This window comes from Salarias fasciatus, chromosome 19 (genome assembly GCF_902148845.1).
Source record: "Salarias fasciatus chromosome 19, fSalaFa1.1, whole genome shotgun sequence".
In the NCBI taxonomy this organism is placed as follows: domain Eukaryota; kingdom Metazoa; phylum Chordata; class Actinopteri; order Blenniiformes; family Blenniidae; genus Salarias; species Salarias fasciatus.
The window spans coordinates 12177308-12318701 of record NC_043763.1 but is presented as its reverse complement, the minus strand read 5'-3'; the positions used below and the strand labels follow the sequence as shown (position 1 = coordinate 12318701).

The 141394-nt window shown below is 44.4% G+C and overlaps 7 protein-coding genes and 1 long non-coding RNA gene across 14 annotated transcripts; 5 read left to right on the top strand and 3 right to left on the bottom strand.

The window, feature by feature from the left end:
* Window positions 1-39884: 39884 nt before the first annotated feature.
* Window positions 39885-64182, bottom strand: LOC115406313 (SLIT and NTRK-like protein 3). 4 transcript variants are annotated; one of them, XR_003933519.1, is made up of 8 exons: window positions 57762-57883; window positions 54555-54835; window positions 53363-53614; window positions 52113-52228; window positions 50932-51858; window positions 49274-49493; window positions 39998-42006; window positions 39885-39923 (listed from the first exon to the last, which is right to left on the bottom strand). XR_003933519.1 is itself a non-coding variant. In XM_030116259.1 (7 exons), the coding sequence occupies exons 2-7, from the start codon at window positions 54768-54770 to the stop codon at window positions 40855-40857; spliced, it is 2883 nt and encodes a 960-aa protein (XP_029972119.1). In that variant the 5' UTR covers window positions 54771-54835; window positions 64101-64182; the 3' UTR covers window positions 39934-40854. The 4 variants fall into 4 exon arrangements, 3 of the variants coding, with proteins under 3 accessions (XP_029972119.1, XP_029972118.1, XP_029972117.1); XM_030116259.1 differs by lacking the exons at window positions 39885-39923; window positions 57762-57883 and adding an exon at window positions 64101-64182 and having other exon boundaries at window positions 39934-42006; XM_030116258.1 differs by lacking the exon at window positions 39885-39923 and having other exon boundaries at window positions 39934-42006; window positions 57632-57883.
* nrd1a (nardilysin a (N-arginine dibasic convertase)) lies at window positions 63526-87050 on the top strand. 3 transcript variants are annotated; one of them, XM_030116255.1, is made up of 32 exons: window positions 63526-63587; window positions 64149-64383; window positions 64940-65186; window positions 66077-66158; window positions 67516-67669; window positions 68096-68169; window positions 68374-68469; window positions 68688-68810; window positions 70799-70856; window positions 71553-71626; window positions 71710-71779; window positions 72065-72142; window positions 73555-73675; window positions 76313-76371; window positions 76713-76767; window positions 76853-76957; window positions 77439-77562; window positions 77907-77993; window positions 79727-79846; window positions 79956-80007; window positions 80315-80465; window positions 80616-80743; window positions 80925-81087; window positions 81244-81275; window positions 81508-81646; window positions 81729-81776; window positions 81878-81930; window positions 82513-82596; window positions 82853-82943; window positions 83129-83245; window positions 84333-84422; window positions 84496-87050. In XM_030116255.1, the coding sequence occupies exons 2-32, from the start codon at window positions 64184-64186 to the stop codon at window positions 84721-84723; spliced, it is 3303 nt and encodes a 1100-aa protein (XP_029972115.1). In that variant the 5' UTR covers window positions 63526-63587; window positions 64149-64183; the 3' UTR covers window positions 84724-87050. The 3 variants fall into 3 exon arrangements, with proteins under 3 accessions (XP_029972115.1, XP_029972113.1, XP_029972116.1); XM_030116253.1 differs by having other exon boundaries at window positions 63546-63587; window positions 64035-64383; XM_030116256.1 differs by lacking the exon at window positions 63526-63587 and adding an exon at window positions 64055-64071.
* Window positions 87051-92563: 5513 nt separating this feature from the next.
* Window positions 92564-103880, top strand: LOC115406730 (protein FAM163A-like). Its single transcript, XM_030116940.1, has 5 exons — window positions 92564-92955; window positions 93560-93617; window positions 99731-99817; window positions 101294-101408; window positions 102677-103880. Exons 4-5 carry the CDS (start codon window positions 101316-101318, stop codon window positions 103052-103054), a joined length of 471 nt encoding a protein of 156 aa, XP_029972800.1. The 5' UTR covers window positions 92564-92955; window positions 93560-93617; window positions 99731-99817; window positions 101294-101315; the 3' UTR covers window positions 103055-103880.
* LOC115406731 (uncharacterized) lies at window positions 94557-106107 on the top strand. Its single transcript, XR_003933561.1, has 3 exons — window positions 94557-94569; window positions 103881-103885; window positions 105118-106107. It is a non-coding gene; the product is annotated as an uncharacterized LOC115406731 (long non-coding RNA).
* Window positions 106108-106899: 792 nt separating this feature from the next.
* On the top strand, window positions 106900-111823 carry LOC115406835 (rab GTPase-activating protein 1-like). Its single transcript, XM_030117071.1, has 8 exons — window positions 106900-107321; window positions 107936-108025; window positions 108150-108260; window positions 108940-109044; window positions 109156-109239; window positions 109381-109452; window positions 109573-109806; window positions 111375-111823. The coding sequence occupies exons 1-8, from the start codon at window positions 107211-107213 to the stop codon at window positions 111606-111608; spliced, it is 1041 nt and encodes a 346-aa protein (XP_029972931.1). The 5' UTR covers window positions 106900-107210; the 3' UTR covers window positions 111609-111823.
* A 212-nt stretch (window positions 111824-112035) lies between these two features.
* Window positions 112036-114661, top strand: ebi3 (Epstein-Barr virus induced 3). The gene is made up of 6 exons (XM_030117171.1): window positions 112036-112315; window positions 112971-113082; window positions 113167-113266; window positions 113573-113690; window positions 113805-113968; window positions 114256-114661. The coding sequence occupies exons 1-6, from the start codon at window positions 112213-112215 to the stop codon at window positions 114409-114411; spliced, it is 753 nt and encodes a 250-aa protein (XP_029973031.1). The 5' UTR covers window positions 112036-112212; the 3' UTR covers window positions 114412-114661.
* Window positions 114662-114716: 55 nt separating this feature from the next.
* odf3l2a (outer dense fiber of sperm tails 3-like 2a) lies at window positions 114717-118409 on the bottom strand. The gene is made up of 5 exons (XM_030117488.1): window positions 118361-118409; window positions 117873-117983; window positions 117541-117663; window positions 117257-117398; window positions 114717-115062 (listed from the first exon to the last, which is right to left on the bottom strand). Exons 1-5 carry the CDS (start codon window positions 118407-118409, stop codon window positions 114717-114719), a joined length of 771 nt encoding a protein of 256 aa, XP_029973348.1.
* Window positions 118410-120870: 2461 nt separating this feature from the next.
* On the bottom strand, window positions 120871-137594 carry crlf1a (cytokine receptor-like factor 1a). Of its 2 annotated transcripts, none has more exons than XM_030117567.1 (9): window positions 137238-137594; window positions 132274-132552; window positions 131254-131383; window positions 130397-130578; window positions 125056-125213; window positions 123914-123988; window positions 123704-123797; window positions 122013-122192; window positions 120871-121847 (listed from the first exon to the last, which is right to left on the bottom strand). In XM_030117567.1, exons 1-9 carry the CDS (start codon window positions 137308-137310, stop codon window positions 121831-121833), a joined length of 1188 nt encoding a protein of 395 aa, XP_029973427.1. In that variant the 5' UTR covers window positions 137311-137594; the 3' UTR covers window positions 120871-121830. The 2 variants fall into 2 exon arrangements, with proteins under 2 accessions (XP_029973427.1, XP_029973426.1); XM_030117566.1 differs by having other exon boundaries at window positions 120874-121847; window positions 122017-122192.
* Window positions 137595-141394: the final 3800 nt, after the last annotated feature.

The following is a 141394-nucleotide window of genomic DNA, read 5'->3' as shown; positions in this document are numbered from 1 at the left end:
ATGAGAGGCAGTGTGACTCCTCTGAAGGTCTGTGGTACATGAGCCGATTACCAAAGCTAAAATAATCTGATCTAGTACAGATGTACTAATCAGTGGGAAAATGTCTTTAAGCAGTCTACTGTAAACTGTTTCACATCAAAAAACATTCACTAATGTGGAATCTGAACCATCCAACTTTGAAAAGTTGAGCTGCTCAAGGGAAGGCCAGTCCCATTTTCACTGCTCTTTCGCTGCTGAACAGTCCAAAACACAGACAGCCACAGCAGAATATTTGTAACATTTTTAAGCTTCAAATGAAGAATCCAATCCTCATAATTCACCTAAACTGCACAGGGATAAAAAAAAACATCAACATTGTAAACATTGACAGTAAAATGAAAAGAAAAAAAGCTGCAGTCCGTTGACACGATGACAGACGTGTTTGATGTGAGGTTTCAAACAGGTCTTGTCATCAATAATCACCCCCAGAAACTGGATTTCTGTAACAGTCTGGTACACCTCAATGATAATGAAAATTAGACATTTTCTCAAACTGTTTGCATAGATTCCATCATAATGCTGAAGAGTGTGTAGTTTACCTTCATTCCTGTTGGTTTCTCCGTTAAATCCCTCCAGCTCCTCGATGTCTCGAACAAGCTGCTGTAACTGCCAACAAAATAGAAGTTAAGTTAAAATGGAAAGAAGATCGAACACAACCTTTAACATCAAACAATATGATTTCTATTTAAAAAAAAAATAATAAATCTTGCTTTGATATGACATACAATTATTTGCTGTCAATCATAGTCATAAACAGCCATTAATATCTGGCTGTGTTATTAAGGATTGCTGCAAATTTGCATGTAATTTGTTCAAGTTGTCCATCAGAAGTCTGTTGCTTGACTGCCTGACGGTCACTCGATTGAATTCCATGCTTTCAAGAAAAAAAATAAATAAAAGGATTAATGGTAAATTTTATAAGTTATCCACCTTATGTCACTGTTGACCGAGCTGCATTTTTATGTAATTTCTTATGAAAGTGATCGGCCTCAGATGCCCCGGCAGATGTGGTCTCCCCGGTGTTAACTCCATGGCTACAGCCTTGAGGCGAACGCAGCTTAATAAATGAAAATGTAATTAAAGCACTCAATGCCATTGAAATTGGAGCGTGATTATTCCATCTTGCATCTTTTCATTTTGATAGAAAATGCTGAAGAAGACCCATGAGTTCAGAAAACGTATCTTAAAGTGATGATAGTCTAGCTGGACGTGTCAGGTTACACCCACTATTATAAGCCAGAGAGGAGAATTCTGGGTTATTTTAGAGAATTACCATCAAGCTCCAGCCTCTATGGCCCTAGAAGCAGCAGGGAAAACAGAAAAAGTATTTTTGCAAGGTCTTTGGTATCCCTCAGCCTGGATTCCATCATATTTGGATGTGCCAATATTTTCTACCGCTGAAGAAAGATAAAGCTGGAGTCACGGTTTGTGGAGCTCCAGAGGAAAAATTGTTAATTGGTGCACTTCGTCAGTCTATGAGGTTAAAAAATAGTGACAGAGCCAGAAATCCTGGTGCGATCGTGGACTCTGACATGAGCCTGACCAGTCATATTAAAGCAATCTCAAAGAGATCTTATTATAATATTAAGAATATAATGAGAGTTAAAGGACTGATGTCTCAGCAGGATTTAGAGAAATGAAGAGAGAAGCCGACTCGATTATTGCAATGCTGTCTTCACTGGTTTTGCTAAAAAAAAAAAAAAAAAATCTGAGACAGCTGATTTCCCGACAAACACCAGGCCATTTGGGACAAACTCCCTGAAAAATGAAGGATGGACTTCAACTCTGAGTTCATTTCTAACCAGCTGAGGATCTTTCTGTTTGCTTCTGCCTTTCAGTAAAGTCACTATTTTTTCCGTCTTGCACTGTCTCTTTATCTCTTGTACTTTTATGCTCCTATACTTACGTTCATCTCATAATTGCTTTGATATTTGAAATTTCAGTTTTTTTCTTCTTCTTCTTTTCATCCACCCTTTTCTGTGCAAACTGTACACGTTTGTTAATGTCAAGCACTTTGAATTGCATTGTTGCTGAAATGTACAGCACAAATATATAAATACAGCTGAACGATGGATTGAATAAATGTTTTCCACCTGAGTGTGTTTGATGTTACTTGGTGTATTTTAGTGTGTGTTACTGTCTGTGGCTCTGTGTTTTGCCCTGTGACCGGACCTGTTCATTATGTAACCTGCGTTCTCCTCTCAGATCGAACGTATCGTCCATGACCCTGAGTTGGACGAAGCAGTGTAGATGAAAGAATTTAACTCGTTTTTAACCCGATTAATGTAAAACAAGTGTGAGAGCACCAAGATGTGGTTGTAGTGAATGAGAAAGCATGAATAATGACTGAAATTTTTAAAAGAAACCAAGTCATGCTGCAGATAGAGGAGACGTTATTGGGGTCACAGTGTCACGCAATCTGCTACAAACCAGGATTATTAAAAAAAACAAAGAAAAAAAGTGCTTCCTTATTTCAAAAATCAGGACATGTTTGCTCACACAACCATAAAAACTAAATACTCCAGACACCCACGTAAACATGCTCAATGTGTGCACAGCATTTCCATATACAGTAAATCTGTAGCTTATATAGCGAACTTCTCACTCATCCGCAGCAAAGTGAATCGTGCTGACTGAATGAAGATGCTGTGCTGTGTTCGCCATTTACAATTTAGACACAAAAATCACAGGTAATTCTCGCAAGTCTCAGTGGTCGCAGTGAGAGCGAGTCTCCCGTCAGTCATCAGCGGAGCAGCAAACACAGGAGCTCCTGCAATTATCCGTGGCTCATTTAATTGAGCCTCTCATCCATAGCTCCATTTCCAGTAAATGAACTGACATTAACTCTTAGGGTCACTGTAATTGTCCACAGGATAATCCGCTAACATGCTAATCCCCTGAATGCCCTCTGCTGCTGCATGGCCATGAGTCAACCTCGCACTTCAACACACCGACCTTGGTTGACCTTGACAGAGGGAAAGTTAGAATAACTGCTGAAAGGTGCAAATCACCCGAAGGGATCTAATAATCCTCTCTCCCAATTTATTTTTATGTGTCAGATCTATCTTATGTCATCATTTTGATTGCATTTGTGGATTTTAATGAGAGAGTTATTGGTTTAATTTGGCTTTTATTGGGATTTTATACTTATAGAACAAATTGAACCAGGATTCTGTTTCTACAAATGTCCCAAGTTTCAGGTTCACATATATTTAACTCACCTTACAAGCAGAGAGAGTTATGTAGCCAGTTTGTCCGTGTCATTGTTAATAATGTGAGGTCACTTGCAATGGGGAACAATTTCAGTTCAAATCTGGGTTTTTTTCAGGCCCTGTTCGATAATGCCTTGTGACTGTCATGGTTATATATATGTTTCTATTTATACATGTATTAAACATAAACCCATCAGTGATGGTGACTCCGTGTCTGTTGTTGTTGTTGTTCTTCTCCTTCTTCTTCCTGCTGCAAAGAGACAAGTCTTTAATTCCAGGAGGCTTGCTGGAAGCCATGACGACTGATGTGGCCCACAGCAATAATATTCAGGGGGTAGTAGTTTACAACATCCCTTCTCTGTTGGTATTGAAGCCCTTGGAACATTGCTCGACTCATTTTCATACATATTGCCTCTTCTGTCTTCTTTGGATGCACCTCTCCGAAGATCCATCACAGAAAGAAAGTGTTTTCTTTAAGACGTATCTTACCGTAGTCAACACTGCTGAAATGCCCCTTTGAAGCGATTTTTCACAGCGGCAGAATGTTTTTCGGTGCTTTTTTAAACATACACACCTCCAGAGAAACTCCGGAGCAGCCAACCTACAGCAACCGGCAGCTCTGGGAATCGGCTGGAACCACCTGCGTTCAGCCGTTTCATTTCCCCGCTCGCTCTCGGTACAGATTGTTGCAACAGACACAGATTTCAAGGCACGATTTTTAAAACCTAAATAATTGTTTAAAATAAATAAATAAATAAATGAACGCATTACAGTTATTAAGAGAATTGCTTAAAAGCAACTGAGAGCTTCTGAAGCTTGGATCTTCTTGACCTCCTCTATATGCTAGAATAGAAAGAGTTGACACCTACTTGCAGAGGGGCGAATGCCGGCATGAAAACTAATTCCTTTATCATCTCAATTAAAACTCATGCTTAGTTCAAATTAGGTAGAAAAATATTCAAGAGGATGGACTGCCTCGGTTTTGGGGTTATTCGTTAATACTTTTTTGGTCACAAAGAGCTTCACCGTGGCGTGAAGTGTGTTTTGAAAAAGCGTGTCCTCCAAAAGCAAAAAAAAAAAAATGTCCTTTTAAAGCTCATACTGTAGAGATTAAGAGCTGGAAGGTTACTGACCCTATTTCTTAGTGTAATCCACTGTAAAGCCTCAAAGTTAAGCATTGTACGAGGCGCCATATAGGGATACTTGTGTGAAGGATTATAAGGTGTCATCAGATAATCAACCCACACAAAACCAGGAGCTGAACCACACGAGACGACAACATCCCGGGCGTGGACTCTCACCCCCTCCTCCCCGGGCCAAATCTGCAGCCTCAGATAACAACACTGCCTCCACAGTCTCCAAAGGGCAAAAAGGAGGGTGTGGGGGGCGGGGGGGTGGGGGGTGACTTCACCTCTCCTGACCGGTAAAGGTGACCAGAGGTGCTTCCCCTTGACTGCAGACCCTCCGTCGTCTGTCGTCCGCTGGCGCCGAGCCCACCCTTTCAGCGGTTCAGCGTGCGGAGTGGACACCGCCTGCCATGACGCTGCAGTAATACCGTTTCATCAGGAAATAACATAAGGTGGGTGGAAGTCCTTGTCCGGCTAAACACCACCTTGCAGTCTGCTTGACACGTTGGCAGTTTCCAGCGTGTTTTATTTAGACGCTGCAGTTTGTGCAGTACAGCAGAAACAGAGGAAAAGGTATCGCACTGTGGGGAGCGCACTAAAATTAGACTCAAGCCGAAAGCGGAGAGAAAGACAAAGTGCTTGAGATCAGACCTCTAACAGCTACTGACAGGAGGAAATTAACAACAAAAAGGGTGAATTTTCAGACCTTCTGTGAATTCATGTGCATAATTGAGTGCTGCGGAGAGCGCTGGTAGCTGGTGACAGTGAAGCAGAGCCTTCTTCTTCTTAAACAGGCTATCAGTGTGTGATTTGTTATTGGTTAACAAGGAAGACGGCCCAACGGGGGTATTTAACAAGTGTCACGGCCCAATGGGAGCAATTATCAATACAATGTGATTTATCAATACGCTGCACGGTTGGTATACTAATATTTCAAAGGCATAGTCAAGGCCATGGATTTTTAACTTGCTCAGACCTCAGTCGAAGAAAGGATCAATGAGTCAGGCCGACGAAAATAATATATTAAAGTTAACCCTTCTAGTCCAGGATGCTCTGAGGGGATGGAGAAGGGCGGTGGTGACTGGTTTAGGATGCAGCTTTTTTTTTTTTATTATTTTGCAAACCAAAAAAGAGGATGGCAGCCCTCCTCATTCCCTCCAAAATCACCCACTGGCTATAATTTGCTGTATATTTTATGACAACAAAATCACACAATGCGGTTTAAAGAGTGTCGGCATATAAATCTGTTATGATTCTGCAGGATTTGAATATCAAACCCGCAACTTCTCCCATGTTTACAGTCCGCACTTTAATGTTTCATGTCCTTGTTTAGCTGTCGCGTCCTCAGCTCGGAGCTCACTGAACTCCGTGTTCCCAGCACCAAACGGGGAGACAGACACTGTCAGCGGCATGCCGGTGAACACTGTGCAGCATTTAGCAGCTTTAAAAGCCATAAATTTCCCTCAGGAGTTGCTGGAGGCAGAGAGCGGCGTTAAAGCAGTCATATAACAACCTCAGATGTGATGCTATGTCAGTGCTGTGTTCACAGCCTGTTCTCCCTGCCCCCGGAGCGGCCGGAAAAATCAGTTATTCCAGGATTAGAGCTCGGAGGAATGCATGGTTTTGCATTAAGGGGTTACGCCACGTCGGCCGTGCATCTCCTCAAAAGCATGGGAACATGGCAGCCGTGGAGATCGAGATCGTCGGTGGTGATAATGCAAGCTGAGGAATGACTCAGGAGCCTCCTCCTATACAGTATCACACATCTTCCCAAGGCAAAGCCATCTCCGCTGGAAATCTTGCATCCGCTGTGATCACCATCTTGAATCGCAGGCTGCTCGGAGATGCCGTAGTACCCAGACAAACAGACGTGACCAGGATCTAATCCCGTGTTGTTTTCCTGTCAAACAAACACAACAGAATCATTTAGACCACTCCGTCCTTGTGACATAACATGTGACCGTTGTCCCCTCTTATCGCGGTTATCCGTCCATCTGTGCTCTGTACTCAATACCCCGCCTTGAAACCACCGTCTGGGATTCAATTCAGTTCAATTCAGTTTTATATATATAGAAATATTGCCTCTAACAACATTGTCATCTCAAGGCGCTTTTACAGAGAGGACTGAATGTGAGACATGGGTCAGTCACGTTGAATGACGTTTCCCGAACTCGACTACAACTACAAAACTTCCTCACAAACTCTTTATGCAGCACAATAAATAGTTAACATGCTTCATTTGTATTCCGTTATAAAAGCACGAGATGCATAATCACAGTGCGGTTCCAGCCCCTGCTCTCTTTGGAAGCCATTGTCTGAGAATTTGGAGGCTTCCCTCTTTCATCCACAGTGAAATTAGTGAGGTTGGTCCACTGACATTGGCTAATTCAGCCTGGAAGCGAGTTTGACCTCCAGTTTATCCGTTGAGGTCAGGACTCGGCATGGAGGTCCACAAACGCAAAAAGAAACATATAGTCACACTCGGGAAATTTTGAGTCACCAATTTACTTCAAATGCATGTATCTGAAATGGAAAGAAAGCCAGATTTTAGAGGAAATTGGAAAAAAAAACTGAAGAAAATCATCACATCCGCAAGAGAAACATGCAAACGGTCAACCATAACCGTATGGCCCAATTTTTAATCTGTGTATTAAAATGTGGTTACGTGTGAATTCTGTAAAATGTCCAAGTTATTATGGCCACAAATGAAGTCAACATCAATATCCGGGAGCCAGCATATTACTGATGTACTTTGGACCCCATCTCTGAAGAGATAAAACTGAAAAACAAGAATCTGCAGCTGGGATAAAAATGGGACATCTAAAAACATTGCACCCTGTGTTAGTTTTGACTCCTGACTCCGTGCTTCCTACGCTCTCCAAAATACACCTTTCCTTCCAATCACATCACTTAAAATTGAAAAATGGATAGAAGTGTATTTTTGGAGGTGCTGACATTGAGAGGAAAAAAAAAAAAAAAAAAAACACAAAAACACCCGAACGAAGAAAAGCATTGACAAATGCTGTTCAGGGATCACTGATTTCTTCATGTCAGGTTTTCATAATGTTCGAGTATAGATTGTTATCGTGCACTTATAGTTCAATCTCCAGTCAAGTCACGGCAAGTCTGACCCAGTTCTAGTTTAACCTGTTGTTGGACGGTTTGGGCTCATGTCTCGCTTGATATCCGTAAGAACTACGTGCAAATGAGGAAGAATCTCCCTCAAAACAGGAAAAAAAAAAGACATAAAGGAACATAAAACAGTGAAGAAATCTTCTCTGTGCTGAGAAGCTGTGCTGAGATTTTAGGTTTTCAGAGTCAGCCGTTTCCTCTGAAACTACTTATAGAACAATAGAGGAGCCTTCCAACTCATACCGGACTGATTCAGAGCAGAGAGAGCAGATGAAACAGCTGCAAAGAAATACTTAACTCTTTAGGAGTCGGTGTCATGAGACATATTTTAAATATGAGCACGATAGAATATGTTCCATGCAAAGAAAAGAAAGATACTTTCCAACACCTTGAATGTTTTATGTTCATGTTGCAGCTGGTTTAATCTTCAATTACTGTATGTATATCTGAAATCTGATCATTATCTGAGGTCTGCAGTGAACAAATTAATTAAGTGATCTTATAAACAAATTCCTCCCAGGGGGGATTTCTTTGTTGCATTGCTCCACACAGAAGAGAACACAGAATAAATAGAAGTTAAATGTCAGTGCATACATAGTGAAAATTAAATAAGTAATATTAAATATTGATATATGCATGAGGATCTATGCTATTTTTATATAGTATAAAAATAGAGAATGAAATAAAAAGAAAAAGTCAAACACTATACAAGGAGGTGTCTTACTGCTAAGGAATGAAGGCTCTCCTGTGACTCTGCACTGGACTTTGGTGGTCTTGATCTGTTGCTGTTCCATAAATTCTAAATTTGGATGTGTTGAAAAATAGAGGAAGTGACATAGCTGGCACGTCACATGACTGGAAATTAAAAAAAAAACAAAAGAAAAAAACAAGTGAGGAAGAACTGGACTGTTAAATGAAGTGAAAACTGAGAGCGTACAGCCGGTACCGCCGTGTTCAGCAGGACCAGACCGTGTTTTGAATCGCAGGAAGTTTGAGTCTCACGTTGCTGCACACAATATGTCCATCCATCCAATTATCTGATTGCTCACAGTTATTGGATTCTAATAGTCAATTAAACCGACTCACTGACTCTCCTCACACTTCAGGACCTGGTTTGAGCTCGTCTTCATGTCTCCTTTTCGCTGCATGAAGCCTCTCCGATGTTCATCCGTTGTCAGCTGAGTCCTTGTCAAGTCTGTACTCTCGTCTCGTCCGCTGAAGTGGGCCCCGAGGTGAAGGGGCCTCCAGAGAGGGCTGACATTGGTCCAAATCAGTGCTGGATGTATCTGCTGGAGCCTCTTCACTTTGGGGCTGTTTGCAACAGCAATATGTTGGAAAATCCCCCGAAGGAGCCCTGTAACTTCTTCAGAGCTGTTCGGTGGTTAGAAGAGGACTTCCTGGAGACGGCTGGCATTTGGTTCAAATAACTGAAACCCCTTCAGACTGCAACAACACAGCAGTAATCTGCCCAAAGCAAACCCAGCTTGCTGGTAAAACACATTAAAAAAATTAGATGCCTTTCACTTGTAGATCGGCCCATTTTCAGTTTCTAAAATTAACCTGTTTTTTTGTGTTCTTTTTGGTCAGGTAGCAGGAGACGAAGAGGTTATGAGCCATTACTGAATAATCTCCCTTTTATTCTGTTTGGCAGGAACCTGCAGACCCCGAGTCAGTCATTTCAGTCTGTATGGATTTTTCAATGATTTGCCTTGAAGGAATGACACTTGGGTCTCTTGTTATACTGTTTTGAGAGCAACCGTGTTAATTTATATTCGTTTTAAGACGCTGTAGCAACTAGTACCACATTTTAAACATCTCAAGAAAGCCAAGCGCAGAACTCCTGAAGGAAGATGGAATAAGAAAGTAAACCATGTCCACCTGAAATGTCTCAGCAGTCGCTCCTTAGTTGTCAAACATGACAAAAGAGAAAAGTTCTGCCGAGATGATGTTCCAGAACAGACTGTGAAAACTTCAACTCAGGTTGTTGTTTTCTCACAGCCGTGGGAGAGAGAACAATTATCTCTGTTTCACGAAGTCTGCACAGAACTGGAAAGCCAAATTTATCTACAAAAATCAACAAGCACAACAACAACTACTACAATTACAATGTTCTGCCATTTTTTTAAGACTCTTTATAGTGCAAAATACTGCAAAATGTCCCAGAGGTCCTCTATTTGCTGTCTCATGCTTCTGCAGATTTACCCTCACAGTGTGGCTTTAATGCTGATGAGCCTTCACAAGCAATAAGCTCCATATAGCTTTCACTGCAGTGTCACTGCTGAGTCTCGGTGTTGTGCTGCGTCCACATCTCTGACTGAAACAACAAGACCCAAAGTACATAAATCACAAATAGCGCTTACTTTAATTTTAAAAAATCCCCCCAAAAAAATCATCCTGAAGGTTGAATCTGGCCCCTTGGCCACGTGTTTGACACACTTTGTACAGCTGATTGTACAGATATAAGTATGCTGGTGCTTAAGCAAAAATATCTGGGTTGTGTCACAACGAATGCTTCGGTATAGGACACAAATAGAGACACATGATGTCTCACAGATGGGTCTGAGGCATGACTGATGCCAGACTTTCGCGTTTAGGATTCATAAATACAGAGTTCATTTTGATGCGGTCTATCAAATCCTGCCCTTATCAATGATGCTTCACAGTTTGACCCCTCTTAGCGCAGGGGCAATGGGTTACGATCGGTTGTTGCAGGGAGCTTTGCATGAAATCATGAAAATAAAACATTTTTGTGTCAAAACAGGAATCCGTAATGTGATAATAGCATTCACACATATTTGTGCATGATTATTCCAGATGGAGGGCAGCAGATAGAGGGAGTATATGGATGCAAGGTGAGGCAGAGTGGCAGAGGTGGAGAGAATAACACTGTTAAGAGCAGGAAACAGACTGAAACGCACAAAATTATAGAGGCACAAAGGCTGCTCCTGTTGGGCCCTTTTGATCCACCAAATTGACCTTGCATCAGTTTTGGACTACAGGGAACTATTTGTAAGTTGGCAGCAATCGAGGCTGAAAAATGCCTCGCAGCTCCTCGACAATCAGGCCTGCAGAGCGCTGACCAGAGGCGGGGCTCCGAGGTGGCCGCAGCTGGCTGTGCCGCCGCTGCCGGGCTGTCGGGCTGTTTGGTAATCAGCGGACTGCCGCAAACATTAGGACGCCGTGTCAACCGGTCCGCGAGCACGGGAGAATAACTCAGGAAATAAAGACGATTTATAATATACGAAGACAGAGGTGTCACTAATCTCTGCAGAGCAGGAAACACAACGGAAGCTGTCAGCAAAAAAAATTAAAAGAATGAGACAACTATTGGTCATTAATGTGGGGGGAAATAAATATTTAAGCTTAAGAGCATCTCGTCCTGGACTGCTTGCAAAAGCTGCATCAAAAATCCTGAAACTAGTCTAGACACAAGTTTGAAGAAACAATTAGTCATTGACAATTCAGTAAGGTAATGAAAAAACAAAATGTGGATCTTACTAAAAAGTGTGATCCTCCAATCTCTTTCCTTTTGTGTTTTCAAAACTGTAATTACATTTTGACTGTAAAAAAAAAAAAAAAAATGACAGCACATTAAAATTGGTTATTCTCAAACTGACAAAATGCTCCATTATGCTGTCTTTTTATTGACAAATTTGGTTGATGAGCAAAGGCTTAAAATAAAGAAAAATCAATTTGACAATACAAAGAACAATCGCTTCTGTAGTACGGAAACTGAAGTGCGACTTTGTGCCACCGACTGACGCATCCATCATCGACATCCATCTTCTCTTTCAAATGTTACTCGCTGACATTCATCCGAAGCCCCGAGAAGCTTCCGCCTCACTCGCTGTGTGACATCCACGAGTCCATTAACTTGATTTTGCATTAAAAGTAAGAGACGGATTGGAGGAATTGACTTTGATGCAAAAATAATATCAAATCTTCGTGTAATGGGACATAAAATGTAATTTGTAATTGTAGCAGCTAAAGCCGACCGCGCCACGTTTTCTTAATAAACGTGTTATTTAAAATGATCTTTCTCATTAGTTTCAGCGCTGCATCTCCTTCAGCGCGCTGTATGCAGAGTGCAATCCCACCAGATGACAATTTGATTTGATTTCTAATTATGTCTACTTTATTTCTGATTGAAAGAAAACCATGAATTTTAAAAAGTCGCGGCAGGAGGCGTCTTTAGCTATAGGCTGTATCCGCTGACATGACATTTATGCATTACACCAAAAAGATACACAGAGATGGGAGCACTGGGGGACAGTTTTTCTGCAGCGCAGACGTGACATAATTTATTCTGATGGAAACCACAGGCCACTGAGAAACTCGCTACAATATACTGCCCTTAAAAGAAGCATTAATGTAAAGGTTACAGCTTAAATCACCGACTCTTACCGCTCATGACATGAAAAGAAACTCGCAGGGTTGAAGGCTGCCCTGTGAGTTTGTGCACTTGCTTCTACCTCCAGCTAAACGCTAATAGCATGCAGATACTTGGCAAGTGGCACATTTTACATGTTCACTTGTGTGTTCGCTAATGTGTTAGCTGGTTTACATGTGCTAATTACCCCCCCCCCCCCCCCACTCACAAACACAAAGCGCGGCCGAGGCTGACGCGGAGTTAATTAGAGCTCGGTCGCACACCAAAAGCATTGCGCGGATAAAAATGGCCCAAGAAGAAAGGTCATGTCAGTGCGATTCATCCTCAGGGAAACAGAAATGTCAAATTAGATGGCAGGCCTTCCAAAAGTGTCCAAAGTCATCCTTAATCATTAGGAGAAATCCTCTACTCATGACTGGTGACGACGCCGGATGAAGAAGTGACGGGAGAGGAGGAAATTAATGGCATGTCCTCAGTACGGGAACATGAGTGTCGTGTTCACATTTCACCGCCATCCATCCAGCTGTTGACGACTGACAGCCTCCCTGGAGCAAGTTAAGGCAAGAAAAGTCTGCAGAGCCGCTCCATTGGTGCACGGAGCCGCCGTTACCTGCAACAATAGTTTTACACAATGAGAAACGACTGCAGCTAATGCGGTTAATCGATATGTCCCCTAAACGAAGAGGATCGATACGACAAGCTGATACAATACATCCAGAAATGACTGACAGCCACACAGGTTTGTGTTTTTTTTTATTATTATTATTATTATTTGAATTTTCCCAGCAGAAGAAAGCCCGTCCTGATACTGAGAAGGTTTTGCTGCATTTATTGTTCTCCTCTCCACATGAAATGTCACTGTTTATCAAGTCAATTATGAGTCTGCTTAGGACTCTCCCTTTGAATCGTTTAAAGGCCTAATGAGTGACTCACTTTTTAAAATGCTCTTTTGAAACTGGGACTGATGTTTTTCTTTTTTTTTTCTTTTTTTTTTTACACACACATTAGAACCGTAATTACAATATTCTTCGATATCTAACGCATCACAATGAAACGAACGAAATGTATTTTCTCCCTAAGAAATGAGCTTTCGGGCCACAGTGTGAAAAACTGTGTAATTGTCGCGTTTGCGTTCAAGCTTCTTCCCAAACATTGTGACTCCCGTCGTGTGTTATTTCACTTTGTATGCAGCATGACAGTGTTTTTCAGCCCCGGTCCTCGGGGATCGCCGCCGGGCAGCACACCTGATTAAAATGAGCGGGTCGTTATCGAGTGCTGCAGAAGTTTGATAAAGATCCCATTCATTTGAATCAGAGACACATGGCGGAGTGAGTACTCCAGGAACGGGATTAAAATGCTCGTCGATGTATTTTTAGACAGGCTCGCGTTGCTGGCGTTGTCAGGCGATCAGTCCACCTTTTTGATCCAGGTTGGACTATTTATACTTTGAATCTTGTGCAGCGTTTGTCGCTCTCGGGTCCTCTGAGGACCAGGGATGTCTGTAGACGGAATATTTACAGTCATCAAAGGATGAATCTTAATGCCCCTGTTCCTGGGGAGGCGCCACCCCGCGTGTTTTAGATGTGTCTCTGCTCCGACGCACCTGATTCAGAGGGAAAAATAAAAACGGTCATTGTGAGTCTCTGCACAAGCCCGATAACCGGGAGAGTGTCCGCGCACCGTCATGAGGCTCTGGAAGTTGCTTGGGCCGACAGTAGAACTGTGACAGTCGACTTCTGTCTAATCTCTATTGCATACCTACTTCAGTTCGGTGAAATTAACTGTAACTATAACATAACACGCAAACTCCACACATAAACCAGCCCTTCAGCTTTGAATGAAGCGCTACGCTGCATCTAAAAACAGCCTGCACAGTGTCACACACAGCATATTAGTGCAAGGACTTGTTCTGTGTGTGAATAAGGGTTGTTGGAAATCTCCCTGCCTTGGAGCAACTAACTGGAAATGACGGCTGTGGTCAAACAAACCGCCCTCCAAAATATCTGCCCGCTTTTGTTTGCTCGGTTTTATTAAAGGCTGAACCGGCTGTGCGCTGACGACACATCTGCTGCCGCAGTTGCTATGGCTTTGTGTGAAGGACTGAAGGCAGGTGGCATATTTCTCCGCTGGAATACTGTGACTGAAGCACCTTTCCTGAGATTTTTGACTTTGATCGTCGTCCTATAGCCTTGGATCAGCCATCTGGGCCACTGGACGCTTCCATAATGTGATATATTCCATCTCTCCTCATTTTTCTTTCTGAGCAACAAAGCTGGGGTTTTTTTTTCTTTCCCCCAGCACAACATTAATATTTCATACAACAGCTCAGTGTTTTAAGAGAACAGAGTTAAAATGGAAGTTATTTTTATTTATATCTGTGAAATAACACACAGACAAAGACATTTTTTTTTCTTTCTTAATCTTGCTCCGCACACTCCACAAACAGAGTTGTTGCTATTTTCAGAGCTGAGAAATCTCAGCAAATGAAAACTTGATCTTATTGTGACGGGAGCTTTTAATCAGCCTTGGTTTGCGTCGCTACAACAGACACAATGTGAAGCAGTTCCTGATAGCCAGCAGGGGAAAAGTCCAGCACAAAACAACTCCACAATGTAACTCTGCTTTGTAATGGGGGGGGAAAACTGCACTGTTTCACCTAAAATTAGCATTGACACGTTCTAAGACATGAATAAATTGCTGTATCACAGCAGCACAAGATGTAAGCTCAAGGTAATGTCCCATGATAAATATCTAAATATTGATCTTTTTACACGAGAATCAATTTTTGAACAGACACATGCTTATTATTTCCCATTATAAGTATTGATAGTCTGGTTTTCAATGACCACATCATTAACAATGCAACAGACACGGAGTGTGCAACGTCAGCAGCATTTACTGAGGTAAAAGTACTAATTACACTGCTTTCCTTTACTTTGAAGGGACGGGATCTGAAATGTAATCAAGTATTAAAGTAAAGAGAATCTTTGACACAAGACTATTGGGACATGATTTATTTTTTCAAGTAATTTTGTGGGCGGGGCAAGTAATTATCACTGTTGTTATTGCAAATCAGGATTCAACTTACTTCCTAATTTTGAGTCAGAAACTGAATTAGTTCCTAAAATTAAAAGAAATCCATTTGGATACTGTCACAAAGTAGATGGAAATGGAAATACTTGCAACCTACTTGGGAAAAGTACAGCAAACAGAAGCTTGGAAGACACATCAGCTGTCAAATTCATTTGTTCTTTCGCTAAATCTTTGCAAAATTTATAAATATTGTAATATATGCAAACTAATACGCACGTCAACTGTGAGCCTGTGTGAATTATTCCGGCACTCGTCTGGAGAAGCACCTCGGCGCCTAAATATGGCTGCAGATTTCTGTGTAATACAACTTTACGCCTTGAAAAAAGGGATTATGCATTTCAAGAGACTTCCTGGAGGAGGTTAAATGGAAGCTAATTCAATGAAACCGAAAATGGAAATAGGTGTCAGCTTTTATCCTTGACATTGTTATAGTTGTGTGTAACTTAATGTCCTCCTTCTTAACAAGCTTAACCAGACTAAACTAAAAGCATGCGCCTGTCTGCTGCAGCAGTACCTTAGCTCTAAATTCAATAACCAGTTTTGTTAGTTTTTAATTATGGCGTGCTCTGAATTATTAAGTAGCAGGCAGATAGCCTCGTACCGCCGTGTTATCGCAATTCAGCAATTATTAAACATCAGATAGAATTCTTTCGGCTCAGACTGCTAATCACAAAGAAATGAAGAGCTGTCTGAACCCGGCTGCTGATGTTTACTGCGATTAATACCGGCTAATATAAAAATTGCAAACAGTGTCAAATATGCCCTCAAGCTCAGGGATGAAGATGGTTTTAATGAGGACCTCTGATGGATGATTTTTTTAAAAAAAAAAATCATGTCATTTACACAGTTTCCTTTAGCCTGGAGTTATTAACCTGACTGGACACTCAGCGGCGGACTGTCCAGTCTGGAAATGATCTGAATACGGTATGCAGAGACGCAGACGTCCCAGGACGGAGTTATCTTCCAGCGGGGGGAAATTGCAGGTTGGAGCCCCAGAGCAGGTATTAAAGCGACGACCAACTTCTCTCCATTCTGGTTTGATGACAGGCGACTGAGATGCCTCTCCGCCGCTGCTGCGCAGGAGCAACAGCCACGAGGCTCCGGCTACACTCCTGAGATCGGCCCCCGATCTGCCGACTCCGCTGAGCCGGTTTTAAAACACGGCCTCCGATTACCGGAGGAGGTATCCGGGAATATAGTCACAGGCTGATGCTGAAGCGGGCAGACAGCGACAGGGAAGAGGCAGATGGACACACACACTCACACACACAAACACACACACACACACACACGCACGCGCACAGACGGAGCCCACACTGCTGTGACTGTGAGTGAAAGCGTGACTGTGACCGTAGTGCTGCGGGGTTATCAGCCGCCAACAGAGCATGCCCAGAAACACACGTACACAAACACACACACACACACACACACATACATATAAACACACTGGTGAGGGCTCTCCACTCCACGCCATGTACAGTCGGAGTCTGATGGGAGCAGACTTCGCCTTTTTCCCTGCCCGCCGTCATCCCTCCCCAGTTTCTTTTATTCAGCGTCTTGTACGGCACATCTACCTCTTATTCCTCACCCCCCCCCCCCCCCCCCCCCCCCCCCCCCATATTATCCTCTTAAGCAAAACACCCCAATCATTCTCTCCCCCCCCCCCCCCCCCCCTTCCTCATAGACAACTATACTGCTGAGGTCAGAGACAGACGGCGGAGGTGCCTGCACAGATGCTCGTACGGCAAATATGGGTGTCATCATCTGAGAGATCTTACAGCATGAGCAGGAGTGTCTGGCTCTTTTCCTTAGATTCTTCTTTTTTTTTTCTCTTTTTCTCTCTCTCTCTCTCTCTCTCTCTCTCTCTCTCACTCTCTCTCCGCAATAACAGTTTCGCACTCCCTTCCCCTCTCCACTGGGAGACAAACATTAAAGAGCTTCCTCATAATGAGGGAAACTACAGAGAAAAGACTCACACCACGCGCGCACACACACAAATATATACATATGGATACGTGCACATGCATGCACGTACGCACGCGCACGAGGCACGCACACGCACGTAGAATCGTGTCCCGCAGTTACGTAAAGGTTACGTAAAAAAAAAAAAAAAAAAGGCATGAATATTAAAAGGAATATTGGTGCTTGGCTGCGGTTGAAAGCGTACATACGCTCGTGCGCTCATAGACGACCTGCGCATTTCTGTGTCTGGCTTTCATTAAAACGCCCGATACTTTATGAAGGAGCAGGAATGGAGGGGATCTTCGTGCTATTAAAACCAGACCCGGTAATACAGGGAGGGGAGCGCCTGTCAGCTGCTGAAGTTATGGACAAGCTCATCCCTGACCGTCCCGAAGCTAATGATGCACTTAAACTGAGTTTGCAATAGTAATAATAACAATAAATTTGGTTTAGATGGCACTTAAGAGCCTATAGCTCTGAGCATGGGCTCTGTTGTTTTCCTCTGGACGGTGCAAGGAGAGTATGTGTGTTTGCACTGTATAAATATGATATGTGAGCGGGCCCTGATGTTGAATCTGCTGATTAATTTGATTTAAAGCTACGCGCGTCGTGTTAACCCCAGAGTGCTGTCGGCTCACCGATACGGAATAAAACACCGCTTGTTTTGGGCCACTTTAATGTCGGAGCCTGCTGTGTTGTTAAGGGTCAATGTCATGAATAACATCACAGGAGTTGTCAAACCGGTCGACAAGAGGCAACAAAAAAAAAAAAAAGACTTTTTTTCCCCTGGTTTTTTCAGCACAACGTGAGCTTTTCCACATCCCGCGTCAGCCGTCTTTCACGAAGACATGACAAAGTTCATGGGATGAAAACAAGCCGGTGTCGTCCCTGACAGTAATTTTTGTCCCCAGCGGCTCCGTCCGTCCAGTTCGACTCCTGCATAGCTCTGCAGCGGCGATATCGAAAAGGTGAACCCACGTTGTCTCCTGTATTTTACTCTGACGGGGGACGAGGATCTTTCCCTGGAAGAAAACCACGACTATTTAAAGCAGCAAAAGAAAAAAAAAAAAGGAGGATAATTCCATTTTAATGCGACATGGCAACAGGTAGGGACCCACACGCACAACTGAGAGACTGCAAAATCCACTGGCAAAGATGCAGCCGACCGAGAGGAGCGCCCGAGGCAGAGGCGAAGACAGAGACACCCACAGGTCCCCGCAGGCCCGCCACGGAAAAACATATCAGTCACACACACACACACTGTAGCGCGCACGCACAAATGTTTATATGCGGACGCAAATGGTGTCAGAACTCACAAATGTCATTGCACAAATGCAAACACACACGCACAGAAAAGAAGATGCTGCTACAGTGACCTGATGAATGTGCTTCGGGGAGCTCTGAGCGTCCGTGGCGTCCATACGTACCGACTCGGACCGAGCCGGGCAACGAGGAGCGAGGCAGGCCGTTTGTGAGCAGAAAACACAAACAGGGGTCAGCAACGTGGACTTGATGGTCTGAACATGACAGGAACAAAATAAAAAGACCGCCTGCAGACAGCGGGCTCTTTCTCCAACCATCACAGTAACTCTGACCGCTGGAGCCAGAGTCTAAATTTAGTCCCAAAGTTTCTTTACCTCCCCCCCCCAAAAAAAAGCTTCTGGTCGTACTTTCAAAAGGTTTGGAAACTTGGACATGGGACCTGCAGGGCTGGATGTGTCTAATTGGATGAAAACTGGCCGTATGTATTCAAAACAAAACAAAAATAAAAAAGAACAAATTCTGAAGCTGTGTGCCAAATATCGGCCTCAAGCATTTGTGTTGTTTTGGATTCGTCTTACAAGAACAGAGCTTGTTTTCTTTCCAGGGCCGTCTCAGTGAACCCATTTACAATATGACCAAGTCCCATCAAAATCAGCAAAACGTGATCCTCCTCCATGTTTTCAGCCTGTTCTCCTTCACGTTTACAGACTCTAAGCTGCAGTGGAAACGCAGACAACAATGGACACAGGAACCTTTTGATCTCCTTGAACCTGTAGTTCCAGGTATCTCTTAGTTGATATGTGACTTATATACAGACACACACACACACACACACTCACACAGAGGGGGAGTGCAGCTTTAACAAGACCCACTTGACACAATCAAGGATGAGAGGGCACGGCGGAGGAGATGAGGGCGAAGCCAGACAAGCGTTGGAGAGGAGAAGAGAGTTACTGGGGAACACATCCAGCCACAACACGAAACTTGAAAGGTGCAGGAGCACGGCAGATCTTATTAAGCTGTACAAAACCAAAAACACGATACCAGACAGGAGCGGGACTCCGAGCTCCCCGGCAGGATGATTGGTGCAGGAGCCTCTTGGAGCAACCCGATACGGAACCGATCGTCTCTGACTGACAATCCTTAAGCTCCCCACAAAGGAACGGGAGAAGAAAAGTCTGTGTCAGCAGGTTAAACACGTCTTCCTCGTAGCCGGGATGCTTATGTCATGAATTTAAATCAGTCTTAGTCACATAATATTGAGGTTATTATATTCTGTGAGCTTATTTATTTCATTCCAGATGTTTATGAATTTTTTTCCCCCCACACAGTGTAATGAGGATCAGCAGCAGTAAGCTGCAAGCAACTTGTGCTTTTAATAAAACATGAACTCATAGTATTCTAAAAGGTACGATAATATATTTGCAGTTATTACAATGGTGCTTGTTCTCTTTAGCGATGCAGGGAGCAGTCGAGGGACAGGCTTCTCCTCGCCTTTTGGGAGCCATGCCGACTTGTAAAAAATAATACAAACAGACATTTTGGCTGTAATATAAACAGAAGGTTTTCCCGTCAGGAGGTGTTGTTCCCTCTGCTCATGGTGTTTGCCTGTAGCCGACTCCTCTAACTGCCGACACTGACCAAGGGGATATATATATAAAGAAAAAAAAAAACGGAGGGTTAATAAGGTTCAGGTGCTGCTTCTCGTCTATTTCCACCTCCCAGCCACGGCTCCAGCCCGCCCCCGCCCCTGCCCCCCCGCCAACCGTTCCTCAAACTGCCCTGCAACACTCAAGACAGACGGGGCAGTTTGTGCAACAAAAAAACGGCTCCCGTTTTTATCTGGCGTCTGTAACAAAACTCCCGCTACTCCAGAACTCAGTGAAATAAACCCAGCGCTCGCCGCTTTTAGCCTTTCTCCTTTGGCCATGTCTTCATCGACCATATCGCGGCTCGCAGAAGTGCTTTCAGGTTACAGTCTTATCAAGAATAGCACATAAGCGAGAAAAAAAAAAAAAACACCGCTTTGGACCGAATGCAAAATTTATCTGTCTCCTGAAGGCTCGAAGCTCGGCAGACATCGGAAGTCTTCACCTGGGTTTTATGACAATCATCCATTAGTTTGTCTCAGCCCGGAGGAGAGCGATGGGCCGACGATGTCGTCAATAAAATGAAGAGAACAAACTTCCACAGACATAAAAAAAAAAAAAAAACAATTAGCCTGAGAGCACATCAGAAAGTCTGCTGTATTATATGCAAATGAATTACTAAAAAGTTTGAGGATTTCGGAACACAAGAAACCTGTAAACTGAAGGGGAAAAAAAAAAAAGTTGAATATTCTGCGTTCTGCTTGTGAGGAATCAAAGCGAAGTAAATTACACTGCTAAATGAACCGTGCTAACCTCTTTGTAGGAGCGGAGTGTCTGTCATCGAAGTCGCTCGCACGCAGGTAAAACCAACCTCGGGGAAAGTGGCGGTTTATTGCACCCTCATTGCAAGCGACTATATTTACTAAAGCAACAATTATTAGTGGAAAAGAAAAGGCACGGTGAGCATGTAAAGATGAGCGAGGAGGCTGCGGTTTGGGGAAGAGCTCCCTGAGGATCCGCAGCAGATTCTGTGCAGGAAGCCATTAAGAGACAGAGAGCGAAAAAGAAGAGGAAGAGAAGAAGAAGCCTTATGAAAAATATATTCAGTAACAGGCCAGCAGCTTTGCTCTTAGTTTTAAAACATAGAATTCATTTATTAAAATGTAAACTCATTCACTTTATTGTGCTATTGCTGTCTTTTTTTTTTAATTTACTATCTTTTCCATATCTTTGATATTAATGTCAGCAACTTTTCATGTTAAATCTCAGAAGTTTCATGTGTGTCATATTCCGTTATATTTTTAACACTGAATTTGACGCCCATAACTAGTGACGTGCGATTCAGCCATAAACCAGAGTCCCTACAACCAAAACAGCATTGATTCCGTGTACAAAAGGCTGATGTCTTCAGGGAGAGTTACAGCGGATGACACTTCGAGTCATTTCTACAAAACGACTCTGAGACAAAGACTCCTTGTTATTCCTTACCCCACATATTTGTCAAACGCTGTTTTCGGATGTGAAAAATGACTGTCTGCGACCCTCCATCATCAATATGCATCTCAGCCTCTCGCTGGAGGAACTTAGCGCAACTCGGTGGTGCATTTATTCAACCGTAGTTTTCATCAGTGTGACAGGTGGAAGCAGAAGGCGTTCTTGCCAACAGCAGTTCGCGTAAATAGTGAAACGACTGTCCTCAGTGATGAAAATGACATGTTGTCCACACTTTGTATGTCATGCATGAATACTGGGGGTTTTTTTTTTTAAGAATCGTTTATCATCAGAGGCTTTTTAAAGGTATCCTGACTTTTCTCGGTGAGTAGGAGGGAAATTTGAGTGAAAGCATCTCAAGTCGACTTGTTACTCTGAGAAAACAAATAAATAAAAGGTCTTTCATGTGAAACAGTGGCAAAGCTCAGTGTCTCCGGGGCCAGAGCATGGCACTCTAAAAAGCCCTGCAGAAACTGGACTGGTTACATTCACATCACGATCGGTGGCACCATAAGTGACCTCGCCATCACAAGATCAATACGTCAAGCTTTGTTCACCCAGAGATAGAAGAGCAACTTTATCTCCGAGACGGAGTAGGTAGAGTATCCAGGACTCCATTCGGCAAAGGTCCCGTCAAAAAGAAAGCTGTCAAGCGGTGCGGTGTCATCCGGCGTCGCTCCGCTACCCTGCACAAGTTTCATGTCCAAAGCCTAAATAGACTGAACTGCGACGGCGAGTTATTCCACTTCAGCAGTCTCCATGAGCCTCATGTGATCAAGTGCGAGCGCACCGTTTGGAACAACATGGGGCTTTTTAGTGTCTGGCAGATCGGGGATTTGTTGCAAAACATAAAGTGATGGTGCAAAAATGGAAAACAAAGACATATTTAAGTAGATTTTTGGAGTCACCATGTCACACACACACACACACACACACACACACACACACACACACACACACACCGTCACGGAAACTGCAAAGAAACTGTGAAACAATTCAAACTGATCCATAACAGATGTGTCTTCTCTCATAGCTGTGGGTCTCACTTTATAAACAATGGCATCATTAAAGATAGGTTTTTTTTGCTGAATTGTTTTCCTATAAGACACTATTAACCTTGTAGATTTAATTTGACTCTCCAATAAGCTAATGGTTCAAAAAAAATGATACAAGACTTGGACTACGACCAAAATGCAATTGTTGTTTTTTTCCTTTGATGAAGGTCTATCTGTCCTCCAAATTCAATAACAAAACACTTCATAGGGTTTTTTTTTTTTATGTTTATCCTTGATGGAAGAAACAAAGTTATGAAAATATCTAAATCCATTAATATATTCGTAAAAAAGTACCATATTAGTAATTTAGAAGGGCTGTTCTCAGATAATCAGGATGTATCCTCTCACCAGCCACTTTACAAAATAACATAATCCACTGCAAAACTGTGCTCTCAGCAATGCATTCATCACTTTCTTTCTTTGTCTTCAGAGCGGCTTCATTCATAGTAACTATATGTTCATTTTTAACCGTTGCCGAGGTGTTCATAATAATCTCAGTATAAGGCAGCGCATCACAGCGCCACAGCAAACAACAACTTAAAATATGGAGGCAGCGGGGAGAAAATAGATTGACTTCACACTTGATTTGCGTCCCAAATTTAGGCCGTAATTAAAAAACTTTTCCGAAACTGACTGGGCTTCAATCAACAGAAAGTTGGATTTAAATTAAAAAAAAAAAAAAAAAAAAAAAAAAAACTTTTCCGAGCGTCAGACATAAGACAAGTTTGGCCTCGAGCTACAGGTGTTTCAAAATTGTAAATAATTTACATTCAGAGACTTTAAAAGAACCTTAGGCTGCAGAAGAAACAATGTACTTATGTGAGAAAAGCCACAAGCTCATGTAAATAAAAAAAAAAAAGAAACAAATCAGAAACACGCTTCCCGACAGGTTGATGCTTTCAGCCGTTAGCTCAAACGTAGCCTTGAGCTAATGCCAGTGTGTTTCTTCCCGACGCGCCAGACGCGCTCGCTGCTTGTTAACGTTGCTCCGGCGTTGTACCTTTGACAGGCGGCGATTTGTTCCGTTGTCAGATTGTTTATATGGGGGGGGGGGGGGGGACTTGGACTCTCTCGCTTTGCGAGGCCTCCTAACAATGTCGCACTGTGCAACTATTTCAAACAAGTAAATAAGAGTGTAGGCGTTTTCCAAGAAGATGCAAGCTGTAACTACACTTTAATTTCAGTTACCAGTAAATAATTCCACTACTGCGATGTTTATAACAGGATCTGGTAACTGTGGGCCTGATCCGACTGTTGCACGCACGCACGCTCCACAGACACGCAAAACAACACACGCTACCCATTTAGCACGTCTGCCCCTCATGAATATGTAATATCAGGCGTGCGTTTCAGATTGTGTGAAACACCGGAAGCGGTTCATGCTAATCGGCCGCGACGTGACTCAGTTCCTGACCGCGTCTGTTTTTAACCGCGAAAGAAAAGAGGCGGTGAAAACCCAGCCCAGCCTCCAGCAAGGGACGCCGCTGTTGTCGAGGGGAGAGGAAATGATGCCGTCTATATTTACTCCGCTGCCATTTGTGGACCTGATGGAGAGTAATTCTCCGAGCATTAGCCCCACGCCTCACTTCGCTCCGCACTTGATTCTTGCCGAAGTCCTTTATCTCTCAAGATGAAATCCATAACTCAGAGGAGGTTAGCTTCGCGGCGTAATGAACGGGAGCAGGCATGAAAGGCGTTCGCACAAAAACTGTGAACGGAGAGGCATCGAGCTCAATTAGAAGTGTTTCTTTGTTGCCTAGAGATAGTTTATTGGTCTATTTAAAAATAAATAAATAAATCTTTGCAAAATTCAAGGTGCTACTGTTCATCCTTAAAAGAAGAAAACCAGGTCCAAGTCATTCCTCTGTGGATCCTTGAAACTTTTTTTTTTTTTTTTTCATATGTGGCAAATTAAGATTTATTTTCTGTAAGTATCAATATTTTTGAGAAATGACTGACTACAGTCTTCAGAACAATAATAGTCAAGATTTACATTACAGTTAAAGGAACTGAAAGTCAAGTGTTTGTGTGGAGCCTGCATTTGGCAGGACCGGTTCTGCATTTATCAAAACCTATACATCATAAAGTTTTTCCATACTAAGTGTATTAAGAGGCCCCCCCCTCTGGGATACTTGTTTATCATTTTCATAGCACTGTTTAGGTTGGTGCTTATCCAATTTAGATGGTGGGATCTTCAAAGTCTCCGCAGTTCTATGTTAAGGACTATTTTCCTGAGATGCACCTCGGCCCATCTTTACATCTGAGAGGCGGTGCGTTTCTGATACACTCCCATTACACCCACTCACGTTGCCAATTAACTTAATTACTTGTCAAATGGTCCTCCAGTTGTTTTTGATGTGTGCCAATTAGTGCCGCAGCCTTTTGTTGCTCCGGTTCCACCTTCCTGAGATATTGTGCAAAAATGAGCAAATATTATAAACGAAACCGTCAAATTCTTAAACTAATATGTCATTAGTGTACTATTGGGAATTGAATATAGGTTTATGTGATTTGTAAATGGTAGTATTTTGTTTTGATTTACATCCACAGAGTCTAAACTTTCTTTCTTTCTTTCTTCTTCTTTTTTTTTTTTTGTCGGATGATTGGGGTTTTATTTTGGAGGCTGTGCCAGAGCTCCTCTGTGAATTGAGGCTCCCGGTTGCCTCTGCCTCTTCATGTAATCCACACTGACTCCATGATGTTGAGATCTGGGCTCTGTGGGGGCCATACCATCTGTTGCAGGACTGCTTGTTCCTTTTGTGACTGCAGATACCGCTTCATCACTCCGGCTGTACGTCTGAGCTCGCCGTCCCACTGCAGAGGAAATATGTTCTCAAAATAATAAAAATGAAAAAAAAAAAAAAGAGGCTTGGTGAGCAGCCGAATCCTCCGCCACGCCGATGCAAAACCTCACCAGCCTCTTCTTTAGCAATGTTTCTGGTTCCGCTTGTCCGGCACATAAATAATGCTGCAGATCAGAGGACTTCTGAGGGTCCCACAGTTTTAAAATATTCAAATATTTAAGTCAATTCTGTTTCATTCCAAGTTGTTAGAATTGGTGTTCCTGCACACCTTTATTTATTATTAATAGGATCAATTCCTCCACGGGGGAATTTTTTTTTTGTATTGTTGTTAAGCCTGTTCTATTGTAAAAAAAAAAAAAAAAAAAAAACTTGACTTGGATCTCTGAACCAAAGCAGCTGCTTTATATTTCCTCACGCACTCTGGTTCCTCTGAAGACCTCGCCGTTTGAGCAACAAAACAAAACACACTCCGACTGAAGCACATTTCAGAGGTCAACAGTTTGTGGAGTTTTGCCAAAAACTGAAGACTCGGTGAAATAATGATGCAGCTCGGAGTGAAATGTCACATCTTTTGTGCCTCTTATGCGGCACCTCTAAACAGCGAGAGCGTCGTCTGTGTGAGTAAACAGCGGGGTGAGGGATGCTCTCTGGAAACTGAGCGAGGAGTCACGCTGCTGAGTGGATTATCACGGCGAGTTAAAAGAAAATGAGTCCGGTCTGGGTTGTGTGTGCGTGCCTGTGTGTATGTGTGAACCTCTCAACCTCAAGATCAACTGTAAGCAGTTGCTCTGTGCCCAGTTCAGCCCCCCCCCCCCTTTTTTTTTTTTTTTTTAAATGCGCTGATCGAACGCTACAGTAGAATGAACAAAAGTGAAGAGAACGACTGGAGCTGTAAACCAGAGCGAGGTGAGCAGAGTGCAGCAGATGGAGAAGAGAGAGAGAGAGAGAGAGAGAGAGAGAGCTGCTCGGTGTTTCTATGAGACTGAAACGAGAGGAGAAGGAGAGCTCGAAGGCACTCAGGTGTAATAAAGCAATGATCGACTGAACAGAAACACTGGTTGAATGGCTAAAAGTGGGATTTAGAAAAAGAAAAAAAAAACAGTCCTCATGCGACAACTGCTAAAACCGAAGCTGTGTGCCGGTACGTATGTGCTTTATGTGTGTTTTTAAGTCTCGCCGGTCTATTATTTGTATAAAAGACTGCAAAGACTCACGTGCAAATGCTGCATTTACATTGCAACGCTGAGAAGAAGAAAAAAAAAACCCTTCTGGGTTTGCACGAGTCGAGCAGAGCAGCACAGTTTTCTCTGCTGAGTCTGCTCATCTGTGCAGCTTTTAGTAGTTTTTGCTTTATGTGATTCAACAATTGTACATGTGCAGCTTTCTAACCTCCTGCGATGTTGCAGGATAATCTTACTTATAATTGCAAATTTTCTGTCATAATAAGTTTTGTTGAGCTTGAAAAAAAAAAAAAAAAACGGAGGCCGGTGCAGCATTTGCTCGGGATCCGCGTGGCTTAATATATTTTGAAAATGATTTACTGCAGCATCTTCAAGTGCTGCAGTCAACATCAGCGGCGCCCCGGTCTCCCATCGCCTCTCATCATCGTGGGAATGAGCGAAATTCATTTTGCCATCAACTGTCCACATGTGGCTGAAGTATACGAGAGCTGTTTTCTATAGAGGCACGAGCGGTGGGGGAGAGGCAGGAGAAGGATGTCCTGTGGAGTGACAGAATGAAAGAGGAAAATAAAAATGAGGGCACGCGCAGCAGACTCCGAGAAGCATCTTCAAACGGGGACTTTACACCTTCCAAAAACACCTATGGCATCTCTCTAATTCCTCCTTTCTCATCAAAACAACGGCGTAATCAAGACTTATATAATCCCCCGTGTTCTTTTAGTGCTTGAAAGAGGAAGTTGATTAAATAATTAACAGATCATCAAACATTAACTTCCAAGAATTTTGATAGTCGGTTAATCAATTATCATAATTACAATGCGAAATGCCAGAAGTTTGAGGGTTCCAGTTTCTCGCATGTGTCGACTGCTGATATCTCTTCGAAATAAAAAAAAAAGAAAAAAAAAAGTATGCCGAAGCGCTGGGCTGCTGGATGAAACAAACAATTTGAAGAAATCACTTCAGGCGGTGCAAAGCTGTGACACTATTTTCTGACATTTTATAGACTGAACCAGCTGTTTTCAAACTGCGAGGCATGACGACTGGATGGAAGAACGTAGCGTGGATTAATCTGTTTCGCTTGTGAGAAATAAACAAACAGAGTGCTTCCACACCAGCAAGGCAGCCAGTGTTTGGGCTTGCAAGTGTCATTCAGACAGAAAGACGGCATGTTGGGCAATAAATGAAAAGATTTAGTGGACTTGGAGAAACCGTAAAAATGCGACCTATCTTGCTCGGAGGTTCGCTTCGCTCAGATGTGAGATTTTAGTGTTCCCGAACTTGCGGACGTTGCGTTTCCTCTAACCGGGAAACAAGAACAAACTCTATTTCCATCAAATTAGAGACATTTCAATCAAATAATCTCAATTATCAATAATCATGTTTTAGATGATGACAAATATATCAAGAATACACAACTTCCATCATTCTGAGTGCCTCAAACACTTCGTTCTTCCTTCTTCCGCGCGGATGTCTGAAAACGAAAACAACTGCATCCATGCAGAGCAGCTTGTCCTCTAATTGGATTCCAGTCTCGCCTTGTCCATGTGTCAAAGTTTCCTCAGCCAAGACACTAAATCCCAGGTTTCTGCCCAAGGTGTGCCAGCACCTTGCGCGGCAGCTGTTGTCATTGGTGTGTGAATGACTGTGTGTGTGTGTGTGAATGGGTGAATGTGACCGATCACGTACAGCCCGTCGGGACAGGTAAAGCTGTGCAAATCAGCTATCAAGCGAAAGTCTCTTTATCATCCAAGTAATTACAATTTAAATGCAATGAAGCTAAAAAAAATCTATAAATTGCCAATAGTAAAGTTATTTGAGGCGATGTTGAAATAACAGTTAGACAAGGATTTTATTCCTGTTCTGTATAGTACTGTGCATAAATGCAAAGTGTAGAAACTGAAAAAAAATCCACATCCTAATCCCTTTTGGTGTGACTACAATTTCCCTTCATAACAGCGTTCACACTTCGCAGCCTTTTTCAAACCTGCCTAAACCTTTTGCACAGTGCGGTAAGATGACAGATAATGAAGACAAAACCTCCCTTTTTCCGCAGCGGAGGAGCGTGAGGGCAGTCAGACTCGCGCCGCTTCCAAAAGAATGAAGTCAGTCGGTGATTGCGGCTGCAGTATAACGTCACGCCGCACGCGGCGTCGCCGATTCACTCGGTGGGCGTAGCCAGCGGAATTGGTTTCTTTTCCTGTGGCCGGACGCGTGTCGTCCGCCACCCGCAGCCCTTCACGTGACGGTTAGCAGCTGTGAAAAATAAAAGCCGACCCGGCGGTGAGAAAAAACTTCCAGTGTAACGTGCAAAAAAAAAAATATGGTGAAAAGGTGCTCGACACCTTGTGTCTTTGCAAGTCAACGCTTTAAATGTGAAACTGTGTGATGTTTCACTTACAATAAAGGCGACGGAAAAGAGAAGAATTCAGTGCTGAATTTCCTTCGTCTCATGAATATCTTGAATATTTGCTTATATAAACCACGCTGAAGGTTAATTAGAAAACATCCACGGTAATTACCCAAATGAGTGCATCCAATTGTGAAACTTTGTTTTTGATGCAGATTTCTTCACGCAGATGACTAAACAATACAAAGCACTGCAGATTAAAATGAAGAAAAGGGTTTGTGCGACAGTAGATATAGAAGAAAGTTGGACAATAAATGGAAAACGAGTGCCGTAACAATCAATACTGAGAGTAAGCGTTGCAGTGTCACGCATGATCAACAGAAGGCTGCTCAGTGCACACTTATCAATATTCAGATTCAGGGGCGATAAAGTCATCAAATTAAATCAATCACGTGTTTGCAAGTAAACTGACAGGAAACAGTTCAGAGCCTGAGGAGGAAATGTGTCTGAGCAGCAGCAGCAGCAGCGGCGGCGGCGGCGGCGGTTGTGTAACGACCGGCTCATGAACTGTGAAACACTCCCAGCCTCTGCGTTGTGTTTGCTATTGTGGCCCCCGATCCCATTGTCCCCCCTCATTGTTAATGATAATGTCAGCGGTGATGGGCGAGCGTTTGCAGTGTGTGTATGCGTGTGTGTGTGTGTGTGTGTGTGTGTGTGTGTGTGTGTGTGTGTGTGTGTGTGTGTGTGTGTGTGTGTGACCAGAGGTGACCCGGCGAGTGTCCCCGCTGGTCCGGAGCCGGGATAACACCCTCTGGAGGCGACGCTCATTAATCATCCCATTCAAACGCAAAAGAACGCAATCCATCCTCGCATCCTCTCCTCCTCCTGCTCCTCCTCTCCTCACCTCCTCTTCCTCCTCCACTCCGCAGCACCAACGCTGCGTAATGGGGTCACTGCTCCCATTTAACAGAGACAGACAGAGAGCGAACGGGAAAGGGGGAAGGCACGGAGCAGAGGGGGGATAGCAGAAATGAAGTGAGATTAAATAAGAAGTAACGAAGGGGGAAGGACGGCGAGGGAGGCAGAAATAATAAAAAAGAGGGGGAGGCAGTTGAGGGGGAGTTACAGAGGAAGGAAATAATTACTGAGGGAGGTATTTGAAAGTAGCAGCGATTAAGGGGAGAGGGAGGGGTAATGGAGAGAGGGAGAATAAGCAAAGAAGGAGGGAAGGGGTAAAAAAAAAAATGTGCTGAAAAACAGTAAAAGTCTTTCCCTCCTGATTAATGTCGTGCAAGAGAGAAGCAAAACATTGTGTTCTTTGGAAATATGGAGAAGAATCTCTGGAATATGCCGCTGAGGGGACCCGGCGCTAATTATGTGGCTCTCTGTGTGTGTGTGTGTGTGTGTGTGTGTGTGTGTGTGTGTGTGTGTGTGTGTGTGTGTGTGTGTGTGTGTGTGTGTGTGTGAGTGTGATTCATCCTAGTGCTGGAGGATAAGCATGTGTACATAACCAGCACATACAGGCACAAAAGCTGGCAGAGGCGCACACACACACACACACACACACACACACACACACACACACACACACACACACACCAGCTAGCGAGCAATGCCAGGGGACCTCGGTAGAACTAGGTTCCTCCTCCTGCTGCATTATTCTCTTTGGAATGTTGTTTTTATTTCCTGGTTCGAAGCTGCGGTGCATCGCCTCCGGTTAAACACACCCGCACGCACACACACACACACACACAAACACACACTTGATGGAGAGCTTCACTCATCCTCGTCCCACCACCACTTTCGAGAAAACAGCCTTTGACACATGCCCCAAACAAAAAGAGAAACTGTGGGCCAAAAAAAGTACAAAGAAGGGAAGAGAAACCATCTGAGCCTGACAAAAAGCGTCACTCTCTCTCCCTCTCTCCCCCCGCCTGCCCTCAAAATAACAAGTTCATTCTGTCTCCTAGTGGATGGCACCCTCTTTTTTTTTTCTTTTTTTTTTCCTGCCTCAACTGAAAGTCGAAGTCCCTCAGCACTTAAAGAAAAACTTTGGGACGATTTTGGGAAATACTCCTAATCGCTTTCTGGCAGAGTGCGAGATGAGAAGAGCGATACCGCTTCCATCACTGTACAGTAAATATGAAGCTACAGCCGGCGAGCCGAAATGAGCACCAAGAGTAGAAACTGCGGGAAATAGATTGCCTCGCGCTGTCCGACGGAAACAAAATCCACCCGCCAGCGTTTCCCAAGCTCAGACATTAACTGGTTATATTTCTTTTATGGGGTTTTTTTAAACGGTAATTAGAGAGGTGTGCAAAAAAAAAAAACCGTGCGTGATGCGAGAGGCACAGGTGCACGGCAATTTCCCTATGAACAACCAGAACCTATTGTGGTAGAACCTGCTGATTTAGCCAGTTTATCAGCTGCGAGAGCCGCCGGAGCGACAGCGGTTTCTGTCAAACAGCTCCTGGAAGCAATTAAGGTACGTTCGGATCTTCTAGTTGCACCCGGTTGTTCTGTTTACTCACCGTTTTACTGAGCTGTAACTCAGCTTCAAACCCATTTGTTCTGATTCCTCAAAAATGTGTTTGTATCGCTACGCTGGAGGTTCACTGCGAACAGACTGAATCGGCGAGACGAAAAATATTAAATTCACCTCTTCCCTTATGAAGCGCTCATCCAATATGTCAGAAAGTAGAGGATGAAATACCATTAGTCTGTGAATTCCGCTTCACTTCGAAAGAAGTCTGGCAAGAAATGTTAAAAACTGTATCCAGACGGATCCTTCACACAAAGATTTCGAGTGAAAATGCAAAGTTTTCGCTTCATTTCGGGTGTCCGTTCACAAAACAACAGCAGTGCTCTGGGTCAATGAAAACGGCAACAACAACAACAACAACAACAACAACAACAACAACAACAACACTGTTTGCCTCCAGAGAGTCGAGCCTCTCCTGAGACTTGGTGGTTTTATAATTGAGACTCATCCTCAACAGCAATCCAAGGTCATCGTCAATCCACTCCAGTGGGCTGTGTACTCGCCGTTGTTAATACGGTGCATTGTTGTCTGCATGCAAAAGGAAGTAAAGAAAATAAAACACTAAAACAATGCATTTTCACTGGAAACGCTGTTGTGTAGGCTGGTCTGCTGGAGTCTTTCTGTAAACAGAAGGTTAAATCACAGCAGCCGCCAAGTCAAAAGTTTCGGCTAATCTTAATTCTGACAGCCGACACGGGGCGCGGGAGAGACGAAAGCTCACAGAAATGTCAGGAACAGTAACAGCACTATTGATTTTATCATAGTAAGTGGAATTATAGTAATGCAATACTTCATGAAAGTGTCTCGCAAACACAGCCTGTGAAGTGAGAAAAAAAAAAAGAAGAAGAAGAATCTGGAGTCCACAATGTAACTAAGTCCTCTTCACACCTCTGGGGAGCAGACGAGCTGCTTTCCTGTCTGTCTCTGTCTCTGTGTCAAGTGGAGCTAACATCATATTGGATGAATGGCATCCATCTTCTCATCTGACTCTTTGACGGAGAGCGAGCGAGTGTATTTCCCAGAAGGATATTCCATTGCGAGCGGTCAAAGAGGAGATTGAGGCTGGTTTCTTGTCGTCGCAGTGATTTCTCCCCTCCGAGCGCGGAGCGGTCCGGGCATCCGGCGTCGGCACAGAAAGCGTCGACTGCCAGAGACGAAGAAGCTAATTTATATAAGAATGGGATGGAGATTAAGACCTCTGAGGGTATTATGGATTTGGGGAATTAAGCATAATGGATTTCATGTAGGGCTTTCTTTTACGAGTCCCCGGTTGGAGAGAGAGAGAGAGACAGAGAGAGAGAGACAGAGAGAGAGAGAGAGAGAAAGAGAGCAGATCTGATTCATTTCGTGGCTGGAGGACTGGCACATGCCTGAACCAACCGACGCTCTTTGAGCAAAACACACACACACACACACGTTGTGCCAGCATTCACGTAAACAGCACTGCCTGGGACGAGCCGCGGCTCCTGAAACTGTCTGATCTAACACACCGTTTGTCGCTCCCAAGCGTGCGTTTATGAAGACTTTACACTTCTAATTCACGCCGCTCCGCTTCTTCGAAAACCCGGATTGCCGGAAATCATCAAAACCGCAAACAAATACAACGCGCCACACAGCGAGCGTTGCGTTATGTAAGACAAAGTGGAACCGCCAGAAATAAAATCAGGCAACTCTTCTGCAAACAGCCTTAAAATTGTCTCCTGCAGTTAGATTTTGGGGACTAACTGTTGGAAACACAAAAAGGACGAACGCAGTAAGATAAACACCTGTGCGATTCCGAGCTGCGCCGCCGCGGCTTTAGAAATTAATACACAAATGAATTAGCTGCAGTTTCAGGTTGAGCGCAGGTGTAACATAAAAAAATATGATCATTAAAGATTAAACACTGGCATTAATTATTAGTTTGTGCTGTATTAAAATTGCAATGACACAGTATGTATAATGCATTCTGATGATTATGTCGCTGTCTCGCTTCATCACGCACAAAGACACGACACCTTTAAATAGATAAGGAGGACCGCGTTGTTATTCTGCTCTTTCTGAACTGCTCGGTGAATATTTGAATAATCCTTTTATCCCTGAATTTCTTAATCATGTACCGTCGCTATATCAAATCAAGGCTAACTCATGAGCTGGTTTATTAAAACTGTTTGCCACTTTGTTGTTCGGTTGTCTTTGAAGGTGAGTTTTATCAGTGGGGTTTGACGCAGTATTGATTGAGGTTTTCTTTTTTTTTTTTTTTGTTGTTGTTTTTTTGGAAACCTCAGGGTAGCTTAATAATCCGCAGAGCACAACGCTGACATGTTATCACCGGTTGGAGTCGGGTGATAATTTTCGTGGCTTTCTTCACGACCGGCGACTCCTTTCACATTACACAATGTTTGTTGATCCATCGGTAATATAAAAATATTGACTGATGTGGCTTTGAAGATTTGTTTTTCTCCGCGCTGCGTTGCTAGCTAATGCTCGGCGGGGGCTTCATAACTCTTGCCAGTGTCAATATTTGCTGTCAATTCACTTGTTACTACATTATGATGGATGGGTTGATAAAACAGCAGCCGTTCAAACAATGTTTTTATTGCACTGTTGCATTTAAGTCTGTCATCAATCTACCCCCGAGTGTGTTGCCCAAGTTTGCATATCGAGAAGCGAGGCCGTCTGACATTTAATTATTGAGTTTGGTGCATCGCAAGATCCGACTACTTCACATCGCTTCTCTTGAGCGATGTTCCTTGACAGCCTCTCCACTGTAACCCCGTTTAAAAAGAAGGCAAAATGCCCCCCGAAGAAATCTGGGTAAAACTGACGGAGCGCCAATAAAACGTTGGGTTCCAGCCTAAACGAATCAAAGAGAGTTTGTTTTCAGTTTAAATTCAAAGGCTTTGGCAAAAACAAAATGAACTTCGCCAAAGTTTAACTTCTTTAAATCTAAATGAATAACTTATCAGACCGAGCCATAGGATCAGTCCCACACACACACACACACACACACACACACGCGCAGTCTTGTATTTCTATCCTTGTGGGGACCGTCCATTGACTCCCATTCATGTCTAGCCCCTAACCCTGACCCTTACCCTAACCCTAACCCACACCACAACAAAGCCTAACCCTAAAGAAATGTTTTTGCACTTTTACTTTTTTCAGTAACAACAACATGGTCAAGAAAACACTGTTTCTCCTACTTAGGACCGGAAAAAGGTCCCCACAAGGCACGTCGTTCCACGTTTTGCTATCCTTGTGGGGACATTTGGCCCCAACAAGGATAGAAATACAAGAACACACACACACACACGCACACACACACACACACACACACACACACACACACACGGGAGAACATGCAAACTCCACACTGGTTGTAACTGAAGCTCTAGATCAAAAATAACAACAGCAACCTTCGTTGTTTACATTTTTGTCAGTGTGCCACTCGTAGTTTGACATCCTTTAATCTATCACGGTGCTCGCGTGTCTTACCCGTGGTTAAATAAAGGATTTTTTTATTTGCTGGGTTGTTCTAATGATAATTTTCAGACATATTTTTACTCATCTGGATCGTATATTTAATCTCTGTTGAGACAGAGTGTGTGAGATTAAAAGCAATTTCACACACAGTTGCAGAATGGGAATACAAAGAAAAAAAATTCCCAACATACTTTAACTCAAACGCTTTCATATTATTCAAATTTATTACAATATAACTGCAATATTCCGCGACTATCATTTTAGTTCATGAGTCAGAAAATCAATGGAAAACTTCACAGTGATGTTTTTCCCATCTTTTAACCAGAGGCCATAATTAACACCATCAATATTTTTTATGCTTTAAACTTTTCAGTTTATATGTTCTGAATAAAGAATCAACTCACTAAACCATTTAGTACTGAATGATATTTAACTAACTGGATATGCACTGGATTTCACGTCTGCAGTATCTGCAGCAGAGAGCAGCTCGGAGAGGATTGTTTACAGCATTTGGTTGCAGGGTAATGGTTACGGCCTCCGGTTTTCTCTTCCCGCGTCGGCGTCATCAGCGTAACTCTACATGAAAGATGGCTCTGTCAGTCATCAGGAAGTCAAAGAGTGTGAACTTTGCGTTGCGGTTGGGTGAATTTAGGTGTTTGGTGCCACGACTGCGGTGATGAAAAAGTAAATCGAGGGTCCAGAATTCCCCTCTGTGCACAGGATCCATAAATCACTGTTACGGCCCTGCACCCAGACACACAAACACAATCAGGCTCCCAGTTTCAGAGCGGCACTTGGAGGGAGAGAAGATATTCTGGGTTATCTCGGTGAACGGGCGCCTTCCCCTGGCTCCGGTCTCCGCTCGCCTTCCCCGCCAGATAAACATGTTGTTCCAAACACTGGTTCAACACACGGCGACGGGCGGAGATTAAGACCGACTTAAGTTTATCATAAATGAAGTGCAAAGTCGACAGTTGTGTAGCCCACTGCCTCTCAATACTAAAACCACCAGCTGTGGTATTTAGGGGGTGATGGGAGCTGTGCAATAGCAGCCACGAGGCATTCCAGTGCTGAGGTAGGCTCTAATCCCCTGCTCCTGGCTCACTCCTGACAGAGGAGGAAACGGCACAAAGACACCTTCACAAATCAGAATTTATGGAGCCATCAACACTGTCTTATGGCTGCATCATAGAGACAGTGATCCCCGGGCTGAGTCGGTGCTCCGATACGCCTCAATCCGGCGAATAATTGATACACAGTCAATATTAAATGAATGGAAAAGTAGATAACTGAGTGGGAATCTGATTCGAAAAAAAGAAAAAAAGAAAAGCTATTCCTGGCATAAATCTGCAGTACTTCAACGATTTATATAATTTTTTTGTTTTTTTTTTGTTTTATGACTTTCAGGAGTGCGTGATCAGCACGTCACTTTCCCAGAAAGGTTCTTTCTATTAGAGGCAGCGTTTTCTAAAAGTTGCAAGGAACCTGAGGTGAGCCGTGTCTTCTCGCAGTGAGAAACTTAACACCATTTCAATGTGTGGGGACTCAAAATCTGGGTGCAAATCAGTTCAAAGAGATCTCTTTCTCTGTGACACTCATCCATATTCTCCTTATTCTGTCTGTTTCTGATCATACGCCCACAAAAAAAAAAAAAAAAAAAAAAAACCTTAAAACTGGCATGAGGATATAAAACCACACAGCAGCGCGCGCTCACTTCAACAACAAGGCCTTATAAAGCTCGTGTGATGTTTTCAACGTCAACCGGGCCGGTCCCTGCCATCTTAGTGTCTCCACACCAGCTTACTGCAACGGCGAAATGACACCGTAACAGACACATATCAGCTTACTATAATAACACCTAGCCAACATGCAGGGTAATCCGCCATTTTGCTTCACGGCACAGTAAATAAGTATTGTCACGACACAGTGGAAGGCGCCGAAATCTCCATCTTTTGACTGGAACTGTTTGGCAAGACGTGTAATTGAGCTCCGAGTCTGCACAGAGATCATGTGGGTGGCGTCGCGTGCCGGAGAGCAGACGGGGAGCCAGCGCGGCCAGAAATGTTCGCAAACGCTCGCCACGGCGAACGGCAGATCGAGATCCTTTCCCACGTCTCCTGTAAGTCTTTTATTTTCTTCCCTCTGTCTCACTACCTACTGTAACTCCCCCAGCACGCGCACCAGCGAACAAGTCCTGCAGCAGCCTTAAGCCTGGAAGCACCCGCCCGCTGATCTTTCTCCCCGTCTTTTCATCTCTCCCATCCTCCCTCAAATCTCCCTCTGTCCTCTTTAGTCCCACTTTCCCTCCCTACCTTCTCATCATCGCCTTCCCTACAGCATCCTTCCCAGCCTCGCTTCCCCTCTCGCTCCCCTTTCCACCCCGCTGCCGCCGCCGCCGCCTCTCCCGCTCTCCGTCTCACAATCTTTGTAGGTATTTCCCTTGCCGATGTTGTCCGTTGAGAGCCAGCGATTGTCTGCTGGGTGAGAGCGCAGAAGAGCGGAGCCGACTGCTGCAATGCAGAGCAGCCAGGCAGCATCGCAGCGCCGCGGCCGGGGCCGGGGCCATGTGTTTGTATGTACAGTTTGTGTACACATTAAAAAAAAAAAAAACCCCACTTTGTTTACTCATGCATCCCTGTTTGCGCGTTGAAAGCGCGCACGCACGCAGCGGCGGCGGCGATACAATGATGCCGATGTTTGCGTGCGCCTGTGCGAGCGATGACCAGCCCGACCGGCGACTATTTGTCATGGCCAAACACCAAAGCTTCTGCAGCTATGCACCATGACTCTTAAATAGATCTCTTTTCACTGACATCAAACCATGCCCAACTGTGCATTTTTAATACCCTGCATGTTTATGCAGAGAAGAATGTGGGTTCACGTCTACACGCACGCGCGCGCGCGCGCACGCACGCACAGTCTCACTCGAAAAAAAAAAAGGATTCGCCGAGCGCAGCTCAGGCTAAATCTATTATGCAAAATGACAGTGTTTTAATCAGGCTAATTGTCCAGCTCCTCACCATGTCTCTGCCATCTCTACTTAAGCGATGCCACAGCCGCACTGTTTTTCTTTTTCCTTTTTTTTTTTTTTTTTTAAAGGAATAAATGACACGGTGGTGGAGGAAGAGCGAGAGGCAATCTGAGCCACAGAGGCCCACAGGCGTTTGAAGTCTAAAGACTCTTTCATCCTCGACTCTGGGAAATGAATGATTTTTTTTCACACAGTGACAGGACAGCTCTGACAGGACCCAAACACATGAACCATGGCAAAGCTGTCAGATCGTCAAACACACATAGGCGGACACACGCGCGCGTACGGGGGGAAAACGCCAGTGGAAAACGCATACGCGCGCTCCGCACGAGTCCGGGGCGGAAAGAGTCGACGGAGGTGAGACGGAAGCGTTGAAAAGTGAGCGAAAGAGCGAATAGGACACGGAGACTAGCGCTATAATTAGTCGTTTGTTGCTTTAACTGGCATTTAGTTTTAACCGGGCCTCTTTGTCTGCAGACACAATGGGGCTGATGTGGCATGAGTGAACTACACAGCTTAGAGGATTAAGGCTGGACTGAGGCTGTGCCGCTGCACTCACTGTCTCCGCCGCATCCTCACACACTTCCTCACACACACACACACACACACACACACGCATACCTACAAAGGCGTGCCCCTTCTGGATACGCACCCGCGCTTGTATGGCGCACGCAGTCCCGGGTGTGTATGTGTGTGTGTGTGTGTGTGAGTGTGTGTGTGTGTGTGTGCGCACACGAACACACCCACAGGGGGATTATCTGTGCAACAGAGTTCCGAACACTGAGAGTGAGGAGGCGTCTGAAGAAGTGCACTCATCACCGACGGATGGAGAGAGCACCGCAGAAAGAAACAAAAACACACACACACACACACACACACACACACACACACACACACACACACACACACTTCAGTGTGAGCTACCTGTGTGCTGAGCAGCATATAGAACAGCGTCTCTGTGTCCGTCCTGTGAGGCTGAGCTGACAGCCAGAGCAATGAGAGGGAAGGGGAAATAGAGGAGAGGAGAAAGAACAAAAGAGAAAGGTGAGGAGAGCCGAGGAATAAAGCGGAAGGAAAAAAAAAAAAAAAAAAAAAAAGAAAGGCAGAAGGGAACAAACCAGATGGAGAGATGAAAGTAAAAGGCAGAGAGAAGATCATTATGAAAGAAACACTAGCTGGAGATAGATGGAGCAATTCACGACCTCGGCCCCGGGGCCAGCAGCCCAACATGTCCTTATTTCACAAATAGACCGTATTGATTTTATACCATTAATGTGGTAGATTTCACACTATTAGCTTCTATCTCCACAGTTTAGTGTGCAGGGAACCCTGCAGGCGCTCAGCTTTGCTCAACTCTCATCTGATCTCTCCAACACGCTGCACGGACAAGCTTACAGGCTTAGCATACCTCAAGCCGTTTCTTTCATGCACTATTAAGGCGATGGAGCTGCAGAGAGTGAGTGTGCATTTATGGGTGTCAGGGCATGTGTGTGTGTGTGTATGTGTGTGTGTAAACTGTCAGACAGCAGCTTCCAATGTCAGGCTTTTTTTTTTTCCTTTTTTTTTTAATGTAGCACCCTTTATTGTATTTCGTGGGTCGGCGGTAAGAAGGCTGAACCAGATGCAGAATCATCCTATACATTGATATAACATGATCCCTTACAGGAGAGCTTCAACACGCAAAAACTAAGAATAAATATATTCACAACTGCCTCTACTATTGGTAGGAGATGAAAGCATAAAAAGGTACCTCCATAAAAGATAATAATTGATAGTTGATAGAAGTGTCTGACTGTTTTTTTTAATTGTCAAAAAAAGCCTTGCCGTCTTGTTTTTTCTCTTTTTTTTTTAATTTCTTTTGTCCATTGTTCTTTTTTTGCCATTCAAATTCCACTGAGAAATATTCAAAAATCAATACAATAACCTCTGTGCCTTTGTCCGACGAAAGAAAACGTGAAGCTGAGGTCCTTGTGGCCCCGTTAAGTCTGGCTGATTAAGAAATCCAAAATGCATCCGCGGCAACGATGTCCTTCTGCGTGACAAACTTCCTTTGTTTTCCTCTTGCGTTAGAAAAAGAAGAAAGAAAAAAAAAAAGATTTTCTGTATCCTTCATCCAAAAAAAAAAAAAAAAAAACCAGAACCTTTTTTAGAATTTCAGACAGCAGCCAAACTCTTCCTGAAAAAGTCTCCCATCCCAGCCCTGTAAAAAAATTCAACCGGATAAGCAAATTATGTTAACTGGATGAGATGATGTAAATGAACAGAACTGCATACAAACAACTCCGGTATTGACGGGGTATATTATTATTTTTGGCTCATCCAGGGAATGCAATTATTCGGCGGGTTTTTTCGATTGGTTTTAGTCTCAGTCGTCCATCAGCGTCCCATCCATTGGTAGTCAAACCTCTTTGTTTAGATAAATAGATCTGTATTCATAGAAAAATAAGCATTGACCACGCTGCTGGCTGTTCATTGCTAAGGCACTTGGCTGTTTTCGGTTACTCCTCTTCTTCCCGCTGCGTCTCTGCCGGTCCTCGGCGTTAATGCAGTGCGCCCAGCTCGCTCCACAACCTTCCGACTGTCACAGTTTATGACTCTGTGTTTGATGTTTGCAAAGAGCTGGTGTGTTTCACCTCCACGTAGGTCTTTTGCGAGCGATAACATAACATTACCGCCCACAATCACCATCGCCACGGTGCTGTCTTCCGCTAATTGTGGCGCATTGTGGAGTAGAAAGACCAAGCCTCGGTACTTTAAGACTGTGGAGGGGGAAAAAAAAAAAAAAAAAAAACCCATAGTAGCTGCAGCTGAAGTTTTTCTTTTTTTTTTTTTTTTTTTTTCTTGCCTCCAGGCAGAGATCTGAGATCAGCTAATCCTTGCCAAATACCAACCTATATGCCAGTGGTGGGGAAAATACAAACTGACCTCAGCTCGTTATCCAGGAATAAACATAGTGTGTAGTGTGGTCCCGCTCCCCCACAGGCTGCTCTCAGAGCCGCGCCGTCCTCTGTACAGGAGTCATGGTTACTGGATGATTCATCCCCGGAGAGGGAGACGATGAGGAGACGAGAGAAGGGGGGGGGGGACAGAGAGAGGAGGAAGTGGGGGGGGCAGGAGAACGAGGAGGGCCATTAAAACTGGTAAGAGCGGTCCAGCACCTCCATGTAGTCCGGTGTGGTCCTCAGTCTGGCCCTCTGCTCGCCCGCGGCCGGCTCGCTCGGGCTGCCGTGGCCGCCGCCCGCCGCCGCCGCCGAGCTGGCCGTGGTGACCACGAGCGTCTGATCGGGCCTGGCGTCCTGCTTGGAGTCCTGGGGGTGGGGGTAGCGGGGCGGGGGCCTGGCGTATCTGTCCGGCAGATCTCTGAACTCGGGAGTGGGGAGTCTGAAGAGGCAGTCCACCAGCTCCACCTTCGGGGTGGGGCCCTGGCTGTCGATCACGGTGGGGCACAGGATGCCGTTCCCGTGCAGGCCGGCAAGCGGTCCCATCGCTCCCGTGACAGTATTGATGGGTGAGGAGGACACCTCCAGAGCCCACTCCCTCTCCTTGTCTGCGGCGGAGCAGTACCCCGCCTCGCACTCCTTCGTAGCTGCAAATGTCTGCTGCTGCGGCGGCGGCGGCCGCTGCTTCACCGCAGCGTCCTGCTCGTCTTTGTAAATGGGATTGCTACACATGTGCGAGGCCACGGCGGGGTCGGAACCTTTGGCCGCGGCCTCCGGGGGCAGGATGGTGTCGTACACGTGGCTGTGCTCGGGCGGCGGCAGCGGCGGCGTCTCCGGGAGGCCGTGGTGATGGTGGTGGTGGTGGTGGTGCGTCTGCTCGGTGAAAATTCCACACTCCATCTGGATGCCGGCCAAGTCTACCTCTCCCTGGCGGCGGAACGGCAGCTTGTCCCTCCTCCTCAGGGCGTAGGCGATTAGTGCCGCCGCCGCGAAGAACGCGGAGACAAACAATACCAGCAGGCTGAGCACCAGCACCGACAGAGGGATTGAATCCTTCCCCTGAGGGATCACCGGTCCCAGCCCTGAGCCCGGATAGCCGACCGATACGCCTCCATCTGCAGCGGTGGAGGGCGCCGTCTGCTCCTCGTGCTCCTGGTCCTCCTGGGGCTCCAGCTCGGGGCAGAGCAGCTCCATGGAGAGGGAGCGCAGGTCAACGCCTTTGGTCTTTTCCGGGGAGTGGCACACCACCTCCCCCACCACGACCACGGCGCTCAGCCCCTCCAGCCACCGCTTCAGCGGCGCCGCCTCGCAGTTGCACTCCCACGGGTTCTGCTGCAGGTCCACCTGGAGAAACACACACGGACCGCAGTCTGTCACTGAGCAGCACTGGACTAATTACTGATCGGCCATGCGGCGCAAATTCATGAATCATTTTGTGGATTGTGAGCAAAAGTAGAGAATTTTGGCAACACCCTTGTGATATGATTAAGTTTCTAAATGTGTATCAGTTTGAAGAATAGGCCAGTAAATAGTGCTCTAAAAGGGATGAAACATGATTGTATATCTGCACTTTTCCTTTTCAAAATGAGTTTCTCAGCATTTACATAATGGAATACAGTTCAGCACAATGAGATTCCTGTAAATATGCAGGTGATGAATGGGATGAATTATTGTAAATAATGTCATTATGGGATCATCAAAACACTGAGGCGCCTGCATTTGCTGAATGGCTGAACCCAGGATAGATATACCCTCAATATTCAACTCGCAAAACACCCACAAGTGCTCTCCTAAAAACCCTGCTCACACATGTACTACAGCTGGGTACGGAAAAAAAAATTAGAGTTTACAATGAAGATCACTCAGAGTTTTACGTAACTGGTTATTCACAAACTCGTCAGCAGTTCTTTGCGCTCCTCTCCTCAACTCTCCCCTGCGCTATAATCCAATAGGTATGCACATAAATCTATTCCCTCATTGCCGGCTATTGATTGTGTGTCCTAAAACAAACTCAAATATTCACTTTGCCACACTTTGAAGAGGGTAAAGCAGATTATGCACAAAGTAAATCACTTACATCACATCGTATTGTCTGCAGAAATGATCTGTTCCGTATCTTTAGCAGTGACACTGGCAGTGAAAGCTGATATTCTCTCTGTCACACGTCCAAGGAGCTTGCGCAAATGTTGTCATGCTAATTTGGTTAGCCCATCTCACCGGCTTACAGATAGAGATGGATGCTTTTTGAGATGATGCAGCATTGCTGCTGTGGGAGCTCGTGGCGCTGGGCTACTTCCCCGTTCCTCATATTGCACAACCGGATGCTTCTTCGCTTTATTGAAGTTAGCCCACTGTGGGCTTTTGTGCGGCTTTTATAATTGCAAGCAGAGGGTAAGTAGAGGCAGCACTCAGCAGCAGCTTTAACTCGGTCCGAACGCTCCACTATCTTAGCACAGGAAAGTGCCGTTTTTTGTTTTTTTTTTACAGGTTTCTGCATTATTGAGGCACATCTGGGATTTAATGCAGCATGATTGACTAAACTGACATTTCAAATAAACATGGCATGAACCGACATGTCTGCTTGTTTTTACCGTCTTATAACTTTCATAACGACGATCTTGCATCTGTTTGAAACTCTTGAAGCATTTTATTGTTTACCGTCGCGCACGTCCCATGGGCTCTATCTCCTTCTCTTCTGCAAGCATCTGTCCAACACTTCCAGCACTATTTACAATTTCTACGCCTGGTCAGCCGGTGTGTGATTTGCTGTCAACCTGTCAATCACAACGCCTGTGATGGGAAATTGGAAACCCTCACTTAGCTTAACAAGTGTTGGTTTCAGAGAAAACACCAGACACCCTATATTTTTTGTGAACTCATTTCACTTCCAAAGCCAAATAGATTATGTTAATGAATGGAGACTGAAGAATAATGCAATGAGATTCAGTGAAACCTCTTTTTTTGTCTGAAAATATATTCGCCTGGCTCAGAGAGCTGAGTTTTGGATAAAAACTGCTGCAGACGAGTGTATTTGCTCTTGTGGGGTTTTTTTCATTTTGATGGAGATCAAGGATCAAGTGATAATTGTCCAAAATTTACTGGAGAGCATTAAAAAAATTCACATCAGGGGAGAAAGTCAGATTGTTCTCAGTGAGCCGTGTGTCTTTTAATTGATCACTTTGCCCAACCGGCGATGTCCTGTCAGTCATTAGAGCTGCTCCAGTTAGTTCCCAGAAATATAGTCAATATAAGCAGGTTTTGGAAGTTCTGGTTGCGGGGATTTTCGCTCGAGTCTCCGGTGACCAGACGCCCCCTAAGCTTCAGCCCGCCAAGCTTCCTCCATACTGATGAATGTGCTTCATTGTCTCCTGAATAATACACACAGAGCGAATATGAAAAGACGGCGAGAGTGCAGAGAGTGCAGCACATGCAGAATTTATTTTGACTGAGAATGGTGTAAATTGGAAATCTGTCATCACAGCTACACGTGAGGTTTTATACACACGACGCTGTGAATCAAAGCACGGGGACCCAGCAGTACGTTCTCCAGGAGATCTCCGTTTTTGTTTTTTTTTTTCGTTTTGAAGTATAATTCCCCCCCTCATAGCCGTACCCGTGCTCCTGTTGCCTGCTTTGTCGACTTCAACCTCAGGTAGTGATTTTCCATTTCTCCCAGAGTGACTTCAACCACCCCTTGAGACGGGCCGCGCACTCGTACCATCCAGCGGTTTGTGTTTCATGTCGGTGGAGAGAGATAGCAGAGAGCAAAGAGCACGAGTTTCTGGTCCGCCGAGGCTACTGTCAGTGGGGGGATTGGCATCTCTGCCTCGGCGTGGATTGCTGAACATCAGCACAACACGGCGAGGAGACGAGCTCCTTGATCTTTTATTCTGACAGAAAACAACCACTGACTTTTAATGTTACTGTATGACTAAGCTGGGTGTGCTGTGTTTGCAGTGCGCGGAAAAACTATAAGTATGTAGACATGGGAAAACGGATATGTTCAGTGTGTTCCCTTCAGGAAACTGCAGCAGTAAACAAGAGATCCCAACCAGTGCTGGAAGGTTTGGTGTTTTAAAGACGTAAAGATTTAAAGTGTTTATTGCCGTATAGACTGCAGAGGAATGTGCGTGAGTGTGCGATGAAGTCCTGAGTTTGTTGCTCACCAGAATGATGAAAGATGAAGTCATAAAAACTAGATGAAAAGGAAAAAAAAAAACCATACAAAACACAAAAAGTACAAAAATGAAGGTAATTTAAAGGCAACATTTGGGAACTACAAAAGAAATATAAACAATATAGAAACATTAACTATGAAGATAAAAACCGAGTTGAAAACGAGGACTCGCATAACAGAGCAGTGTGCAGCGCATATCCGAAATCAGAGTGAAATGATGTTTGGGAGTCTGATGGCGGCAAAGAATGAGTTTTACCACAGCGGTTCTCAAACTTTTTTTCCTGGAGTCCGTCCAGACTGCCCTTTAAGACAGGCTGTGGACACCATTCCTGATCTCTGACATGCCGAAACAGTACAGTGAAGTCAAACAGCTGGTGAGCAGACAGATGGACACACACACACACACACACACCCGTTCACACCAGATCCTCACAGGGCAAAGAGACACACAATCACACACACACACACACGTTCACACCTATGTGCAAATTAGGGTCATCAATTAACCTCAAATGGATGTTTCTGAGCTGAGAGGAAACCAAACCGCCTGGAGAGAAAACTTAGATGAAGATAAAAACTCTATAGAAAAAGCAAAAGCAAGAGAGGTATTCACTCCTCCACACACACGCGCGCGCGCACACACACACACACACACCAACTCAACAACATACAAAAGCAGGAACCTTGAAGATTTTGTAAACTGGAGTTTAGCAGATCTGCTGCAGTCTCCAGAAGGTGAGTTACTGAGGCTTTATTTCTCTAGTGCGAATCAAAATTTGATAACCTCTGAGCAGGAGAAGCCTCCCGGGCTGGGAACTGCTGCTAACATACTGTATAACTGACAATGGCTAAATATATGTATAATCCAGCACAGAGATGTGTGAATGCTCAGTCAGCGTTCATAGACAGCGATTACGTCCACTCATAAAGTAAAATAACCATCTTATTTTAATTAAATTCTTTTCTTTTATTTCTAAATAACACAAATCATTGGCTTGTAATCGCCCATCCCCACATTAAGCACCGAACACGCTGATATAGAATTAATACAGTAGCAATACGTCTCATGCTAATTATGTCATGCCATATTATCTATCCCAACACGTAATTAAATATAAGTGGTTATTAACACTGCGTTACTCTTATCTCAGCAGAAAAGACGTTCTGCGGGAAAACACACGTTTCAGTGCCAGGGCGTGAATGTCACTGAGTTTGTTGGCGTTTAATTCCCAATCAGACGCATTGATACGTCCAACTGCAACAGAAGATGAATCTCTGTTGTTTCCAAATGACTGGTCGAACTCTGCAAATGCTGAAAGGACTGAAATTTCACCAGCTTTTACCGAGCACTATTTTTACTCTTAGATCACCTGTGATGGTTTTGGTGAGTTATTTTGTTAATTTTAATTATTTTATTTCACTCTGCAGAGCAGTGTCAACTAAAATAATAGCTTGTTTTACAAGAAGGTGTAACCCTCCTTTTTTTCCTCACTGCATGAATGGCTATTTATCGCGCTGAGAGGATTAAACGTACAGTGTGTGCAGCCAGCTGAAAATAATGGGTATTGCTGTTACCTATCGGTGGACTTTTAGAACGGAGTCAATATTAATGCCGTTAATGTTGCTCAACTCCTCAGCTACAGACCGTTCCGTACGGCTCGAAACAACAAAACGTATAATATTAGCTGCGGCGGGGAACGCTGAGCCAATGCTAATGTATTCCCTTGCACTGATAACAGTGTGCGATACTTTTGAAACGTCCTCAGCAGTCAAAAGTCAGTCTGCTGCATGCATAAACTGTTTAGTTCGGCGCCGTTTCAATCATTATTCTGTGAAGAGTTAGATGAGAGGATTAATATTGCTGTCAAATCTGAGAGTGGTATCAGTCTTCTCATCCGACTCTCCTCTCCTAATAGCTCAGCAACCACCTTTTTGTATCAGGGCTATCACATCGTGATTGTCTCTGTAGCTTTCACTGGCTTTTCAAAAAGCTTTTAACCAGTAAGTACCATATAGTGTTTATCATGACTGAGCTAAAAATGAAGCTCCCAGTCGCCAGTGAGGGGATCTCGACTGCTAAAAGCCGGCTCGGTCAGTGACAGTGATGATTCGGGGAGTCGCGCTCTTGGCCATGAAATAGTCTGTCTGGTCCGCAGCACTTCGGGGTTTTTTTTTTGCACTGGTTTTTGCACAGATTAAACAAACACGGGCCGAGAGTTAAACGCTGACCTTTAGCGGAGTTGCTTGGTGGATTACTGCCTTTGCATAGAGTCAAGGTTTATATTTAGCATACAGATAAACTATTGATCCCGTTATCTATCATGCAGGAACAAAGCAAAGAGGCTTATTTCCTTTTTAAGGGTTTGTCTGCATGTGCTGCACAACACTAATAGATCTGATCGGCGATTAAACGACATGTTTAAATGCAGCATTCACTGATCGTGTGGTGAAGTGATGTTTCCGTTCTACTGGAACAGATTTCTGTTGACTTCACCCCCGGTGAATACTGTGCTATTTTCATCAGTCCTTCCTGTCTGAGAATTGTTTTTCTATCTGATCACATAAGGTGAAACATGGCTGCAGGCAAGTTTCTTCATTACAGCTGGCAACGACAAGAAAAGTGCCGCTCTAATACACAACATGCACTTTGCATTGACTGGGAAAGACATATGTTTTCCTGAACTGTACACACTGCTGGCGTCTCGTCAGACGCTGATTCACCCACCTTTATTTCGTCAACTTCTCAGCCGCTATTAATTTCCCAGCTAGGAAATTACAGTCACTCAAGCATTTTTTCTATTGTAATTGTGTTGGAATAATGCTTCTCTTAGTTGTCTTTTTTTAAAAAACAACACTGACATCAGGGAGGTATTCATCATATCGGGGTATATACAGTAAGTGGGTGTGACTGTATAATCCCGCTCTTGATGGTGACAATGACTCTAAGCTATACACGCTGCTGCTTTAGAGTTATCAGAATGGACTCATTTTGCAGCAGCTGTGAGCTAAACCCGGCTTCCATCTGCGTTGCCCTTTGATTTTTACTGTGCAAACCCTGGCTCTAAAAGCACACGCCGGCGCCCAGAAATCCCAGTTCCTGAGCTTCAAACAGGCCAGCAGTAAGTCAACAGGTGATATCATTGTCATATTATTTTCTGCAGTCCATGGGCAGCGCTAATGTGGCTTTGTCAGAGTAATAACAACCCTGGTAAATGAATGAATTCAATTACTGTGGCACAGATTTTGAGCACTACAATAGTGATACTGCTGGGCTTTATGAATATGGCCCGCTGTGTGCTTCCATTTGGTGAATGCTTTAATGCTCTTGGACGTCGGAGGTGTATAACAGCACAAAAAAAAAAAAAAAAAAAAAAAAAAAAAAAGCATAATACACTTCTACGCGGTTCCTCCAGCCCCATAAACCGACGCCGTCCGCTCCCCGAGTAAACATTTGGAAACGGCTTCCAAACTGCCAGCCTCACCCACACAACCGAGGATCAGGGAATTTTTCATGGAGCAAAGCAAAACGGAAATTCACAATGACATTCAGGCTAATCTACACCCACCTTAGCTCATTCTACTCTGGCTGTCTAAGAAAAGCCCGGTGCACTAAATTTGCTGAAGTGAGAGGAGGCAGGGATGAAGAAAAAAAAAAAAAGTAATGCCCAGGTTCTGTCCGTTTGGATGTATTGAGTACAGTTGGAGCACTCCCATAATGCTGCAGTAAAATGTGCGAGGTAAGGTCTAACAAAAAGAAAAAAAAAAAAAAAGTGGATTTAACAGGCACAATAGTTTATGCAGCCTATTTACTGAAAGGTGCATTAATTACAACCATGCACAAAAAACTTGAACGTTCAGCTTTCTCCAGTTCAGCTCCTGATTTATTAAGACCACTTATGCAAATCAAGTCAATTGCAATTTTCCAATTAGAATACCTGAGGCGCAACCGCCGTCCCACATGCCACAACAGAGCTCCCAAAACAGCAGACAGTGCAGATGACAGAGGAAACTGCAGCTGTGCTAGAGGCCAGGAGATCAGGGGCTGCCAGAAGTTCTGAGTGCGTTTGCGGCGTGATCCAAGATTTCAAATTGTTTTGTTTATTTCGTCAAGCTGCGATAATATAATGTGTCCTGGCAATCTATTAGTCCTTTCAATCTCATCGCCTGACATTTGAAATAAATATACTCTGCATAATTATGCACATTTTTTGTTTGGTAAATCAACAGGGGTGATCCAATTCAATAATCTCCATTTTTCGCCCTGCCACTGTCACTCAGCAAAAAACGCATCTCATTTGGCCTAAATTTGCTGAAAGCCTCATGCCAGGGATCTGATTCATTTACACACGCACAGGTTAGCGGACCGGGATTTCTATCCCATCGTTCAGCAGATGTGTTTGTCACCCAGTAACGTAGTAACAGGTCTGCACCAACCTGCACCAGTCCCGTCAGGTGCTCCAGCACGCCCTCCATCGGCAGCTGCAGAAGGTGGTTGTTCCGCAGGTTGAGGCGGGCCAGGTTGACTCTGGAGAACACGCCGAGGGGGAGGCTTCGCAGGAGGTTGGCATTCAGGAACAATAACTGGAGAGACGGCATGGAGTCGAAGGTGCCAGGATCGACTTCACGGATTTCATTGTACTCAAAATAGAGGTACCTGCACAGACAGGAGAGGAGACCGTCACCGTGTCTGCATGCAGAGGGACTAAAGATAGACCGTGCAACAAAAAAAAAACACAAATGGGCCATCTTTATATTAAAGGGGAACCGCAGCACGTTCACATTTTAGGACGCATCAACACTTAAAATGCATGAATCATATAATAACATTACAAAAGCCCGGAAGATCACAGGTTCAAGTGTTCATAAATAACTCTTCTTCACAGAACGCATTGGATTTGTTTTTATATTTTAACATTTATGCTGAAGTACTCAGAGGATATGTTCCCTCTCCTGTACTCCTGCATGACAAAAGCACCAATTAATATTCATGTTTCGAAGTCATACTGGAAATTTGATTTAATCTACCCGTTTCCTGCTCTGAGCATTATAAACTGATCGCTATCAAATGACACTGTGTAATTTTACACTGATGACTCTCTTCACTGGCCTTAGCATGCCTGATTAGCATGTTAAATCATTTTTTTTTTATTATTAAATAAAAGGTTGAATTTCGAAGTTCCTTTGTTAAATGAAAGGAAATACTGAGGAATAAAACTGGGCTCTTTTTCACGCGTGCTAGTCATCCAATACACTTCCTTTGTTAGAGTAAGTGGTAGATCTGGTTTAAATTACTAATACCACTCTCCCACCATTAAGTCACTAACAAAGGCTAACGAGAGGTTAAGCGCTGGACATTTTGAATGTCCAGAGAGGGTTTTTTATTATTGATTAGCAGTCAGAATAATGGCTCTGTAGATTTTCCGGACCTTATCGTGACATATGGAGACTGGAAGCTGAAAACTAAAAGCTAATTAATGCTCTGAGCATGATAATATCATGGCACAATGCTTTTTATTCGTCGGACAGCGAAGCATAAACGGCAAGCATAAATCTGTTGTCTCTATTCATGCTATATTTCCTGAATAAATACAATAACTTACCCCCGATGTACATTATTTGCGGGGCAGTTATCATTTTGAGATTAGTCTGACAGTGACATGCATATGCATCTCTGCAACCATTCTCCTTTGTCTTTATTTTAAGCCTATTTCCAAAAACAAAACAAAAAAAAAAATCCCTGGCATCAGGCAGCTGTCTTATCAACACCTCTGGATGCAAATACAAAGAAAAAAAACAGTCATTTTCACGTTGTCACTCATACCAGGCTCACACCTCTGCTGAAGCATGCTCTCAGGCAGCGTGACTAACAAACGACACCGCTGGAGGAGAATGGGCGCCTTTCGTTTCAATCAAACTCCAACATAATGCTAATCAGAACGTTCTGCTCTGTGCTTTGCCCGAATAAAAGTTACATTCATTTCCACGTACTTGTATACTACAAATCTTTAAATATCTAAAAAGACATGAGATTGCAGATTATGGTCGTGTCTTCAGCGCAGTCAAGGGGGCGATTTCAAAAAGCTCCGTCCTACCTTAGATTTTGCAGCCCCAGGAACATGTGGGGGCTCAGTCTCTCCAGGTTGTTGCCATTCAGGTAGAGGCTCCTCAGGCTTGTCAGGCTGGAAAAGGCCCCCTCCTGCAGGTAGGAGATTCGGTTGTTCCCCAGGTGAAGCAGGTCGAGGCTGGAGAAATTCCAGAAGTCTGTGCGGTAGATCCTCTGGATTAAGTTTCCACTCAGGTAGAGCTTGCGGCCGTTGAGAGGCCGAGGCGTGAGCTGGGAGACATTGAGGAAGGCGTTCTCCTTGCAGTTCACCGTGAGGCCCAGGTCTGTGATGTGCAGGTTGCAGGTGCAGCCCAGAGGGCAGATGATTGGGATGGGGGGCCGGGTTTGGTAGCCGGCCACGGGGGGATTGTTGGGCATCAGACTGCGCGGTGTCGGAGATATTCTGGAGGGCCGAGGCCTCTTAGTCGGTCTGGGGTGTCTCTCCCTCTCCTTCCGCTCTGCCGAGGAAGAAGACGATGAAGTGGAGGAAGTGTGAGTGTTCTGACGGGAGCCGTGCACCATGGAGGAGGGTTTAGTCGGCCTGACTCGCCCGGGATGGGGGTTGGGTTTGGAGTTCGGGGGGATATGCTGAGGCTGTGATCCCGGCGACGGACCACCTCCCTCTCCTTGTAGCTCTTTATCCGGCAGGTCAGCGCAGAGCTCTTTGCGAGGGATTTCCCTCAGGTCTTTGCCGTGAAGGTGGAACGGATATTCGCAGGTAACATCCCCGACCACGGCCGTGTATGGGATCTGACCCAGCCACTGCTGGAGCTGCACTGCCTCGCAGCCACAGTTCCAGGGATTCTCCTCCAGCTGCAGCTCCATCAGGGAGCGGCCAACATACTCCAGAGTCCCAGCATATGCCAGGCTCTTCAGACGGTTTCCCCGCAGGTCCAGATGAGTCAGAGACACAGATCTGGTGCAGGAGGAGGAGGAGGAGGAGGACAGTTAGCTAGTTTAGATGAAAGGACGGCATGATAGTAGAGAGAAAAGGATCACACATTCCACTGCATAGAATTCTGCTTTTTTTTTTTTTGTGATGATTATTTTGCCGTTTCATAAAACGAGACAGTATGCCAAAGATATACTAATTGTGTCTGACACTGATAATTCTGCAGATCAGTCCTGGTATAATTCAAAAGTGCTGCAGTTAAATAATCACAATCTAACCTGAACAGATGAGCAGGCAAGACAGGGATCAGGTTGTCATTCAGGATGAGAACTCGCAGCTTGTAGAGGAACCTCAGAGCACCGCTGTCAATTCGTTTGATCACATTGTAGTCAGCCTGCAGGTAGAAAAGAGGGAAAGTGATGAACATGTAATTGCTCAAATTGAAAAGGAGGCTGAAATGAAAACGTTGGCAGTATCTACTTTTTGGAAAAAGTGCATCCAATTATGGAAAAAAAAAACCCCAAAAAAAACCAGGCCATCTTTAAGATCAAACAGGGGCAACTGGTGGCTCGTGGACCACGTGAGGCCTTTTCTTCACTCTTAATACTCAGAAAGTCTTTTTCTTTTTTTTTTTTAAACCACATTTAAACCAGATATTCTGATCACTCTCTCATTAAAACATCACAAAACCCTTTTTAAAGTAAAACTATATCCAATGCATGCATCCTTCTATCAGAAACATTTAGAGTCGATTTTATAGATTTTTTTAGCAATGCGTAGTTCTGCACTAAGATATAGAGTTTGACCTGCGAGCTCACAGCGTATCAGCTGGTGAAACCACTCAGATCCTCAGGCAGAAATGTTGAAAAACAGCAACAAAACCTTAACATGTACCACTTTTATAATAAAAGGCATAAACAAATGTATTATTTTATTATTTAATTCAAATTTTTACAGATTTAATTAACACATTTGCTACACTAATTCTCTAAATGAATTTATTTGTTCATCCTACTTTAGTTTTTTTTTTCTAATGTATTACTTATGCCCAAAATTCAGCTTGATCTGATTTTAACATGACTGTTCCTTCTCTGCTTTGATATGAAACCTTTATTATTATTTTTTGGCTTTTTCTCATTATATTCACTGATTTTTCCTCCTTACGTCACATTTCTATCACCTTGCTAGTAATAGGTGAACACAGGATTTTAAAAAAAGCCCTGCTCATATGAAGTTTGATCTCTTGATATTGAGCTGATAAACTTAATTTCGAGAGTTTGCTTCTTTCAGTAGCCATTTTCCTCTCATATATCCTCGTGCCAGGAGTGCTCAGTCATAATTTGGCCATCTGGTCGAGAGTATGAGAGTTTTGTGGCCTTCACAAAGAGCAAAAGTTGCCCATCCCTGCAACAGAATTAAATATTTCTCTCACTCTGTGTCTTTTTTTTTTTTTTGATTGCAGGACAAATTTATGGACAGTTTTGCCAAATGTGGACGGCGGAAATGGGCGGTCTCTCCTTGAACCCACCTGGAGGTATTCCAGAGCTTCTAAGCCGGCGAAAGTGTCGTTCCTGAAGACCTCCAGCTTGTTCTCATGGAGGTACAGTCGTCTGAGTTTGGCGAGCCCGTTGAAAGCTCCCACTCGGATGTCCTGGAGTGCATTGTTGCCAAGGTTTATCGACACGGCGTTGCCAAGGTGCTGAAACCCGTTGCTATAGAGACGCCTCAGAGAGTTCCTCTGGAGGTTGAGTTTGAAAGGGCGGACCCATGACTGTGACACCTGAATGATTAATTAGAGGTCTGATTAGTTATCTTATTAATTACACAAATTTAACCGTTAGAAACACCCATAAGCCACATCGGAGGCAGGATATTAGACTTGGAGATACAGCGCTTTAATGAGATAAATGGCAGGGCAGTAAAGTGCAGAGCAGTTTCATGTATATGAGCGACTCTGTGAAATTAGTCCATGCATTCCTCTTTTTTTTTTTCCTTTATTACGTCTATGCTTGAGTATTTTAATCCATTATTAACGGGATGTCCCAATAACTTCAGGAAAAAGTGGAGTTGATTGAAATCCTGCAGAGAGAGTCCTGACAAGGACTAGCGTGATTTCTCCTATTGGTTTCTCTTCATTCACTTCCTTCACAATCTAGAATAGACCTAAAAAAATACAGTCATATCTTCTATAAGAACACTCCCCTAAGCTTCCAAAATTTGAATGAAACGTTCCTCTCTTATGAAACCAGCTCCTAGTTCCATTTCGGGATGGTAACTCCCTACTTTTAAGATCAGGTTTCAAACTTTCCTATTTGTTGAAGCTGACAGTTGAAAATTGTGTTTTTCTTAGTGAAGCTGCTATAGGTTTAGACTTGTTTTGTCATCTGAGCATCTTTCCCTACTTTATTCTCCACACACCCACTTCATATCACAAACTTCCTCTATCAAAAGCTGTGGAGGTGAAGGTTCATGATCTACATTTCCTGACCTCATCATCTACCATGCTGATGCTCTTCTGCTATTCTCTGTCCTGCTGGAGGTTTCTTTCTTGAATTCCTCAGATTCCTTTTCACTGCTGCTGATTACTGCTCATGCGGTTTTCTATTTTTTTTAATATACATTATAAAGTGAAGCGAGACGACTGTGCTGTAACTGGAGCAATAAAACTGAAATGAAATGAATGTAAACGCCGTGGCGAGGCAAATAAAGAACGACGGTACCTGGCTGACGTTGGTGAAGCTTCGCCCGTCACAGTGCACGTGCAGCACGCCTTCCTTGACCTCACACGTGCATGGCTCAAAGCACGGCTCGTCCACTTCCTCCTCGGAGTTGTCCACCAGAGGGGTGTGTGTGGAGGTGGGGGTAGGGGTGGGGGTGTGTGACGCCCGGGACAGGCACACACACCCCAGGGCCACCGCCAGAATGGCCCACTGCATCCTCCTGCGTCTCCCTCTCAGCTCAGCCGCCTGGGGCTACAGCCCGGCATCGGCCCTTCACCGCACTGCTCGCCGGGACGCAGTGCAAACATGCATACATTCAGACACACACACACACGCACACACACACGCACACGCAGTAATAGTTAAAAGAGGGCAAACAGTCAGGGAAGCAGCAGCAAAAGTCAGTTCAGGATGAATCAGATTGATGAGACATCAGAAGCATACTAAAGCAGTCATAAAATAAATGTTAAATCACACAGACTGCAGCGCCGCAGGGAACGTATTATATTATATTGGTATAATGATGTATAGGGCGAGAGAGGCCGCCATATGCCATGATATAAGCCGAACCGTGGTAAACATATGTAAGACGTGCTGCACTCTGCACAAGAAAACAGGACTTCAGGTAAAAAGCTTTTACAAAATCAGGACAAATTGATGCGAAAACAACAAGCCAAACAATGTGTCTGCTGCCACAATGTTTCTTTTGAATTAAAAATTCAAATACTGACATTGAAAATGCAAAAACAAAGGGAAACACGTGGGCTGTTCACCTGTGAATCACATTTTACCATTTTCAAAGTGGCTTTCTGGACAAGTGGGGGAAAAAGCTCCGGATGAATATATTCATCTGTACTCTCAAATGTCGGGTGAAGCTGAAATGTCACGCATGTGTTGTTTTAATGTATGCATTATGAATATGGGTAAATGCAAATCAGATTCATAATGCCTCTGTCTAATGAACCGCTCCATTTATTAAGATGAATGGCAATCAGAGAACAGAAGGAAGGGGTGCAAATACCCCATATTATCAATCAGCAAAATAGGCGATCAGCAGCTATCGGGTCCTGCCACAATCGCTATTGTGATAATGACAGTGGAGTGAAAGCGTCACTGCGAATCAAAACTCGTCAGAATTATCAAAAGGGCTGATGTGAAGGCAGCGCAGTGAGGAGCAGGAACAGGCACTGATGACTGTGATGTGATGGTGGTGATGACGATCACAATGGCACCGTGACAATAACTGAAAGAGAATCCGGTGGCAAGTAGCTCGGGGTAAAAAAGAAAGCAAAAAAAGAAAGAACGAAAGAAAGAAAAAAAAAACAGCTGAGCTGTGATTGCGAGTCCTGCATGGGCATATTTCCTCTCAAGTCTTAATGAGATCTAAATTGGATAAAGCATCTTGATCTGCTCATACAGTGTTGAACAGTGCCATGCGAAATGCAATAATGATCATGATGGTATGGTAGCTGTAATCATACAGCAATAATCTAGCATCAGCGAGTTAGACAAGGAGGCAGCAGTGAAAACATCACCGCCCGGGAGAGGAAGAGCAATCACAGAGATGATTATGACGGCGAAAGATGAAGGGAGAGGTGGAAGCGAGAAAAGGAGGAGGAGAAGGAGGTGGGAATACTGGGAATGGGGTAAAGGAATGGAGCAAGAGAGAGAGAGAGAGAGAGACAGACAGACAGATAAAGGAAGAGTAATGGGCAGAGAGTAGGCATGAAGGAAGAGGAAATGGGTGAGGTGGGAGAAAGGAGTGGGATTGCATAAGCAGTAAGAAGTCAGTCAAGGCTGCCACTCAGGATGAGAGCTCACAGTGAAACAGCTGAAATCTGATATTGATTACATCAAAGCCCTCCTCTCGCCCTGCACACAATGTACGCCCGCCTCACAGAGAAACAGCGCCGGAGCCAAGTTTCCTGCGCATGTGTGAGTGTGTGAGTGTGTGCGTGTGTGTTGAAAACAATGTGAGAAAGGTCAAACTATATCTAAAAAGTGCGCTTTTATAACCTGCCAAGTACAGAAACAGGTAGCTACACACGTGTAGATGAGTGTGAGCTTTCATAACAAACCGGTTGCAAGGCTGCGATACTTGTTGGACAATGGAAAACAGCCGTCCAGCTTGGATGAGGAGGGTTTGGAGCGTCGGAGCCCCACAGTACAATCTAGGCCAACGTGCTCAATAATGTTTGACAAATTGGAAAACAATGAGAAATACAGCCCATTCAGATTCCCAGTAGGTTTTCGGTCTCGTCCCAGAAATGCATTGTTTATCGCCGGGCCTGAAGCCCCCCTGTATGGAGGAGATCAATACCGAGTCCAGATAGACCACTGGGATCCCTCCTGTTAGATTCTGCTTTGGTGGACGGCCATCTCTCCTTAATGAGAAGAAACACAGTCAACACTCAAACCTCTTTCTCCAATCAGCCGAGTGGACTAGTCAGCAGTCGGCATAGCTCTGCATCATTATGGTAACAAGAAACGAGAAGGACTCATGACTGGTGACGGTGCAGCAGGAAACTATCCGTCTATCTATATGTCCGTCTGTGTCTTTGTGTCTGTGTGAGTAGTCTCTCCTCATGTCCATCTGTAAACAGGCCTGACACAGGTGTGGCTTCTTTCTTAAGTCTCTCTGACTCTGACTTTTTTTTTTCTCCTCCTTCTCCTCTCTCCTTTCTCCTCTAGACCTGCACACTGACGCAAGCGAACCAGAGATGACGGTCACTGCTTATTCTTCACCATATTATTCATGTCACATAATTCCTGTGTCTACCCCTCTGTCCTCTCTCTGTCCGTCAGAACACACACTCACCAAGCTCCACACAGGCTTTTTACATGGGCCCCTGCTCCCAAGCACAGACCCGCACTATCAGGCAAAGCAGCAGCAGCAGCAGCAGCAGCAGCATCTCTGATCAAATGTATAAGGGCTATCAGCCTGGGTATAGCTCACAGCCCTCCAAGAAAATCAATTAGCCCCTAACATTACAGCACACAAATGATAATAGTTAGCAGAATTAAAGCATGACCAATTAAACAGTCTAGTCATTAACAGAACCTATTAAGACATTTACCAGGCTATGTATGAAAATCCTTGGCAGAGTAACGCAATCCAATTGCATTCCTCATTGTCTGTCTCTCCCCACCAGCCCCTCTGATCCACACAGCGACGCTTAGCAGAGCAGGGATGCGGGTAATACTCACTCAGTCCGCCGCCAAAGAATTAGGGAACGACCGAGAAAACACTTTAGAGGCTGACTGTCGACATGTCGTTCACATTCAGCCGCACTCCTCTCTCCCCCTCTCTCTCTCTCTCTCTCTCTCTCTCTCCCTCTCTCTCCTCTCCTGTAGCGGCTGAGGCGGATGGGGAGGGAGGGGGGACCAGAGCAAGGGGGGGACGTGATAAGACTGCAATGAGGTGGAGGATAAAAAACCGGGAGGGAGAGAGGGAGCGAGAGAGAGAGGGAGAAAGAGGAAAAAAACCGATTGGCTTTAGGATGCAGGTCCGCTTCTCCACAGCGCAGCCCGTGGGAGCTGCGGCACTGGACCGCTGAACAGGCGTGCGGTGCGCGGAGCCGGAGTCTGCGTAACGACGGAGAATCCTCCTCTCTTCATCTCTAACACAACTGGGTAATTCAGGGAAGAGAGACGGGAGGGAAAAAAAAAAGAAAGAAAAAAAGAGGGGACGCGGGCGCCGGAATTAATCATGCAATAAGGCGGCGCGCAACTGCTGGTTTGTGTATGAGGCGCACAAAGCGCGCGCGGGGCGGGTTCGTTCCTCCACACCGGGAGCCGGTTCACTTCTCCACCAGAAACAGATTACAGAACACACAACACTGTCGCACACAATGGGCCCCATAAACTTTCTCCTCACGTTACCCGCGTGTGAAGCCTGGTTAAAAAAATAAATAAATAAAAAAAATACCCCGACTGTTCAGCTATACCGACAATAATTTATAATCTCATTAGTTTATTCATCTCTCCTCTTGCCCTTAAGCACCGACGGATTTCGTGAAACCGGTGTGCGTTACCATGGCGACTCGTGCCAGCTGGCTCGTCGCGCACGCACGCACGCGCGGACTCCGACGCGCACGCACGCGGCACCGGCGGATGGGTGGGGGGGGGGGAACTGTTGTGACTTTTATGAGGGGGAACGGCGGAGACTACAGCGGGGCCTGGGAGTCTGCTCGGCCCGCATCGAAACACCTGTCCCGCCAAATGGAGGCGGTGGGCGCAACAGATGCCGCCGTGATGAAGAGTAATGAAGCCCCCCCACCACCAGCAGCACTGAATGTCAAATGTATGGTCTATAATAATTTAATTGGTGGTCTATGATGGACTGTGCAGATCAAACGCATCATATGGACCAGCGCAGATCAGATTTAGACCAGTGGGAAAGCACAGACCTGCATCAGATCCTCATTGAACAAGAATTAAACCAGCACCGCAATCAGCTCCAGACCAGTACAGACCAGCATTTGTCCAGAATTAGACCAGCAGAGGCCATCAGAGCAGTATAGCTGGCATCGGACCACGGACCAACAAAGACGGGCATCACATCAGCATGGAGCAATGTCAGACCAACATGGACCAGCCAGGAATTTATGCAGATTTATTTTAGCGGTGTACCTTCCTGCAACAGCTAATCACAGCCTTGGCAGGTGACTGCTCACTCTCCCTCTACACAGCTTCAAAGTAGCAGCTATAGGACCCTGGCAATGTCCAAGGATCCCAGTGGACCAAATGGGACAATCTCAATCAAGGACACCACGGTGCCATGGTGTTGAAACCATGTATTCAAAAGCATTCAAATACCAGTCAACCAGTTTCATGCCTATAGGAAAAGATTTAATAAAAACATGTCTTCCACATTACTGAACTGAAAGTTCAATTTTCAGTTCAATTTCACATTGATTTCAGCATGCATTAAGGTGAATCACCTTGAGGAAATGGAGAGGTGCATCTCTCCCTCATGCATGCTCCCTCCTTCCTCTCTCCCCATACCTCTCTCCCTACAGCAGTGAGGGGGGGGGAAGCTCTCCCTAGAGATTTCTATCAGAAACAGTAACAGAGACGGTTCCAGTAATATCAGAGAGATGTAGATGATGGTTATAGATTTCAGGGCTCTCAGGTGCATTAGTCTGTATTACAGCTTCCCCACAAGGCTACTTAAAGCCCGCTTGCAATGGAAACAGGATGGCAGACGTAGGGCATGTATGCGCAGCAACATGAGCGCATGCATTTGTTAAGATTGCTTACAGAAGCATGCACAGATTTAATTTGCCTGTAACATGTGGAGATGCTAATGTATATAAATAAGCTTCAGCCATGCATAGGTTCTGGAGGTGCAATATTGTTTCTGCCTTTGCGACTCGTGAAACCTGATGTGTAGTGGCCGTGATCCCAAACCTAAGTTTATGCTGTGTGCTTTAGAGTGTAAAAACAGCCGTGGCAGTGAATCCAGGAGAAAAACGCTCGCTTTTCTCACCGCGCTGTTGTCATTGAACCATGGAGGCTCCCTAAATTAAGAAAACAAACGGAGAGGAACTGAGAGAAGATGGTTATCAGGCACCATCAGATACCTGGATGGCTTGTCTCTAGGGCCAGGAGCCGCTCTGAGCACATTAAGTACTTTTTGGAGTGTTGACGAGGCCTCTAAAGTAGGGGACCTATTTAAACTGGTCCTGTGCTGTATGTGGAGCTGTCCAGTGCTGAAATGGATAGGGATTCATGCTGTTTCATTTCAGCCATAACTCCTTTCTTCCTCCTCTGCTTTCTCCTTCTTCAAAGCCTTTTCCTCTCTCCCATCTGAATTGTTTCTGTCAGATACTTATGCTCCTTACATTTTACACCCCTTTCTTCCTTCCATTACTTTGCTCCCCCTTTTCTTCCTTCTTTACTTTCTTAGTTTGACTCTCATGTGGGCTCTTGTCAATTCCAACTGGTTTGCATGCCAGTCTTTCTTTGATTTCACCCTCTTTTGTTTTTCTCTTCTGGCTCACTCCTATTTCCCTTCTGCAGAGGACATATTGTACGGAGTGGTCATCCCATTTTCAAGCTCACTCCAATTATGCTTTTGTTCTCCAGATATCCACTGGGATTGTCTTGCATGCGTGAATGCATAGAGACTGAGACAGATTCCAGACTCGAGGACAAGCAAGATAAAAGTAACAAGAGTAAAAATGTGAATTATTCCTCTCCTCCTGCCAATCCAAGGGTCAGAAAATGTCCTCAAAGCTACGTGTTGTTCACATACTGTTGCGCCGTACCCGAACACGTGTTTTGGTTTCTCTGGGGCCTGCAGTGCCCTGAGTCGCTTGTTACTCAGTGGGATGGGGCAATCAGAGAGGCAGGCAAGGGCACCCTGCTCTCTATAGGAAGAAGCAAAAAAACAAGCGAAAGTGAAGAGGGAAAAAGGGGGGAAAAGGGCCAGCGGCAGGAGAAAGGAGAAAGGGAGACAATGAGCAGTGGGCATTTGGGGATTGCGACGGCTGAGATGCATGGCGACGAGGGGCAGAGGAGTAAACAGATAGAGGGGATGGATACATTGGGGAGGAGGGGGAAGATGGCCAGAAGGGCAGGTGGTTCTGTCATTAGCTCCAGATTAAAGCAGAGGGCAACTCCAGAGGACTCACCTCTGATTCACACAGTAGTACTGCAGGCAAGGACAAGCCTCCCGGGAGACATGAAACACACACGCACACAAGAGCACACATGCTGGAGAACAGTAGTGATTCACAGGATTACCCACAGGCTCATGAACCAACACATAAACACACACATATGGGCATGTTACGCCCCCTCCTCGCTTTGCATAACTACACACAAGATACACCGTGACTCACAGGAACATGACGATTGCCACACTCATGCCACATACAGACAGCCACACACACACACACACACACACACACACAGACACACACACACACACACAGCTGAACTAATTAATCAAATCTCCTGTTTTAATTAGGATTCAAATCAGTTGCTATGGGAACCTTGCCCCTTGGAGTGTTAAGGTAAAGGCTCTCGCTGCTGCAGCCGCCTCCAATGACTCTACAGGAAGCTGTCCGATGGGGACAAATTCATAATACCTACAATGATTCAGCTGGCTGCATTCTACATTGCATTTTCACACAGACACATTTTTCTGGGGAGGCCTGAGGTGCCCGATCTGAACTTCAATTTGGGCTCAGTCATAGAGGAGGGCACAAAAGTGGAAAAAATGTGGAATTATGATGGCTCACGTTGCAGCCAAGCTAATACAATATGCTTTGCCATGAAGAGGCCATATGTGTTGGCATTAAAGTGGAGGGTCATGGTTTTCAGCGGCCTGTCCAATCGATCACTCAAGCCTGCCATTTTGCTCCGAAAGTTTTCACATGGTGATGCACATAATAGCACTTTCACACAGTTCTAATAGGCTGCTTATCCTCGCTATTACCACAGCCTTGCAATTTCAGCTGAGCAGTAGCTTTGTGCTCATACAGCTATGACTATGCTCTGGGGGGAAAAAAAAAATCATTCAAAGTATTTTTACAAGGGCTCCACTAGTGATCAATAAGACGTCTTTGTAAAAGAAAAAAAATCACTCACATTAAAGTGCCAGGTTTGTGCTTTCACTTCTGTCTGTCAGGAGAATCAGTGTTCGTACGCTTGTGTTAATATTAATACGACTGAGGCAATATTTGTTCAGTGATTATGTCCTGAGCTGTATTTTAAGAGGAGGTATTGGTGTTAACACAGTTGCATCTCACATGCTGACAGAAGCTCTGTGAGCTTATCTTAAAAGACTAGATGGAAAAGCTAGAAAAGTAACAGGATGACGCTGGCATCATCAGCCCCCGAGAGTCTTAATATCATCTCAGGTGAAGGCTGGACTTGATGAATTAAAGGAGGAGAGGATGCCAAGTGAAGCCATTAGGATACAGGAACTCAGGCGTGTGTCTGGCTCGCTGGTTGTCATGGCGGCGGTGTTTATCACCTCTTTCTGCCGACAGAAGCCCAGGGGCAAATCAGATTGGCTTCAGACAGAGAGACAGAGAGGGGGAGTGAGAGAGTTGGTGAGTGAGGGGGAGGACATATTGGCACAGCGGAGGGGTGAAATGCCAACACGCTGCTGAGTGACGGCTGAGGAAGAGCATTGGACAAATGTCAAAGTGGCTTATTCATGATAAGATTTAGTTTTTTTATTCATTTCACAGTGATTTGAGGTTTGTGGGACAGTCTGTCAGTCTAGTTTATTTACAACTATGTGGCGTGTGTTTATTTGGAAGCTTTATTTTTATTGACTTATTATCTTTTTTATTATTTTATTTTTATTTTTGACATCTGTCTTGGTGAAATATAGATATCGAAAATGTGCTGCCTAAATTTCATGAACCTTCATGCCTGAAAGCTCTTGAAATCTGATGAAAACACCCAGGCTGATAGCCCTTAATGGTAATGCTGAGAGACATCCAAACGGTCATGCTGAAAAATCTGGAGTAAATGCCCTACATCCCCTGTGGCCTATGCCTGCCATCTAGCGGCCCCTAAACTAATCATTCCTGTCTGAATCCTTCAAGTGGGTTAAGAAACTTAAGGGGTCCGACTGTAGGATGAAGTGGTTCCTAAGCGGCTTAGCTGACAACACAGTTCACACCAGGTTCAACCCTCAATGGCTATATTGGCTAAAGAGATAAAGCAAGACAGAAAACGCCAGTTATGATATTTACCGGTAATGACAAGGAGCCGGTTGGACTTTCAATCTAACAGTCATAATCATAAACAGATGGCTGGCAGCTGCTTTCCTCCAGGTGGGACCTTGCTGGCTGTCCTGTCCCTCTAGCCTATTACAATGTAACCACTCCTGACTCAGGCAGCGCACACGTGTTCGTCCTCAAGCCACGCCCCCTCGGTTCCGGATAGCCAATGAGCGGCCGTCTTTAATCGGGATCTTATCCTCTCGGCCAATCACAGCGCGGCTTGTTGAGGAGTCACTCGCTTCCACATATTCCGAGGCCCTTGTGCTGTCAGCAGAGAGGAAAGGTAGAGTATATTGTTTTCTAACCGGCTTCCTAAAGTACTTTTCCTCGACACAGACCTCTAATTTACCTCACTCCGGCCTGAAAGACGTTAGCATGAGACGCTAATTTTAAGGTGCAGCTCCTGCTCGCCTGTGTGTTGTTTCCCTCGCTGCTGTTAGAGGCTGTTCCTGCTTCATGCTGTGCTTAGCTGCACTTACAGATGAGAGCTTCCCGGTGATCAGCCTGGCTCGGATTTTAGCTGACATTCAGATGAATAGGGCGAAGCCACCAGACAGCCTTTGTGAATAGCTGTATTGTGGCCGCTGTGTGTGTGAGTGTGTGTGTGAGTGTGTGAGTGAACCTATAGGCCCGGGTTATAGAGAGAAGAGAGAGGGGCTGGTTAATCTGTGTTGTTTTGGTCCCATTGGGTCGCGAGTTTTTCATCTTTTTGCCCTACTCGTTTTGTCAGGCAGGGTTTTCATCATCGCTCTGTTCAGGCTGACAAGGTGTGTCGGCGTGCTGAGGAGGAAATTACCGGAGACAGCGAGCTGTCCCGTTGTTTATGGTCGCGCCTTGCTGTCAGCCCGCAGTGCCAAAGTCTCATCATCTCTGCCGAGGATGCCGCAAACAAACAAGTCAAGAAACACCTCTGCGTCTGACTCCTCCGGCTCGGTCCAAGCCTGCGCCTCGGCTATGGACACAGATCCTGCGTCCAGGGAGGAGAACCAGGCTGTGGTGGGCTCAGAGGGAGGAGGAGGAGAAGACAATGTTGGAGACAGCGAGATCATCAAGTCCCCCAGTGACCCTAAGAAGTACAGGTAAAGAACTCTCTGCAGCACAACTTGAGACCATCCAGCCTTCATACTCGATGCCGCCTTCCTCCCCTGTGCCTAGATCATGCATAGCACTGCAGCTCACTCACACAATTTATCTCTTCAATTTTGTAGTTGTTTCCCAGGCATTAATTTGATTTTCCCGTGCAATACGATGCATCCCAGGATACTATTTTCTGCATTGAAAATGTGAAAGTGCTGAGAAAATGACCCAGATCCACTAGCCCAGATCCAAAAATGGTATTGAGCGTTTCTTCCAGCTGGATCAGTACGGCATTATTGTAGTGTGATGGGATGATTTCATGCTTTAAGCACACACCAATGCCTCCGGCCTCTGCGGGGCACAGTCAGGAAATTTGCTGTGAAGAAACGGGGAACAACTGAGTCTCAAAGGGGGAAACATGCAGCCAGGAACGTGATACTTGATTTAACAGCTTGCACACTGACGCACACACACAATGAAAGCTGTAAATCTCAATGATGCAACTGTGTTTTTTTTTTTTTTAAGCCCCCAGTGGTTTTTCACCTTTCTCTTCCACAGGTACATTGTGCTAGACAACGGTCTTCGAGCTCTGCTCATCTCAGACTACAATGGACCAATGGCGTCAGAAGATGACACTTCAGATGGAGAAGATGAAGGTGAGGAGGAGGAGGAAGAGGAGGAGGAGGAGGAGGAGGGCGAATCTGGAGATGAATCTGAGGACGAGTCCGGGGAAGATGACGAGCATCAAGGCAGTGACGATGACGACCAGGAGGGGAAAAAGAAGAAAGGAAATGCTGAGAAACAGGTACTTTCAGTATTATAGAGTAATAGAATGGACTAAAAAAATACTTTAGTTCATTTGAATCTAATTAAGATACATTGTGAGCTGTAAACCCAAATAACTCAACTTTAATTTTCTAATTTAGATTTTATGTCTGTATATGATGTGTGACTGCTTCTGTCCCTTTGTCCAAACATTCGTCAGCTCTTCAATGTGTTGGATAAACTAATGATAAGGGTGTATGGCGTTGGTCCCTCTTGTCTGTGATTGGGCATTTGCACTGCAGAAGTCCTCGGGGCCAACATAATGTCTTGGATATGGGGGCGATGCTCTATTTCACCGTGTTCTGTTAGTTTTTAAATGTTCTAAATATTGCAAATTGTCCAAGAGTTACAGTCATGTGAAGTCTGCCAAATTCTACCAGAGTATTTGAAATATATAAACAACTATTTTATGGCACATCTGTACCTAAAATGGCTTTGCTTCAGCTACTGAAGCTATAATTTTCTTCTAATATCTTAGAAAATGCCATATAATTGATCAACTTTATTAATCGTTGGCATCTTTTATGAAATTTTTGCCCCACATGACCCTGTTAGACACATTTAGGTGACTCATAATAGCTAATTGTTTTGTAATTCCCATTAACAAGTTGTCCTTGTCTGAAGGATATATTTCTTAAAAACAATAACTCAGGAGCATCAGCAGCCATTAATGACAGCAGTATAGGACTGCCTTTTATATTTAGGGAGTATATATATTACTGTGACTCATTAAAACTTTTATAAGACTCACTTTGATGTTAGTTTTTGGTCTTTTTGTGGGTTTTCTTGGCAGGAAAACAAACAGAACTGACTGAACTTTTTTGAAGTGCTTTACCAAACTTTAAGACAAAATGATGTGGTGTGTTTCAGTCTGCAGCAGCTCTGTGTGTGGGTGTGGGCAGCTTCAGTGATCCCGGTGATCTCCCCGGCCTCGCTCACTTTTTGGAACACAGTGAGTAATTAATCACTTTGAAAAAGTGTCCTTCATCTTTTTGTCTTCATTGCAGTGGTCCTTCTATCCTCAGATGTCGTTTAACTGTTTTCTTTCACCGATCCCTGTTTTGAACGCTCTCCATGTTTGCTTTGTTGTAATTATTTTGGTGCACCCCATTAGCCTGCGTCGAGCAGCTCCGTGTCAGTTATTAATATGTGACATTTCCCAGAATATCCCCCTCCTTGGGCCTGATTTATCTACAGTGAAGCCACAGGGGGGAAAAAAATAAGCTTTTGGGCTTCTTTCGACCCACTTTTCCTCCTGCTCATTGTGCATTGTGCATCTAAGTCATCACCTCAAAATGCCCTTTTAGTTCACATCCCTCACAACACTTTTTTCTTCCTGGATGCTGCAAGTCAGCATCTTTGGAGATATAACTTCATTTTTAAAATTTATCCCATTTTTACTAAAGTTCAGTAATGTTTCGGTCTTCAGAATACATTAAAAATTGTGTTCTCACATGAATATGTTGGTTCTCTGTGGGAGACAGATGTGATGCTGTGGTGCCTTTCTGTGTGGAGTTTGCATGTTCCGCTCATGTGTTTTCTGCTCACAATCCAAACACATGCATGTGGCGTTAAATGAACTCCCTAATGTGCACGTTGTTTGAGGACCGTCCATTAGCTGGGAGAAGCTCCAGCTCCTTGCAACAGTAACTTGGTAATGGAGGTATAGATGCGAGATGAATGAATAAAGGCCGAGCTGCAGGCTGATGAAATGATGCAGCACTTTGAAGTTCAACTCTGAATAATTGAGTTACTTCTAACCAAATGATATACATTAACATGCCCAACACTCCCTCCCCCCCGGGAGTCTAGGACCTGCTTTTCATGTTGCCTGATTGATATCTCCGCTGTACCTTCCTTGCTGAATTCTGTGTATGTATTATAGCGAGTCTTCTCCCAGGCAAAAAAAAAAAAAACAAAGCTTGCAAAGTGTCAACTGTTCTCTGAACTGCTGGTAATATAAGTGGAGGCTTTGTTGTGTCTGTCTCTCCTGTAAACATGATTCTTGAACATTGTTTCTAAATGATTACCGGTAGTCCGAACGCCAAGCCTTTCTCATCCCTGTAGTCTGTCTTCAGATCTTTTGCCAAATGTTCGCAGCAGTATTTGGAGCTGTTTGTACAACGGCTGTATATCTGATACCAAACTATCAAATACTGTTACGGCTGTGCTTGAAATGCGATGCCGCTGTGTCTGTGTTTGGCTTGCTGTTATCGTATAGGTGTGTATGTTTTGTTTTGAAATCACAGCCCTCTCCTGCTCTTCCTCCTCCTCCTCCTCCTCCTCACTGTTCTTTCATTGCATCCCAGTGGTGTTCATGGGCAGCGAGAAGTACCCCTCAGAAAATGGCTTTGATGCCTTTCTCAAGAAGCATGGGGGGAGCGACAACGCCTCCACCGACTGTGAGAGGACAATCTTCCAGTTTGATGTCCAGCGGAAGAACTTCAAAGAGGCTCTTGACAGGTGAGGAGTTATCAGAGGGTTTTTTTTTTTGTTTTTGGAGCAGTCGCCTTTTAAGAGTTGAACTTCTGAAGCACGATGGGATATATAGATAAATAAAAACAGGAAACCCGCATGGGGAAGATAGATTTTTGACATGGTGAAACCGTGCAGCAGCCACTTGTCAGTGTATTACTACAACTAAATGTTGGTAAAGATTTTTTTTTTCAATGTCTGAATAAAGTGTAAGATAAAAGAGTGACATTCAGAGAAGGCTCATGATGTGTCCTGATAGACTGTGACAAATATGACAGGCTTTATCAGCTGCCCTCCTGCTCTCGCCTGTGATGTGTATCAGTCTCCATCTGATTTGCTCCGTCTGATCCCGTCAGTCCGCCTGCCAGGTATGTGGTCTCTGATTACGCCCTCTCTGTCCTGTCATCCTTTCAGATGGGCGCAGTTCTTCATCTGCCCCCTGATGATTCGAGACGCCATTGACAGGGAAGTGGAGGCCGTCGACAGCGGTGGGTCCCGCCGCCACCGCCGCGCATCAGTCCTCTGTTCAGAGAGCTTGAATATTAGCTGCTATATCTGGAGTTAAATGGCTGCGCCGCTCGCCTTTTCTTCACGCAGCTGTTTTGCACACCATCGATCCTCTCCTTCTTTTTTTTTTTTTTTTCATTTTCTGCCGTCTTACCTTCTTCCTTCTCTCTCCTCCCGCTTGTCAGAGTACCAGCTGGCTAAGCCATCTGACTCCCATAGGAAGGAGATGCTGTTTGGCAGTCTGGCCAAGCCTGGACACCCTATGGGCAAGTTCTGCTGGGGTGAGTTGGTAAACACAACCGCTGGGACACATATTACACACCGGGCCTCCTTGGGGTATGTTCAGCAATAACAAACAGGACTGCTGAAACAAGCCCCGATTTTGTTTCCTTGCCGATATCCTTGCATTCTTAAACCTTTTTATTTTTGGTTTTTTTTTTCTTTTTCTGCAGTGTTTTATAATTGAGTTGAAATTGATGTTCACTTGTGTCAACACCAGGGAACGCGCAGACTCTGAAGCAGGAGCCCAAGAAGCAAAAGATCAATGTGTATAAGCGTCTGCGTGCGTTCTGGAAGAAGCACTACTCGGCCCACTACATGACTCTGGCTGTGCAGTCAAAAGGTCAGGAGGAGCCGTCTCATTCATTAATATCGGGGAATCTTGCTGATTAGCCGTCTGACAGAAATTTAATTGATTTCAATAATTTCACACGCCGAAATGAACTGATTAATTGAAAAAGCAATCTGTAGATTAATCAAAAATTAAAACTATCATTAGCTCTAATAAGGCTGCACTTCATCTATGTTCAGCCAACCGCAGATAATCATCCTCAAATCAGCTCAAATTGCTGTATTACTCCCAAAACAAAGTCTGAGACAAAATGCTAACACATTTTCAGGGTTTTCACTGAAAATATCACACAGTTAATTAACTACAACACACAAGTAAAACGATGACAAGTGTTGACATTTTGTGCTGGGAAATATCATCATCGTGATGCAGCCTGGTTATTGGCCCTCTGCTGAAGCCAGAGTTTTTCTTGTAGCTGCTCGGTACAGGCTGTCTTCCAAATATCAGCCGGTTGTAACATGAAGCGGGAGCATTACAGAGACCGCTGATCGACACGTTCAGAACATCGCAGACAGTTCAGGTATTAGGATACAAATGGGATAGAAAACAAGAACGGATGAAGTGTCTCTTTAAAATTAGATTTTCTGCTAAAAAAAAAAAAAAAAAAAAAGTTAGGATTTAGTCCTCAAAGTGCACGTGTTTGTGTCAGAAGTAGAAAAATGAGTGAGATGGATGAATTGTGATCTGAACGACTGAGCCGGGGCCGCTCTTGAGGGCTTTTCACAATATGCAGCGGTCAATATCTATCAAAAGCAATGAGCTGGCGACATTGTAAAGGGAGGCCAATGCTGAAGTGATGCATGTGGGGAGTGAAGGCCGGTCTTTGTGCTTCCTCCCAAAAGATGAGCTGCTGCAGGGACGTTGACACAAAAGGTCAGAATACACAGTTTGTGATGCAGCTGCAAAAGGAGGGTCCTACATCAACAGTATGGAAGTGGTCGTAATGTTATGGCTCACCAGTGTATGTCAGCGGCCCCTTTGGAGACCCAATTAGAGATTGATTAGAGCTTTCACTCCTGGATCAAACATGCTTTTTGTCAGATGTGAGCACAGAGCCAAACAGCGGAGGGGTGAGTTGAACCGTTGTCGGTCAGATTCTCATTGAGGTGACTCTGTCATGTTGTCAGTGATTTATGGGATCTGCATTGTTCAAGAGCGGCACGGGGCGTATTAATTCAGAGAATCAGTCAGACCGCATGTCACAAAATGCACTTTTCGGATTTTAACACAGCTTAATGCAAAATAATGGATCTTGGTAAAGAAATTGTGAACCTTGTCGACTCTCTCTGTCTTGTCCTCCTTTGTGAAGTGAGAGCTTAGCATCACTCTCTCACTGGTCTGCTTTATGAAATAGGACCAAGGAAAAAACGAAAAACAGCTTTTCAAGCTGTTCTTGATTTCACAACACCTGTGGCTGCTCACTTTCAAAGGGCAGTGCTTTTTAGAAACCTAAATCCATTTCAGGTGTGGCTCTGGCTGTTTAGCCTTTAGTTGTCATGCATTTTTTTAATGGTGTTTCAACAGTGCGATAAAATAATGCAACGTAACGTCAGAGCTTATGCACGGAGTCATTACTACATTATTTGAATGAATACTTTGCGTGGTCTGTGTGGAGCAAATACTGAATGCATGCAAGCAGAGGCTGCTGCTGCGCTGAAAGCAAACAAGGGAAGGAATAAAAACATCGGCGTTAGTCAACAGTTTTATGTCCTTGCAGTTGTTAACACACAAAGGCTGCTTTTTCCTATACTGTGAAAAGACAGTATGCAATTCATCAGCATGACTGAGTTTTAAAAACAGGCCGAAGCACGTTGTGGGTGAGATGATCAAAGAAATATGTATTATTATTATTATTATTATTATTATTACTTTAATTCCAAAGAATTCCTCCAGAAACCAGAAAAGTTCCATTATCAGCCTTAATTTTTAAGACGCACTCGGATTCTGATTTCTCCCCCTTCACTTGGCATGTCCTTCAGAGAAGCTGGACACTCTGGAGGAGTGGGTGAGAGAGATCTTCAGCAAGGTGCCGAACAAGTGAGTATTGGAGAAGTGGCTCTCGGCCAGTGCGATGACGTGCCGGCGTTATAGATTGAGTCTCAATATCCTTTGCTCAAATGTAAATGTCAAGCCTTCTTCCATCACTTCCTCTGCTCGCTTCATTTCAGCCCTTTTTTTTTATTTATTTTTTTTTTTCAAAGTGATACACCTGAAAGGGATCGCTTCTCCTGAACGCTGAGCTAAATCTGTGTTTTCTCCCAGAAACCCCCTCCTGCCCGCTGCATGAGTCACTGCAGCTCTTCCTTAGAGAATCAACATGCATGTCACTGCTACATGAAACCCGCACAACCTCAAGTTTTTTTTTTCTTTTTCAGGCTACCTTTTCAATTAAAAGATTACATGTTCCTCAGCGGGCTGATGAAATTCCTCACATCTCTGCTTCTAAAATCACTTAAAGTGTTTTTCGCTCCTTCAGACGAGCCGGAGCAATTTTCATCAAGCTCTGAATAAATGAAAATATTCGACTTATGTGTCACACATTTAATATGCCATCTCTGTGAAATGTAAAGCATTACTGAAGAGCCTCATCTCCTTAAAGCTTTTCCTATAAACTCTGAAGAACAAATCCCATTAATGTTACAGTAGTACAACTATTTTTTATTTTTTTTTCCAAACTGAAAGCAGTTGTACTGCAGCTTTTCAATCCCGTAATTCTGTTCTTGGTGTCTGCAGTGGTCTTCCAAAGCCAGATTTCTCCGACATGCTGGATCCCTTCGACACACCAGCCTTCTGCAAGCTTTACAGAGGTACGAATTCACATCTTCCTCTGCATGCAAACCTCTCCCAACATGTTTTTAAGCGTCGCTCTAACTGTTAATTCCTCTGCCAGTCGTTCCTGTGCGGAAGGTTCATGCCTTGAACATCACGTGGGCTCTTCCCCCTCAGGAGAAATACTACAGGTGAAGCTCCATGCGGCAACAGCACGGCAAACGTTGTGAGGCACATAAATAAAGAATCACACGATTCACAGCAGACCTCGATTTTCCCTCACTTGAGAGAAATTGCATCAAATGTCTTTGTTTGTCTTCTTTTTCATGCCCCTGTCTGCGTCCTGGAGAGTGATGCCTCTTCATATAAACATAGAATTAGACCAGCCAAAAGAAACCCTCCTTTACCCTGATTGTGGATGGATTGCGTCAATGTTTTTGTTTCCTATTTTTGTGCTCTTCCCTTCCTCCTTTCAGAGTGAAGCCTCTCCACTACATCTCTTGGCTGATTGGCCATGAAGGCACAGGAAGCATCCTCTCGCTGCTTCGGAAGAAGTGAGTGTTATTGCTTCTGTCTTGTTTGTTTTTCTGGTTGGAGGGCTCTCCAAAACCCAATTAAAAGCTCTTCAATTGACTTGGTATACATGAGCTTTTTTTTTTCCCCCCGTCTGCGAGCGAGCCCCGAACGTTTCGGCCCAATCTTCAGACTATACACTTTTCCCGTCGCTCTCGACAATGTGATTCATAGATTCCCGTCCGCGGACGCGGTGGCACGAATGTTTCGCAGCCTCTCGTTGTGAAGTGGGAAAGTGATTTACCAAACCTTGTCTCACCCCACAATGCCAAGAGCCCATCCAGCACTCCCTTTACCGTCTCTCCCACTTGTGGGATTTGATCGAATATTCCTGTTTACTGCGAGTGCTGTTTTCAATTGCTGATAAATGACAACAGTGGAATTCGAGCGCGCTCAGTCTCAATCCCCCGATCAAAACAAACGGCAGCGGTTGTTTTTATTGACTTCAGACAATCCAGGCATCAAAGGCCAAGAGGAAAGATTTGAAATTGGGCAATTGTTGCCCCCCCCCCCCCCCCCCCATGTTGAATCGGGGGAACCGTCTCTCCGTCTGTGTCCGTCACACACGTTACAGATCAGATGCTTGAAAACGTCCATGCGAATGCGTCTGTAGTTTTCCGCGCGTCGATAAGTCCACGATAATGTGGCAGTGTTTCCAGGACAGCTTGAAGACTGGCAGACAGTCGGCACTCTCTTGGTCTGAGGCGTCTGATCATTTCTGCAGGTGCGATCGCGGACGGCAGACTTCTGGAGCCAACTAGCTCTGGTTTTGTGTTCATCGTTGCACAGCCGCTCTCTGCTCTTTACACAAGTAAATGCATCAAAAAGCTCTGAACACAGATGCATAATAGAGGCTCGCTTCACACCAGCAGCAAAAACCACATTTATGATTGGTAAATTGTCTCAAACCAGGAAATGTGGAATGAATTTTTTTGTCTACTTATTTTGCAGCACATAATTCATCATTTGCTATATTTTGTATTGAACTAAGAGAATCTGTTCCTGCTGGACTGTAGAATATATAAATGGCTGCATCGTGCTGGAGGGTTAGGCTCCTTATGTGGATGGAATTTTACTGGATATTCTGTTATTTGGTGGCAATAAACAGCCAGTCGCTGTGAATGTGTGTCTTTTGCTGTTTTCCCTGTCGAAGACTGGCTTCATCTCGCATGATCTCTACCTCCCTGCGACACCGAGCGGATTGATTGATAGATGGTAAATCAATGCTGTCGGATGATAATGCTGGATCAGTGGTTATGGGGGGAGATGGGTGAACATTCTGCATGGAGCTTCCCCGTGTGCCTGCATAGGTTTCTCCCTCAATCCAAGTCTGGTTAAAGCACTTAGGCTAAGAAAAAGGATGAACTCTGTGTATATGTGTGTGTGTGTGTAGGTGCTGGGCCCTGGCTTTGTTTGGAGGAAACAGTGAAACTGGCTTTGATCAAAACACCACCTACTCCATCTTCTCGATCTCCATCACCCTCACAGACGAGGGTTTCCAAAACTTCTACCAGGTAAAGAAAACCCTTCCTTCCTTCCTTCCATTCATCTCTGCCTTTCGCCTGATCATTTAGCATCAGTTCATGAAAACAGTCGTGTTTTTCTCCTTTATCAGTTGCTAAGACAACCCCAGCGTTAACCAAAGACACAGCGTTTGATCAATCAGCAGGACTGTTTTTCTATTTTTAAGAAGTAAATGGAAGGAAGAAAAAAAAAGTTGTTTTGTCAATAAACTTGACGGCTGCTGTGTAAATGTTAAAACAGCTTTGGGAACGTCAACCTGTCAATTTCAGAAATTACCCTGAATCACGTATTTTTTTTGGGATTGAAGTTTAAAACGCTGTAGATTAGAATTGGAAGGACAACAGAGTTTTGTGCCTGGAGTCATTTCAGGAGGCAGCAGCCTTCTTGACTAATCATATCATTATTAGAGACAGATTTTTTTTTTGCTGTTCTTTAAATATACTTTTTAAATAAATTGACTGCAGGAACTGTCAGACTCCAGGTGGATGGCACTAAATATTATCGTGGCCGTGTACAAATTGCAGTGTGCCACTGGTTCATTAGAGATATTTATCCCGTTGTGCCTTCTTCCCCCTATTAGACACACAGCAAGACAGCGAACTTGTGCCTGGAACAACAACTGCAGTTCAGAAGAAAAAAAAAAAAAAAACGCGCCCACGCAAGCTACCTTTGTGCAGCGGGGTCAGATTTGCGAGGAGCTTTGTAGTTTGGAGCTCATTGTGCTGGAAAGAGAACTATATCACACAAATAACAATGTGAGAAAATCGCAGAATGCCAGCTGTATCACGTACATGCTGAAGTGAAACAGGACAGCGGGGCTAATTCTGAAGCCACTTCGAGCTCAGTTTTAGCTAAGAGCAGGGGTTTTCAGAGTGTGGGAGGATGAGCCCCTTCCCCTCCGACCCCCCCCCCCCCCAGAGAGCTTCAGCCACATCGTCACACTTTTTGGAAAAACCTCGGGGCTTAGAGTAAAGTCATGCCGGCTGAGTTTCCCGGCTTTGTTGAAAGTCGACAAAAAAAAAATCCGCCTACCAGCACCTCAGACCCTCATTATTCCACACGCCTTACCGTCCCGCGCGTGTGTTTTCTGCATACCGCCAGCATAAAGCAGGGAGGGCTCGCCGCAGACCGCCACACTATTTTAAGAGGGAGCACATTTTGCAGCAAGACTGCGACCGGCGAGCGTTTTGTATTCTCCGGCGGTTGCCTGGCAGCCGACCCCGGCCGACTAACAGTCTCCCCATTAACAAGATATAATGTGGTAATTAGTGGGACCGGAGTGTTTCCAGTCCTAATGCTAGCTAAGCTAATTGGCTGCCTGTCGTCGCCCTATTCTTGGTGGACCGTCACGAGAGCGATATCGATCTCCCCTTTAACTCCCGGCACAAAAGCAGACACACGGCACAAAATGTCAACGCATCCCCTTTTTAAAATGCCAGAGCTTCCCCCTGAAAAAAAAAAAAAAAAAAAAAAAACCAAGGAACAAAACGATCCCTCCAATGTTTGATTTTTACTGTGGAAGGGATGGAAAATATACCTCTTAAATAGTTCTCCAGTGTGGAATATAGTGGTCTCCGTGGTATTGCATTCATTGCAATAATGGAAGTCATGCCTCTAATGTATCCGCAGCCGAGGCTCCTTTTTGTTCACCTAATGGTTCGCACTTTTAAAGTCGAGCTGATATTTTCGTTTGAATGCTTCAATCCTTAAATGCAGGAGAATTAAGGCGCGCGTCTCCGCTTGTCGAGCACATGCATTATGCCAACCGGCTGCCAAAAAGGTGTCTCTTAATGTACGAAGCACCTTCCAGTTTGTCGTCTACTTAACCTCATAAAGCCTGCCAATCCATTTGCGTCCTCGGTTGGAAGACGGGACCGCCGAACGCTGAGTCAAGCACGGTCCAGGCAAACTAGATGAGTGGTGTTGTGTCAGTCGACGCCTGATCTGCTGGGCTGTGATCAACTGAAAGAACTCAGTCTTGGAAGTAGAATTCAAAAACAATTTCAGATTTTATGGCTGCAAAGTGGGCGTGTTATTCTTTTTTTTTTTTTTTCGTCAGCTGCTATTAATTGAGTTGTTTATTTAATTTAACACTCAACCCCGTATGTTTGAATAGCCTGCAGTAAGTTTGTGCCAAAACACACAGTAATGGGGGCTGACCTTCAAGAGGGGCCGCCGTCCCTTCGCTATGGAGGTGGCAAATCCACGTCAGTATGTTTCTATATCGCAAATCTGGAATTCCACACACATGCCACTTGAACAAGTTATTATTACTTCGACTTTAGGGACTAAATGATTTTAAAACCGGAGGGCATTATTGATGAGCTTTGATTGTCCTCTGATTCATCCTCATTGAGGTTAAAACAAGTTACGTACGTACGAGCCAATTTGAAGCATGTAATGAGGAGAAAGTACAGATATGTGCTTAAATGTAAGGCGGAAAGACAGTCAGGAAACTAAATATTCAAGTAATGCACGCATACCTGAAGAATCTACTAAAATACAACAATGAAATACAATTTTATGCTACTCACCACTTCTGTTTTCAACGAAAATGTTAAATTATATTGAAAAATCCATAAAGATAAACATGTTTTTTTTTTCTTTCTTTCTTTTTTTTTTCCCAGGTGACTCAGCTGGTGTTCCAGTACCTGAAGATGCTGCAGACACTCGGACCACAGCAAAGGCAAATCTCTCTCTCTCATATTTACACAACAGAATCCCCAGACAACACAATAGGGCAGAATAAGCTTTAAAAAAAAAATGACAAAATTGAAAAATCAAAGATGCTTTAAATGTTTTCGTCTGTCTGGCTTTTTGAGGAAGCTGTAAAAGCTGCAGCACACGGAATGTGGCAGGGCGATAGGTTTCGGTCGCTGTTTGTTCATTTCTATAATTATAGCCTTATTATTTTTGTTTGTGCTCCGCTCCCTAATTTGTCCTAATGATAATTGGCGCTTTGGCATTGGAGCTTTTGTCTGGGGTGGGTGAAGGTGATAACTCCGTCTGTCTGTTCCACACTCTCAGAATATATGAAGAGATTCAGAGGATCGAAGCGAATGAGTTTCACTATCAGGAGCAGGTGAGAATACAAACACCCCGAAGCAACGGAGATTTAGTGAGACGGCGGCGGGTGAGAGCTCTGTTTGATTTCTCCCCCCCGTCAGATTGACCCTATAGAGTACGTGGAGGACATCTGCGAAAACATGCAGCTTTTCCCTAAAGAAGACTTCCTGACAGGAGATCAGCTCATGTTTGAGTTCAGTCCAGAAGTAAGTAGCTCAGTAGTCGTGGGAATTAATCACTCGCAGGATTTTATTCCCTTTTTTTTTTTTTTTTAAATAGATGATGTTATTAAAACCGGTCACTTTAGATGCTAAAGCTGTTTCTTTGCAAAACACGTTTCTCCTGCCAAAAATATATATTTCTTTGGTATTACGGTCCTTTCTGTTGATGGCGAATGTCATTTCACATCAAAAGTTACACTCTAATTATGCCTTTGTGTGTTTTTCTGATGACAAGAACCTCTGTTGTGTTTTTCTACGTCTTATTTTGACTGGCAGTGAAAAATGTTCTCACATAAACAAGCAATTTAGACACGAAGGAAAAAAATACAGTTTCTTTGCCTCCTGCCTATTTTTTTTTTTTTTTGTTTTGTTTTTTTGTTTTTCTGCAAACCTGACTTGATTTGGCCGTGTGTGTGTGTGTGTGTGTGTGTGTGTCTCCTCGTGTGGTGTGTGTGTGTGTGTCTAGGTGATCAGCGCTGCTCTGTCCCTCCTCACCCCCGAGAAAGCCAACCTGATGCTGTTGTCACCAGAACACGAGGGCCAGTGTCCCCTCAGGGAGAAGTGGTTTGGCACACAATACAGCATGGAAGGTGTGTGTGTGTGTGTGTTTGTTTACTGTCAGTGTAACAGTTCCTCCTTACAATGTAGGCATTCAGTGAATACATTGTCTTTTTTTTTTTTCCCTTGTGTCGTGATATTCAGCCTGATATAATGCAGAGCCAGCAGCAGAAATGCCAGCATTTATCTCTGTCTCTTAGATGGCGAACAATAGTGTCGGAACAGCATTTGAATAAAAGGAGGAGAAAAAAAAAACGTCCACAAAAGCAATATTTCATTTTTGTCCACTTAAAGTGTTCGGGGTCACTCGGTTGGAAATATGAATCAGGAAAGCAAATGTTTTCACTGTCCTAATAGATGTTTAACCTTCACACAGACATTCCGCCGGAGTGGATGGAGCGCTGGACGGGGGACCTCCAGCTGAACAATGATCTGCACCTCCCCGCCGAGAACAAGTTCATCGGTGGGTGAATACACTTCTTTTTTTGCAGGGTGGACAAAAAAAAAAATGAAAAAGTAAAAATAGTTGGCAGCTGTGGTGCAAAAACTGCAGCAAGTGTCCAAAAAGTGTTCATGAACCAGAGTGGATCCAACAGTTTTCCAGTATTACACTTATACTTCAACAGTCCTCCTGCCTTAAATTAAAACAAATGTGATCATGTAACCCAGAGTTTCCTTCCTGGTATTATACAGTGGATACACCAGTACTGCGCATAACACACTCTTGCATTTGTACAGAAAGCAGGTTTAGCGTCAGAAAAATACAGGAAGCCACTGATATCATAAAGGTTTTCTATAAATGCTCCGGCAGTCTCACAGTTCATGTCCTGCAGAGATGGGTTTTGCATTTCAAAAGTACACAGCAACACTCCTACTGAGTTTTATTCATCCAGACTCGGGTTTGACAACAAAGGAAGCAGGAAAAAAAGATGACGCAAACCTGACAGTTGTGTGATGGGACTCATAATTTCGTCTTTGTTGATGTACCTTTCTATAGCTCCACTGATTTTACGTGAGGAAAATTGTGGATTCGGAAATGTTTAAGATCCCTTCGTGTCAAAGCTCCCCCGACTTTCACCAAGAGACTTTAAGTAACTTGAATATTGCTAATAGTGTTGGTTTCTGTGGTGGTTAGTAGTGCCAGTGTGTGTCGTTTTGGGTTCAGTGCAGCGTCTCTCCACAGCGCCGACTCCCCGCAATTCCATTTTCTGTAACACAGATCAGAAGCAGAGCAGGACACGCTTCCTTATATCTTTGTACTTACTTTCTCACAATGCAGCTCAACCCCCCCCACGCCTCGTCAGACTCATGTTTGTTATTGTATTTGTGTTATTTGCCTGGAGCCTTTAGCCTTTAGCTAAATAGCAGCTGGTCGCAGAGGTCTGTTGATCTCGTGTCTTTGTAACTCCGCGCTCCGCCTCGAGCTTCAGACCCGACCGGCACAGTCTCGGCTCGCATCAGTCGAGACATTTTTTTTTGTCAGATTTCTCCAAACATTTACCAGATCCCACCTCTTCATTTTAAGATTACAATATGTATTATCTTAGTTTGATATAAATTACTTTCAACTGAAATAATGAGCTGAATTACTCAAAGAGACAGTCTTGAGTTAACTTCCAAGACAGTTGTATAAATTTACAGCTCATTTTCAGTTTCTGTTTGTATTCACATTGATTCACATGATTATACAATGGATTTTTTTTCTAACTTTAGAGGAGACCAAAACACATGGGGGGGAAAACATGTGAACCCTGCATGGAAAAGACCGGTGATAATCTGTCACAGAACCAGACATTTGTTTGAAAAAAGAAATCCTTTGGTTGAATTGCTGTCAGCTGAAGCTGCCTAATGCGAGAACAATTTTAAAGGTCATGCTGTTTGAGAAAGTGCAACACCTCAGGATCCGTTCCGGGCCAGCATAAAGAGCCAAATCATCCTGGCATCGTGTTCTTATAAACTTTGCAGAGTGACTAACCCGCACAGCCAGCCCTGCTGAAGTTGGGGACTTCATTATTGGCCCAAGGGTTCCTGAATCATTTATTTTTTGGGGGGCAGAAACATCTTTCTCTGTGTTGACAAGCCGCTGCATGTTTATCCCCAGACTGCTTATATCGCACTGTTGAAATACACACATTATTTATGAACGTGTACCGAGTGGAACAATGCTGATTTATTGTTTTGTGGGGATTTGCGCAGCCACCGACTTCACCCTGAAGCCGTCCGACTGCCCGGACACCGACTTCCCGGTCCGGATCGCCGACAGCGACAGAGGCTGCCTGTGGTACAAGAAGGACAACAAATTCAAAATCCCCAAAGGTTGGATTTGCGCGTGCATGCGTGTGCGTGCGCGTGGAATGCGGTGCAAGGTGCCGTTCGATGCCGTTTGGCGAGTGTTGACACCATTTTGTCCTCCGTCCTGCTGCAGCCTACATCAGATTCCACATCATATCGCCAGTAATCCAGCAATCTGCTAAGAAGTGAGTCCAGACTCAGACATGACCTTGTGAAAGTAGCGCTTGTTTTATCCTTTTAACTTTAATGTTTTTGTGATTTTTTTTTTTTAGATCTTTTCTCCAATTATGTGTTTGTGCTTTTCATCACTTTAATCCTTTTCGGTTGTTTTGCTTTTATCTTTCCTCCCTCCGTGCTTCCATCTCCGTCCTATATTCTCACTCCTCTGTGTCTCTCTCGCCGCCTTGTTTATCCTCCCGCCCCTCTCTCCGTGCGGCTGTTTCTCATTTCCCGCCTTCTCTTTAACCTTTCTCCTTGTTGCCGCCCTCCCAGCGTCGTCCTGTTTGACCTGCTGGTCAACATCCTGGGCCACAACCTGGCCGAGCCTGCCTACGAGGCCGAAGTGGCCCAGCTGGAGTATAAGCTGGTGGCTGCGGAGCACGGCCTGTTCATCAAGGTTAAAGGCTTCAACCACAAGCTGCCAGTGAGTCGACTCGTCCACAGAAGCCTCACACACGCACACGCACACACACGTATGTGTGTAGCGGTTCGTCACGCATAAAGCCAGAAATTGATTAATACAGTGTCCTCTGCTGGCGAGCGGCTCATCTGTCGGCCACGTTTCTCCCCGTAGCTGCTTTTCCACCTGATCATCGACCACCTGGCCGACTTCTCAGCCTCCCCCGGCGTCTTCAGCATGTTCGCGGAGCAGCTCAAAAAAACCTATTTCAACATCCTGATCAAGCCCGATAAACTCAGCAAGTGAGTCCTTCATCCTTCCTTTTTTTCTCTTTTGTCTCTGCCATGTGAGTCATTACCAAGTCTATGTTGCCTTCTAGTGGTGAAATATGTGAGAGCCCAACTCATAAAGGCCTCTTTTCTTTGCCTTTTTTTGTTTTGCTTGGCCATTCGTCTTGCTCTGATGCTCCTCCGCGTCTCTCAGGGATGTCCGTCTGCTGATCTTGGAGCACTCTCGCTGGTCCATGGTGGAGAAGTACCAGGCTCTCACAGCCGGCCCGACCATGGAGGAGCTGATGGAGTTCAGCCGACGCTTCCGAGCCGAGCTGTACGCCGAGGGTCTCGTTCAGGGGAACTTCAACAGCGCAGTGAGTGGACAGAGAAGCAGATTTATTCATATTAGCTCGTGTGGATAACAGCTGAGTGTGTCTAACATTGCCCTCTTGATTTCTGCTGATTTCCTCTGCACACTTTCCCTACCTACTCATTACCATTTATTGTTTTTTTTTTTTCTCTCTCCACAGGAATCGATGCAGTTCCTGCAGTATGTCACAGAGTAAGTCAGCTATTACTCCGAACGCACCTCCTAATGAGAGCCCCGCAAATATACAATCAGATGAATTTGTTTTCCACCACACACTGTAATTTGCATCAGCATTCGTTGTTCGGTCCGTTTCCCCTTTCACCTTCTGCACTTGTGCTTTTATTCATTCCTGCCCTCTTATCAAACTTTCCCTTCCGCTCTCTCTTTATCCCCCCCCATCTGTCCTCCGTATCTCCTCGGCCAGGAAGCTGCAGTTCTCCAAGCTGTCAGAGGAGGTGCCGGTGATGTTCAGAGTGGTGGAGCTGCCTCCCAAACACCACATCTGTAAGGTCAAATCGCTGAATAAAGGAGACGCCAACTCCGAGGTCACGGTGTATTACCAGGTACGTCCGACGCCGCCTCGCTGAATCCAGTGATGCTTTGAGTTTTTCTATTGTTTCCTTCAACTCTCTTCTGCTTTTATAGTCTGGACCCAAGGCTTTAAGAGAGCACACGCTAATGGAGCTGCTGGTGGTGAGAGTTCGAAAATCTTCTCTCCTTAATTTGCATGTTAATCTCTCCAGCCCATCTGGGCGCCCCTCCAGTGTTTTACAGAGTTGTTGCTTTTCTCATAGATGCACATGGACGAGCCCTGCTTTGACTTCCTCAGGACTAAAGAGACCCTGGGGTGAGTTTCACCCGTTTGTTTGCATTAATCTACACCGGATTTGTCAATTTCAGAATTAAGATATAAAAGACAAACTCAAGTGAATCAGCTGTAGAGCCAGACACAGGCTGTCATATATGGAAAGGATGCAGGATTATTAAAGTAATGCTCTGTTTCCACTCCTTCTTTTGATAAAAAAGAAACTATAGCTTCTCCTACTTTATATGCAAATCAAAGATCTAACTGGAGATGCTCCTTGTTGCTGCCTATATCTTTCTCTTTCTTTCCGTGTCATTATTTCACTTGCAGAAGAACAAATCTCTGCTTCTTTTTGTTTTTTTCTTTCTTTCTTTCTGTCTTCAGAAATTTCATGTGCCTGAAATGTTTGAACCAGCAAATGCTTAATCCCCCGCGTAGCTGCAGCAGGAACACAAGAACAATGCCTTTAACATTTGAATTAAAATCCTGTACCTTCCAGACGGGGGTTATTGTGGAGCGCGAAGCGGCGTTGCAAAGCAAATGTCATGCTCTTTTTAAGTCAGGTAATTTTGTCTGTTCTCTCCCTCTAATCCTCGCCGTCTCTTTTCATGTCTCCCGCCGCAGCTACCACGTCTACCCCACCTGCAGAAACACCTCGGGCGTCCTGGGTTTCTCCGTCACCGTGGAAACGCAAGCCACCAAGTTCAAGTGAGTCCGCATCCCAGTCGTAACCTTTAATTCGCCCAAAGCAAGATACGATTTATCTTTACCGCTTCTCCCCCAAAAAAAAAGAAAGAAAAAAAAAAAAACCCAAGGCGTAATCTATCATGCTGCTCCCCCAAACCCGAGCTCCGATTTATCTATGCGGTCCTCGAAAGAGAAGCGAGCAGAACTGATAAATGACGAGAGGAATCAAACCCAGCCCGCAGCCTTTAATATATCTCTTACCGCTCATCTCCCTCAGCACGGAGCTGGTGGAGTTAAAGATTGAAGAATTCCTGGCTTCATTCGGGGAAAAGCTAAACGCGCTGACAGAGGAGGCCTTCACCACTCAGGTCTGCACGAGTCTGGTTTTGTGTATCTGTGAGTCCTGGTTGCTGCGAGAAGTTGCAAATATATTTCCAGAAAGTTTCAGAACAGCAGGGGTTGCTTCGTACGTTGCTAAAAGAATTTGTTAGCGTCTAAAGCCAGCTGTCATTGGAAAATTATAGTGTGTGTGTGTGTGTTGTGTGTCATACAGGTGACCGCTTTAGTGAAGCTGAAAGAGTGTGAGGACACACACCTCGGGGAAGAGGTGGACAGGAACTGGGCCGAGGTGGCCACACAGCAGTATGTGTTTGACAGGCTCAACAGAGAGGTGAGGACAACACACACACACACACACACACACACACACACACACACGCCCGGACGCATGCACATAGACATATTTGGACTTTCCTTTGACTTGCATTCGTTTCTAGAGGACTCATATTCAGCCATAGCATGGACAACTGTTAAACCTCAGCCTATATCTAGTCCTAACCTGACTTTTTTAAGGGTAAATGTCTTTGATCAAGCTGTTTCCTTCTCTCTGATGAGAACTTTATTTTTGTCCTCACTAAAAAAAAAAGGCAACTTGGCTTAATTCCTCTGTGAAAACAGGTTTTACATCCTTCCACACTGTTTTGCTGTTGTGCTCATCCACACACACTCCCACACAGACAGATTATTCCTGTTTGAAAGAAGGAATTCCGTATTCCTCCACGTCCCTCGACTTCACATGTAGCTTCGCAGCAAATACCAGAAACAAACATGAACATTTGTTGTAAAACCCTTTTTTTTTTTTCCCCTTTTCTTTTTGATGATGCTGAAAATCATTTAGCTTTTCTTGCTCTTGATTCCGCCAAATCATCAAAATAACAGTATTTTAGGGAGCAGACTTCGGTTAATGCCGGAGGGAACATTTGATTTTTGCACAGTTGTCAAAATAATGAGGCCAAGTCGGAACATCCAATTTAAAAAAAAAAAAGAAATAACAGAAGTTTCAGGGTAGAAGTACGGCAGCGTTTCACCAGACTCACCTGGTAGAACGCACCACAGACCAGAGGACAGAGCGGGACTGGCTGGAAAAGCACGGAGAGTTTTAAATCCCTGTTATTGCTCCTTTTATTAAAGCAACATTTCAGGGCTGATTGCAGCAGCTCGGAGGCACTGTGTGATAATCGGGGGCTGTTGATTCTTAATAGTTTGCACTCAACATAAGTGAGGAATTATTTAGATACGGATAGCCTTGTTACACAGCGCTTGGTCTGTTTAAATAACTTTTTTATGGAAATAGGTGATGGATATACACGGTATGCCGAGTGTGAATAAATGCAGGGAATAAATGAATGAGAAGGGCCGTAAAGTGGATGTACTCCATGCAGTTACTGAGTGAGTCCGGGCTGACGGATTCGTTTCAGATCGAGGCGTTGAAGCAGATGACCAAAGCCGAGCTCATCTCCTGGTTCCAGGATCACCGTGGACAAAACAGCCATAAACTCAGCGTCCATGTAAGCAACGTGTCTATCTTGTTTTTCCTCTCCGCCTTCCGCACGTCGTTGAATTCCTGTCCGTCTCCCGAAGGTGGTGGGATTCGGCGCCGAAGAGAACGACGAGGAGGGCGGCGGCGGCACGAAGGAGGAAGGGGAAGAAGGCAAAGGGGAGGACGCGAGCGGCTCCGCCTACGGCGAAGTGTCCAAACTCACCTTCCTCCCCGCCTCAGCCAAGCTGCCGGACGCCGTCGCCATCATGGACATCCCCGCTTTCACCGCCGGCCTCCCGCTCTTCCCCTACCACAAAATCGTCCAGTAGACCCGTCCTCCGACGGAGACCAAGCGGACTGGCTGGGCTCCGCCTCTCACCGAGCCACGTTCAGGGACGCCGCCTCGTTAGAGATGCAGGCACTTCATATGCGGCGAAGGAAGGTCGAAACGGCGCCGGCTCCCCTCCGGACCCGGACTCGCCGTAGGTTTTAACCACACTGTGTGAATAAGCAAGAAGCTTTGGAGTGATGATGGAGCTTTTTTTTTTTCTTTTAGCTAAAGTGATAATGTATTCTGCTTTCTTCACACTCAATTATTTTATATCCTTAGACGCAGAGAGTGGTAGCGCTCCGCTCCCCTCCCCTCCCCTTCGCGCCGCATCGACTGAAAATCTTTGAATCAAACTCTCATTTGTTTGGCTCTCTGAGCGCTGCTGATATTGCAGCAGTGAATCTCTGTCTTTTCTGCGCTTTACGTGGGAGCCCAGATGGAGTTTAATCCCATTTAAACAGACAAATTAACTGTGAAAACTGTGGAAAATGCTGAGTATTTGGGAACCCAGATGTGTGAATTTGAGTGATTGTGTGCTGCTGTTTGATTCATGCCCTGGTATGAAACTCCGCAAAGAAATAAATCGGTCAGTGGTGATAAAATAAATGAAGCTATTTAAGTCATCATTACAGTAACTACTGAGATATTTATAGCAGCTAATTTTTTTTAATAATTTTTTGCATCTGCCAGCTCGTTCTAAATGTAGGAATAATTCACACCTACACTATTCTGACATTTAGCTTAACTCTCCTTTTCTGTAAATACTTTTTCAATTGGCACGCCTGCAGACTTTTTTGGGCATGCATATTAAACAACACGAAGGGCACAAACAGTCAAGCATTGCTAGAAGCCGGCGAACAACAAGGTCACGCAAAAGTCAAGTGATTCGCACGCCGGCGAGTCAGTACGCTGCGAATTATGTGACTTTAAATTATGCGGAAGCGACGCTTCTCCCTCCGCCTCGTTCCCCGAAGAAAAGGTTGCTGCAGCCGATATTGTGTCGGCTTGCGGTTGGTGACACTTTGCACTATTGAATGTAATTAAAAACTAATCGGGAGCGCTGCCCAGCCAAGCGTGTTAACAGAATTGACTAATATACCCACGGGGACGTCTCTCACTGAGGCGAATTCTTCCCCTGCAGTAACCTCGCGAATCGGCAGCCCTGTGTTACCTGGGCGGCGTGCGAACACACACCGAATGGGATTCGTGCCCACTACAGATGTACTCCGCTCAGACTGCTGGTGTCTTATTTAAGGAAACAAAATGGAGAGTCTGTTTCCCCCAAGCTGGAGATATGGGATACTGTTTTCCTCTATTTGAGTCAAAAAATACTTTAAATTAATAGTGGGGAAAAGTTGTTTTTTTTTTTTTTTTTTTCCCGTGGAAGTGGAAAAAAAAGTTTTCAGAAGGAAATATAAATGAATATATCTGAATCTGGTCAATATCAGTGATCTGCTTCCCCTAGATTTTATTCTTTGAGCAGATTCTACTTATCCGATCACTGATTTTTACATCTTCCACTGTTATTTTTGCCTTCCTCAAAAGTTGTTGGTGGGTTTGAAGCATAAAGGGCGACACGTTCGACTACAAGCAGTGAGAATCCTGCAGTCGAGCCGCTCTGGGCAGTGAAAACAAGCTGTAAATACATCGTAACTTGCATTGCAATCTGAAGAAAAACACAGTTGTTCAAAGTGTCGCCTCACATTTCTCCTGACTGCCCGACACATATTTCACTACATATGGTTTCCCTGCAGGCTTTGTTTTAGAGAATAAATAGTATAGATGCAGTGTGTCTGAATCATTGGTTTCATGATTATGTTTTAAACTAACGACTTTTCAAACACTTGATGATAATTCCTTGATTGCCATGCATTTTACATTAATAATTTATCAAAAATTGAAGCTGTAGATTAATGTCTAAATTCTGTTACTTTTGTTTTTAATCTCATATTGAGGCGGAACTTTGCTCTCTGCTACATTATTCGGTTCGCAATAATAACACATATTTATACAAAGTATAATCAACAAAGGAAGTGTTAGAAGTAGTTAACATTAATAATAAAATAATTTAGAAAGTTAATTCTTGCCTCGGGGGGGAAATTCTCAGCACTTTTAGAAATGCAAGCTCTATATTTGCCAGGTGCAGCAAAATATTACACACATTAATGCAGCGGCATTAATCCCAGAGTATCCATTATTGAAAGCTCCTGTGTGAGTCGTGCTTTTACTTCTTGCTTCTTCCAGAATGTTTTTATTAGGATAGTTCGAGATGGAATGTGATGTCTTGTGCAGTATATAGTCCTGATTGTCAAAAAAAAAAAAAAACCAAAAGACATACTTTATTTGAGCTTTTTGCCTTTTTTGTGAGAGTGTGTTGCTGTAATGACGCGGTGTGGGATTTATTTGACAAGTCTTGGGTATATGGCTGCAGCGCGCGGCCCCACTGAGCATTCTCGGCGATGACAAACAGATCTAATTAGCTTTCACTTTATTGTGATCTGAGCTGTGGCTCCCCGGTAGATCAGCTGCATTAATCTCCTCTTTGGAGAATACAGGATATTAAGCATAGGCTACTTGTCCTACATAACACCGGAGCCGGAGATACTGCAGCTGTGACAGGCGAAGCACAAAAAGCCTATTATGAACATGAAAAGAAGCAGCCACTTTCAAAGTCCCTGCAAAGGTTTAGATCTCCCCGTACCGCTGCTGCTCTTCCTCTCAGTGTTTACTACAGGAAAAAAAAAAAGAAAAAACACAACCTTAACATTGAAATGCTTGAAAATCCGTTTTCATTCGACCTCCAGGATTTCATGTTGCAGGTGTAGATATTGTCAAAGCGCTGAGTTCAGAGGCCACTCAAGGCAATTGACTTTCCCGCTGCTCATGAAAACACTTAAAAAGACTCTTTGGCTTTTGAAGTGTTGGAGATTGTTCACTTAAACTTGGTGCACGATGAAGAAGACGTTCAGCTTCTTCTCTGTTACCTTCTCTTTCCGCCTGACATTTCCTTCAGGGTTTTTTTTTTCTCTCCTTTCCTGCCGCAGCAGTGTATACAACAGTGGGTTTATGGGAGATATTAATCGGTTTGTGCTTTTACTTGCATAAGAAGATTTATAGTTGCTATATTCTCTTTGTCGCCACACGGTGCAGCACAGCACTTTCCCTGCCACAGGCAATAAATGATTTCATAGTTTATGCTGTGCTTGCAGTGGGGTGTTCATATTGCCTTCTTTGTTTAGGAAAAGTCACTTTCAGACTTCTTGCAAAGATGTCTTCTACAAAAAGCCTTGTAAATAAATTGCGAGTTACTGTTTTTACTGTTTTATACAGATTTTTGGGAATTTACAAGAGTCTATAGATTATACATACTGGGAAAAATGAAAACTTTCTATTTTCTGGTAAAAAAAAAAATATATATATATATACATATATATATATATATATATATATATCTCACCACTACAGTTTCTGTGATTCATGGGCTTATTTTTATGCTTTTCCTCACTGGCAAGTTGAGCGGAATGCAACTGAAGCTAATTTGAATGTGAATAAAGTCGCAATAAATCAATTCATTATAAAAGATGCATTAAATCTTGCACAGTGGAAGTCAAAGCAGACTATTAACTGAGGAGTTGTTGGCAGAAGTAAAAGCACGACGTTCCTGCAGCTGAACATAGAAAAGGACAGAAACTGGTACATCGGTACTGCTGCTCTCACAAGAGGGGAATAAAAAAAAAAAAAAGTCAATCAACTCCTCCACTTTCCGTGGAGGTGGTGAAAATCAAATACCTTCCCACTGAAGCTGACACCGTTCTGCAGAGGAACCAATGACAGCCTCCAGGCGCGAAGCACCCTGGTCTGGTTTGAGGATCTGCAGCTCTCCGGTCCCGGCAGAGGAGGCTCAGAGCAACTCACCTGCCAGATTCTCACCACATCTCCTATCATGATACCATAACAAAAACTGCAATAAAATAGCTTTCTAAAAACATATTTATCATCAATTTGTCTCTAAATGCTACATAAATAGAGGATGCGCTTTGCCACAACTGGAAGGAATTCAGATTTAAAAAAAGAAACAAGCAGCAGCTCATCCATGAAGTCTCTGCCCTCGTTTGTGCTTTTGAGGAAAATGAGAATTAGCTTTTCCCCCCATTGTCGGTCTGAGCAGCAGAGAGCAGCAGTGTCTCTGCGCTTCTCCGGATCACAAAGTCATAATTCAGCCTTTGGGGCATGTAGCTGTGTCACAAGTAGTATTGCCAGTAAATGAGCTCAGCCTGCGCTGTCAACAGTAACTGGTGGCCCTGCTAAGAAAGGCATTGTGACTCCGTCCCGGAGAGTTGCGCTCACGCTGTGTTCGCCCGTCAGAAGCCATTCCGTCTCGCTCGCTCTCTGTCTCCATCCCTTAGACTGAGTACATACGCAGAGAGGAAGCGTAGCGCAAATGCATGCGGACAAGCTTGCCCATGAATCCGAGGCGATTAGATTAGATGTGTTGTGCTTGCGTACACACACACACACACACACACAAACACAAACACACACACATATGCTCTCCACTTCACCCTATGTAAACTTTCCACTGCGGCTCTCTGTGTCATTCCTGTTGTCATTGTAATTTCATCTGAGAAACCCTGCTGAGGCAATAATGAACTCCAGTCATGAGACGGAGGCCATGGTGAGCGGCTGTGTGTGTGTGTGTGTCTGTGTCTGTGTTTGTGTATGTGTGTAAGCGGCCCTAAGAAAACGAGTGGGGAGGTAAAGATGGTGCTAAAGAGAGGGGCTGGCCAGGTTTAATTGTGTTATTTGCGTTGGGTGTGTGTGTCTATTTGCGGTGTGCAACATTCTGCTTGTTTTAAATTAATCAGTGCGGTGGGGTGGATCATCTAAGCTGCTGTAATGTGTCGACTTCTTTATTCAATTTGAGCGGTAATCTTCGGGCTCCCCACCGGCCCGCCTTCATCAGCCCCCTGCTATAAAGCTAGCTTAACGTAGCCGCAGACACACACGGCGGCGGGGAAATGCTAAAGACATGAGCCATTTTCTGGATCAAGATTATACTTAAACAAGTGCAGGCGGGCGAAATCTCCTCATTATATGGGTATTATGGTCAAGACGGACCTTGTTTGCGGGAGCCGTTTGAAACCGGCGACTCCAACTGCTTCGGGGAATTAAAGGGAAGAAGACAGTGTAGCCACAGATTTGTGGAATAATCCTTTAGTTACATGTGTGAGAGGTAAAGGGATTATTGTCCTTGTATTTCCGCGGGACGCTTTGTCAACTTCAGCACCAAGGACAGCTGCATTTATTCATCCTGAACTGTTTTCCTCGGAGGCTTCATCTCACATTTCCCTCTGTGGAGGGTTGGCGACACGGTGGCGTAGCGGTTAGAATGCTCGCCCCACGGCGAGCATGTCCCTCTGTTTGAGTAGGTGTTCAGTTTGGGGGCTTGTCTGTGTGGAGTTTGCATGTTCCTCCTGTGTTTGGTTCCCCTGCACAGTTTAGAAACGAAACATTTGAGTCAAATTGATGAGGAAATGAACTGAAAAGCATAAATGAGAGTGTGTGAGATTGTTTATGTGTGTGACGGGGTGACGGACTGGCGACCTGTCGGGGGTGATTCCTGCCTTCATCCATAATCAGCTGGGATCGGCTCCAGCACCCCACAACCCTGAGCTGGATAAAGCCATACTATACAGAAGATGGATGAACGACAGTCCTCTTCAGAGTTCAGGGAACTTCGGCTGTCCGTCATCTGTCTTCCACACCTGACGGAGGTCACGAAGCAGAAACTAATCCCACCTGACATTGGACGAGAGGGTACGACCTGGACAGGTCACCAGTCCATCACACCGCTAACGCCGAGAGACAAGCACCGCGCTACACAAATCAACACCTGCAGCAAAAACAAAAGTCACCAGTTCTCCAAAACATGTCTGGAAGAAACTAACCTGAATCAACACTCTTCGTGAATCGACTGTGATAAGTAGTTCGCATAATTTCAGACAGACTGTGAACATGATTGATCCTTTTTTATGTGTGTGTGTGTGTGTCAGTATGTTTGTTTGAGGATTTTATCATCTGACTGAGACGAGCAGCATCATTTCACAGAGAAGCTCCGGGGTAAATGTGGCGTAACGGAGTGAAATAGTAAGGAGGGGGCAAGCTGAGGTTTTTTTTTTTTTTTCCCGGTTCGATCTGGTTCCCAAAGATTCAGTGGTTGATCGGATGACTGTCGAAGTCACAGCTGGATACACAGGCCGGACAAAAGAGACCATGCACTCCATCATGATGCTGGCATGAGCTGATAGAAAAGCTAGGACTACTTTTCCGATGGACTCTTTGCTCATGGGGCATCCTCTTATCAACAGTTTATTGCAAGTCGATTGATGTTTATTGTTGACCACAGGGAAAGACCTCCTCCCAGACATTTATAACAAACTGTATTAATGTGAAAATCAGTTCTCAGGAGGGTTAGAGACATAATATAACTACAGGAAGAAAACCACCATAGACCATAAAATATGCCCCATGTCCAGAGGCAGACCCAGAGGATTCTCACTCAGAGGCACGACGACGACCAAGAGTCCCTCTAAAGGCTATGAAAGCAGAGGCTGAATCTAGAATCTTTCATCAGTATTTTGACTATTATGTGCAACAATAACTTTTTAATGGTCCAACTGATGTATTATAGCATTTATCAATTATAAGAGTGATTTTAGCTTCTCAAAGGACAAATAAAAGACAACCAAGCTTGTTTGGTTCCACAAATCCAGTTCAAATCACTTCAGGTTTGAGGTTTATGTTTTCTTTTAAAAAAAAAAAAACATGATCAACGTTATTAAGTATAAATGACAACTAGGTGGTTGAACAGATTACAGGAACATATCACCACATATCTCATTTACCAACATGCCGCCGCCTTTAAGTTGAATCTTAAACTGTATATACTTTTTTATAGAGTAACGGTAACTTCTTGCAACACATTACTGTTACAGTCATCCGTAGTTTCTGTCTCCATGTAGGAAATATTCATTTAAACAATGAAGAAGTGAAAGTTTTGTTGTTTCAAGCAAATTTGAATCAAATTTCTTTCACCAATGAGTCAGGGAGTCCCAACTGTTGGGTGAAGGAAGGAAGCATCAAGAAAAATTTAACTAACTTTTTAACCTGAAATGTTTGTCTTAAGGCTGCTGGGGGAAATTGGAGAAATTCTTCTCACACAGAGAGAGAACATGCAAACTCCATACAGAAAGGTCAGTGGACTTGAACTTGGGGTAATGCTTGGGTGAACCGCCACAATCATGACTTTTCACCAATGTAATCTCAGAACATTGCTCAATGAGAGTTTAGAGTCGATCATTTTTTTTTCTTGAGCTCATTTCTGAAAGGTTGCTTCTCTTGGGATTTAACTTTCACTGCTGCTGTCAGATATATCGACCCGGTCTCAGAGTTTGAATGACATTTGGTGGATTGACTGTGACAGGTTGGGCTTCTGGATTTATTCCTCCTGATGAAATTCATTGCGACAGGTGGAAAAACATTCTTTTTTTTTTTCCTCCAGAAAATCAGAGTTGAGGATTTTGATTTTAATAAAGTGAGTTCATTTTCAATTAAGTGACGGAGAGCTCCTCCCACATCGGGCCTCATACTCATCCCAGCCCACTCCCACCTCCACCCTCTGCCTCCATCCTTCCCCTGGAGTGATATCGGGCCGTTCACAGCTGACACTGACACCCCTCCCTCTCGCTGCGCGTCCCACCCCGCCCCTCCGGGACCGGCGGCAGTGAGTGCCAAGCGCCCCCCTCCCCTCCCCTCCCCTCCCCGTCCCTCTCGCCATGCCGCGCGGTGACACTCGGCAGCCGGACCGCCGCCAGCTCGCCTCGTCCGTCTCCAGCGCCTCACGCAGCGGCGGGAGGATGCCATGAGATTTCCCGCGGGCCCCCACTGGAAGCTGGCTGTGAAAGGACCGCGGCGGGGGGAGCGGGGAGAACCGACGGCGACGGCGGCGGCGGCGGATAATGACGTGATGGTTCCGGTTGTAGCGCGAGCGCAGGGGGGCTCCGGGCGCCGTTAATGACCGGAGCTGGAGGAGGAAGAGCAGCGGACTTTAGTGGAGCCGCCTTCAGCAGCAGAGCGACCGCAGATATAGAGACAAACTAAACAGAAAGAGAAGAAGAAGAAGAAGAGGAGAGCGTCAAACAGGTTGCAGAGGGTTTCTCCAGCGTGGAAGGTAAGCTGACGCTCCGCGTGCTCCTTATCGGCTCTGCGCATCAATTCATCCGCTTAATTGACTAAAAGAAGGATGATCAGTGATGTAACAGCGGATAAATTGACCTCGACCAGCCAGTGCAGCTTAGACATAAGCTCAGAAAAGTATTGATTTAAGTAGGTTTTTTTAATTACTTGTGGATCGTCTGCATTCAGGTGTGACCTTAAATTTCCCCTTTACAATTTAGGAACACTTACTGTGTGACTGAGAGGAAGATTGATGCTCGTGCTGCTGCACATATACTTTAATCCACACCATGAAAATGTCTATTATGCTGCATGATAATGGCCACTTTCTGAGCACTGACAGTAAAAATAGGTGTGAGGACATGAATAAATGCAGTGGTGAAAGTGATGAATGAGTGGATTTATGATGTGGATGGAGATAGATTCAGTGACTGACTTTCTGCCCCCAGCTCCATACAGAGGAGCTCATTTGCCGCGGCTGCAGTGCTGACCACATCACTGCCGCGGCCCCCGGGCGCCTCTGGAAATCACAGTTCTAACTGATGTGGTGTGTCTCTCATTTATTTATTTATTTGATTGTTTGTTTATTGCTTTCCCAGAGGGCTTTGCCAGGCACTGGAGGATGCTATTCCTCACGTGGTGACTTCTGCAAGCAAGGTGTGTGTTCCTGCGTGTTTGTGACTGATCGCTCTTTACACACACTTTGTCTTCGTACCCGGTCAGAAGGAAAACCGCTCCAGAGCTTTTGCCACAAGGTTGTTCACGCGGCGCCTCAGATCCCCCGTCTGCACCTGGGGGATCTCGCTTTGGGCAAAACCGTGTAAGATGAAGCGTTCACTTGTGGCTCAGTGCTTCTGTCTTCAGCTGGGGTCTCGGCAGCTCAGTAGGATTTCACTGAGGTCTCTATTTTTGGCACAAGCTGCATAAATGTGAACCTCGGCGAAGTTCACCAACCCAGTTCTAATCTATTCAAGCAGAAATGATCCAAAATAAATTACACCTAGATAATTAGGACGCATGATGACTGCCCCAACCCCAGATGGAAGCCAGATGCAGTGTTAGTTATTCTCAGTCATATGGAAAAAATGGATGACTGAGTTCCGTTTAGAGTATTTCAAAATGAAATCTTCTACTTTCCCTCCCCCTTTTTTTTTCTCCCACTCCCCGCTGCCTTTTGTTCCCTCCTGCTCCGGTTAGTGGGTGTCTCTGTCCTAGATGTGGATGTGTTCCTCTCCTCACACGCCGCGGTGAGTGCTTTCAGAGGCGGATGAGGCAGAAAAGTCCCGATTTCACTACTTGGCTAAATTGCCCTGTGATGGAAAAATATTGTTAAAGGAATGATACTTGAATAATTGAAGCCCCAGGGTTTTAAAATTGCATTGACTCGCCTTGATTTTCAGCCACAAAGTTGGAGGCCACCTCAACGAAATATTCATATCATTATTTAAGAGTGGGTGTATGAGGGAGCCACTCAGGTCCCGCCACCTTCTCCTGCTTCAGCTGCTTCCAGCCTGGATCCACATGTTATCTTTAACCGATATATTTCAGCTTGAATTTAATGTAATGGTTTAAGATTAAACAATGACAACTATAAGTTAGAGTTTATAATGTTGCAACCCTTCTTACATTTTTTTTATCTGCTTTGAAATGGTAGAGGTTAATTGGTTTCCAGAAGGGAATTCACAGAATAGACTCAGTGCCCAGTGGTGGCAGGACAACAGGGTAAAGTCTGGGGAGGAAATGACTTTGTTCTGAAAGAACACAAAATCCGGTGTAGTTAGCAAAACTAGCTGGTGTGAATCAGTCACAGCAGAGACAGATGTGAGGTGATCGTCGTCAGCCTGGCTCTAAACAAAAGTATTCCACTTAAATTTTAATGAGGAGCTGTTCTGCGGATCCCGGTGAGCAGGGAAACGCTGTGAGGAGCAAATAAACAAAGCCAGCAGGTAAACTTTAGACGCTTGTTGTAGTGGAAAATCAAAAAATTGACTGCAGATCATAGATCTGCATGCAGCTTTCTTTTATATGGTTCAAAGTAATTGGTTCAAGTCTAAATGGCATCACATGATGAATCAACAGTATGTGTTCACAGTGCATCCATCCATCCATCCATCCATCCATCCATCCATCCATCCAGATCATCAGGTACCTTGAAGATGACAACAGTACAGCCAGTCTCTGCTTTGTGAACTTCAGGTTTTCGAAGATTTAACCAGATTAAAAGCTCTTTTTTAGATATGGAAGTGTATATGGAACGATTTTTTCCCTCTTTTATTCCCCGCAAAGATGATCTGATTCTGGGAGCAGCTTCTTCACAACTAAACAGATCTGGCATCACTTTGCTCTTCTGAGTCTTGACTCCAGTAAGCTGATTCCTCAGAATGTAAGACTGTTGCTTTTCCTCGCAGCTTTGGATCCCCTCATTAAATTTTCCTTTCAAAGCCTCTCTAATTTCCACTCTTCACTCAGGTGTCACCTGGGAGAAAAGAGCTCCTCGTTTCAAAACACAAATCTTCCGCGTGTCATCCCACACAAAACTTCTGAAGAAAGCAGGGGGGGGGGGGGGTTGTTGTGTTTTTTTTTTGTTGCCACTTCTGTGTTCGATCCGGGATGTGTTTTGCTGTGGATGTCTTGTGTTTGTGTACGCGCACGTGCGCATGTGTTTTGGTGTCAGGCTGGTTTTATTTCCCACTGAGAAAACGAATTAAAATATGACACCTCTCTCTTCTCCCGCTCGTCTCCTGCTTTTCACTCTGTCAAGAGATGACAGAAATGCTAAATATAGTCCTGCGAGTGGAGTGTGAAACCTCTCCACCCCTCTTCACAGCTCCAACTTTATGGAGATCGACGTGAGAGCGTTCGACGATAACCCGAACAAAGATTTAATCATCCCGCTGATGAGCTCTTTATGTGCGTTTTTTGCATGTGAAGGAGAGCGAGGGAGGACGTTCAAAAGAGCGCGTGTTCGCCGGCAGACTGCGGCGGTTTCAAACAATATCAATAAAAGCAGCGCCTGGCAGTCAGTGATGCAAACATGCAAATACAATTCAACGTAATAAACTACTCTCTGACTTTATTATCAGTATGGAAACACCAGTCTCATGCATAAATGAACAGCGGCTCTAAATTCGATTTTATGAGCGCAGGTTTGATTATCGCTGCTTTGTTTGTGTGGAGTCTCATCTCTGGTGGACAGATCTAAATACTTAATGAACTTCCGCTGTCATCCCTTTAAACAGGGTGAAGCTAGATTTTGATTTTAGTAATTATTTCCGTGCTATAGGTGAAACGCCGAATCAGACTCCAAATGTAAATCTGTCCCGGTTGTTGGATGTCTGGAAGCGTTGTGAGCTTGACGTGGTGCCCGCGTGTACCTAGCAGTCTGCTGGGACCTGGCGAGGAGCCTGTGGCTCCTGATCTGAAACTGTCAGTGCAAATCACGCAGTTTGAAGCTCAAATCGTTCAGGATTTGTGTTGCGAGAGGCTGTATTAGAAAACTTTGTCTTCCCCATTGAGCTCTCCGTCTCTGCACTCTGTCCACTGGCCTCATGTGTCGCAGGAGAACTCACTGCTTTGACAGTGTGGATAACTAATTTCTACAGCTTATGATGACTCCTCTGCCTTAATTTCACAGTTAAAGGTTATTTGAAGTTTATTCATTACGTTTGTGGCGCTCAGTCTCAGTCATAATAATGCACTTAGAAATGGTCTTCTGTGACAAGATGCCACGAACCTGAGGATCAAGAGTACAAACCACTGCTCTGCCTTTTCTCTTCCTGTCGAGTGGTGTGTCTGAGGACTTGAAGAGGTTTTCATGATAGTTCGCTTTACACTAACGTGTCACCTTCAATCGGCCGCTTCTACTTTAAAGCTTCCCTACCTCAAATACATAGTACACATAGAACTTCAGCATTTTACTCTGAACTCCAGAAACAAGAGTAAAGAAACCCTTTTGACTACACGAATTCGTCCAGTAAATCATTTAGAGATCAGATATTTTGATCAGAGTCCAAACTGAACTGAATCTTTCAACGCTGCTGTACAAACGTTGACATGAGACTGAGCCAGAGGGTCTGTTCTCTCTGAGAAACACCACTTCACGTCGTCTCCTCAAACCCTCTAAATCTCAGGGATGCGGCTCTTCTTCAGTTCCTCTCTTGTGCTTTGAGGAAACGAATCCTTTACTTTGGCTCAAGCTTCGCTGGCAGCTCCACGCTGTGTAACTAAAGTCTACCGGTCACCTGGGACCGGTCCACTTAATGACATAAAGGAGGATGTGTGCTGTGGAAATCAGATGCCTGTTGTTTCCACTGAGACGCTTTTATCCCCCTTCATCCCTGTCACTTGTCCACGTCGGCATCTTACAGGATTTCTAGTAGCTTCTTTCAGGCCGCAGTAAGATCTGAGGGTTTTGTGCGAGAGATTCTGTGTGTGTGTGTGTGTTTGCTCCTGCTGGTGTTTGTGTGTGTTTTGGGGTCGAATCAGACAGCTCCGAACCCGCTGGGAGTCATACATGAGCTGGGCTGGATAAGATACTCTGACAGCGTGAGAGTCCAATCTTCCAACCTCTGTCACTTGGTGTCTTTGTTTCTCCAGTCTGTTGGAAACTCACTAATCTGAGGCTTTACCTCCGCGCTCCCTTTCTCGCATAATTTGGCTGCGTGTTAGTCAAAATCTTTTATTTTTGCTTCTAGAAAAATCCCATTGTTTTGTCTGTGCGGGTACACATCGGAGGAGGGGGGGGGGAAAACATAAATCCCGCATTAAATGTGCCACAGCGGCTCTGAAGAGGCCTTTAAACTGATAAAGCAGGAGATGTGATGTACAGTGTGGTCGAACAAGTGAAGGAGAGGTGCTCGGAGAGGAGCGCCAAAGAGACGGGAGGCACGAGGAGGAGCGAGCAGACACGAGGTAGGGAGCTTCGGAGTGACGAGATGGAGAAACGGGGAGCAGGAAAGGACTCCGCATCGCTTTTAACGACATTATCGTGGCCCGTGGTGTATATAATTTAGTACGATGACGCAATGGAGGATAGTGCAGCAAGTGAACTGTCTGAGTGCACATGCTGATTTCAACACACACGAGGAAGGAGAAGCGTTCCTTCCCCTGACGATGGCAGATGTTTTCAAGTGTATTGATGGCTTTCTCTATAAAATGCTCTTTTGGAAAATCACATCAAAACATCTATAATAAGAAAGAAACAGCTTTGATGTCGGGAAAAATCATCTGATACTTTAATTAACAGTATCAATGCCGAAAACGAGTAAGTCTGCCAGAACCCAGAAATACTGTAAATATTAGTCTCAGTTATTGTTACGTCTTCATTTTGTCTGAGTGCGTTCACTTGGATATTCTGAGCTGTCATTAGGTGTTTGGTATTTTAGTGCAACTGCCGCTGTACAGAAATAAAAACCGAAAAACAAATATGTTCTATATATTTCCTGCAGGCGTTTTGATTTCTGTCAGGTTGACTAGTTTACACGTTTGAGGCTAGATGATGTATTTCCAGTGTATATAGGGGTAATCATGTGAGTGCATGTGACGCGCTGCCAATCAGCACTTTTTTGTTTGCAAATTGAAGAAATCATCAGAGAAACGCAACGATCTCCTCAGAGGTCCAATGATGTGAGCTGCATACTATATCCATGTTTAAGTATCTATACTATATATGTGCTGTTTATGCATGTTTGCATACGTGCATTCACCTGTGCGTGCGTGTAGCAGGTAGCGGCGACAGTACGTGGCAGAGACGCTCGGCAGTAAATTCCATGGTGGCAATTATCCCTGCAGCTGTGAGAAGTGCTTCTGTATCAGTCCCAGTAAACTCGGATGACAGTGGAAGCATGTGCACATCACATTTAGTATGCCCAGCCTGCATTGCAGTTATGCATATAACATAATGGCCATATGGCTTCTGTGCACAGTAGGTGTTGCTGCATTCAGCATGGTAATCTATTCACCCCCCCAAGTGTTTGTTTCTCATCCAGAAGCAGTCCGTTTGGAATTCAGCTCACAATTGTTGCCCATAAACGGTCTGAAAATAAGTGTGTGTGCGCGCAATGCGCCCTTGCTTTTATGGATCTTACTGCAAGACCTGATTTTATGTCACATGGAACAGCAGGTGTGAGACCTCCAGTTGATTAAGCTGACATTTTGCTTCATCGCTACTGTAATTAGTTTTGCGTGAATCCGACACACGAGACAGAATCCCTCAAATGTCAATCTTCACTGCCTTTGTTTTTGTAATTTCGATCTGAACCCGAGCCTGCACAGCGTCGGGAAAACATGCAGCGCGAGTGTTTTGCGATGACGGTAGTGTGAGAGTGAGTGATATTAAAGTCTCCTGCTTTGGATTTCAACTTCAAAATAACAGATGTGTGTTTTCTCAGAGCCATAAGTTCTTCTTCACCCACATTTTCCCGGATCATCCACTGTCTGTAGCTCCAGCTGTGACCCTCACTACGCTCTCTCTGCACGCACATTAACATTGAGGCAGGCGTCAAGGGCAATATTCCTCCATCTGACATGCAAGACGTGAACGCCCCGTGCATGGAAACGAACAATTCACTCAGCCTTTTCTGATTCTCATATCAGTCCCTGGACAGAGGTTTAGTATTTGGAAAGCACCTCATATTAAACATACAGAAGGATGAAAGTTGAGCTTAAAGATGCTTGATCAAACAGGAAAACAAAGTAATCGCTCCATGAAGCGAGTGTTTCCCTCAGTATTTCGCTCACGCTCACCGTTGAACCTCTTTCTCCGCCTGCAGGAGCTCCAGCGGAACATTCCACAGACCTGTCATGTTTTTCTATCCTCTCACATTCCTCCACCTCTTCACCGCCCGCTGTCTTCTAATGTAAGTGTTCGTCTCCGTTATTAAAGGTCAGTCCCCACCGTGTCTTTAAAATATGATTTTTTTTTTTTTTTTTTTTGTTCCTTTTTTCTTAACTTTTGTTTCTCTTGCAAACAATACAGCCTCATGTTGAGCCGCGGCCGGTTAGCAGTTTGCACCAAGACGGTGGAAATTCTAACTTGGCTCCGTCCGGACTCGCACTTACAAACTATCACTTCCCATTCTGTATTTGAACTGAAACATAAAACATAACATTTCTGCTATTAAGAGAGTTATATTCCATAGACGCTTTAATGCCAGTGTGCTAATTAGTTCGCTTTAGAGGTGTTCAGAGGTACATTTTTTTTTTTCTCCAGCACCAGTGAGAGAGGGAAAGGTTTTCTGTTTCATCCTCCTTTCAGTCTTAATGAGTCCCTCCAGGATCTTTCAAACTTTTTTGGCATTACAGTTGTAAAAAAAAACAACAACTTTATTTTGCACAGTGATGAAGAATTACTTCCTACTTGCAGTCCAATCTGTGGCGTCTGCAATTTTTAATGGTAATTTGTAAAAACATTTAAAATCAAGGATAAAACCTGCCGTTTCTTCAAATTGTTGATCTGAAATTTTGCTAAAAACAAATGTAAATTATTCCCTTTTCCTCTTTTTGATAAACTGAAGGCTCGATGATAATATGAAAATCCTGGGCAATTATTTAAGCTGCACGATCGTCTTCTGGCATCAAACACAGCACATGGTTATGCTGCTGTCCAGGCCGGGCAATGAAGCCATTTTTTTTATGCCTCAAAGTGAAAAAGCGTCCCTCCAGGGAGGATCTCTGCCCGTATTTCACCGCAGTGGCGCACAGACTGCTAAAAACTATCCTCCACTTTCAAGAAGGGCTCAGCAAACCGTTGTACTTCTCGGCAGATGAGAGCTTTTTTTGTTCCCCCATACAGTAATTCTACAGTTATAATGACAGAGTTTATTGAAATCAATAAAGCCATATTATATAATAATGACAAAGCACCTACCAAAACAAACATTATAAACTACAATAGACATGTAAAACACAGCCAGGAATGACACATTAATGATAAAAAAAAAAAAAAAGCGATGAGCAGCATTATGCAGTGAAAGCAGCGGCAGAGTGGAAGGTGCTCGTCCTCGTCGCTCCTGTAGAGCCTCACGGACTCGTGCATAATCCCATTAAAGCTGCTCTGCAGGTTTGTGGTGGACCAACACTCCGCTATGTAATTACTCATCTCTATCTGCGAGCACAGAAACCACTCATCTGTTTAAATAACAGCTACACCATGAACCCGTTACAGCAGATTTCATCAGTTTCTGTTATATCACTGAATGAACAGACTAATTCAGCATACATTGGTTTTTCAGGCATTATAGTTGCATTAAGTATGATTTTCTGTGTCAGATTTCCTCTTTCTGCCTCCTTCCATTGTTCTCTCTCTCTTTCTCTCTTTCTTTCCTTCCCTGAAGGGTTTGATGGAGAGCTGGTCGAATGTCAGCAGGAACTATTGTTATAACCGGAGGAATTCTCGCCGGAGTGATACTGCTGTGCATCGTAGCAGTTCTCTGTTACTGTAGACTCCAGGTATCCCTGCGTGTGCATGCTGTGCAGTTTGTTTGCTCAGTGATCTGTGACAGATTTCCAGAGAAAATTATTTTTTTAATGCTACAAATTAGTAATAATCTGAAGGAGTCAGGAAACTCGTTTCCTTTGTTTTTCATTGATTCATTTTATCTTTTGGTAGCATCATTATGATTTGAATTTAGTTATAATCCTTGTTTTTCCAGTCATTGTTTACTCTCCCTTTAAAGCCTGATTAATTAAAAAGTCTTCAAAATATTAAGCGTGAAGGAAAGAAATCAAAATGACTGGATCATTGTCAAATTAACAATAATATCCTGCAATGTGAAAAACATCAGGGAGTTATCAAACATTCCCACTTAGCTTCAAGACAAAGCATGTGGTTCAAGCTTTTTTTCAGACGGGCTCTTCCTGATCTTAGTTTCAATGAAAGGTTGGAGTAAATGAGCCTGCTGGAACATAAAGCTGGAGAAACCCGATAAGCAAGTATTTTTGTCACGTCACCGAGGAATGAGCTGTTCCTGTTTGTTTCACTCTTTAGCATTAAAATTAAAAGGGCTTGTCGTGTCTCTTTCCATTCACATAGATTAAGTTCCATATTTATGTTTGTTTTTAAGTATACTGCTTTAGTGTTTAATCATATGAACACATTTTTCTTCAAAAAAAAAGGAATTGTCTGTCTCAGTGATGAAAAATCTAGCATTGCCACTTTGGAAAAAAATGCCTACGCACACTTTATCTCAGTTTTTATAGACACATACATTGATATATAGTATCAACTAGACTTTTTTTTACTTTCATGACTGAATAAAATCAGCCAAACTTGTATTAAACTTTGATTTAATAACATTTTTTAACTTGAGCATCTGTGAAAAGTTAAAAAAAGAAAAACAATAATACAGGAATGCTTTTTTTGGAATTGGCACGTTGTGTCAGAAGACAGTAGGAGTCGATCTGTTGGTAATCTTCAGTAGTTTCCACTTGGCTGTATTATTCTGAGACTTTGTGGTCACAGGCTCAGCAAGTTATTTGTGTGTGATAGTAAAGAAGCTTTTCCTCCCTCCGTAACCCGCTGTGCTCTGTCTCTCGAACAAACAGACATGACAGTGGTATCAATTCCTCATCGACCACCCCCGGGCAAGAAGATTAATAAGTTCAATTCCCACAGCGCTAAATTGTTCCTTCAATATCCTCGACGTTTCCTGTACTGTACTTTACACAAAACGCTGATCTCTTTCTCAAACTGTCTGTCCGCCGCCGCCCTGCTGCAGTATTACTGCTGTAAGAAGAATGATTCCGAGGCGGACGTGGGCTCCGTGGTGGGAGCCGACCCCCTCTCTCACTTCCCCTGCAACGCCTGCAACGCCCTGGCCATGGACGGCACGGCCATCACCCCGGTGTCCCTGGACCAGCTGGACTCGGGCTCTCACCACAGCCACTGCCCCTCCTGCTCGCCCTACCCGGTCCGGGCCGGGCTCACGGACGAGCTGCGGAACGGCGGCGAGCGGCTGGGCTTCCACACCTACTACGAGAACCCGTCGGTGTCCCTGCCCCTGTCTGCCAGCCCGCAGGGCTCCGCCCCCCTGAGCTACTACAACCCCACGGACATGTTCCCCCCCCCGCCGCGCCCCTACAGCACCCAGGTCTGACCCTCGCTTCGTCTCGGACGCACACAGCGACAGGCGCAGTGGTGAACCCTTATCCAGCACACACACACACACACACAAATTCAGGGAACGAATCACGACACAGCACAACTAACCCCACGGACATGCTCGGTCCAGACGCTCATCCAGGGACGTGACCCGCAGACTAATTGAGCCCCTGTGTGTGTGTAGCAGATCCTCGCAAAAGCCCTGGATGAAGTCCACCTGCAATTAGATCAGCGGGGAAATAGTACATATAAAGTACAAGTTTGGTTCCCACAGGAACAAAACTCACAAGGTTCTGGAGCTGAACCAGTGCAAAGGAAATGAATGTTGGCATCACGGCCGCATAGTCTGAACCAGGGGAACATTAAGAAGGTTTTTAGCCACAATAAAAAGCAGTTATTGTAACATGTAGGTGGTTTGAAGTTGCTCATTTTGATCATCAATCACTGAAGGCAGCCGTCTCCGGCCCTGGTCCTGCTGATCGCCCGGCCTGCATGGTTTATGTCTCCACCTGCTGCAGCACACCTGGTTTCAATCAGGGATTTCTTAGGAGCTCGCTAATGGCATCCTCACTGGATCCAGGTGTTTTGAAGCAAGGAGATGTCTAAAACATCAGGAAAAAAAAAGGCGAAATTAGTTTCCTTTTTCAGGATGTAATTATGTAATTGGAGAACCAGTTAAATAGAGTCAGCAATCCCAGTGCTTTGCAAACCCTGACAAAGATTTTCAGGGAATCGTAAAAGGAACATTTTTAAAGCAGTTTGTAAATTATGGTCTAATTCAATACACCACTGCCAGATGAATTTGCCCCACACTGTAACAGAAAAAGTCAAGTTTACATGATTTATAGTAGATTCATTTGTTTCGATTATCTATTTGAAAATCTGTTGTGTTGGTCCCGATGTAAGGGGAGATTGTAAAACAGCACCCATTATTAAAAGGCTCAAAAAAGAAGGGGAAAAAAAAGGTTTTGCAGACCAAATCTTGTTTTTATAAATACATTTATGAATTTTCTTAAGTAAATCTCCTAAAAACTAGGAGAATAAACATGTTCACATGCTGTTCACATATTTAGTGCGCAGAAACACAGTTAGGGGGCAGCAGTTTTCTCATGAAATGCGGTTTTGTAAGCAGCTTCCAGTGTCCAGATACAGCATTTTAAGACCATTTACACGACGTTTCAAGTGAAAAAGAAAGTTCCGTATTCGTCAGCTCCCAGCTTCGACGTCGCGAAAACGGACACCTGAAGCGCAACAGAAGTTTTCCGTTTTCACTTGAAAACGTTGTTGTGTAAACATGGCCTGATTTCCTCCTTATCAGTACTTCATTCATTGCATGAAAGCGACATTTGACTTGTTCAGTCGAGTTTCAGCAGATCGCTTACAGCATGCGCCTCTAATTTTCTATTCCTCTCAAAAAATACAAGTTTATGAGAAAAAAAACGACATAAACTAACAGATCCTTTTATTCCAGTTTTTTAGAGCACTTAAAATTGATCACTTTCACACTTCTGTTATTATTAATCTAAATTTTCTGAGAGAACTCACTAAAAACATTTAAACGGAGGTCCATTGGGAGCGCCACCATTCATACGTCAGCATGCTACATCTGATGACGCGCTATCATCTGCCGCACCATTAGTTTACCGAGCGAGTCGCGCGCTTAACGCAGAGGTTGCCGGTTCAATGCCCCAAGTTTCCCCCCAGCGGCGTGGCGGTGTGAGTGTGTGAATGGGTGACTGTGACGGAGCGTGTAAAGTGCAAAGTGCTATAAATGTGAAGTGTATTTGTCATTTTTTTCCTCGCTGGTTTTACCTGAAAGGGCCAAACGGTTTATGAACCCGCTCAACCTGCGTCTCCTCCAGCTTACATGAGGGCTAACTGTTTTTCTATTAGTTCATATTTGTCGTCTATAAAATCTGATAGATTCACTTAGAGGGGCCACATAGAGAGGGTTGGGAGGAAACTTCAAGTTTTAAGCCATTTTTGTACATCTGACATTTGTGTGAAGGCGTAAATGTCCTGTGCTCTTCTCGCTTCACTGTAATGAAACCAGTAGAGTAAAAAATAAAAAGGAGGCTTGTCCTGCAGTGTCTTCCATATAAGTTGATATATTGAAATTTTTTTAATGTCTACAGACTGAGATGTTAACGAACAGGCAGAAACGAAATACCATGTACCATATTTTACTGACCTTGGAGCTTCAGTTTTGTATCTATAAGCCATCATATCTGCTTCAGTACAGTGAAAAGACGCAGTGTAACTGTAAAAACAGTATATGCCTGAATCTATATATATTTTTAAGGAGTAGTGTAGTTCTGTGGGAGGTGTCAGGGTTTAGATTTGTTGTAGTGAGCTTGAGTTTTGTTTTTTTTTCCTTTCAACTTGGTGTTCCTGTGTGTTACTGACAAGTTAAAACACAATGAACACGATGAAAAGAGACTGGAAATGTGTGTTTGGAAATGAAAATCCACTTTAAAACGGTACATAAGATGTGCAGAGAGTGTAAAAAATATATAAAAATGTTGAGTCATATCAATCAAATATGATTGTTTATGAGATAAAAGATACTTATTCACTGTAAGATCACGTTATTTTTGTTTCCACTGAGCTGTGAGTTTCATCACATCTCCTTCCTCACCTCACATCCTCTTGTGGTTCAGGACTAAGCGCTGATATAGAACTGTAAAAGACCTCGTTTTCTTTTCTTAATTTCTCTCATTTCACTCAGCATCGTTGTTCTTTGCCACTTTGTCGACATGAACTAACCCGAAGTAAAAATCTGATTTCCATCGTCTGATAGGAGAGGCGTAGTTTTAGTGCTCACCAGTTTGTTGCACCACAAAGAGCACAACAGCTGTATCAGAACCCAAGTGTGCGCCTTTTTCTTTCTTCGGGCCCCGTTTCTTGTCCTGATTGTTTTAAAAACTGTATTTTTACTGTATGGATAGAACATGTTTTCTTATACTCTGATACAGTGACGACAAATATCCACCGTGTTTCACAAGCTGTTCCTTTTTTTTGAGGAGGAATAAATGTTTCTATATCTGACTGGAGTCTGTGTGTCGAGTGTTCTCGCGCGGCGGTGTGGAAATCACAGTTTCTGCTGGAATTGGGAGGAAAATCCCGGCCTCATGACGAGACAACGGTAAATGATGAAAAAAGCAGTCGGGTCGGGGGGACCACGGAGGGGAAATATCGGCGGGGAAGAAAGGGAAATGAAACGGTGAAACCAAACTGTCATCAAGAGCAAGCAAAGAAAACGAGTGACTCATGACTTACATGGATGAAAAAGAGGAAAAAAAACTGTGTTGGGAAATGTGGGTGACTTTTCCAGGGAGGCGATTTGAATCTGTTATCACGCATTCATGCCTTCATATTCATGACTTTACCTGCTCGACTTGTTTGCCTCGTCTGGCAGCTCGAGTTTTCCACGGCGGCGCGGTGACAAGCCCGTGTCACGCCAACAGGCCCGAGGTGAAATATCACGGATGCCACATCATTTGCTCCTGAGACGGGGATTAGTTAACAGTCTGGCGGCTTCGCACAGCGACTGCTCTGAAGCAGCAAATCACAGAAAACCAAAGGAAACGTCTAGAAATGGAAGCGTGTGGCAGTCGGACGTTCTTCTGTGGGCTCATTATCGCTAATTAAATCAGAGTGAAGCGAATGTCTTGAGAGGTGTGGTTGGAAAACAGGTATTGCCTGTGTGTGTGTGTGAGAGAGAGAGAGTGGACAGGTGAGGAAAGGTGAGAGCTTGTGGGTGTGTTTAAGTTTGTTTGCACACATTCTCCCCGGTCTACTTAAACCCTGTCGGACCTGTTGCCGTCGTCCACACACCTGTAGCGTCACCCGGCACTGGAAGGAGCTCTGAACGCGGCGAGTTCTACTCCCCGGTGAAGCTTCACTTCACCTGGTTCAGTATCTTTCTCCGCTTCTCACCTTTGGACCGTAAACGGTTCCCTCGTATCCGGAAGGCTTGGACTTTCGTCTGAATCTCCCTGTTGACACACACATGCTGGACCTGCCGCTCGACTTCATCGCTGCGAGTGAAAACAACCCCGGCGGCGAGCGGCTGGAGACTTACATGTGAATTTTTGCGGCTGTTTTGGGAGTGTGTGGAAGCAGCTCCTGCAGCTGCCCGTCAAGGCAAGATGATGGAGGAGGTCTCCATGAACATGGCCCTCGATGCCCGGGCTATGGAACAGATGAGTGAGGAGGAGATCTTCGCCTGTCTGGAGGCCGAACAGGGACCTAAATTCACAGTAAGGCCTGCTTACGCATCGCTGCATTACATTATTGAAGGTTTTCCTCTTTGCTGCACCTGTGTGTGATATCGACCCATTAATATTCCACAGTGGTGCCGTGCGGCTAAGTACATTCAATCAAGTTCTGAATTTGGGCTGTTTTTGTGCTGCCACTGCTTGAGTATTGTATTGTGCATTTCAGACGGACATACTGCATCTTTTATTCAGCCTGACTGCTGATGAGAAGCGGGAGAATTGCACAAAACACACTTTTCCGACAGATAAGCGACTGTCGATATGAGAGAACAAATTCTGACTGTGCATTTTAGATGTCTGAGATATGGACATTTTCATTTCACTTTTTAAGAGGAGCCCTTCCTGCTGCTATTATTCCTTCATGCATGCTAAATTGTCATTTCCCCATGTGCTCAGCTCTATCTTATCTGGGTTTTTTTTTTTTTTTTTTTTTTAATCCCTATCTGGATCTCTTTCTGAGGCCTGTTGTTGATTTGTTGCGCTTATCCACCATCCGGGCCAATATCTCTTCAGAGAAGATAGCTTTCTTCAGCTCAGACTAATATGTCAGTTTTCCATATTGCTGTGTTTGATTGGCCTCAACTTTCTCCCCTCAGGTCCCAACAAAGAAAGCCAAACTGAAAGAAAGCCTGCTTCAGATAATGGAGGACAAGGAAGAAGAAGAAGACCCTGTGGACAAATATGTGGTCAGAAATCTTTTGAGCTCCTCTTTTCATTCAGTGGAGGTTAAAGCTATAAAACTTTCCCTTTTTTTTTTTTTAACTTAATTTCCATACTCTGAGTCTGTAGAACTTTGCTGTGGTTTTGCAGAGGGAGAACCGTCGGCTCCAGCAGGTCAGTCACCGTCTGGAGCAGGAGAACGACAACCTGGCTCACCGACTGATCAGCGGCAAAGTGGAGCTGAGGAGATCTCTGGATAAGGTCCGCTCGACGCAAACCGATTCTTCACAAATTGGGTCACACAAAAACTATTGATCTGTAAAGAAAGAAAATGTTCAAATCAAACATTGTCTTCCATGAGCCTGAGCTGGTTTAGTACAGACACTCAAGTCTCCTCCCACAGTCAAAACACAAGCTCGTTATGTTAATTAATCACTAAATTATAGGTGTGTGTGGGTGTGTGTGTGTGTGTGTGTTTGCCCTGTGATAAACTGGCGGCCCTGCCTTTCAACTACTGAAAAGTTGTGATTGTCTCCAAAGGAATCAAGAAAACATGCAGGTTCACGTGTTGTTATGATTCAGTAATAACATGTTTTTTTTTCTGTAGTCTTTTATTTTATATCTAAAAAACATGTAATTTGTTTGATCAGGGCTTGGGTTTCTTTCTCTTAATTATGTAGCAATGGCAGAAATGTTACAAATCAAATGAAACAGGAAAACAGAGAAATTCTCAGACCGCCATTTCTTCATCTCGCTTGCCACATTTGGGCGGGTTATTTGGTGAATCGAATGGCCTGTAGGAGAGAATGTGAGCGCCGCCGTCAGGTGTGATGGACTCGGCCCCCGGCCACCCCGAGGCGGATAGAGCCGTACGGAAAATGTCCTGAACTTTCTGCACACTAGAACAATATCTCGATTGTGCTGAATTCTATATTTTCAGGCAGAGGAAAAGGTGTTTGAACTATCCAGGGACCTTCTGCAGAGCAGGAAACAGCTGCAGGCAACCGAAGAAGAGAAAATATTGAACGAGGAGGAAACTGCAATGGTAAGAATAAAGATTTATTGCTGAATGGCGATATCGTGCCTCACAGGTGTCGTAGCGATTGATCTATAATCGCAGGCGTCTGGAGGTAAGAGATGTTTTCCCCTCTTGTAGCTGAAGGAAGTGTTTCGGAGAGAGCTGGAGAAAGCCGAGCAGCGAGCCAACAGGTCATCGGGGATCGTCGAGGACTACAAACAGGTACCGATATTTGCAGTCAGGACGCCTTCGCGAACCACAAACATCGCCGGGAAGCAGAGGCGCGGCGGAGCTATAATAAGACATATTGCTGCTGATTATGTTTTGCTTAATGACGTTCAAATCAGATGCCTTTTCTCTCAGATCTGCTCTCAGCTGACAGACCGCCTGGAGAGGCAGCAGGCCGCCCACAGAGAGGAGGTAGACTCTCTCAAGGTGTGTGTGGAGCCTGACTGTCGTCTGTCCCACTTCTGTCTCTGTCACACTCCTTGGATACCGTTGTTGCAAGAATCATTGTGCAAAGTTCTCTCAGTTATGCTCGATTTTCCTTCGCAGAGCACCACCAAGTCCTGCGCTCGCTGTCAACACGTTGTCGATCCAGACAACGACTCCCCAGAAGATCAAGAGATGACCGGGAAAAGCGAGGAGGAGAGCAGCGCGGCGCCGGAACGGGGAGATCAGAGGAGGGACGACCGGGAGAAGGAGTCCCTCAGGGCTCAGATCAGGGAGCTGGAGCGGGATCTGGCCCAGACCAAACTCCTGATGGTGGAGGCCAAGTGCAAGATCCAGGTGAGAACCGGCCACGAGAACATTTACTACATGCAGCACATTTCTTAAAAAATGACTTCTGCCAATGTGAAATAGTTCATAGTAACATTATTCACAGACCCTTTTCAGTACGGTTGCTCCGTTTCTAAAAACATTGACTTTTGGATATTTTAATATATTTTGCAGGTTCACATGAATTTTACTCAGCCATAATGGAGCAAAATTATCTCTTTAAATCATAACGTTTACAGACCGCCGAGGAATCAGAAGATAGATTTGGCAATTAGCTCGTTATTTACTTTCTGCTCTGATATTCTGTGATGTATTGATCTTAACTCCTCTGTGATCCGGAGCTGCAGAATCATAGAATTTTCCTGCTTACATTTCATACATTTTATATGCAACCTGCATCAAATCAGATTTACAGTAACAGGAGAATAGATGATTACTGCAGAATGATGACTACAAACCACATCACTTGTTTACAGGAAAAGTTTGCAAGAAATATGCAAATGAGCCTTGCCGAAAAACCCCCCAAGGCTTGCAGGGAAAACCTCTTCCCTGTCCAGTTATTTATGACCATGTGGCTTTCTACAGCGTTTTGCTGCATTTCTTCATAATAGTTATCTTAACTGAATCTGCAAAAGTCGTCTCGTAAACGTCGACCCCTGACCTCTGATCCGGGAGACGACCAGCTGTGATTACTCGCCCCAGTTTAAATGAATTAGTGGGGGATCAGCGCCAAGTGTCTGACGCGCCGCCGTCCTCAGTGAGCGTAATCCAGTGAAGATAGGAGATACGGCGGTGTCTGAGGAGAGCGTGTTTGACAGCGCCGTGAAACCCGAGTGACAAAGCAGATTAGTTCAGGAAGACGCTGCAGAAATTTACCCAGAAGAGAACAGAAACAAAGCCCGAGAGGGGAGGGTTTCACTTATTGACTCTTCAACAAAACTCCTCTGCTGACTTCCCCTTCTTCAGTTTTTAAACTAAAAATCCTAAATGACAGCATGAATCTGACCCTGTGCTCTCCCAAATGAGGAGTTCATAAAAACAAACGGAAAATGTCACAGTATACATTTAATGTGTATAACCAGCCACAGGATTTGGTGATATGTTCAAAATAAGTGTTCTGATGAGTGATACTATGTATGGCTTATTTCTCTAATAAACTACAAAAGCTTATGCTGTGATCAAGCTGAAAAGAAGCATTTTGTACAGGATCGTGCATCTTATAATCCTTCGATAATTTTTTTTTTTTATCTGTATCCCTCAGCTATAGTGCACATTATAATTTAAATGAGGTATATGCATTATGAATATCTGGGAAAATACTCAGTTTACCTATTTAATTGTATTTTTAATGCATAATTTAATCTACACTTAAGATGATTTAACTGGCTCATAATTATAAAACTGAGAACATGTGTTATGAATTAATAAAACCGATATACTGAGGGTAAATTCAATATAGATTTCGGTAGGAGAGTTTAATAATAGTTTTACAGCGTTGGAAGTGTGACATGGCGAATGCATATGAAGTTTTGATATCCTGCTATTGCCTTCTTGCATCCTTGTCGTTCTTCCCGCAGGAGCTGGAGCACGAGAAGGGAATCCTGGCCAGCGACCTGCAGGAGGCCAAGAACAGCTGGATCAGCAAGGCCTTCACCTCCCTGCGCACCTCCAGCGGGGGGCTTTACAGCCTCGGCGTGCCGAAAGACGGCGCCCCCGCCGCCAGCTGGAACCTCCACGGCGCCGCCTTCTCCAAGAAGCTGTCCTGGCCTCACAGCCACCGTCGAAAGGCGTCTGAAAACGTGGACTCCTGACATAAATCTGGCCCATCTAGTCCTGTCAGTGCTGGTTCCTGACAGCTCCACTAGGTGGCAGTACGGAGCACATCCTGAACGCAGGGAAGTCCCAGAGAGAACAGACAGGTGATGTCAAATGGGACTTTTTCCTGCCTGAACACAACAGACTCCTTTTTCTTAAAATGTGTAAAATGTACATTGTTTTGTTTTTGTAAATAAAATTATTCACCTAATATGTGTGCTACCTTCAAGGCGACACTAAAGAGTTCTATCACATCAACACGAGTGTGACACAAACTTCTCGTGGGTGACATCAGGAAACAGAAACGCAGCGGTTTCGTCTCCCCGACTTTACGCCGCAGTCGCTGTTCCTCTTTCGGTTTAACCACCTCAGCCTTAAAGAGCCGATCAGCTGCAGCCCAGACTTCATAAGCGGCGCTGAAACGCCACTTGCTATCTCTGAACTTTGACTCCAGTCGAATAGGCCCCGCGGAGAAAGTGGAGCACGGAACAAAGGAAAAATAGGCAGAGGAGTCATTATCCTGCAGCAGTCAGGCTCAGTGGATTTATAGCTGCAGTTTTCTTTTTCTTTTTAATTTCTACCCTCCTCCACCGAGACGTGATGGCTGCATTTTCTAGCAGTGTGTGTGCCACTGTAACTCTCCTGATGTGTGTCCTCGGGAGCCATGCGCTGGACCTGCTGAGAGCAGCTGCAACATCTGGGAGTGAGTACCAGAGGAGTTACTCTGATTACCGGCACTGTTCATGAACGCTCCTGCAATATGCTTAAAAAAAACATGAAATGTGTATTTTTAATCATATAGATTGCATTTTAGATGTATTACTTTGAATTTATATTTATCTTATTCTGTCATAGAGTTTCAGCTTTCATGATTGTTAAAGTAATGAATTTCATTTTGATTTTTGTATTTGTATTTTTCTAGTATTATCCAATAATAATAATAGTATAGAAATTATTAGATACATTTATAGTTTATTACTACTAAAAATATAAATTTAAAGTACCTCTCTGATGGTGGAAACAGGCATACTTGTAATTTATATACAATTTATATAATTACATTTGTAAATAAAATGCTCATTAGTGAAACATGACTTTAATTTGTAAGCGTTTTTTGTGTTTCACAATCTGAAAAATTACATAATGTATTTGGTCAGATCCACACGTGTAAAATATAAACAAAAGTTTAAATTTTAGCAGACTTCAGTAATGACAATTTTGGCCAAAACTGGAAAACTATCTAATTTTAGAGACAATTTACCTGTTTGAGATGCTGTACTTTAGATTTTGAAGACATTGCAGTAATGTGATTGTTTAAGCTGCGCCTGGAAGTGACTGAAGGTGTTTTCTCCCTCCAGAGCCCTCGGTTCCCGCGGTCCACTGCCGCTGTGCTGTTTATCCTAACGTGACCCTCTGCACCTGGCCTCAGCCTCCCCAGCCGTCTCCCACACACTATGTGGCCAGCTACAGGTAAATCTGCCTTCACGCCTCTAAAACCCTTCTTTCAGACAGGCTTCATTTCACGATGTGCACGTGAATGTTTGCATTTTTCAGTGAGAGAGACGTACGAGGAAGCACCGTGCAGCTCCAAGTTATCCCACCTGGAGCTTCACCCTCCGCTCTCACCTCAGCACCGGTGTCTTCCTCTGAGCAGGTACCTGCATTTCTCTAAGAATTTGTGGTGGTTAAAGACCTGAAACAGTCGTGTGAGATTCAAGTCAAGTCAAGTCAAGTCAAGTTTATTTATATAGCACATTTACAGATGGTAGCTGTGCCAAAGTGCTTCACAAAGTGCAAACAATAAAAGCAATAAAGCTTTTAAGATAAGATTCTGTGAACTGCAAAATCATTAATGAAACTCAGAGTGACAGCAAAGAGCCAGCACTTGACTGCACATCATGGCCAAAACCCTCTTTTCACCTTTTTGTTTTTTTTTTCCTTACTTTGTTCTGATTCCCAGCTCTGGCACTGCCAGCTGCCCAACCTCAAACTTCTCACCAACTACATTATCAACATCACTGCGGTTCATCCCTCAGGCAGCAGCTCCTATCTGTCAAGCTCCATGTTGGAGGATATCGGTGAGAATAAATTCATGTGTAATCTCTAAAAAAAAGCAGGTGCTGTCTGATGAGCAAAAACACTGTAATTGCAGCTCTTGTTTATCTTAAGTTCTGCTTTCTGTCTCTGTGCAGTGAAACCAGACCCTCCCGTAGACGTCCGGATTTCCCCTCGAAACATCCGAAACCTGCTGGTGGAGTGGACTCCTCCCCCGACGTGGGCCGACCTGGACATCTTTCCTCTGAAATACCACATTCTCTACCAGTGGGAAAGCAGGGGCATCCCGAAGTTTGTCAACGTAAGAAAAGCCTGATTGCTGCAACAGCATGATGAAATAAAAACTTTGGTAAACAAAAAATTTAAGGGAGTTCAAAAATGTTATTGAAAAATTTGGGAATTTTTTTTTTTCTTAATTTAACTTCTGTCAGAAATCCTTGTTTGTTTGGTCACCACAATCAAAATGTGACAAAAATAGTTTTTGTTTTAACTGTTTTTTAAATTTAAAAATGTATAAAAGATTAAAAGGTAAAATTGTATCAATCTAAACATGAATAAAGTCTATAATTTTACATCTTTCTCTTCCAGCTGGGTCCGGTGGAAAACACTAAGATCGAGCTGAAGGGCCTGACCCCGGGCAGACCCTACCTGTTCCAGGTGTGTGCCACGGAGCTGCTGGGTCTGGGTCAGTGCAGCGACTGGAGCTCACCGGTGAACATAACAATACCCAAAACCAATCTCTAGACTCCGTCTCAGATCCTCGTGCATTTTACCACATCTTTGGAAGCTATCAAAAATGGCATTTTGTTGTTTTAAGTGCTCAAACAGTGCAAGCAAAATGTATCAATATTTATTTATTTATTCACAGAGAAATAAGTAATATACCATGTATATTGTGCAATCGCAAGTTCAAATCAAGATTTTCTTTTTTTGTCTTTGTTTATTTTTGTAATACTGCTGGTTTGACGAGTCATTTATATTCAAAGAGCAAATATTTTTATAAGTGTAAAACCAAATAATAAAAAAAAGATGAAGTGAACCCGGAGCGGTCAGTCAGTTATGTCCACCACGAGCGGAGTGACGAACTCAGAGTGCCTGACGCCCAGAGTGAAGGAGGGCGGCTTGGGGAGATGCAGCTGGAACTTCTCCGGGCTGTACGATCCCGGTCCGGGGTTGGCGGAGGAGTTCAGGGGCCTTTGAGTCCGGCTCTGCATGCTGAAGGAGGGCTGGCGCTGGCGGTAGATGTCCGGGTGGGTGCTGTTGTACTTCCCCGGTCCGGGGCTCAGGGAGAGGTCTTCGGATGGAGCCCCAACGTTTCTCCGGGTGGAGATGGTGTAGCTGGCACTGGAGGGTTTGTTGGGGATCTGGCTGCCCAGCAGGTTGGGGAGGCTGTAGCTGGTGGGTTAAAGACAGCGGTATTCAGGTCACAGATCAACTACTGGGTTATTATTTCAACGCTTCGTCACAAAGCCCGTCTTGTGACGGTCTGAACTCGGCTCACGTTTCCCATCAGCCGGTGAACAATCCTACTCCCGATGAATTCTGCTTCACAAAGCGGCGAAGAGCCGACATCAAACGATCAGAAAGCAATACTCCGCCTGGCGCTCATGTATGTGAACGGTATATACATTTAAATGGATTTCAGTTATATTGCACTTTTCCAATGATTTAGCAGCCCCCAAAGCACTTCACACTGTTAATTATATTCACCCAAGCACACACACACACACACACACACACCAGCTGAAGCAGCTGCTGCCATGCGAGACACTTAATTCATCCAATTTGGGGTTCTGGCCCAAGGACACTTCAACATATGGACAGATGAGGGATCGAACCTCCTGACAGCCTCTCCACAAACTGAGCCAGTATACCACAGCTATACTGTATATCAAACCCATATGGAAGTAGAGCCTTACATGCATGTGTAAGATAAAAGAGTGTGTGTGAGGTGTATACAACATAGTACAGTACATACTGTAAAGTACAAACAAGAATCATAGACAAATAATGATTAATAACTATATTCTTGTTCTTGTGTCTTTTTTTTGTTTCTGTTTTGGTGAAAGTAGAATAAGAGTTTTGTTTCAGATTGTTCTGTCTTTCGAGGTTGGAACTGGACTGGAAGAAGCACCTGAAAAAAAACTCCCCCCTGCCTTCAACTCAACTCAACTCTCGACTCAACTTTATTTCTGTAGCACTTTAAAACAACCACAGCTGACACAAAGTGCTGCACAAAGTCAGAATATATAAGTTCAAGTGCAGAAGTAAAATACAATAAAAACAACAAAAAAGATACATTTCAATAAACATTAAAAAACCAAGGGGAGAGTCTCAGACTGAGCTAAAAGCCAGTGAATAAAAATGTGTTTTAAGATCTTTCTTAAAAATGGACAGTGAGGGGGGCCTGTCTGATGGCAGTGGAAGCTCATTCCACAGCTTGGGGGCCACAACAGAGAAAGCTCTGTCCCCTCTGAGCTTACGCTTGGACCTCGGCACCTCCAGGAGCAGCTGATCAGCTGATCTGAGGCACCGAGCAGGAGTGTACGAGCAAAGCAGCTCAGAGAGGTAAGGCGCTGCGAGACCATTTAGAGATTTAAAAACATATAAAAGAACCTTAAAATGGACTGTAAAATGCACAGGTGGAGGGAGGCCAGGATGGGAGTGATGTGCTCCCTCTTACGTCCTCCAGTTAGTAGCCGCACTGCAGCATTTTGGAGCAACTGGAGACGAGCGAGGGACGACTGGCTGGCTCCAACATAAAGTGCATGCCGAGATGTAATAAAGGCATGGATTACTGTCTCAAAGCGCTGACGTGCAAGAATGGATTCAACTTGGGCCAACTTCCTGAGGTGGAAGAAGCTGGACTTAACCACTGTGTTTATCTGCGAATCTAGTTTAAAATCACTGTCCATTTTAAAACCCAGGTTTCAAACAGTCGGCTTCACATGCGGAGTCAAGGGGCCCAGGTCAGCAGCTGGAGGTTCACAGGAGTCACTGGGACCAAACACAATCACCTCTGTCTTTTCCTCATTAAACTTTAGAAAGTTTAGGGCCATCCAGGCTTTAACGTCCTCCAGGCACCGTAATAGAGGCGTTAACGAAAAGGCTTCCTTCTTTTTTAAATGGGACGTAGATCTGGCTGTCATCGGCATAGCAATGAAAGGAGATGCCGTGCTTTCTCAGGATGGACCCCAGTGGTAATAAATACAGAGAGAAAAGCAGTGGCCCCAAGACTGAGCCCTGTGGAACCCCATACGACAGAGGAGCAGAGGAGGATTCAGCACTGGCCAAACAAACACACAAAGCTCTATCTGTCAGATAGGACCTGAACCACTGCAGTACAGGACCACTGATGCCAACCAGGGGCTGCAGTCGGGATTCTAAGATGTCGTGGTCCACGGTGTCAAAGGCAGCAGTCAGGTCCAGCAGAACCAGAACCACATAGTCACCAGAGTCATTTATGAGGAGGATGTCATTAAAAACCCTGAGTAGAGCTGACTCGGTGCTGTGCATGGGTTTAAACCCGGACTGGAAGACCTCCAAGATGTTATGATTCACCTCAAACTCAGTGTCGTCCTGCTCTTACCTGTTGGGAGCTGGTACTGCATCCACAGAGCGGTATCTGGTTCGAGCTCCAATGGAGTAGGACGGAGGCCGTCGGTGGAAATTGAGAGGCGGAGCCTTCTCTGGACTGTAGGCGCCTGGTCCAGGAGTCTGGGATCCCACGCCTCATGACAGGAACAGAAATGGGCTCAAAAGATTCATGTTGGTGCATTCATGTCACATGTCTGAGATGATTCAAAGCCTCTCCTGAACATACCATCAGGATCTGTGTGTCTAAGTGTAAACAGCACGTTTGGTTTCTATTACCTTTATTCACAATTCGCCTTCCTCTGCCCAAAATGGAGTAGGATGGCGTCTCCATCCGGCCAAAACGGGTGACCTTGGAATCAAAATGGTACCTCGGTCCCGGACTGGAGTCTACAGAAACCACTGCAGGAGGCAAAATCAAGAACTCAAACACCTTCTCACTGACATTAACTATAGAGATGAAACAACAAACTAAACACATGGAGTAAATGGTGTCATTGAATGTATGAAAATGTTGAAAAAAAAAAAGGTAATGTTACACTTGAGGAGCCAAATATGTACCACTGCTAACAAGTGTGACACAAACAGTGGTTTCTGTGGCCTAAACTCACGGGCGCTGCTCATACGGCTGTGGAAGGAGTATGCAGGGCTGCAGGGCTTGGTTAAGTCATGGTTGATGTATCCGACTGTAGGGGGCAGACTGTAGCGTCCAGGGCCTGGGCCTGAGAGGAGGAGGAGGAGGAGGAGGAGGAGGAGGAGGAGGAGGACAGTGATGAAAATGATGCAACAGATTCAGCTTGCAGCAGCGCAGCACACCCACTGCTGGCCCGGGCTGCATCGTCTCTGATGATTTCCATATGGAGCGCTTTGACTTATTCTCTATGGTTATGCATTTTAACGTTCTTCCTCTGCTTGTTTGGGAAGGATTTCTAAACAAAGTGGAAATCTCAAACAAGTATGGAGCAACGACTGTGTGTAACGCCGCAAGAAATTTTTTTTTTTTTTTTCACAGTAAAACCGGTTCAGCTATAATACAGTCCATGTGGACACACACACACACACACACACACACACACACACACACTTCTCATGAACTGACCTCTTTCTCTTGCAGAGATAATCGGCCTCCTCTTCACAGCCTCCTCCATTCTCCACCGGCTTCCTTCCTTTGTCCTCTGCTCTTCCTCTCTGGATCTTTGGTCTGGTCAGACACATCCTTTTCTCGTGTGGCACCGTTCAGGTGAGCTGCAGCCTCTCGGACTGAATTATTCACGACCACGAGGTGAAGACATCCTATCTTGACCAAGGCCCAGGTGTGGACCAACTTTGCTCTCCACCTCTTTTTCTCCAAGCTTCTCAATAAGGCTCAAAAGACGAGGCTCAACAATTATTAGTCACTTAGCAAAGCTTTAAAAAAAAACCCACAAAATTGGCATTAAATTAAACACTTGTTGGGAAAGTGATCCTTGTGACTTTAACTAAGACGTAATGTAAATCATTTGTCATCCTACTCCATGGATCAGGTTAACACTGCATTATGTGTGGGGAACGCTCCATGTACAGCAACGTCTGCTGTAAATAACAGCATCGGAGTAACTGTGCTATTAAAAATGAAAGGACTTACACTCGTCTTCTGTTACAGGTGGACACGTAACAGCCAAACTGCTGTAATGAATCCCCTCTACTTATGAGGGCTACACGTCTTCGAGTGTTTTGTGCGATTTTACTGTTTATATTCACGTCTGAGCGCAGAGTTCACTCTCCAGTCTGAAAGCCGGTGTTCTGCTCCCACATTCAGCTCCTCGTGACCCCGAGCGCAGAGGTAACTAAAGTCTTCAGAGCAAGAAAAACCCCACCTGCTTAAATATTAAGCACCACTGACTGAGTATTCACCAGCGCGGTAACAAGAATCTGCCGTGTCAACCAGAGGGATATGAACCCGCTTCATGCTCGGGCACTGAGAGGAAACACAACCTCAGGTTTCCTAGATACACACACACACACACACAGACACACACACACACACACTGAGATGTCAGTCATTGTTGTTGCGCTGCTCAAATGAGAGGCTCGCCTAATTCCCCGAGAAAGATGCCAGCTTGTTGTTGCCTGCCTCAGTCCAAAGTGTGTTTTGTGAGGAGCCCACTGACAGATCGATGTGTTATGCAGATGAGCGTTGGGCCGAGGCCCGGCGAGGACGATTCAGAAGCAGACAGCGCCCCTGCATGGCCGTCATTTGAGGCTGTCAACCGTTCCTCATCAACATGACCTACGAGGCCTGGCTGCCTTTTCTGATCGACCATATATCATTTCTGTTTATATTCAGAACGTGTCCTTTCTCTGACATTTTGGTGATTTAATGCTCGTGGTTCCGTCTGCTTTGGGTTCATTTGTCCTCTGCGTCGGTGGGCGACCTGCTCTCTTTGCCTCTCTGCTTCGCATTCGGTCAATGAGAAGCTGCTGCTGCTCCGTTTCGTTCAGGAGTCATGTGAAAAACAGAGCTCAAAGCTCAGACTTTCCACTCCCTGCAGACATGCAGGCACTTTGTTGTTCCTTTGTGCGCCGGCTTGGTTCCTGCATCACACAGCATCCTCACATGTTCTCCCTGGGTTACCGTTCTGTGCTCACATGCTCTGCCTTTAGCCCAGTGACTGCTGGGATTGATGCATCCCTTCCATTCATAACTGACCTTAAATCTCATTCGAAGGTAAGTTCATTATATTTTTCTTATAAAGAACTCGGTAACATTTCCTGTTGTGTGCGCCTCATTTGTTTGTCGTGTCTCGAGCCAACAGGTCGTGATGGCTTCATGTTCGGTCTGGTTTTCTTCAGGTTATTAAAATGTTGTGTGGTTGGAATATCTGGTGTTCATCATGATGATTCCTGAAGACATTTGGCAGATTCAGCGCTGTGCAGTCGGGGTATAAAATTAGTTTTACCCTGTGCCTAAACTCTGCTGTTCCCAGAATCCCGACGTTGTGCACGGGAATCATGTGTGTATCCAACCAATGTTTGTGTGTTTTACGCAGTTTTGGGTCCAGTTCCAGATCACAAGATTCCAAGTAAAACAACAAAGTCAGACCAGTGCAGGTTTAGTGTAGAATTCTTTCTATTTTTACCCAAATGATCAAACACACTCACACACACACAGACACACACACACACAGTATTTTGAGGAAGTTTTCATTTACGTTTTCTGAAGAGTCTGACTCCACCTTTGTTTTCATAGGAAAAGGTTGAACCTGATTCTTCCCTTCTTGAAGGCTACAGATCACCTTATTTTCTAACCGTCTGGATCCTGATCACACAAATCCTGACATTGTGACGTGCGTCAACATCAAAAGTTTGAAAAATGAGCAGCGCGGTGCGAATGTGCTCCTGCAGCTCATTTTGAAACTGCCTCACCGAGTGGTTCATCATCAGGACAGGACAGGATAATTCCCTTAATGGACCCAGCTTCACGTGGTTGAGGACGGTCTGAAAAATCAGCCCGACACAGCAGATCATGCAGCACAAAGTGAAAACTACTGTCTTATTTACACATCAAACACACACAAAAAGGTCTGACATGAATTGTTTTATGTCTCAGAAAGTGTAGATCTTTAAAGTTTCTGATCCATCCAATTAGATCTAATGTTGAAATTACAATTGAGCCTTTTATTTAGCACTTTGTGACTCGGTATGAATGAAGGATTGTTGTCCGATTGCTGACATTATGACAGTAAACGTGAGACTTGTGTTTCTAACACTTTTATAGAACAACATTAGAGCTTGATAACAACTTCAGTCATTGTACAGTCTTTTCTAACTAGACATAATTTAAGAATTTAAACATAACTTTATAACTTTAAATATGTCGGTACATTTCAGTACAAAAATAAAGGCAGTGAATGTTTCCGTACACAAAAACACCATCAGTCACATACTGTCACTCAGACACAGAGGAAACCTGGATGGACCCGTTCGGCACAGCATCAATCTACGTAACAAAGCACGAATTACAAATACTGAATGATAATCTTTGAGTTTTTTTACATCAGGACGGGAGTCTCCACAGGTGATGAACCGCCACTAGATGGTGCTTTGAATCCACAGGAGACTCCTCAAATTGCCACAGAATACTTTTGGATGCTTGGGCACAACACTTGTGGTTTGTTTGAATCTGACCGAATCGACGCGTCCGAGCTACAGTGTCACGTGCGAAAGCAGACGGGTTCACACGGCCTCTTTCTTGCAGCGCCGTCGAGCCGAGAAGTCCGTGACGAGTTCACTTTCTCTCCGTCCGTCGCAGCTTCGAGTGCACAAACTGACTGGAAAGGATGCGCAAATGGAGAACATCCCACAGTTTGCCTTCAGGTGTCCTCTTGTGGCCACAGCTGGTATCCACACAACATGTTCGGAGCAAATTGTCTTTATGGGTCCGTTATACGAGTACAATCTTTTTCTCATTTCTCACACACACACACACACACACACACACACACACACACATAAACAGAAACGAATGACATTCTCTCAGTTCTTTTTCTTGACTTGTTTTCTGCTTGTAAAGTCGGCATGTGCTATGATTTATCCCCTTGTAGAACCTGAATTAAAGACAAAAATCTGTTACAAATCAACATTTATAAAACGCACTGTTCCTTGCGTGTGTGTGTGTGTGTGTGTGTGTGTGTGTGTGTGCTGCACGTGTATGTGTCTGTGGAGGACGTGTGCGTCTGCATGCGCTTCATCCCTGCGTTAGTGATGCTTACCTACCTGGTTGCGAGCTTTGTGGGATTTCTGCATCAGCACTCTCCACTGGTCGTACAGCTTCATGGACATGCTGCTGCAGCCGTACGCGTGTTTCCGCACCCAGCCGAAGAACTGCTTCAGCTCCCGGCGCAGCGTGGAGTTGGAGTCGCCGCTGGACTTCGAGTCGCACATCAGCCGCTCTGCATGGGGACAAACGGTAATGGCGGGCTTTATGATTCAGGCGGTGGAGGATGCAGTTTGAACGCTTTAGCAGAATGAATTTCACCGAGTACATACATCTAGTTGTCAAGTATACTGTGTATTTTAAGCTCTTAATGCGATAAATGGATTTGTTTTATTCTAAATTACAATTTCTTATCGTTTAATAAAACACAAAGAAAAAGACTTTGATTAAACTCTGCTGTTAGAAACCAAACTACATCAGTCATTCTTCATTTAAAGAAAAGATCACGCGCTTAAGAGAGATTAAAAGAAGCTTCAATTTACAGAAACAGACACAGAAAGTAAAATGGTTGTCTCATGCAATAAGTATGTGCCCACAAAGCACATAAAACATTTTTGTTTTACTTAATGACCTATTAGCCTCCACAAATAAATGGATATAATTATAGGGCTTTGTGTGTCTGTGTGGCTGTGTGGAAGTGTTCGTGCATGTGTGTGCATATGCATTAATGGTAGATGTGTGTCTCATTTTAGAGCTTTTGTCAATCTGTTTTACTGCCTGAAAAGTGTTACACAAATAAAACTTGATTTATTTACATCAATTTGCCGGCGGGCTGTAAAAAGATGCATTGGGAGAGCTGACGGCCATTAAAATATACTGTTGTAATTTTCACTCATTACTCAGTTCACAGGGGTTACAGTAGTAAAATGAAATAATTACGTTTTACACAAGCACCTTGGAAATCCGTCTTTGGGTGAATGTAATTGGTTAGACTTCACCAACAAGGGAGTTACGGGAAAGAGAGATGAGAGAAGGAGAGACGGACGGGAGCGACGGAGCCAAATTAAAGAAAGCAAACAAGAAAAAGTGAGAACTGAATGTTCCCAGAAACCGAGCAACCCCCGTTTTCCTTTCCTTTTACCCCGATTAGTTCTCTTCAACTTTTCCTCGCAGAACTCTTGGCAAAAAAAAATGCGAGCTTTTATAAACTGGGTTTTGTTTTTATTGTTGCGGTCTTTATTCCCATCAGTTATGATAACATTTTGCACAGCAGTTACGTCTGGGGAGGCACAAACCGCAAGTACCCGAACCTCTGAGGCGTTTAGCATCGCGTGGCTGAAAGCACATGTTTGTTCTTTTCCTTTGCAAAGGGTTGAATCTAATCAAAATCTAAAATCTAATCAAAAGTTGTGGCTTTTTTTCTATATTTTGCGAGGAAAAGACTTTATTTGGTGATGATTTTCGGCTTGATTTTACTTGATTGCATTGAAAAAAAAAAGCCTCAGAAAAGAGAGGAAGATAGACCGGAAAAGGGTAAAGCGCCATCTTCCCCTTCTGTCCGGCCGGCGGTTTGAAGCAGCGGGAGCGAGCTGTGGGACGCGCGGTACACCCTGATATGAAACTAATTCTAGTGCTGCAAATTGCCTCTTACAAATGTTCCCAAAAAGCGGGGATTAACGGCGAGGGGAGATGCCTCCTGAGTGGATTCCTGACTGTGAGCGCGTGCCGGCGTACGCGTGCGCTCACCGCTGTGGGGCGTGGAGGCGGCCGTGGGGTGGCTCCACTCGCTCCAGATCCCAGCTTTGCGAGAGCCGTAGATGCCCACGGGGTTACAGCGAACCTGGAGACGATTCAACGGAACTACTCAAAAAAAGTACACAGTTATATATCTTTGATCTGTTGCTTTCTGTTGCCCGATCGGCGTGCCGTAAATACACACAACGTAATTCTTCCTACCTGAACAAAATATACGGTTCCAGGTCGGAGTCCAGCGAGTCTGCAAGATGTCTGATTCCCAACGTCATCCATCACCTACACAACGGGGGAAAGAAAAGAGAGAGACAAACACAGAAAGGCTGAGTGCTGGAGGTCCGACCGCAGTATTAAATACCGATGGGCATAAACTTAAACAGCGGGCGGAATCGAGACGCAGAAAACACAGCCGCAAACCACACACAGACCTAAACATGCATGAGCCCCACATTGTTTGGTGGCTCCTGATCTGCATGTTTATGAAAACGATTTAATGTAGCCGTGCCTGCTGGGTAAAAATCTGCTCTCTGTTATTTATTACAGAGCCGAGTATGCCGGGACACACACACACATACACACACGCACACACAGGCACAGGTACTCATAACAGTCAAAATTAGGACGGGCAGGGACAAAAATGTGCACGTTAAGAGTTAATCTGGTCTCCTGATCCCTGCTTTCTGCCCGGCGTCCGGTCGGTAAAAACTCTCGCCGACTGCAGGCATCAGAGGGCTGACGACGAGACGCGAGGAGGCCAAATAGGCAGAAGCCACAGCTGAGCGTCTTTATAGCCATATTGAAGACATTAACAGCTGAGATGTATCCCTCCATTCCTCAGCATGACCTCATGATTAGGGCCGGTTCGGAGGGGAATGGCGCTTTTGTTTTCACCACCACCAGGAAAAAAGCCACTCGGATTGAAGTCTCCGGCTCTCCCTCCTTCGGAGCTGGATCATCTCTCCACACCCCCCTCCTTTTCTTTTTCCACTTTGCAAGTAAAGACTCGCTTATATTACATCGGTGTAATTCCCCCTTAATTACAGGAGAATCTTCGCTTGAACCCAGAGGAAAATGATTTCTGGGAAGCGCTGAAGGTTTTACACAGTGTTTTTCATTCATTAGAGGCTTGTATGATAGCGCACACAGTGGCTTTAGCTTGTCTCCCCCCCCCCCCACCGCCGATCAAAACACGACTTTTAGATTTATGACTTGGGGAATATTTCTGATAACTCATCTGGCAGAGGAGGCTTCAATCGGAGGTGATTACAGCGTTGGGATCAGAACCAGCTGGGCCGCAGGAGACGCTCAGAACAGGTTCCTGTCCTCGCCCGGGTTTGTCCTTTTACCTTCCAGTCTTGGCTGTCCTCCAGCCTGTAGCGAATCTGATATTTGGCCTGGAACAGGAAGTCTTTGAGGGCGGGCGGGGCTTCCCAGCGGACGCTCAGCTGGTCCTCGAGCTGCCCGACTCGACTGACGGCCACACCGGAGGGGGGGTCTGTGGTCACTGTGGGGGGGAGGGGGACACGGAGCGGGTTATTCAGTGAGCAGATCTGGAACAATGACTTTTTAGATTCCAGCGAAAACTTTTGTTCATTTCTTCCCTCTTGACAGCACGGCTTTTAAAAATACAGATAATCACACATAATAATATATTTCTGGGAATTCCACACTTATTTTGAAGCTGTAAATTACTGTCTGAATCACCGGCAAATACTCATTATGATGAACATCACATTATAATTAGAACGCAAATGTTATTTATATGCGATATCAAACCCAAGCGTCTCTTCAATGAATCTCTGATGCAATAATTCATAAGAAGCATCACGATTAAACAGTCCAATTACAGACAGTAAACTTCTGTCATACTTAATTATAACGAATAAAAATTCCATGTCATGTTTTTGGTCATTTGCTTTTCTTTCTTCAGTAACTTGTAATTGAATAAAATAAAAGTTAAAAAAAAAAACAATCGTGAGCATGAAATGAAACATTAGGCGCACTTCTGTCACAGTAAATCTGATTTTATGAATAAATAAATGTAATAATAATAAATTTGATTAGCTAATGTCAATTTAATCTTTGTCTTTTATTGTATACACATACACATACACACACACATATATATATATATATATATATATATATATATATATATATATATATATATATATATATATATGCACACACATACACACACACACACACACACACACACACACACATATATATATAGATAGATAGATTAGTTTACAGAAATTCCTAAATTCTAAGAACTGCTGATATTTTCTCATGACTTTTTTTTGGCCTAATAGTCAACATTATAATTCATCACTGTTACATGTACTGTACAGATGATCTGCTGGAATCCAGCACTGACATGAAAAGAAAATAGAATGTAATTAGATTAGATTACAAACAAAGATTATAATAATTCACACATCTCTGTATCTGAATGTGTTGATAGTCGTATAATTTGATGAAGAGAATAAGAGTATGTGCGTGTGTGCGTGCGTGCGTGCGTGTGTGTGTGTGTGTACTACCTAGTTGAATAAAGGTGAGGTCAGATTAATGTGAACCTTTTTGTCTGAAAAACTTCAAATGTGTAAACATTCGCATTGTTCTAGTCAAAAAAGTTACTTGAAAAAAGAAAAGCACGAAGCACGGCGGCTCCAAAGAAAACTGTAAAGTTGCCACAGAATCAAAACAAAGAGCTGAAAGAAGCAAACTCACTCAGTGGAGCCGCTTCAAATGCACAAGAGGTCAAATCAGGAATTAAAGAGGATTTCTGAGATGACGACTGTAAACCATGAGTCTGAATCTCCAGGGCTGAGGGGGCCTGCTTTCCACAGCGGGAGTTTCTGCTCACAGGGGTCAGGAAACCCGTTCAAGTTCAATTCGAAGCGGCGGGAGTGACGTCTTCATGCACGGCGAAGCGTCGCTCGGCGTCGGCGGAGGCTTGCGGTCTCGTTTCTGAGGCGTCGCTCTGCGCCAGTCGGAGAGGGAGGCTTTTTTCATCTGACAACAATTATCTTTTCAACAAACAAACATGCTGTGACAGCCCATTATTTTAACTCCACTCCACTTCTGTTTTAGATTTTTTCTCTTTCGGGACCATTTCAATATCAGTTCTTTTTCACAGCGTCCTCCCTCGCCAGTAAACAAACGAGGCGACCCGGGGGGGACGGGGAAGATGGGAAAGTGGAGGCTGACACGAGATTCTGGCCGCCAGGAGTTTAAGAAGTAAACGTCAGCGAGTTCTCAGCAGACAGGGCCAGCGTCTTCACTCCGTGACTGATAAATGTTTAGATTTGTGCCTTCGCCGTGAGTCAAGGATGGGAAAAAAAAAAACCATGCAAGCATTTTTCCTGTATTTATTTTAAAATAAATACGTGCACTTTTAAAAGTGATGCTCACTTTTGGCTGCAGGATTTGTAATGATTATCAAATTGGATATTTGCTTGTCGTGTAAATCCAAATGTGAAAACTATAAATCATTAAAAACATAATAACGCTATGAGCAGTTCTTATTTATTTTAACCAGAGCTGGCAAAAACAGACCCTTTTTTTTAAATGAAGATTGTTTAAAAAAAACTGTTGGGTTGGAAAAACTGGCCATGCCTTCATCCACAGTCAGATCAAATATTGAATTATTCATCAAATAATGAGGTGAAAAACAAAAAGAATGCATTCATAAGTACAAATTCAACTTCCTAAATCAATTAAAAAGAAGACAACTGGGCAGGTTTTTACATAAAACCTGAAGAATTTCAAATATTTCTCTTTATTGAAAGGAAAATTAAAGTGTTTCGATCATTTCACTGTTTTTCTGAAGTATCATCATTCAGTGAAACAGGTAATGAGCCAGTTCTTCAGGATGTGAATGTAAAAGTGAAAAGTTCAAGTACAGATAAGTGGATCTTTGCTTTAAATGAGGTAATAAAGTAGAAACCCTTTGTTGCTTACCGCCTCCGTCACTTCACTTTTAAATCAAAAAATCATCAAGATAATGACTTCATTACTTGTTATTTTTGAAATAAAAGGACTGAAACTGCAGATGATCAAAACATCTGAAAATGAACCAGATAAATGACTCAAAGTGGAAGTGGCGACGAGGTGCGAAGCACCTGAACCAAAACAACGGTCTCGCGCTTCACCTGCGCTCGGCACTGAAACCGACGAGACGTGACACACCGGCGTGAACACACTGTCGCTCCTCGCCGCGTCACAGCGCAGCCAGACGGGAATACAAGTCTCCTCTGGCCCCTCGCTCGGCTGACGGAGGAATGCGGGGGAAGACCGGAGGTGTTTCCACTCCGGCGGAGCGATCGTTCGTGACCGGAGAAGCGGGTGACTCAGCGCCGCGCGCAGGTGTGGCCGCTTTGTTTTATGACCTGCCGCTGCTGCTGCTGTTGTGGAAACTGCTGGGATGAAAAGGCCGTCCAGGGCAACTCACACACACACACACACACACACACACACACACACACACACACATCCAGGAACCGCCCACACTGTGCCTGCCTGTCTGCTTCTATACCGCCACCAGGGCCGGCCCTGCCCTCGGGGTGTGTAAACAGGTGTGTGCGTGACATACATTAGCCGGAAAAGGAGAGGGGATTACGGCGTGATGGACGCCGGGCTCGCTCGCGGTATGCGGCCATGTTAGGAGAGAACCAGGTGAACAGTCGGAAGCCAATCAGGTCGTATTATTTCAGGTCCAAGTCTTAAAGCCTCAAAGCCTGGAAGCGCCCGGGCCTGCGGGGTCCGCAGCCGCCTCGGAGACGGGATTAGGGTCGAGGATCATCCCGGAACATTCCTTCTCTACACAAAAGAGAAACTCATCCACTGCTTTCTGCGAGTGTGTGTTTCCTCCTCTCAGTGTTTGTGTGTGTGTGTGTGTGTGTGTGTGTGTGTCCAGTGAGCATGAGTAAAGGGAAAATGAGCTCATCAAAAGAGAGGGCGTTTGGGCGTTTCCACTCGTCACACACACCTACGCCTGTCCAGGTGTGGGCATGTATGTGTGTGTGTGTGTGTGTGTGCGTGTGTGTGTGTGTGTGTGTGTGTGTGTGTGTGTGTGTGTGTGTGTGTGTGTCTGTGTGTGTGTGCGTGTGTGCGGGTGTGTGTGTGAGTTGGAAATAATGAAGAGGAGAATTTGGTGTTGCTTCAACCGCTCTGAGCTAGGCAACGGACCACATGACAAAGCTTGAGAAGGGAACGCCACTCAGCGAACACATTTCTCAAGACAATTTCCCACGTTACAATAGTCATTATTCACAGCATTAATTAAGACATAGACTTTAGAACTACATATGATGTCAGTGATCAAGGATTCTTAGAAATATTATTTATTTTGCACTGATCCCAACAGTCATTAACCCCCAAAAATCACAACTTCACACGAGGTACAGTTTATCATCCGGAAGAACGGACATGGATCCCCCCGATTACAGCCAGGAATTATTAGAACATATTTATGATCAATGTGTTTGTGTGAACTAATGAATGGAACAGTGCAGAACACTTTGAGACAACTTCGAATTTACCATTTGTACACATTAACTGCACCGTATCACATCGGTCAAAAGAAGCATTGTGAGGAGGAAAAAATGTAAACGTATATAAATGAGGGTACAGGATGGGTTTGTTTTTCATAACTTCACTGCTGATAAGCTCCGGTTTTAACGGTTTCTCTGCTTCCCATCAGTCCCTCAGAAATGTCTCAGATCCGTCCAGCTCTTTTTCTGTTGATCTGTTTTTGTTTTCTTCTCCATGATGTTTTCATAATTTTATGTAACTGCTTGTTATTGGCAAAGTTGAGCTTCCACTGTCATTCTAAAGTGGTAGAAATGTTTTTTTTTCTTTTTTTTTTCGTGGTAAAACAAACATTTTCCGATTTAAATGTTACAGAAAATGCCGTTTCAGCTGAGCTCCGCTGACTCCCCCTGGATCGCTGTATCTGTCGGAGGCCTCGTAGCATTCCTGCGAGACGCGGCAGGATGATGTCAGGACGGCAGCAACGCGCCCTGCCCCGTGACTCCACCACACGGAGAAGGCAAGCCCCGTCACGCTCATCCACAATTTTATTCTTTTTTTTTTTTTCACATTTGTTTTTTTAGTTGTAGGATTGAAGATCGATGCCAGTCTTGTATCAGTCAGATCGGTGCTAGTCCTAGACAGGATTAACGACCGTAAACAGACAAACAGTCGTTAACCTGACGCTGTGAAAACCTGAGCGGACGGAAAAAAAAAAACCTGGCACGTTCCGCCCCGTGAAACCACAAATTGTTATCGTTACACTAGTATTTCAAATGAATTAAACAAGCATGATACGACGTGTTAATTGATAAGTTCTCGAACTGCTGGAGGGCGTGTTTTCCAGTCTCGTCAGCACGTCTACTCCTCCTATCACCGCTGAAATAAGAATATTACTGCTGTTATTCTTTTTTTTTCTTATTTTTCCATCATTGTTTAAGAAAATAAGAAGAAAAAGAAGGAAAAAAAATCACGCAGTGACCCAGTGGCTGAACGTCACATGGCTGTAGATAGATGTAACCCGGGGTCAGGGGTCACATGAGGGTTCATTCTGAAGGATGAAAAGCTGATATCCACCCGAGGCCTCACTGATACCCAGATCTAAGCCCTAAACGTAATGGGGTCAAAGTTCGCCTCCTCTCGCTCACTCACCCACGTCCAGGATGTCGAGGGTGATGACGTCGGAGGCGGCCCGGCCCAGCTGGTTGGAGGCCTCCACCCAGATCTCGTAGGGCGTGAAGAGGTGCAGGTCCTGCGTGATGCTGCAGGAGTACGGCTGCGTGCGCGTGTGCGTGTGCGTGTAATCGTCACACTGCTTCTCCGTGCCGTACCATCTGGAGAACGGGAAAAAAAAAAAAAGAACACAAGAATCCTGAAATAACTCTGGAAAACATTCAGTAACCTTAAATAATGCCTGTAATACGCAGCATATTGTTTAAAGTGTTGTTAGTTAAGACTCTATCTGGCACTGGAGTTTTTATTAAGTCCTTATTTCCACTAATCTGAACACAATGAAACGTCTCCTCCCCGCTGGCAGCGTCCCGGGTACCGCTTGTCACATCATTTCCCTTTCGGTGTTTTAAAATTGTTGATTTAATTATTTCAAAATGTAAATGGAGCTCACACTCCATCTGAAACTCATTTTTCAAAAACGTATCGCTTCCAGCTGAATCCGTCCTCCGAGCTCTCATGAAATTTGACTTTATTTTTTTATTTTTTTTATTTTTTTACTGTCGAATGACTTTCGCCTTCTGGCTACTGCTCACACTGTTTTTCCTAAAGAAAAACAAGCTCTGCCAAAAAGATACGGTGTTTTGTTTCGTTTCCACTCTGGCTTGTTTCTGGGGATTTTTTTTTTTTTTTTTTTTTTTTGAGGCCTGTCAGTATCGTGAAATATCCTGTGAAATGAGTTGAAGTCTGTTCAGCTTCACGGAGAGAATACGGAACATATCATGAAGATGAAGACGTCTGCCGCGCCGCGGCTGCAGAGCGTGTACCAGAGCGTGTACCTGAGCTTGTACTTGAGCTTGTACTGAGTGCTGATGTTGGTCTCTCCTCTGCCGCCGGGAGCCCAGCTGCACGTCAGGTCCTTGGTGTTCCTGGACCAGCAGGTCAGATTGACCGGCTTCTCTGGAGGCACTGGGCCAGAGGCGGGGTGAAGAGGCGGCGAGGGGGGGGAGCGTGGACGAAGAGCACGGAGGGGTGAGGGCAGCGCAGAGGGAGGAGGTGGACAAAGAAGGAAGGTGGATGGAAAATAAAGATAAGTGGGAGGACAAAGTTACTTCTTCCAAGTCGGTATTTCATCCCACAGTGTAATCTACTGGCTGGAGATGTTCCTCTGAAATTGCTGCTGTTTTTTTTTTTTTCTTAATTTCTCAGTGTGTGTGTGTGTGTGTGTGTGTGTGTGTTGGGATCCCTGCCAACATTCTTTGTCCTTCAGAACACACAGTGCTCAAAACCAGTGTCACACAGAGATTAAGATCCCCGGTGCATCTTCAGCTGTGTGTTCTTTTGTGGTTACGTCTTGTTGCCTCATTATCTTGCCACCCTTCACAACCTCAAAACTCATCAATTAATTTTCTGCCTGTTGTGCACTTTTCAATTTACTTTTTTTCATTTCCTGAAGGTAATAATTCCTCTTTGGACGATTAGAAAATCCCCTCTTAGAGCCACACAGAGCAATTTCAATACAAATTATACCAGTTTTTTTTTTCTTTTCTTTTTTTTTTAATTAAATCCAGATCCTTGGACGTACAGGAGCATATGTGTTGGATGTCAGGCCCACACCCTATGAGTAAAAGCGCGGATAATGGACCACACAGGTGGCCGAAGCCTCTCACGGTGACACGCACAGCGAGGCCTCTTGCCTGAAGCATAAAATCCAGGCACAACTGCGCAGGGACACTTAAAAATCTGCCCACTGCTTCCTTGCTCTTCCTTCAATTCCCATTTCCTTTTTCATTCCACTCCTCTCTTTGGTGAGTTCCTCCTGTGTCAGGGGTCGGATTATTTCATAGGAGTGTACTTACTCCCCACGTAAATGCAGGAGCCGGCCAGTATGTGGCCTTTGTGGTTGTGACAGACGAGGTTGTCGCCGGACGTCTGCCTGGAGGCGTTGAGTCCGGCCAGCGTCACGCTGAGGTTGGTGGGGCTCAGCAGTCTGTAGATGGAGCTGGGCAGCTGCTGGCCGTTCAGCGTCCAGAACAGGGAGCTGGCGTGGACGCCGAGCTCCGGGTGGATCCAGCAGCTGGCCGTCAGGTTGGACCCGATGCGGAGCACGGGGTCCTGGGGGTAGATGATCGCTACATCTGGAGGAGGGCGGGAGGGAGACGGCAATCAGGAGATACTGTCACTAAAGAAAGCACCGTTTGCTCGTTGACCAGTCACATTCACGTATTCTCAGCAAATCATCAATACACACACACACACACACACACACACACACACACACACACACACACACACACACACACAAGCTTTCGATTTACTTTTCTGAGCAGGACTGTCTTTACGCTGAAAGCCGAGACGTCCACTGTTTCTAACTGGAGAGTGGATTTGTTCCAACATCTGTTCAGTCCACATATCCAGCAGGTTCGGACACGGTTAACACGATGTTTGTTTGTACTTTTTACAGCTATTTGTTCACGTTTTGTTATATTTTGTGACTATGTGTGGCTCTACCACTGGCGGCGGAAGGGCATTTAACCAGGCCCATTAATCACGCAGTGGAGGGGCGTGGGGCTGACAGTGAAAATAAATGAAATTCAGACACAAATGGAAGTGTCTGGACATTTACGGTTTCAGCTAAGCCTGTGTGCACGTCTCAAATTGCACCAGAGTAAGCGGTATCAGAAGGCGCTTACAGTACTGATTTCTCACAACAGAGACTCACTATCTCTGGTTGGGTTTTGATTCTGTCATATCCATCAACTGTGTCTGCAGCAAGTGTAATTCTCAGATTTTTGCTTTGTAGAGCACAACCATCCACAACAATTAGAAATACCTTTGCCAGCACTGATCCATCATTTTAGAACTTACTAATAGATGCACTCAGTAGATGGACTTCTTGATTTGTTTGGCACACTTGATTTTTCCACACAATTATGGGCCTTATTTACTAAGATCCTGAATAAAGTAGGACTGCGTGACACCGGGTGAACACGTGATATTGCAATAATGCTGCATATTGCGATAACGTTATAATGAGAATCATAATGCACAGTGTGCATTAACCTATAGACCTATACACATAAATAACTCCCAGCAGTTTGATCTTTAACACACACCTGATATCTCATATCCAATAAAACAAAATGATCCGTCCTTATAGTCTCTGTTATTTGTGCAGACGTGACCCTCTGTGTGTCTCATCAGCAGACGCGCATTCATGTGAGTGTGTGTGCATGTGTGCAATATCAAAGTTGCCCCCATTTATAGCGGATCTGCCCCTTTATCTACGACCATGTTTGGCCACTAAGTAACTACAGGCCAGGGCCTCCGTCCTCTCCAACCCCCGGACGGGCCTCATGAAGTTGTACTTGCGGCGGATTTATCACTAAGCTCCCTCACAGTATGCCGTCCTCTTCCACACTCAACTCCTGCTGTCTTCTCACGTAAGGCTTGGAGGAAGCCCTCCTGCACTCCGGAGGCCGCCGATGCAAACTATACAGAGCGGAGTCCAGCGAGCGCCTGTGTGAGATCGTATCGTATCGCTCAGCTTCACACAGGAAAGCCCTCCGACGGAGGCCATGTTTAAACTGGAATATAGAGTGAAAACTGTTCAATAGTGTTTTCTCGTGCCGGTGTGGCCTTTCAAAGCTCTGAAGAATAATACCTGATCCTATCGCGGCGATGCCAGAGGAGATTATCTGGAGTTAGGCTTCAGACTTCAAACGCCGGACAGAAAGTCAGCGGTAGGAAACTACAAATAAGGCTTTGAGTTTGATACGAGTTTCATCAAAGGATTATTTCTTTGAACCTCCCGATTTTATGTGTTGCGCTCGAAGGCCTCGCTCGGATGCCTGGCTCTGGAAAAACTGAAACAAATTGGATTATATTAAAACATTGGCATTCAGGCTCGAGCCAAAATATGTTGCTACACTTATTCAACGGGAAAACATTTCGAGACAAATAAAGGTGGTCGGCACTGAAGTCTCAGACGATGAAGCAACCGTGAGCGCAGCGGCGGACTAAGAACAGACTCTGTTTAATAAATTTACGGAGAACTTAAGGTGGCCGTGTTTATGTTCAGCAACATGGGCGTATACCTCAATTTACCATGCGAAAACTCTCGATCTGCAGGCAAGAAAAACTCTAAAAATGGTATCGTATTTTATTTCAAGTGCTAAATTTCAAACAGGTGACTCTTTTTTTAACCACTTCTTGACAGCTGAATGTCAAATCACAATTGCACAAGCACATAATAGGGAGCTTTTTTGATCCGACAACAGGTGGACAAAACGATAACGGGACATAAATGAAGAGAAGGAGAACGAGCGTCTCCTCTTCAGACGACAGATTTTTGAAGTAATTTTGCTCAAGTCGACGGAGCTCTGGAACCGGGCAGCTGAGATGATTTCTGAGGAGAAAAGTCGCTGAGTGAGAGCATCAGCACTCAGTCAGACCACTCCAGACCAGAGCCCGGGGCCGCCGCCTGCTGACAGACACTACCGGGGCCTTTGTGAAGGAGCCGCCTTTGAAGACGTCAATTCAGCTCTTTAGCTCCCCTGCAATATTAATGTCATAACCTCATCTCAAGCTTTTGGCACAACACTTCCACGCTTTAACACACACACACACACACACACACACGCACACACACACAAATGCAAACAAGCACATGCACAAAGGCTGGCTGTCTTTGTCACCGGATACGCTGGACTAAAGGCTGCTGTGATTAGCCAATAATATGCTGATCCAGCTGAATAACAAGCAGTGTTTATGTATTTCCAGGCGCTGGGGACGAGACGTTGCCCCGGAGCGGGGCGCGAAGCCACTCTAACACCAGCTTTTTTTTCTTTTTTTTTTCCACATTTCAAACACTACAGTGAGAGACACAATTACTGATGTTTATTGTCTCTGCTCGACACGCTCACTGAGGGAAATGACTTGTAAAATATTATTTGTTTGGAGAGGCCGAGGGCTGCTTGAAGCACGGCTCTCGTCGGGGCAGGGCGATGAATTAAACCCCACAGCAGACGAGGACGGAGTCGGAGGACAGTGCCCAGCCTCTATTTCACAAGTGAGATGTGTCCAGTGGACGATCGTGTGGAGTGATCACACTCTCAGTCTTCAGAGGTGAAAGTCATCCTCTCGTTTTTGCCGAAGAGCCGTTTATTCAAAATAAGCCAATACTTTAATCTGTCTGCCTCACAATGTACGGACATCATGTGGAAATTTTCTGAGGGTCTGGTGAAGACGAGCAAAGTGGAAGAAGTCACGCAGCACTGAGTTACAATGAGCCGCGCAGCGTTATCTGAAAAAGAGCAACAACACTGAGCAGTGAGTGGTTTTGTCTCATTTTGTTGTCGTAGATTTACATTTTAGGTATTTAACAGATGCTTTTCTCCAAAGTGGGGAAAGATTATCTTGTCAAGCCAAAGTAGGGCAAGCGCAGGCAGGAGAAATGTCAATTTGTGGCACGTATAAAAGTAATTTCAGGTTATAAAACTCTTTTAGACACATTTTCGTGCACTCAAAAATGGAAATATTGGTCTTAAATGATCATAACCAACTTGGTTCAGTTATTATTGGCAAACAGGACATATCAACCTCAAATTTATGAGATTATGAGGTGCACTAAAAACTAATTATATGTTTCTAAGAAAATTCCACATTTACTTCTGTGGCATCTGTAAACCACAACACACTGAGGGAAAGGGAAGCACCAGCCATTATTACAGTGAATAAAACTGTAATGACCGATTAGGCCCTATAATAAACAGCAGGGAAGCTTATGATCGAGGCCCATTGTCTCCTTTAAGCCCCTAAAACTATACTTTCTTTTATTGGTGCCTTTCAAACAGGGATGAATAACAGGAGATCCTCCTCTGAGGAGCTGCTGTTTGCCAGTGAGCCGGCCATAAAAACTAATCCAGCCACTTAGCGGGTGAAACGGACATAACTTTGATTTATTTACGTTATTGTGCATTAAGCTGGTGGTTAACATTCTCCAAAACCCGAGCAAATGATGTCACTGTTTTGATGCGGTTTGCAAAGCCCCCATGCTCCCCATGTGTTAAACGAATTATGGCCTGACTTGTTGAAATCCAGCCTCATGGGAGATGAGATCTCTCTGCAGGGATACAACCAGCAGGAGCACATCAATAACAGGAGCTGTCTGGCAGACACAAAGTGACACTTTTTTTTTTTTTTTTAATGTATTTAGAAGTCAGCTACAGTGGCTCCCACTGTGTGTCCTAAATAAGTGAGTTCCTATTATGTAAGGAAAGTTTGAAAAGAATCTGTGGTGTCAGAGTTGTTCTGCTTTGGGAGCATGAAAGTGCAATACTATTACAGTTCCCTACACATGGTTTACATCATTCCTCTTTGGGAATCTGTAAATGTGGTGTCGTGTTTGTTTTTAGTTTGTATTTCTTTACTTATACATTTTGCAGGAAATATTATTCTTATATATAACAAATGCACCTGATAATGCCGTGGGGATGTGATGCTTCCTGTGCCATTGAAAACACTTTAACTTCACACATAGGAAAAACTTCAACACACTCTTCAAGTTGTGTAGTCTTGTCATTGACTGCGTAATGTTTCAGTTTTCTCCCTGAAATAAGCCACACGGGACAGGACGCTGCAGGTTTACACTCTGATCTTTTGGGTGACAGCTGGATTCAAGCAAAACGCTGGAGATCTAAACCTAAACTTTGCAGCCCTACTTCCCAAAAACCCCAGACTCTCCAACTCTTCCACCCGGACGAGAGACACACACACACTCCGGGGCTTTTTGCGCACCGATGGACATCTGTGTGCAACTTACGTGTGGACAAGGACAGCACGCCGGGAGAGTTCAGCGTGAAGAAAACCAAGCAGAAATCCAACACGGCTCTCATTTTCCAACAGCTCGGTTCGTGCCCGCGCTCAGTCCTCGTCCTCGTGTTGTTGTGGTGTCGTCTCCTCTCTTCGATCCTGGATCCAAATTACGCACGGCAGAGGAAAAGAGGAAAAACAGCCCGGGTTCGAGGTCCGGGCTTTTTATTGAAGAAAGACAACTAAAGTGCACTAGAAGAAGCGTGAGCCGCTGGAAAAAGTCACCCCGTGAGAAGCCATGAGGCAACTTGTCCCGATTGAAGTCCAAAAAGACTGCGCGTACCGCGTCCTGTTCGCAGCCTTCCCCCCTCTTAATGCTTCCTGCAGCTAAATCATACACAAGTTCATACTTTCTAAGCCCCTCCTCTCCCTCTCTCTCTCTCTCTCTCTCTTCCCACACAGTCGCCAGTCATTCCCCCCTCTTTTCCGTCCTTTCCCTGCTCTTTTCTTCCCCCTGTCCCCCCCCCCCCCCCCCTCAGTGATGGGTAGGAGAGTCAGAGCCATTCACTTTCCCTGAATCACCCCGTCTCTGTAGTTTCCACGCCTCAGGTCTCCGCTTTACAATTCTCCACCATAGGAGGCAAGTTGAGTCACTCAGACTTACAGGAAAGGTTGCCAAATCTGTCCTTTTTTCTCTCTCCTCTCTCTTTTTTTTTCTTATCTCTTTGTCAGTGATGAGTGTGAGACAGGGGATCTTCCTCTTTTTTCTTTAATTTATTTTTTCTTCCTCTTTTAAAATAAATCCTTCTTTTGTTATAACTGAATCATGTTTTTTTTTTAGTAAATCTCCTTTTTGAAAATCTCGATCAGCTCTGACAGCTGTATTATGATGCGATGAATAATTGTGGCCCTAAATCTTATTATATTTATATAAAGATCTTTTCATGTGCTGAGATTTTGCATTGAACATGCCTCAGGAAGCACATGGAGTCCAGCCTGAGGGCAGGCAGGCAGGCTGGCTTTTTTACAAATAAAATATGCCTTTGTTTGTGTGTTTTTTTTTCCTTTCTTAAATTTAAATCAGACTTATCTTAGAGTAAAGACTGGCTCGCGCTCAATGGGCCTTTCGGCGCATCGGCAGGTGTTAACAAAAGCAACACGGTGCACCTTTAACCTGAGAGCCGGCATCCGAGTCTTTTGTTATCAGCGAACGTTGTTATTCTTTCTAATGTGATTCATGTGAAAGATGAAAATCTAATTGCTCCGTGTTTGCATAAGCTTACCACAAACTAAACAGCGGCACTGCCACCAAGATTCATTACACTCCACTCCTGCCACTGAAAGGAAGATAATCGCTCATATTAAGTGTCCTTATTTTAAATGCAAGACGACCTCACTTGTAATAAGCATGACCTTTCAGGATAGACCAGAGGTTTCCAACCCGGGGTCAAGTAAAGCCAGAGAGCGCAGGCTTCGTCTGACGGTAAAAGAAGACATGCAGCTGCCAGTTAAAGCTAATATTTGAATTATTCTTGTCTTTGAAGGCCGCTGTGTGAGTCGGGGATACCATGATGGACGGCGCGTTCGCCACGGTTTGGTCTGCAGCAATATTTGAGGACTTGAGGGAAAATAAGAGCTGGGAACCGCTGAATCTATTTATCGATTTCTCAATGCAAAAACCAACAAACTCAGGAAAACATGTTTGAAATTCCAGCTATTTGAACCCATTTTTGTAATCGCAGGCTTTTCTCCTTTCCCCCCTGTCACTGACGATTAGAAACATGTGTTTTTTATTTGAACCGATCTTTTATTGTAGAGTAGAATCTTGGTTCAGTCCAGCTTGTGATTTTTTTTTTTGACAGTGCCAACCTCAACTGAAGCTGAAAAAGCCACAAGAAATTCAGCCTTTGTTCTTTTCCTGCTATGCAGCGACTTGTCCGCATATTTCACAAGTGTGGGAACTACTGAAATTTGCTCTCAATATGTCAGGATGAATCGGGATTTCATGTCATGATTCATGTAACCCCAAGTTTATCTTTGTTAATACCTCAAGGACATACTAAGAATATTTAATAATCAGGACCATTCGTCCGTTTTCTAGACCTGTTTTAGGGAGTTGGAGTCATTTTCAAACAAGCACAGCGATGCGAAATGCGTTTTTTTTTTAAAGTTGCCATCAGATAATATCGGCCAAAGGAGAGATAAAACTGCTCAAGAATTCGAACACATCTTTTTCACAAATGGAACTTTTTCTCCGCTGAGAGAAGCCGTTGCCCTCAGGCAGAGAAGTTTCTGGTATAATTTCTTTGGAAACCAGGCTGGATCTCAGCGGGAGTTCTCCGCCGCGTCTCATCCAACAAACCCTGCGAGCCCGAAACACAATCACGCCGGGTCAGGTTGTGATTGAGAAACACACATTCGGGTCGCCAAGCCCGTCTGCCGAACAGAAGTCCTCTTCATCTCCCTCAAATGTGACTAATATTTCACTAATGTATGGCACAAGTAATGCAGAAGTTAGTCCTGGTCGTGGTCCTCTGGTCAGACCAGCAGTGAGTCAGCAGGGGGTCGGCCCGACAGCCGCCGTGACCTTTGGGTCATGGCCGACAATGTCCTCCTTTCTCCCCGCTCAGAGGGGGACTCTTGTTCAAGGGGGGCAGTTCCCGCCCGTGCTGCGCAGTTTACAGTCCAGGAAATGTGAAAAGAATTTGGTGACGCTGTTGTGACTGTCGTGCCACTTTCCGGTCATCTCGCGACTTCGCCTATTCACTGCCGTCGCCGTCGGAAACGCTGATTTATGGCAGACGGTCGTCACCGCCTTGACCCCGTGAGTGAAAATGTTGTGTCACTGTCTCGGCTGATTTATATTTTTATGGCCAAATTAGCATACAAGCGTTTCATTATGTGTAAATACAGACTTACGCGCTGTGTTCCTTCACTCCTACACATGTATGCAAATCACTCAATGAACAAAACTCCTCATACAAACAAATAACTGCTAATCTTAATCTTAATCCAAGTCTAAAACCACGCTTCACCTCAAAATTTAGGATTGAACAAGAAAATAAGGCTCTAAAATGTTAGAAAATGAACAGACTTCCTCTCTAATGCATTCTGTGGCCCGGGGGTCTGCAGGCCTCTGCTGCGGAGCCGCATGCAGCTCCTCATCCTCTCTGCAGCGGCTCCCTGCAGCTTCCACTAAATGACTGCTGGATAAACACTTTTTATTTCATTTTTAATTTTGCTGCACAGCAGACAGTCTTTCGGGGGGAAACTCTATATCCTGCAGCTTCAAGTGAAAAAATGCAACACTTCGATAAAAGTTTGAATACTCTGGTAAATGAAATATTTACTGCTGTAAACATTATGAACACGCATTTTCTCCCCTAATGGATTCTATTGATGTTTTTGGTTTTTTTTGTTGCTGCTGTTGTAACCATGCATACGTAGCAATAACTGATCACTTGTGCTATTTCATGTATTAGTCTTTAGTTTTACTGGGGTAGTTTAGAGTTCTACACAGCTCTGAGAAAATTTAATGAGATGGTGGCTTCACATGGGCCCTCTGGGTTTTTTGCCTCAATCTTTAACACATTTTATGTTTTTTTTTTTGCTTTCTTCTGTTTCAGTTGTGCAAAAAAAAATCAAACTACAGATTATGCTCAAGGCACAAAATGGAAATCCCTCTTCAAACTGGACAGACTCATCTACCGTGTCTCTTTTACTTCACAGGAAGGTTGAAAAATTGGGATTTTTTTTTTTTTTTTATTCTCACGGTTGTTCTGGCAACTTTAATCTCGGTGAACCACACTCACACGGCTTACATTCATCTTCTGCAGATACGATCAAACACCAGGATTAACTTTAATATTAAACTAACGAAAACCAAGGAGGCAAGGTTAGAATACACAGACACACTAACACACACACACACACACACACACAACGTCCGGCCTGCCCGCCCCCCGTTAATCTGAAACACACGGCGAGCAGTGAAACACAGTAAAGATGGTGACAAACAGTAAAACGGTGCGAGCCGGAGAGATGAAGGGAGCGGCTGAGGAGGTGCTGAAGGCTGCTGATCAGACCTGCTCTCCGACAGGCCCTGTTGTGTAACGGGAGAAAGCTCTGAGACCACAACAGAGAAAAACACCGGCTGGGTGGAAACTG

What these genes read in the sequence shown, in the direction of transcription:
- LOC115406835 (XM_030117071.1), top strand. Translation starts at nt 107,211, where the DNA reads ATGATGGAGGAGGTCTCCATGAACATGGCCCTCGATGCCCGGGCTATG. An exon ending in AGGAGGTAGACTCTCTCAAG is followed by an intron (nt 109,453 to 109,572) that starts GTGTGTGTGGAG and finishes TTTCCTTCGCAG; the next exon opens with AGCACCACCAAGTCCTGCGC. An exon ending in AGGCCAAGTGCAAGATCCAG is followed by an intron (nt 109,807 to 111,374) that starts GTGAGAACCGGC and finishes TTCTTCCCGCAG; the next exon opens with GAGCTGGAGCACGAGAAGGG.
- crlf1a (XM_030117566.1), bottom strand. Translation starts at nt 137,310, where the DNA reads ATGAGAGCCGTGTTGGATTTCTGCTTGGTTTTCTTCACGCTGAACTCT. An exon ending in AAGCTCAAGTACAAGCTCAG is followed by an intron (nt 130,579 to 131,253) that starts GTACACGCTCTG and finishes CCCGTTCTCCAG; the next exon opens with ATGGTACGGCACGGAGAAGC. An exon ending in CCTCGACATCCTGGACGTGG is followed by an intron (nt 125,214 to 130,396) that starts GTGAGTGAGCGA and finishes TCCCCCCCACAG; the next exon opens with TGACCACAGACCCCCCCTCC.
- nrd1a (XM_030116255.1), top strand. Translation starts at nt 64,184, where the DNA reads ATGCCGCAAACAAACAAGTCAAGAAACACCTCTGCGTCTGACTCCTCC. An exon ending in CGCTCACTTTTTGGAACACA is followed by an intron (nt 66,159 to 67,515) that starts GTGAGTAATTAA and finishes ATTGCATCCCAG; the next exon opens with TGGTGTTCATGGGCAGCGAG. An exon ending in CGCCGAGAACAAGTTCATCG is followed by an intron (nt 77,994 to 79,726) that starts GTGGGTGAATAC and finishes GGATTTGCGCAG; the next exon opens with CCACCGACTTCACCCTGAAG.
- ebi3 (XM_030117171.1), top strand. Translation starts at nt 112,213, where the DNA reads ATGGCTGCATTTTCTAGCAGTGTGTGTGCCACTGTAACTCTCCTGATG. An exon ending in CTCCATGTTGGAGGATATCG is followed by an intron (nt 113,691 to 113,804) that starts GTGAGAATAAAT and finishes GTCTCTGTGCAG; the next exon opens with TGAAACCAGACCCTCCCGTA. An exon ending in GCATCCCGAAGTTTGTCAAC is followed by an intron (nt 113,969 to 114,255) that starts GTAAGAAAAGCC and finishes TTTCTCTTCCAG; the next exon opens with CTGGGTCCGGTGGAAAACAC.
- LOC115406313 (XM_030116259.1), bottom strand. Translation starts at nt 54,770, where the DNA reads ATGCAGTGGGCCATTCTGGCGGTGGCCCTGGGGTGTGTGTGCCTGTCC. An exon ending in GCTTCACCAACGTCAGCCAG is followed by an intron (nt 53,615 to 54,554) that starts GTACCGTCGTTC and finishes TTAATCATTCAG; the next exon opens with GTGTCACAGTCATGGGTCCG. An exon ending in ACCTGACGGGACTGGTGCAG is followed by an intron (nt 42,007 to 49,273) that starts GTTGGTGCAGAC and finishes GTGTTTCTCCAG; the next exon opens with GTGGACCTGCAGCAGAACCC.
- LOC115406730 (XM_030116940.1), top strand. Translation starts at nt 101,316, where the DNA reads ATGTCAGCAGGAACTATTGTTATAACCGGAGGAATTCTCGCCGGAGTG. An exon ending in TCTGTTACTGTAGACTCCAG is followed by an intron (nt 101,409 to 102,676) that starts GTATCCCTGCGT and finishes GCCCTGCTGCAG; the next exon opens with TATTACTGCTGTAAGAAGAA.
- odf3l2a (XM_030117488.1), bottom strand. Translation starts at nt 118,409, where the DNA reads ATGGAGGAGGCTGTGAAGAGGAGGCCGATTATCTCTGCAAGAGAAAGA. An exon ending in AAGGCGAATTGTGAATAAAG is followed by an intron (nt 117,399 to 117,540) that starts GTAATAGAAACC and finishes TCCTGTCATGAG; the next exon opens with GCGTGGGATCCCAGACTCCT. An exon ending in GCAGTACCAGCTCCCAACAG is followed by an intron (nt 115,063 to 117,256) that starts GTAAGAGCAGGA and finishes TTAACCCACCAG; the next exon opens with CTACAGCCTCCCCAACCTGC.